Genomic DNA, 105,922 nt, shown 5'->3' with positions numbered 1-105,922 from the left:
GACACGTTGAACAAATCAGTTGTCATGGTGTAGATGGATGCACCGTAACGATCCATGAGTTCATGATGACGACAGTACAACTATTGTAGTAATGACTTCCATCTTGTTGCAGCATAAACATGCCCCAGAGCCGCATAACCTCTAAGAAGTCTAGGGCGGTACAAACAATCTGCGTAGATAGAGCAAGCTCTGAGCGTATGAGTTGTGATATGGAAACTCAATATGCAGTTGCTGCATGGATGTTGCCAAAGATGAAAGGAAAGTTGTCAATACGGAATGAAAAGTCATCACGTTTGTCGTATAAGTTGGTCAATAGTTTTTCATTGCCATCGATCTCTTAGTGTCGGTCAAGATATGAGGCTGACTTCAGAGTGTCTGTATTATCCTTTATCTCAAGTTCTTTGCAGTAGATGGTATGTGCGAAATCCCCGAAACTAGGAATGTTAATACGTTAATACATCTGTATCGCGGAAACTGAGTCAAGATCCTGTTAAACGATGGATTAGAACCGCTTTAAAGTCAGTCTGACAAGGATGAAGAAATAGATCAGCGAGTAGAGGAGCACAATTTGTTAATATTAAAACGCGTCTACCACACTGGACAACTATGTTGTCGATAACATATTCCAGCTTTTGATATAACATCTTCGGTATATTTGGAAAATGATTTGGAAAGTATGAATAATCTCTACCAATTACTACATATCTAGGTGTACCGTCTTTTGAGAGAAACGACGAAGTATAATGTTTTTGAGTCGGGACTTTAACTGAGTATGGGATATATAAGTATAAAGAGTTGAAAAATCCTCGGATTTGATACTATTATATTTTGATAATAATCTTGAATTAATTGGTTTCCAGAAGAACTTTCGAATTTTTCAGGATCCACATTGAATTGATACCACAACGGGAGTAACAAGTGTCGTGGTAGGACTGGAGACCGTCTTTTACAATTGTGTGTATAGAGTTAAAATTATCAATGCGTTTTGGTGGTTCATTTCGCAGATCAAGTTATGTAGCGTTGTTTGTATGGTTTCTTGTGGAGTTTAAGAATCCAGTATATAGACGGTAAATCACAACCATCGCAGAGAGAAAAAGACTTAACTAATGTTCGAGATATGAATGTGTTGATAATATAAATAAAAGTCTATGCATCGTTCCTTTTTTCTTTTTTTTAATCGGAACCAATCAGGGTAAAAAGGCAGATAACCAAATTAACACCAAACTTTTTTTAAGAGTAATCAAAGGAGTCAAGGTTATAGCAGTAATCAAAAGAATGTAATCTAGGGACAAAGACCAGACATGGAAAACAGACATACACAACAAAGAACATAAAGTAGCTAAAATCATACATACAAAGTAACACAAGCAAATGAGCAACTCGGATTCCACTGGGAGCATGGACCAAGTGCACCAGCAGGGTAAGCGTCCTCTGCTTTTTCTAGAAACAACCGCCGAGTTACTCATAAAAGTCAAGTCTGGGGTAGAGTAAATCAGTTTTCATGGTGCAGATGGATACACCATAATGATCAACGAGTTCATGATGACGACCATAAAACTTCTGTAGTGATGACTACAATCTTTTAGCAACATAACCCTGTTCCAGAAGCCTATTTGTTAGAGTTCTAGCATTTATACTGTTAATTAAGCAATCATTTTCATTTTTCTGTGTGCGAAAATTGAGTTCTCTATCAAATGAAAACAATTGTTGGGGAATTCAATTTACAGACTTTTTTAAACTTAAATAATATTTTAATGCACATTTCCCGGATTGACATATCCAAGAACTCAACATTTTAGAGGTTTTGTCTGAAACCCACAGCGTTATTAACAGTTCATCAAAGGTTGTCATTTAATTGAACAATCTACAAAATTTGAAGAAATTCAATCAACCCAAAAAGGAAAATGCCAGAAGTTGCTGTTCTTCTTAAAATTTAAAAAAACAAAATAAAACAAAACAAAAAATATTATTTTTCGGTGATTTATTTTATTCTTTTTGTTATCTGTTTAATAGATATTTAGTAACTGTTTAGTTTCGTACGTAAATGTTTATCGTCATTCTTTATATTGTTTCTCTTAATTCAATTCTTAACTTTATTGCTGGCTTTGTTTGAATGTTCTATGAATTGCTAAGCGTTAATGATGTTCTAATAGCTATCAGCAAGACTTTGGATGTTAATTATTTTTTGAAAATGATGACCCCGCGGGATGCTCATTTACGTTTGTTACCTGCTGCGCTTTTCGTTAGTTCACATTATTAGTTGTGTGTGTTTACTTCCCTATCTAGTCTTAGAATATATTCTCTTGATTACCAGTGGAATATTGGTTACTCTGAAAGGCAATAACTCACTACAGATTTCACAAACCCTCCAATTGTAACATCTCAGAAATACGCATATGCATGAGGTGAAAGTTTCTTTCCGATTTCAAAATACTGACATCACTATTTTTTTATCATTACTTTTTATGATATCAATTTTGCAACCCATGTCCTGAACAATATTTTAGGCTTCACCTTTTATGGGGTTGTAGTGATATCTAATAAAGTAGAGAATAGTTTGTTTGTTTGTTTGTTTGTTGGGGTTTAACGTCCGAGCTATTTCAGAGAATAGTAGAAAGAATTTTAATCTTTTGTTTTCTGCAAAAACTATAAAAATAATTTCATATTTCTGTACCCCAGGAATATGTAGTGCAGGAATATTTAAGTGTAGATAAACAGCCAAGTTGTTCCGATCGGTGGCGCCTCGTCTTAAGAGTCAATAACCACTCTCTAGAGACCGAACAACTCAATTACTCAAACACTATTGAAATGAAGTTCTGTATAAGTTGTCAAGCGAGAAATTTTATTGACTTATGAAGATTGATATTAAATACATCACAAATTAAATCATGCGGAATAGCACATATATATTTTCAACAGAATAATTCTCATTCCATGTGTGGCATATCGTGGATTGTTGTATTATTAATATCTCATTAGTACTGTCATGACCTCTCATGCTGGAATTATAATGTGCATCCTATAAGGGATGTTGTGACTTAATCTAGATGATCGATTATATGATGGATTTTGTTCCTCATCGTCATTTAGTTCTACGGACTTTAGAAATGCTCTGTAAGCGATTTTATTATTTAATAACTGCAAAATTACACCAAGACAGAAGTACGAAATAGATTCCTCGTACTCGCCCAAGATGAAATATTTCTTTTTTAAAACGAGTCTCATAATTTCTAGTGAAGAATAACATTTCACATTATCACCTGCTCTATAATAACGCAAGCAAGATAAAAAGTGTTCGAAAACAACTGGCGGTATTGCATATGTTTGCACAGATAAATGTGTAATGTCATTGACGATCTCGGAAGGGGTAAGAATTGAGGGGAAAATAAAAAAAAGTATGAGCATAGGTTTTTCTTATCACACTTACATAGTTTGGGTCTAGTTTGTACACGATTTCTGGTAATTCAGAAGTAATCACTTCATTCAGCAGATCTCCTGTGCATTTTGACAATCCGTAATTTACAATGAATAACACTTTGTCATACATTTTCATGCCATATAAATAAAGATGCTATATACATCCATCCTTTGATAGGATCTTCACTGTTACTAATGAGTAGGCAACTTAGACACTTTTTACACTGACAGTATATAGTTTTATTACTAGAACTATCTGAAAAGGAATATTTATTTGCTTCGTCGTTAAATGTCATTGCCACAACAAAGATAAAGCATTGTTTCAAATACGCCGATCGCAAGCCTGCATAGTCCCTTAAAGCGTTTGTAATTTGCAAAGGTGAATAGTTAATTGAATGACCCAAGGCTCTGTGTACTAAGGAAAAACAAACCAACCGTAAGTCTATTCTGGTCTGGAAATGTAGTTGGCATTGCACACGGTATTTCCATTTTAGAAAAACGTACTTTTTATTTAATATCAAGCAACGCCATCCATAAACACAAAGGGTATAAAGAGTCGATTTAAGAATTTCCGGATTGGTTTTACCGATTTTTCTTTAATAAAGATTGTATTTGGAATGAAAAAATGCGGACAGTTTATATTATTTACGCAATAAATTAATCTGTCAAAGCACTTCAAAAAACACAGAATTAGATTACATGGTTCCCATTCTGATGGATCCGTTTCTTCTGCTATCCAAAACACAATTGTTTTCATAAAATAGGAACACAGCAAGTCTTGGCAATCTTTGTTTTGTTCTATTGCACCCTTAAGTAACTTCATCATGGCATAACATATCAGTTGTGTATGAGTGAATGAAAAAATTAAAATTTTTTCACCAACATTGAAGCATATGCGCCACTCGAATTCTTGTGACACAGAATTGAATTTTGTCTCAAAAAATTGAGTTGTTTTCACAAAATTAATTTTTGTGACACAAAATAGACTGTCACAAAATTGCAATTTTTATGTGGTTGGTATTGTGTTTTTTTTTATCAGAAAGAATTGAACATGCGTAAAGAAAACGAGGATGTGTCGAAGCATTTACCTTTCACTTGATAAGTCATCTTTGAAATACTTAAGATATGTATGAACAGCCAGAATTTAAATCGACAAATCTTATTCCACAAAATTAAGTGCACGTACTTTCAAACACCTAGTTGTTATACTAATGTAAAGGAAGGACTTTGTCCATATTTCCCTAAGTTGAAATTCTCTACTTTAAGTCTTCTAAAGTGATAAAAAAATACCAATGCTCCCAGTTTTTAGTGGAGTCCTATTTTATTTCTGTGACTTTGCATGCATTATTTTGGTTATTTTTGTGTTCTTTGTTGTGTGTGTTTTCCTTCTCTGGTTTTTGTCTCTGGGTTATATTCTTTTTGAGTTCCGCTAGATTCTTGGTTCCCTTGATTATCCTTTCAATCATTTGTGTTCCTATTTTTTTTTATGCTTTTCTTATATCACATGTTTTTGGAACAATAAGTTTTTTTTTCTATATACTCTAATGAAAATTCCTGACATTTCGGCACTTTTTTTTTAAATTGGCTCTACTTGTAGTCAGAACCCTGGGGAAAATGGCCCATGTTCTTATGCTCAATTTCGATGACTTTTTTCCAACCCTGCTTTCCGACATTAAAGAAAAGTATGCTTTGCAGAATCATTTATCAGATGAGTTTCGACTAGAATTTCGCGAGTTAGCTAATGGAGGTTATGTTATCAATAATTACTTCGACATCTTTCGCATTTAAACTTTGAATAGGTCCTGTCAATAAAAATATACCTACGTGTCTAACTATGGAATGCATTGGCATATCTTTAACTTTTAAATGGCAAATTAACAGTGTTATTTAAATGCCGTCACATTAATTAGGTGAAATTTTACAGTGTAATTGTTTCAATATTGATTGACAGGCGGATCGTTGCACACGAATGACAATGAATGCAATGTGAAATTTCATTACATTCAGGACAAAATAAATATATTTAATATAGTAGAATGTCCGCCACTATCCTGTATTTCATGTCGTTATTATAATTAAGGTAAGATAAATACTTCAAGAAGCTTAAACAGTATGATTGAAAAAAATGAAACAAATAATTTTCCTGCTAATATTAAGGGACGATCCGTATATATTTATACGGAAATTCCTTGTTTCGTTAGGCAAAGCCAACCAAAACCATAAATTGCAAGTTTAAAACCAGTTTTAGCTCAACGTTATATACTTTGCGAAGAGTTATTGTTCAAACTAACGCATGCATTTGCCTGAGATAGAATATCGTTAGTATTGGGCTTAAACCCGATTATACGCTCTTAAACAAGATCACCGACTGAAAACAAGATTCAGGAGACACCTCTACATACTTAAACTATTACCATTTTTTACGAAAATTTCAGTAACAGAATGAAATATGAGTAGTAAAGTGCAAGTAAAACCTGGAGCGTAAGTAAAAATATATAAAAAAGTAAAACAAAATTAGGTTGAATACGAAATTAAGTTTTGAAAGGAATTTATTCGCTAGAAGGCTTATATCGGCTACTATTAAAAACTATGATAACTATACTGACAAGATGAATAGGGTAATTGATGGACCGTTTGTTCCAAGTTAAGAGTCGATAGACATCTAGATGTAAATTGTTCTTTAAATACATTTATTTGTATTATAATGTGAAGCAAATGACTGGTTTCGCAAAAAGTATAAATTCTTAATTGAAAAGAATATGTATGCTGTACACGTTTTAAGGAGTAGCCTCTCATAAGCAACTTTAGTACTTATTACATATTGAAAGATATAAATTCATAAATAAATTATTTGCAAGAAATACTCAAAGCTAAACAGATACCAAACAAAAGATCAGAACACGATGTCGTGCTGCAGTCTATTTGGTGGTAAATTTTGTAGGAAATTGTCATTTTAGGGCTGCAACGAACCTGAAAGGCGTTCAGAATGTACAAACACAGAAATCTGCCGGAAGTAAAAATGTGAGTCTTTTAGAATAATAAATACCAGATCACAAAATTTGTTATTAAATTTTCACTACAACAACAATACTACAGAAATAAGAAACCTTCAATGAAAATAACACAAGTCGAGTACCTGAACAAGAGCCCCTAGAGGGGCTGAATCGTTTGCCTGGAACCCTTAAACTTCAGTTGAAGATTTTGTAAATGGTTTTGTGTTTGTTCACTGCTGTTATTTTAATAATGTTTTTATTCTTCACAAAAAAGTGATGCCAACTTATAAAACTCCGGCTCTTATAATGATATTCACGACTCGGGAGAAGAAAAACAATTGTGATTGATAAGGGATCTTCCTGAAATGTATACCTGCCGAGGCTGGTCTTTCTTCAGAAACAGAAGGACGATATGATAATGCATAGACTGTCTTCAAGGTTAAGGGCGATGCAAAGATCTCTGCAACACTGGATCGTGATGACTGGATGTCCATAAAACCCAGTTAAAACCTAGGGTTAACGCTTCTGGACGGTGAGCTGATTAAATGTTTAATTAGCGCATTACTATAATGTAATCTATTGAACATTTAAACTTAGGTATGGAAATTCGGTACGCAAATAAGCCTTTTATGGTATGCTTAAAAAAATGAGGTTAGTACTTCGAGTTAGCAAGCTAATTATCCTACACTATTGCAGGCAACGGACAGAGCTGGAAAGACGGCAACCGTCAATCCAAGAAAGAAAGCTACGTGAGTTTAAATTTTAAAGTCTTTTTTGTATAAAACGGAACTGAAAATAGAAATCTCAAAGCACAAATCAAAAGATACGAAAATCCATAAATGAAAACGAATCCAAAGGGAATGAAAGAACTACGGTCAGAAAATAAATCCGTGTTTCCGTGTTCATTATCGCTAAAGCGATTTGAATTTTTTCCTCACCACGTTGGAGTATTCTGTGATTTTTAAAGAAAATTCTACATATGCTATAATATAATGCATATTGTGATTGAAAAGGGACTACTAAAACGAACATTACAAATCTAAATTTTACTGCCAATTTTATATGACTTGTATTTTGTTTCATTTTCAGTGGGAATGACCCAAGGAAAAAGAAAGAGCCTCCTGAAATAACCGAACTGAAGGCACAACTGGAGTCTATGAAAACGTATGCAAACTTTAGTTCAACTTTAGAAATTCTTAAGAATGAAAATTTGTGTAGTATTTTTAAGGATTAAGTATAAGGAATAATGAATGACCGATGACCTTGAAAACTCAATCATTTGCGGGAGTTTGAAATCAATTTTTCATATTATGTAAGCTGGTATACGATGCTGCATCATGACTTACGAGACGTTACAATTAAAAACTTTAAGTAATGGAGACTCTTTGCATGCAAACGATTTTCTTGTTAATGAATTAATTATAATTAGTCATTCTTCTTCAGAAATGTTCATATGTTCGGGCGTATTTTTATGCTTGACACATACATCGTACAAATCAATCTGTGAATATTTCCAAATGAACTTGCACTCTTAGTTAAAAGAATGAGAAAGAAAGTCAAAATATGATAAACGAAGCAAAAAAATATATACATATGGCCAATATTCTGTTAATAACAGACAAGTCGAGAACCTCGAGAAATCAACCAGGGAGCAACATGACGAACTGGAGAACTACAAAACAGAGAATCTAAGCTTGTCTAAACAACTAGCACAGTTTGTCATGGAGAAGGCCACAAAATCAAGGGATTCCATGGTGATTGATCTTAACCAACAAATTGAACAACTACAGAAGAAGGTGGACGGTACAGAAAAGGAGAAAGCGGAAGTGGAAGTTGAAAGGGATCTCTATATGAATTTGTAGGATACTTTTCTTGTTTAAAAAAGGTTTTTCATTTGTTTTATACATAAGCATTTCACAGTCATGGTCATTTAAAGGGAAACTAGAGTTCTCTTTATTTCATTGGATTAATAGAAAACCGGACATACATGGTGAAACGAAACAAATGCACCATCGTATAACCCTTGTAAGTAAGGTGACTTGTTTTCACACTTGCTCAGTTGCTCATTTACATGTATGATTTTAGTTATTTTATGTTCTTTGTTGTGTGTGTCTGTTTTCCATGTCTGGTCTTTGTCCCTGGATTACATTCTTTTGATTACCGCTATAACCTTGGTTCCCTTGATTACTCTTTCACATACTCTAATTGCAAGTAAAATAACTTTAAAGACTAGTTTTTATAAACATAGCAGAAATACTCTTGTTTCCAAGATCTGACTCTCCAATCTAGTAAAAGAAAAACAATGAAGTACTAATTTTAAAATGAAAGTAATTCTATTCTTCAGTTTGTCGCAGTACATAGCAGAGAAAACTCCAGAGGAAACACCAGATATTCCAAACATAGAGGAACAATTTACACCTACAAAACTAGCGGAAATGTACAATAAAATCTACCAGAATGTTTGGCCTAAAGCTTATGAAATAACAAATGAAAAATTTGATGATGAAAAAGTTTCATGTGTTTATCTTTTCAAAATATTCAAGGTAATTAAATCAAGTTATTTATTGCTAAAATGAGTTTCACTTTTATTTTATAAATAAGAGTGAGCTATGGAATACCCTCTGTGTATTCACATGTAAAATAAAATCGGTAATTCCACACTAAGACTATTTAACGCCGAAACATCACCAAACAAAAATCAGTCTGCCGATCACAAAATTAAAAATTCTTGTTGAAATTAGCATAATACTTGAAGATTAAATTCTTTGTGGCACTAATACCCACGTTCTTCGGGATTCGCAATAATATTTTGGTTTATTCACTCTATCAAATTAATTATGAGTGGGGGGAGGGGATAGTTCACCCCCGCGTCCCTTCCCTTAGACCACCGTCTTCCAACCTCCCGACCATCGCTTCCCAACCCCTTTCATTTACCCCGCCCCCCCCCCCCCCCGTTTGTTGTTCTTAAACATAATCCCCGTTTCCCCGCCCCTTCAATCACCGATTCACGTCCCCTAACCTCCGTCCACCCTCATTTTCCCTTGTTATTTTGCTTTAATTATGATAAAATACAAAATATTACTGATGTGAAAACAGCCTGTCTAAACCAGACACTAGTTTTAAAAAGTCAACATATGAGCTTCTATGTATTTTAAAAACTGGGTGTATGGGGCACCTGTCTAAATCAAACAACCAAAATGGGGTTCCATTTAATTTTACATGCTTTAAATATTTTTACATGAATTCTCTAGGAAGCCTGGGAGTTTTGTTGTGCTTTATCCAGACACCAGTTACATATACTAGAAATGACCTATCTAGTCCCATATGGTCCTAACTTGAGTGTGGAAGCAACTGTAAGTTTTTACATGTATACAATATTCAATTTAAACAAGATGATATTGTCATCATGACTCTGTGTCCCCTAAAATAAATCTATAGATATTTAAATTTTCAACATGATAATTTCCCGTATTTACAACTTGTACATAATTTTTAAGTTCAGAATAAAAAAATCCCTTTTTTACAAGCAAATTTTACATTCTGTCAAGTATTTATAAGATTTGACTTCAGTCTGTTGTGCATTGAACATGTTGAAATATATGAAGTATCTATATTTTATTACTGATGACAAAACTGTTTCTAGCATCCTTTTAAAAAGTCTATTTACATGAAGTCCGAAATGCTCATTTACTTTTGTTACTTTGTATGTATTATTTTAGTTACTTATGTTCTTGGTTGTGTTTGTTTGTTTTCCATGTCTGGTCTTTGTCCCTGGATCACATTCTTTTGATTTCCGCTAGAATCTTGGTTCCCTCGATTACTCTTTTAAACAAGTGTTTGCTTAAAAATAACACAATCAAACATAACTTATTAAATAGAAAGGGATTTAACACCAAAAGTAACAATTGGGATACCAGTTTTCTACAGTTTAAAAATACTGGTAACAAGTTTCTCTTCTATCAAGTCATGCTAAACATTTGAACTGTAACATAGATAATTTTTGACAATTACCAATATTGAATTATCAATTAGCCTTTCATAAAAATCAGTCATTTGTTAAAATAAATAATTGGAAAAACTCAAAATAAAAATAAAATGGTTGGCTAGCATTGAATAACAAAATTGTGATCTCCTGTGCAAAGAACATTTAAAGATCTTACATATGCATGGAACTAGCAAAATCTTTGCATCCTTCAGCATTTTAGACCACATTTTGGTTTTCCACACTAGCCAATTTTGTCATCTACAGCTTCCTAGTCCCAAGGCGAGTCAGATTGAACAGATATTCATTACAATTGAGGCTATTGTTTTAAATTACAGTTCAATATACCAAAATTATCAGTAAAAAACTTAAAAGTTGTAAAGGAAACAAGGAAAAGAATAGCTAATCAGACAATAGCCAATCTGTTTGGGGTAAGTTAATATATCCAAGACAGTTTTTTTTAAAACTTTTTTTGACATACATAATATCAGTAACTCATTTCAAAATATAACAAATTGTTCATACTATCAGTTTTTCATTAATAAGCAACAAGAATTCTAAGAATAAAAAAAAATATCATCACCTTTTCTATGATAAAAAACAAAACTTTTCATCAATGAGGAGGTGAAAATATTAATTAAGTGTAAGTGTTTGTAAGAATCAGGAAAAAATGGAAAAAATGGGAAACATGCGTGTCAAAAACCCACCGATCTGACATTGTAATTTCACTCAATATTGCCTTCTCTTTTTGAAAAGACCATTATTTAATCTGCATCACTGGCTTTACTCAGAATTTTTTCAACAGAATGATAGAAAAATGAGGTTTTCAACACAGTTATCTGCCCTTGAAATGTTCCTTTTCAGTTAATTTCAATGAAATTATACATCAATGCACCAATATGACATGGAAAATATTGTCTTTTTTCTGATGGTGCAAATAGTCAAATTACACTATCAAAATGATGTGTTTTTTCATACCATGTTTCAACTTAACTATTGCCCGATTCTAACAGAGACTGACACTTAATTATTTTTTCCTCAATCATGTCTAGTGAAACAAAGCTCTAACAATGAAGTGATTCACATTACAGCTATTCATTTCTCCTGAATCAGGAACAGGAACAAAGGACATTCCAGAAGAGCTTGAGCCCTTTGTCAGATCATGTCTGGAAGTCTGTTGGTACAGTGCTATCCAGGACCCACCTCTTTCGTTTGTTTTTGACACTGGAGTTAGCTGGGAGTTAGATTCTAATTATTTTGACATGTTTACCAAATCTGGTACATATGTAGACTTTATAGTCTGGCCTGCTATGTTATTATATAACCATGGACCAATAATACAGAAAGGATTTGCTCAAGCTTTGGATGAAAAAATGCACAGACCTCAACAATAGAATGATACAATTTTTGGCCACTAAAATTATTGACTCGTTCTTGAGACAACAAATATAAAATTTATCAAGATTTTTATTAAGATTGTTGCTTCTTAATTTTTAAGTAGCTGTCTTTGTAAGAACCACGCAAAATCTGAAAAATGTGATACACCCCAAAAAAGGCTACATATTTTTATTTTTGTAATAAAGTTGTTTTATGGGTCTATATTATGAAATTTGTAATTATTCATTCAAATCTGCCAGCTCTTAGGAGATAATCAACATTAAAAGTCCAATAGATTCTATTGTATTTGAGTGCCATTTACAGAGTTATCTCCCTTACTTTTGAATTCTACAGTGCATTCTATACAATTTTTATCTCCTAAGAGCATGGGTTATATGAAAAACCAAATGTTATTTTCTGTTTACTATGACATTTCAAACAAAATATCAAAAATAAAAATATGTAGGCTTTTTACCCATGAATCACATTTTGCATGATTCTTAGCTGGAGTGCTACTTAACATCTTATTTATCAAAAACTCCATAATAATGTACTTTATTATTTTTTTCCCATTTTACTGAAGAAGAAAAAGAATGAAATAAATGACTTAAAATCAACATCACAAATTTAAAAAAAGGAACGTATGATTAATTGTCAATGGTCTTATATATATATTTTTAATTTGAATTAGATAGTGCTATTTGATGTTTGATTATGCATAATCCAATAATCCAACGTTATTTGTTATGAATTACCTCTATATAAAGTAATTAAAACACCTGCTGTTTTCTTCATTTTTTTAATTTATTTCATATCTATGTTTAATTTCTTTTATGAGAAAATGAGTTGATGAATTACAATACATACAATGTTTTGTATGTATTCAATGATCATAAATCTCCATCATGAAAAATGGCAGGAAAAAAAAACTACATATTAATGTACATGTACTTGAACAATTACAACAAGTGCAGCCGGTACATTTAATTTCACAAAACTTTAAATGCAATGTTGATTTTCCAACTACAGCACCAATTTAGTGAGGCAGAAAAAATGTACAAATTAAGGAGGTAGACCTTGGGTAAGGGATACAACTCTTACAAATCATTGCAATGTTTGTATTCAGTATTTCACATCAATCTTGTGTTAGCATCAAAGTAACATAGACTGATTTCATTCTGTTTCAAATAAAGCTTGATAGGCTTTGGTGAAATTGAATATGATACAAATATATCACTGTTTCAAGAGTTATCTCCCTTACCCTTGGTCTACCTCCTTAACTAATATTCTTTCATAAATTGAGCTTAAAAAAACATCAATTACCAGTATAACAATGTATCGTTTTTTGTACAAGTACTTCCATGGATTGACACTAATAGTCGTTCGGTAGTCCTGTGCCACCCTAATTTCGAAGAGAACTACTTAAAAAATGTTGAAGATAGTCCTATGGGCTATCTAAATTCTGTCATATTTTTCATAAAATGTAAGAACAGAACCATCATTACCCTCTGCGGACTACCTGTTTTACCTCTGAAGTAGCCCTGTTCACCACCAAACAAATGAATTTAGTGTCAAACCCTGACAACTGATTACTTATACATAGTAACATGTCATTTCACACTTTTGTCCAGATCATTCATTCAATAAGTAACACTTATTGGCCTTAACACCATGAAATACATGGTAAATAAAAAGAACAATATTTTTTATATTGTAAAAACAATTATTGCATCATCCCATAATAAATATCATACAAAACACCTACTTCACCAGTTAGCAAGTAAGGGAACATGTATATATTATCCATGATTTCTGGTTAAGCAGCCATAACTATTAATTAGTATTAAAGACCAAGTGGATCAAAGCATGAACATTTTTGGGGTTGCAAAAAAAAATAAAATAAAAATAAAAATTTTGAACCCAATTTGGAGGGAGGATATGCTGGATCCCAACCCTGAGGATCTGTATCTAGCACTCCAATTATATCCAGATTTCTATGCTAATATTCACACAATAATTCAGTGAATACCCAGATTTTAGGAAAATGCAATATAGAAGTGAACTTAAAACTTGATAAATGTAGCCTAAATACAGAGAGCAATGTTATATACTGTTGTATATACCATATTCATGGTCTAAGTTGGTTTGCGAAAATTAAATCATGCCAAATATTTACGAAGATAAAATAGAGTATTTCATCTTTGTCTTATTCATTGAACCGTTTGTCTAGCCCAAAAACTACATTATGAAAAAAAACTGCACCCAGCTTTTGAAGAAAAAATGCAAAATTTTCCACATGCGAAAAAAAAACTTAGCTTTCGGCCTGTGCACAAGGGTGCTTAAAGAATAATTTAAGCCTGGGGATGAGGGTGCCAAAAAGATCATTTCAGTATGAATGGGTTAAAGCAAACACATTCACAATTACAACAGTACCATATTCATTGTAAAATCAAAAATGGACCATCAAGATTAAGATGGGCAATGTGATAACTATGAAACAAAACCAACATACATGACATTTACAAATCATAGATAAACTAAGATTGATCTTCTTCCTTGTCTTTGGTGACATCAGTGGGATTTAAATTTTTCTCAATAGGTTCATCTGTTACTAAATGATCCTTACTTTCTGATTGATCAGTGGGATCACTCTTTAAATCCGATTGATCAGATGGGTCACTCTTAACATCAGATTTTTCAGATTGACCACTATTCAAATCTGATTGGTCAGTATTATCAGATTGTGATTGGTCTGTAGAAACACTTTCTGATTGGTTGTCAGCATTATTTGTAAAATCTGATTGGTTAGATTCACTTGCAACAGTATTTTCAGCATCATCAACATATATAATGTCCTCTGGGTTAGGAGGTCGTGGTAAAAATTCCTCACCTGGCATCAGCTGCTCAAATATTTCTTTGGTCTGAAAGGATAACATCTGGATTTAAATAATTTAAAATACCATGTACCCAAAACACTAAAATCTTTTTTTTCAGACTTTTAAACATACATAAATTGTTTGTTTAAACTGTTGTGATATTATAAGATAAGGTGAGCATATAAAAATGTGTGTTTCATAGGTATTTTAAGGGCAACATACTGTGCAAGTACTTTTATTTGAGGGTACCAATTTTCGTGGTTTAGGGGGCAATGACCAGTTCGTAGATTCTTGATTTCTTGGATTTGAGAATTATGGCATACAAATGAACGGGAAATTTCTATTCATTGGGAACCAAATTTTGTGGTTTAGCAAACCACAAAAACAACAAAAATTGGTACCCCACAAATAATAATATCTTCACAGTAGTTCATAGAAACTTAGGAAGAGTACTTCATAGACGATGTTTACAAAATCACAAATTACAATACCAGCAATAAGTGATTCTGCAATGTAACGACACAATGATGATGATATCCAACTTGACTATAGGTAGACTACTCATATATACAGTATTTTTGGAAGAAATGATTACTTTCACTTGTTCCTAATGGAACTCTGAAATTTTCTTCCAATGCTGAGAGAAATTCATTGTCAATTCACTCTTTCCACTGCCCTGCAGTCTGCAAAAAACTAAATCTTACATCCATGGAAGAATTTCTAGATCTTCAAAACAAACTCATGTGAGAACCCATTAAACTTACCTGATCTACAACTATATCTAGATCAATCTGAGGTCCAGGACCAGGTATAACAATCACATTATCAGGGACTGTTGTTGTATCTACTGTAACATCACTGTAAAATTCTCTTAAAGTCTTGTCTTTAAGATCCAGATATTTAAAAGGGACTGATGTAAGAACCCATTAAACTCACCTGATCTACGACTTTATCTAAATCAATCTGTGGTCCAGGACCAGGTATAACAATCACATTATCAGGGACTGTTGTTCTATCTACTGTAACATCACTGTAAAATTCTCTCTTGAAGTATAGTGACCACATTATCTTGGGTTTACTGTCATCTATGAAACAAGAATGGTTTGTATGTCAAAATAAACAATTTGTGGCAATAATTATTCAACTTGAGAATGAATGGAATTTAATCATGAAAGTTTCGTATAAAATAATTTTGATTTGTAAGTATTTTGTTTACATGGATGTGATAAACAAAGATTTTGTGTGAACAGACTTCATTTACTTCTACATTATATTAATAAAAGGACAAAAATTGTAATTAATCGAACCAATCCTTTCAAAAGTAGGAGATAGTGGGAAATTCTCAATGCTTTTCTAAATTTTGGCCACAAAATTTTGCATTGACGTATATGGAGAGAGCCACTTAATTTAATTCAAGATTTACAATTCACTACTCGTGGAACTTTAGAAAGCAAATTGGCAAATGTTTCATACCTTGTTCAGCTTCAGATTTGAAAAGTGTATTAACAGTTTCCTGTAAATCAGATTCAGGAGGGCTAACTCCATCCTCTGTCACTTTTGTGACATGGACAACATCTGTAAAACAGAAAACATGATCTAGAAGTCACAACTTTTACAATAAAAAAATTATCTAATGCAGAAAAAAAACATAAAAGATTGCTTTCAAATAAGAAAATAATGAAATAATTTTTTCAGAAAGACTTTTTTTAATTATAGAGTTAAAATCATGTTAAAAAAAATAAGACAATATGTTGAGACGAAAATGATATTTCACTTGACGTAACCTGAAATATTCAATTCAAATGAAAATGAGAAACAAGTATGATACAAATCAATATGCAACTACACTATCGAAAATCAAACAATTCCCACTTTGTATGTTGGTGGCATAAAACTTTTAGGCCATTCTGAGCTAACTCCACGGCACTTTGACTATTAATTACGAAATAACTGAGGAGAGAGGCATTTTATTTATCCTTAACTGCCCATAAAATATGGTGTGGGTGCTTTTAATATTGTTCCTAGCAATAAAAAAATACTAGGGAAATGCTTGTTTTCTTGTGATTGATGAGACAATAAAAATGGTTATAAAAGCAACTAAAAGAGATGTGGGAGAGCCTAAAAACCCAGATATTTTTTTAGTTGAGAACTATCAGTCCATTGAGACATTAAATAACAACTCACGTAATGGAGGAGGACTAGACATAGATGAGGCGGGTAATTCAATTATCCTTGTCATGCACCGACCATCTTTGTCAGGAATCTGCAGTACTGACAGCTGTAAAAAGTTAAGTTAAAGTAATTAAAATAAATACAACATACAAATTATACACTGTGTAAACAACAAGAGGCTCCCAGGAGCCTGAATTGCTCAAAGGGAATAAATTTAACATGAAAATGTCCAACAATTTTGACTCAAGAAGACTTTGGTAGGACTTATCATAAGGATCATTTCAACAATTGAAAGTTTCTTTAATCAATCATAGTTTTCAAGATATTAGCTGAAAACTGTAAAAAAAATAAAAGAGACATCAGTTTTCCCCTTTCAAGGGCAATAACTCTTACAAGGAGTAATCTGACAACTTTGATCCCTGAAGACCTTTGTAGTCCTAATAATAAGGATCATTTCAGCTATTGAAAAAAATTGGCTAAACTAATGGTTTTGGATATACATGCGTAAAACTACTGTCTGACCTATATGTTCTATTTTTAGTAACAGCAGCCATGTTTTTCGACATATCAAAAATCCCCAAAAAAGTTCTATGCACGATACCTTAAGGAACATTCATGCCAAGTTTGATTCCAATTGGTCAGATGGTGTCAGAGGAGAAGATTTTTGAAAGAGATAACATTCAAAATAGCAAAAAAACATTGAGAAAGGCCAATAACTCCAACAAGGCTTCACATATTAAAATGTATGTTTGACCAGAGATAGATCTCATCATGCTAAACACTTTTACCCCATGTCAGAATCGGGTAAACCTAATGGTTTTGGAGAAATATGCGAAAAAAACTACTGTCTGACCCCTATGTCCTATTTTTAGTAACGGCCATGTTTTTCGATGGATCAAACATCCCCACAACAGTTCTATGCACGATACCCCAAGGAACATTCATACCAATTTTGGTTCCAGTTGGTCAGGTGGTGTCAGAAGAGAAGATTTTTGAAAGAAATAACATTCAAAATAGTAAAAAAAAAACATCAAAAAAGGGCAATAACTCCAAGATGGCTTCATATATCAAAATGAAAATTTGACCATAGATAGATCTCATCATGCTGAACATTTTCACTTCAGTCAAAATATGGCTAAACGTAACGGTTTTGGAGATATATGCAAAAAACTACTGCTTCTGCAAAAATCCCCACAACAGTTCTATGCACAATACCCCAAGGAACATTCATACCAAGTTTGGTTCCAGTTGGTCAAGTGGTGTCAGAGAAGAAGAGTTTTGAAACATTGTTAATGACGATGACGGACGCCTTTTGGCAAGGTGAGCTAAAAATGGGTAAATTCTAATTTACATTCACTGCAGTAAAGATTTGGAAATCAATTTGAGGGTATGTTGTCGAAGTATTTTCCTTTTTTTTTAAATTATTTTTTCCCATCAATTGAAATGTAATATGAATTACATTGTATGGTCTGCGAAAAATTAAAAGAATGAATAACCAACGTCTACACATGAGTGACAAAGAATTTGATAATTCAATAACATAAGTAACATGGCACCTCTCAAATCAGAGGGAGGATTGTAAAATTCTGATATTTGAAAAACGAATAAAAATAAAGATTTAATAAAAGGGGTAAGTTTATGCCATTGCTCAGATCCCCACAGGATTGATACAAAGACAACATAAAAGATAAGAAGTAAACATTCAGTAAATTAAAGAATTGATACAGAAAAAAAATTGATATTTAAAAGCAGAATATGTGAATTTGCAAGAAAAAACACTTCAATATCCTCATGTTAAATTACACAAGTAAAACTGTATATATAAAATACCTGTTGTGATTCATCATACAACATGCTTTTATCAGTAACAAATACTGCTCTGGACAAATATCTGCAAGGAAAATATTCATGAACTTTAGTATTGTAGCTAGACATATGACTAGATTTTTAAAAATTGGGGAAAAAAACTCAAATTCTATCTTACCCTGCTTATCTAAATATGATAGATTGTAGTATAATACTTAATTCAAGACAAAACATACGTCTCTTCACATTATCCATGTTTTCACGAGAATTGGTCCTTATCTATCATTCAAATGCATGAAGTTTGTCGTCCATGGAGTTTGGAGTTTGTCATTAAAGGCAAAACATTTTTCTGTGTAAAAAATTGAAGAAAAAAAATATCAACTTCTACATGATGAATATGACAGGAAAACAACAAATGGAAGGATTTGCATTGTAATGCAGCATTTCGAGTTCTCAGAAGTAAACAATACAATGCAGATTAATTTTAAGGTTTCAGTGTGTTCTATATTGGCAATGCCAGTAAGGAAAACGAATTAGAACAAGACTTACAAACCCTATGGAGAACATAAATTTAATGGAAAAGACCCACCTTTGTTCAAGTCTGAGCTGGCATAAGCATACAAAACAGCCTACAGGAAGGCAAGTCCCCCCAATCTGGCTTAAGTGGCACAAATCTTGAACACTTACTTAAAGTACGAGAAAAATTTTAATTGTTTATGACACTTTAAATTCTAAGGACTTTGACTGGAGTTTCCATGAAAATTAAGTATTTTCTGAAATATCTATACAGTTTAGTGGCAATTAGGCTAGGATTCCAAGCAAATCATATGTCATTCTGTTTACAGTATGCTTCGGGAGAAGCAGTGGCTATCAATTTTTAAAGTTTGGTATCGATTTCACAATCTTAACTGCGATCAAGACAAGTATGCTACTACCAAACTACTGAAACTGCTCTATTCAGAATGGTGTTTAACAACTAAGGCCTGTTCCATTCATATATGAGGAGCAGAAAGAAGACACTTCATATATGAATGCATGGCTGGTTGTCAAAACTCTTGACAAACTGAATGAAATACATAGACTTAGCTTAAAATTGCTTTTATGGGTGAGGTCACGGACAAAAGAAAATGCCCTCATGGCAAAGCCCTAATTTGTCAAAATTAATGTGACAATTTTTTTCTATAAAACCTTAATATATGAAAACACATCCAAGGGTTTACTCTCAGGCCAAAAATAATAATAGTCTTGTTTGAGCTAATGGGGAAACAATCTAGACTTTAAGAATTCATGAGCCATAAAATGTTCAAGGTAGGCCAAAAAAAATAAGGGTAGGTAGGGTAGCAAAAAAAACAGTCGTATAATATTTTTGGCCTAATACACTATGAACCACATACCTTTTATGAGACGAGTTAAAAAGATGTGTTGGTACTGACGATTCTTCCAATATAACATGCCTGAAGATACATGAACAATTTGTTCCTTCAATTAATATGTACTATTCACTACAATATCAAAGAAATGAATAATGAGAATGTCAATCAAAGATTTAATATTCACGAACCATCTAACTAAATAGGAAACAAACATAGTGTCCATACTACATACTAAATTTCATGAAATTCTGTTCAGTAGTTTAAGAGCAGATGTAATGACAAAAAAGGGACTCATGGACAGACAAACATATAAAAGAGATACTAATCCCTCCACAACTTTTTTAACAAAGACATATCATTAAATGCAATACATCTCAGTTGGCCCATTCATAAAATTTTAATAAACAAAATTATGGAGACAGACTGATGGTAATTCACAGAGTTATAATGGTTATAGCAACTATTATGGGTACCAAAATATCATTGTATTGTTAACAAAAAATATTGGCTTTATAGAAAGTAGTGTTGTATCTCCTTATCTGTAAAGTGCAGTAAATTAAGTGTACAAAATTTTCTGATAGCGTAAAAAAATTCCCACAAAGAAAAGTTTTTGAGCAAATCTAAATAAAATGCACGAATAACTTTAGATTAATGCATAATGTCCAAAAAACTTCATTGATGGGACATTCATGTGCATTTGTCTTAAAAGATCTGTATACATGTGCATTTATCTTAAAAGATCTGTAGAACGGATATATTATATACTATATCTTTCCTTGACCATTATACAAATATCTTACTTTGCTGAAAGTTTCTTCCCATCAGTAGAAATTACACCAGTACATCTAAAAGTAGAGAAGAATCATGAAGGATAAATGACATTTCTCAGGCATTAGAATTGTATTTATTGTACATATTTTGAAAAAAAGCATTTCTTTTTAATAAATAAAAATAAATGAATGGAAGGATGAATATAAAATATACATGCAGTGGTTTGCCTCGGAATGAAAGATAACTTAAACAAGTCTGAAGATTAAAGAATCTGGAACTAAAATGTCTCTAAAAGAATTGATGGGATCAATACTTGTCTCTTCATCCACTTTTTATACAGTTCTCTTTTGAAGGACATATAATTGTATACAGTGACTGAACTGATCCGTGCAACAAAAATTGCGATCGGTCATTGATAACAGATCAGTTTCCGGTCAGTTATTGATGCGTCAAACCGATGCACTTAACTGGTGATCGCATCACGTGACCACAGAATGGTCAATGTATTTTACGGTTTTTGTTGTTTTCTTTGTCAGTTTTACACATATTTACATAATGTTATATATTTAAACATCAATTTATACTTTTATTGTACATTTATTTTATTTAAAACAGATCTTATGTCATATTACAAAATTGTGATCAGATCAGTCACCGGTCATCGATCCGTCAGCGATCAATCAGTCTATGGTCATCGATCCATCAAATCGTTGCTCTGATCACTTCATTGACTGTACTACCATCTGTTTTTCCATTTGATGAATGATTTATCAAAAGTGCATTTAGAGATTTTCATGTCTTTTTGTTCAATATTTGGCCATCATAGAAGAACCTTTGCTACTTTAGTTTTTTATGCTATTTTGAATTTTAATATAATATAGAACCCTAAACATTAAAAAGGATGGGTATAGCATGTGCATATCTACATGTCCTTCTTTGGTTGAAATCTAAACATTGCATTAGGGTGCAAAAAAACCAAAAAAGCTCTCTGAATTTAAAACTTTTCAAGAAATTTTGCTGCCTTACTTTTTGTCTTTATCAACAATCAGATGACTGGCTGACATTTTTAAACAATATACACCACCAAATACAGCACACATTCTACAAAACAAAATACAATATTGTACATGTATAATTTAATGATATAACTTTCCTCCCAAAAACACATGCTACTTTTCCCTCTGCATATTTTTTTTACATTGATAATTGCATAAAATGCATGCCTTCAACTAATCTTTTTTCCATGACAATATCTCAACCACAACATACTTTGAAATTTTATGAGTAAATATTAACAATGATGGAAAAAGAAAGATTTTTTTTCATATATTTAATAAGGGATACTGATCCACAAGTGCACTGGTCCAGCACAATCTTTCAAATTATGACTTGGAAATCGATACCAGATCAGCTTTTTCTATTTCGATATGATTCCACATTTTGATAAGTCAAGAAGGAGGTAAAAACAGCTAAAAATTTTTCTTAATCACAAACTGTTTATTCTACTGTATTGAGCACTTTAGAATTGCTTAAGTGTCAGCCCATGTAAGAATCAGGCAGTAGGAGAAACATGGTATGAAAAAACCCATCATTTTGACAGTGTAATTTGACTATTTGCACCATCAGAATCAAGGAACACAGACAAGATTTTCCATAACATGTTGGTAAATTGAGTTATAATTTCATTGAAATGCACTGAAAATGAACATTTCAGGGGCAGATAACCCGGCTGAAAACCTCATTTTTCTAACATTCTATTGAAAAATTTCTGAGCAAAGCCAGTGATGCAGAGATCACATAATGGTCTTTTCAAACAGACAAAATATCCTTGAGTGATATTACATTGTCAGATCTGTGAGGCTTTGACAGGCATGTTTCAGATTGTTCCCTTTTTGTCTGATTCTTACAAATACTTACACTTAAACTGTAAGGGGTAAAGACTAGTTTTTACCTATGGATGTGACCATGTGTCATTTTTTTTCATAATTCCGTGAAATGTAATTGAGACAAACTCTGGCAAAGTTTTAATATAAGCATATTAAACTGTCAACTAACAATTAAAACACTATTTTCATATCAAATACACAAAATACCTGCAAAAACTCTGTGGCAGCTCTCCACAACCATATAAGGGCCATAGAAATGCTGTATTTCCATATCTACCTAATGAGTGTAAAAACTTCTTGGTCTTTGCTAATCCCTAGAAAACAAAAAAAACTACCTATTGGAGAATACTGTTAATTGATATAACCTACAAACTTGACCAAGAAGTTTTGTTTCATTTTGAGAGAAACAATACTGATGTCCACTTCAGTGGTGTTAGATATGTAAAGGAGACTCCGTCTTTTTAAGTCAGTCTCCCTCTGTGAAAAAGGTCTTCACACTTTAAAATCTCCCTCTTCGAAAAGCTGAAAAGAAGGAAACCTCCCTCTTTGAATATTCAAAAGGTTAACAGGTGTGTACATGTAGGTTACATCAATTGATGATAATTCTTTATTGTTTACACACTGAAAATACCAACACAACAGTATTTCACACTCAATAAGTATATTGCAACCAAAATAATTTTTTGTTGTCTTTTTTAATAATTTTATCTTTAAATTAAATTGATAAGTTCCACTGCTTAGCTTACAAGTATAAGGGTTAAAAGAAAGTCATTCCCATTATTAACTTATAGACCTGCTGGTCAGTGAGTAAATCTCACCATTTTCAAGACAGTAGCAATTCTCACCAATCTGCTCACCAAGATTTTATTCCTCAACGAAAATCTAATAAAATAACTTATTTTTTAAAGAAAAATATAGACAATCTGTTAGATGTTTTGTCTTAAATTTTGGGCATTAACTTGTTTCACAGGAGAGGACAAAAAATTGATTGGCGAGAATAACTTGTTGGTGAGATCTACTCCTTGACCAGTATATAAAATAAATTATTTTATCTGAGATTTTTGCATAATTTAAATTTAAATAATATCAATTAAAACTTAAATGAGAGAAAAATTTTCATATGATAAAATTAATAGAAAAAAAAAGAAAGACAACTGTTTATGTAAGGTACATATTGTAGACATAAAATTTACCTCCACGGTTGTTGTTTCACTTGTTGCCATGGCAATGGAATGCTGCACATAATGCTTTATATTCTTGGTCAACTTTTTAGAATTAAGATATTCTGTAAAAGGCTTGTCTGAAAAATCTGAAAAAAATTGAATACTGTGGAATAACATACAGTTCATGCATTTCAACTTACATTATATCACTTTAAAATAAATATTCCCAATTCATTTTTTTATGAATTGTAAAGCAATTGCTTTAATAAAGGAAAGGCTGTTGTTATAGAGTAGAATCTTTATCAGCTCAGAAACTGCTGGAAAGGACAGGGATAAGTACTGCTTTTGTTTAATACCACATTCAAAGAATATACCGTATTTTCTGGACTATAAGTTGCTATTTTTTTTTCAGCAAAGTGTCAGCCTCGACTTTTTGTCCACTTCGACTTATATCAGGATTTTTCAAGAAAAAATTGTCATCTACAACGCATTTCATTAGATTAGTTTAGTTGACTTTTGATTGCTTTAATTCAAAATTTTTGGTTAACAGCAATCAACAAAAGCTGTCACTCAAACAGGCGATTGAATTTGAATATTATCGATCATTGCCGCTATCCTTTATGAATGAATTAATAAAAAGTTTGAAACCTTTAAACTATATAAACAAACTCTAGAAGAAATGTTAACAAAACTCTTTTTTAACTGTGTTTTCTGAAGTTACCGGTCCTTTAATATGTAAATTTATACCCATTAACCGTACATCTGAACAACTTTGTACGTGGCTCAAATTACAATTAGATAATCTATTGTTATCTAAATGGCTAATTGCAACCAAATTTGCAGGTAACAATTATTTTTTATTGTATTTCATAATACCAGGTAATATTGTTTATTAATTACCGCTCGTAATTATGACCAATTTATCAAACTAATTTCTCCCTGAAAACTTATTTCACACATGGATGCCCACGTTTGACATGTTTACAATTTCGTATACCTGATGATATAAGGCTTCAGAGCCATTGACACGCCATTCAATAAAAAAAATTGAAGTCATGGACAAAGTACACTTAAACAAAAACACAAATATTAATTCAATTCAGAAATATTAGTAACATCAATGGAATAATATGCTCTTGAAAACAAACTGCTCAACTCAGATCTCCGTGACACCTACCTACAATATAAATGCACATGTCTGACCCTCAACTTATCTGCCAAATTCAACTTCTCTATGTTTTTTTCATTGATTATGGTCAAAATTAGGCAATTTGACTTATACTCCATATCGAATTATAGTCCAGAAAATATGGTAATTATCATGATAAAGGACACAAAAACAGAATTGTCATACACTGATGAATTGTGTGAAATAGGCTGCAGTTCAACAACTGAATTCCTCCCAAAATCCCATTTCTAAAATCAATTTGAAGTCACGGATACCTTCATAGTCTGTAGGGTTTTTGTCATATTCCGCACATGAGGTTAAAAACTTCATCAGCATCCTTTTTTCTAACATTGATACTTCTTTACTATTGAATACATCTGCTCTAGAACATGGCACCTATAAAATGAAGAATTGAATGAGTCCTCATACTGATACCATATATTAAACTAATGGACTTATTACTGGTAGCTTAAGGTAGGCTTTCTGAAGAATCCACATGCTACAATTAAAAAATAAACCATAACAATACATCTTTAAAGTAAAGGGTCAGTGTCGCACTCGTGAGACTTTAACAGAAAACTCTGACTGAGACAAAGTATCTTATAGGTTCTGTTGCAACAAAACTTCAAAAAAAAATATTTACATGTAAGTCTTAAAACATTCTTTAAAAATATACCTGTTAACCTGTGGAACAGTTCATATGGGAGATTCTTCCTCAATGACACTGCCTCATGTGGGAGATTTTTATGTAAATATTTCAATTATTCAGTATTTTCACAGAAAATATAGCAATTTTAACAACAAAAAAAGAGCCCACAATTCTTACATTTTCATGTGGCAGATTCTAAATTTTTCATTGATTATGTGGGAGTCTTTCCCCTAATGTGGAAGGGTTAACAAGTACACTTAATTATTTTTTATGTCTGGAGTTACCATGGAAGTTACACGTAAGTACATTTTATAAATAAACATGTATGAATTTATTCAGTTTTGTGGTACCAAGGCCAGAAATACTATTTTTGCTTATTTTATTATTAATTTAAATTCCAATGATTCATGACCTTTAAATCCACAATCATACCTTTTCAAGTTTACCATCTAACAAAGTAAGCATCCTTGTTACTGTCTTAAATTCACAATATTTGGCAATATCAGATGTAATAAGCAGCTGTACCATGCTTCCTCCACAGTATAAAAGCTGAAATCAAAAGACAGAAACTGTCAACTGTTCAAGAGGCATCAAGAAATGCTTTCAATCTATCATGTGACACCCAAGAAATGCTGTATGTTACAAAGGCAAAAATATTTGAAAGTAACATTTATTTAAGGATATTCCCTGGTCATATTCAGCTATTTTTGTCAGATTTTTTGACTCCTTGGTTTCATCCATTTCACTGCATTTATATATTTTTTACCAGTGAACCCCCCACCCCCCACTTTTTTCTTAATTTCATTATGGAAGTTTTTATGAAATCCTATTTAATTTTTCAGAGTTAAAATAAAAATAAACCCTACTAAAAAAAAACCTATAGAAAATCTATAGAAATTCCTTTTTTCTGGCCAAAAATTTCAAAGGCTTACCTCTCAAAATGAGCACACTGACCCATCTATTTTTTTCTTCTGATAATGTTCTAGCATGAAAGAACTTAAAACATTTCATAACCTTGTGAAATCCTTGTTTTTCTTTAAGAGACCAGCAAACATCCTTAACATTATATTCATTTGGTTTTCTATGTAAAATCCACTTCCCAAATTATACCCATGCACCTTACTAAAAGTATTTTGCTCTACCTTGATGTATTGCCTGTGAAAATCTTAAAGTGGGATTATCTCCCTTATGGCACCTTAGCTGTTAATGTAACTTCATCCATATTGTAACTTCAATAATTTGTATTACCCCATAACCTTTGCTTCTTGGAGTATAATACAAAAAATAAGAATGATATAACTCAAAAGGAAATATCAAAAGGTATGTCAAGAAAACTAATAGTAACATGGATAAGTTATTTCTATGAGGATTTATTTTTCCCCTGACAGTTGTGACTAAGTTATCAAGTTGGAGTTTGAAATATACATCAATACAATGGAAAATGAATAAGAAACAATGATTGGTTAAGTTCAACACAATGCATGAATACCTTAGGTGTCAAATCAAGATTAAACTTTCTCCATTCATTATTCAATCTTGATTTTGTCCACTTTTCCTTCTCAGTCACTTCATCTTTCTTTTCAACTGATTCCAGCTTTCCTTTAACAGTTTCATCTTTACTTTCTTCATCCTTTACAGTATTTTCATCTACATCTCCTTTTTGGGTAGAATTTTGTTCAGAAGAATCATCAGTTTTGTCTGCATCACTGGGCGCCTTTTCAGTTTTAACTTCATTAGTGATGTTTTCTGTCATATTGTCTTCACTTTCTTCCTGAATATTAGAGTTATCTCCCTTGTCAGATTGTGCAGGTGCCTCGACTTCCTGGCTAACGTCATCATCCCTAAAATTATGTTGCAATATTATAAGCTACCTTTAGTTTGAGAAACTTGTCTACACTGGACCCCTTTTGGAATTTAAAATATGTTTTGTTTAGAGAGGTGTCCAGTTTACCAAGATTCAAAATACATTTAAATTCTTATGTAGGAAAAGAACCAGCTTTTTCAGTGATTGGGATTAAAATTTTGCCAATGGGACTATGGCCCCCTTATCCTTCATTTCAATGGGACATTTTCAATTTCAATGCGCCATCCTAAAAAACCCATGGGACAAAATTTGGAATAGTAACTATGGCCAGCTATGTGTTAATATTGCAAAAAAATGTAGTATAAAAATTTTTAATTTACACTGAAGATTAATTATTCATTAAGTGTTAAAATGTTTGTTATTCAGTATTGTATATAGCTGCATCATATGTCAATTTCAATTAATTGTCTAATCCGATAACTTTCCTTTTCTGTTGTTTGAGTATTTATACTTATGTATTGTCCAGTGCTTTGTCATAGTCCACAGATCCCTAAGTTGTTTAGCTGAGAGTCTATTTCTTTGTTTAGTTACAAATAAATTTTGCCCATCTATCTTGGAAATATTTATGCAGGGTTTTGGGATCATCAGCATTTTCAATAGAGGGTTCAAAATTATGTTCAGCTGCCAGCAGCCAAGTAAGTTTCTACAGCAATTGTAGTTTGATTCTAGTTACCAACATTAATATGTTCTTTTGTTTGAAAAAGATAACTTGTTTTGTTTTGGGTGAAGCCTAAAAAAATTTGTTTGGTGGCATTTTCAATTTTAAATGGGAGCGCCAGTATGTTTCTGATATTGTCGTACTATTTAAGTTCTTTAAAAATACAATATCAATTGCGTAAATGATGAAAAATGTGCAGTCTCAACAAATCACAACAAAGTACCATTTCATTCCCCAGCCCTCAAATCCCCTCGAAAACATGGCGATCAAAACACTCGCATGTAGCTAATTAAAACCATGTTAAAAGAGATGTTCATGCCTTTTCATCTGCCACAAGTAGCAGACAATACTCCACCATCAATGATGGAAACTTAATGGGTGCACATGATGCGGCACAATAGGCACTTAATGCGCCATTTTAAGAGGAAATGCGACTATGGCGCATGGCACACGGTAATCCCTGTCACTGCTTTCTTAAAATTATTGACATAATATCATTAGAGTCAATTTTACAGGTAAAATATTTTAACTGTTTAATAACCAGATTAAGATTTCCTTCAAATCATTGTTTTTCTGCCAAATTTTCTGTTTCAAGCAGTTTGACTGGTTGAAATTTTACTGTTTAGAAAGGCTTTGACTATTTATACTTAAGCAGAACATTCGTAGTGTCCTAATATTTTTGATTGATAAGTTTCATTTTCAAGTTTGGTGTGAAGGTAAATAGCAAAAAAAACCAAAAAAAAAATAAATCACAGAATTAAGAAAGGTTTATCATGTTTACAAATTGCAGTCAATCAATTTTAAACACAAAGAATACTTTTACACTTTTTGGGAAGTGCATAGATTTTGGCACTATGTTAATCATGTTAATGTTTTCCCTATGTTACTAAAATGCAACCATCCAATAATCTATTTTTAAGGCATCTTACCCAATGTGAAATTCAATGTTGGAATGACTGTAACTTTTGTCATTTACTTGTAGAGCAACTGTATTTTCTCCTTCATTCAGAAGTGACTTGACTGTTTCAGCATCAGGGCACTCCATATTATCTTCACCTTTTGTCTAAATCAAAAGAAAGAATGCAAATGACCGTAACACTGAGGGTTGCGTATCTGAACATTCATAGAGTTCCTATAATCATTTAATTTGTTTTAGTTCTTTTCAAAGCAACAGATTCTGTAAAAGAACTTTATTTGTGCATGTTGTGATTATCCTTATTACATGGTTTTGAAAAGTTTCGTTAGTTTGTGAATAATATAATTCTGTAAATGCCATTTATTATTATAATTTTGTATCCAAATAGATAAGTATTCCTGACAACAAGAATTTTATCCATATGAAAATTTGTACCCTACCAACAATTATGCCTTTACCTGTGAAAGCCATGAATCCACAGCATGCAAATTAAAAGAGCACCATTTTCCACTGTAGTAACCATTTCTGTAATAAATTACATGTAGCTTTTTCATAGAAAATACACTTCAGTCTTCAGTGGCAATTTCAAAATACTAACTTATCAACTTGCATTAGTTTTTCCTGCTATGAAAAAAAAACTTAAACTGTGTAAACTTGCTTATACGTGAACTAAAGCAAATATTACCAGTTTGTTTCAATTACAAGGCTCACATTTTATTACAAGTAAAACTGGCAAAACATTTCAATAAAGATGTTCATAAGTTGAAGCCTAGCTTGAATGCAACAAAAATATGTAATGTTAAATGAAGTACAAGTAAAGGAATCTTGCAAAATATTTGTCATTTGAGGTGCCTCTTGAGCTTGCATAAAATATTGTTTGATTTATTGGTTACATTGAGAATCATACCTGTCTATGTGAAGGACTCTCTGACCAATTCTAGAAAATGCAGCTGCTAAAATACTTTCTGGTAATCCTGGAAAAAATAGCAGTAATATTTCTAAGCTGTTTTTAGAGAATTTGTATGATTTTTTTTTCAGAAATGGGGTATCTATCATTTTTTCTTGATTATATACCAGCTTCAAAAACAAGAGTGGAAAGTGGAACATTCAGTTGACCTCTATAGTAGCTGAGAATTGTCAAACATAACTATCATAAAGCAGAACATTAATTAGCTACATGTACAGATACATTGATTAGACATTGTTTTCACAACTTCATGAATAGTTTTCAAAGACATTGGACTTTTTTTCATTTTGTGGGTTCTTTTTGGTGAATTAACAATTTTACTACATATTTGGTGAAGTAATACGACAGCTATCTGGTCACATGTCAAATGAACCTCATTAGGGACAGTGCAGACTGCTACAAACTTAGATGGAGGTACTATATACTTGACAAGAGATAAATCACAGTGCCTTCAAGATAAAAAATGAAGATCTGCTTTATCAACAGAGGATTATTAATCTAAATACTTAGTCTTAATATTTCACAGGTTTAGCAGATGGTTAATTACATGCGCTGCAGTTTGCATGATCAGAAGCAACAGTGATCAGCAATTAACAAATGTAAACAGTTCATAAAAATAGGTGACTTGCGAAAACAGGTGATGCATATACTGATATAGCCTTTAAAGTTTAATATAGGATAAGTTCATAAAACATTTTTAGCAAGATGTTAACCATAATTTCAATCAAAATTAAGGTATGTGTATTTTGTACATAAGATGACACTTGGATGTTACTGTACAATCTGAATAGTCTCATGATCTATTTTTGGACATGAACAACTAAGTAACAGATCTTCACGGACAACAAGACAGGAAATAAAACATTTTTAAACCCCAAACATCCATCAAGTTAAAATAGTCATACTAGACAGTTAATTATGTATAAATCTTAGTAAACATATAGATTAAATATACAGTAAACCTGTGCCAATCACAATGAAATCAAACTCTGTTGGAAAATCGTCTGCCATTTCAGGATTTTATTCAGTAGCCTATAAAGAACAATTAGTTTCGTATAAAATATAAAACAAAAAAAATTACAAAATTAAATGAATAAATAACAAAATAGTCGAATTAAATATTAATTTTGTATTTAAGTAACCAATTTTAGCTGTTCATAGTCATATCAATTACAGGTAAAACGTCTACGTTCGAAACCATTTCATGTCAGAGAAGGTCAAGGTTGTTCTACTTTCGATTTCCAAAACGGATCACTCCTCCTTGTGTTAATTTTTGTTACAGCTCATTCAGTAAATGCCGTTTGTATATCTTAATCATTCCATACTCGTTATAATGTTTCTGCCCCATCGAACTTAAGTATAAACACTTGAAAGACGCATTACCTTCAGACAAGTATATCGTTAGCATGTTTTATTGTTTGTTCTGATAATCTGATCATATAAAACTTCTTGAGGCTTTTTCTGGTAATCGTCACCATGATGTTCACTAATGAATTTTTTTCACATGCCATTTATATCACAGAAAGGCGACCAAGCAAAATAAGTTAAGCCTCACAAGACGACAACATCTTTGGTGTAGAGGCCATGGTCAAGTAAAAAAAATAAAAAACCCATCTCATGATCATAAAACAGCATAATTATTTAAGTAAATCATAGTATCTTGTAAAGAGAGATTATTTGAAGGTCAACTGGCAATGACAATCCCATTAGAAATTTTCTGACCTAATAATGACTGAAGCCAACCCTACTATCCACTGTAGTATGTACATGTAGCTACATGTATGTACAGACCAAAGTAGATATTGTTGTGACTGTCTTCAGTCAGACTACCTGTGGTCATATCCAAAGTATTCTCCTGATGAAATATGACCAAAACATTGAAATTCCTAACATAATGTAGTGCTTAACATCATTTTGGGATTTTATCACCCTATTGAAAAAATAGCTATGGACATTAAATCCAAAAAGGTATTATGTAGGCTGTATTGAACTTTCTTTTTAACAAAAATGTTTTACTGTCTAGAATGAATATTATAGGCACTTATTTCTGTCAATAGAAGAACCCCCAATTTATAGAGGAAAATGTGCCAGTGTCAAATGTCCCATGGCATGCAAAAAATCTCTTTTTTATTTGAACATTTATTTATCATGTTAGGATGAGAACAATGAGCCATCTAAAAGTTGGAATGTTTGCAATAATCTGTGGGATATTGGCACTTCAATTTGACATACTTTCATTTTCTGCCTATTATGCCACCGATTCATGAAGATTCTCCACTTGAATCAGTCTTTTGCCATTTTTTTTGTATTTTATCACAAGTCTTTTAATTCTACTTCCATATTTCTGCTCTAAGTGATCTTTGGTCTGCCTTGTTTTCTTTTCTAAAGGCCAGAGAAAAATTGTAACAAGTCATTATCATGCATTTAACTGATAAAATATAACTTAATATTGTTGAATGTTGATAAAGAATTAAAGGTAAGAAATGAGTAAATAGGTCTTGACTACTAGTAATCATACATTTACCATTATTATTTAGGTTGGTGTCAACTTCGACATAATAATGGTACAATATTCAACATGACGACATTGGGAAGTGCAGATTTTGGGGTGACAACATTTTTTGCCAGAAGCCATCCAAATGATAAATGTGGATCAAATGGCCTTCCTCTTACATTGAATTCCATTAAAATATTGGGTCGCTTTCAAAAACTTACCACACTTCACCATCCAAGACTATGTAAATATATTGACATCAACAAAGGGAGGCATGGTATGTGTATATATTTTAATTCAAGTACTGAAAAGTATGTTCGGTTGAATACCTATTTTTGTAGACTTCATGAAAAAAAAAACTTAAAATAAAGAGATCCAAAGATTTCCTGTAACTTGAACTTAATTTTGTAGAACAGGTTTAAGAGTATAGAAATGATCAGAATAGTTTTGTAACTATAAAAATTGGTAGTTTAATTATTGTTGCATCTTCATGTAGATGATGTACTGTAAATAGAAATTTTCACACCGTCCTTTTTTCGTGGTTTCTGTGATCAATCTACTTTGGTGCAATTTCAAAATAGCTATCTTTCACCCAATTTTATTGTTATGTTCTTCGAAAAAAATATTCATGAGAGTCTTATTTTTGTTTTAAGTACCATTCTGTGTAAGAATCAGGCAATGGGTGGTATATCATTTTCCCAAATATAGTCATTTTTGCTTAAAATATATTCAGTACATCTAGGAAACAACCAAAAAGCTATTTAAGTTTATCCTAAAGCATCTGTGACATGATATTTTTGACTGCTTATTTAGGGAAAGAGTGTGGGGAAATTTTCCAGCCATTTTTCAGTAGTGCGTTTCAACTAAATTTGACCTATCATTATCTTAAAAAGGCAAATTTTACTATCACTTTCATGGTTATTTCTGGTGGTTATCAGGTATAATTAATTGGTTAATGCAATAAAATCTCTGCATTTTTGCCTTCATGTACCACACCTTATATACATTTTGCATGATTCTTAGACAGAGAAGTACTTAAAACAGTAAAGTTTTATTTTGCAAACTCAGTACAGTTGCATATAAGATTTTAGATTACTTGAATAATATGGGGACTTCGGTAAAATGTGTGAACAACATTTTCATTTACTACAGAGTACCATATACCGAAATGATTTTATAACAAAAATGTCTTTACTACTGATTTTTAATATTTTTTTTTCAGAGAGGCTTATAGTAGTTTCGGAATACTATGGAAGCAATTTGTTAAAAGCAGCAAAGAGTGGAAAGTATTCAAAGTAAGTATAAAGATGATAATAAAAAGACATCATCATTTGCTTTAGCATTTATTTAATAAATACATGGGTATATAGGGTATCTATTAAAGCATTTAAACCATTTTACATGCATATAAAGAGGTAGACCTAGGGTAAGAGACATAACTTTTGAAATCTGTGATATGTTTGTACCATACTGAATTTTATCAAAGCCTATCAAGCTTTAATTTGAAAAAGAATGAAATCTGTCCAAGTTACATTGAAGCTTACATGAGACTGATGTAAAATGCTGAATACAAACATTCCAGTGATTAGTAAGAGTTGTGTCCCTTACCTTAGGTTGACCTCCTTAAAGCATTTAAAATCATGATCATGATAGTAAATTTGCAAGCTTTAATGTGAACACAGAACATTTCTGAACAGAACTTTAGCAAAACTTCAAACTGCTACAAGAGAAAATCATGATTATTTGGATGCCTTTCTTTATGCATGTTTCAATCTTGTAACTACACTTTTCTGGGCTGTCCCCATTGTGGGTCAATTTGACCCTCATAAGTTTTCAAGCTTTTCATAGAATTATAGTAGCTCAAGAATTTCCTTGTTCTCCAAAAATGAAGTAAAAGCAATCCCCAAAACCTCTGGCAAGAACTAAATTTGTTAACCAGCTCATTCATATCTTTAGATTTCTTAAAAATATTTTCAGCATAATTTAAATAACAGTATCTGATATCTTTTGGAGCGATTTTAGTTTTATTGTAAAACATAAAATGAATTGAATAATTTCATTGCAGCGCTGAAGAGCTTGTGACATTGGCCTATGAAATTTTGGATGGACTGGTTTACCTCAATAGAAAACATATCACTCACAGGAACTTGTCTCAGTCCAATGTATTGTTTGACGAAAAGGTAAAGCTATGCTTCATTTTGTTGAAACACATTCATTATTCACTGCTCCTAAAGAGGGGGTGGGTATATTGCTTAACCTTTGATCATTTTGTCTATCCATCACACTTTTTTCATAGCAGTTTCCTCTGCAATTTCTTGTCAATAGTAAAATTTGGCGATTTTGAGGCCAAAAGTTATACAAAAAAAATGCATTTCTTATTTTGGTGGATGCATATTTATGCACTATAACATGGATATAAAGTAATTAAGCCAAACGGTAGATGTTTTGCAGAATTCAGTTTTATGTTTTCAGACAGATTGCCAAAATTAGCACCCCTCTGAATAATACCAAATATAGGGTATGTCCAGTATTAGCGGTCACTGTCTCAGTAAAGTTCCACCATTATACGGACCAAATACTTGTTTAAGATTGCAAGGCATTGGAAAACAGTGGTGTTAGATCATGATCAGATATTTGCTTTAAAAAATTGAATGAATGATCTTTATTTGCTTAAAGCATTTTCATGCTGTCACAACCAAATGACACACCAGTAAATGTTGTGTATGAAAACTCCCAGAGAACAATAATATCAAATTGACGTATTTTTATTTTTAATAGGGTTTGTAAGTCTCATTCTAGTTTCAGTTTCCCTTCCGGAATTTCTGGTGTAGAACGTATTGAAATCCGAAGACCTATATGCATTTTAGTGTGTATTTCCGGGAAATTCAAACGCTGCTTCACAATGCAAAATCTTCTATTTTATGCTATTCTAAACATTTTTATCTCTTAGAACTTGATAATTGTCATTTTTAATCAGTATTTTTACCCAAAAATGATACTTTGCTTTTAATATTGAACTCAATGCTATGTTAATGACAAATCTCCATACATTTGAATGGTAGACTAGAAACCACGGAGTCACGTGACGAGACTTACATACCCTATTGCGGTAAAATGTGATTAAATGAGATATAGTATTGCTATAGGCAGCTTAAAGGTTTACAAAGATTAACTGTTAGAAATCTATATGAAGCTTAGCTGAATTAGTTGGTAAAACCTAGGGATATTAGGCCAAGCATAATTAAAATTCTATACCTAGAAATTTAAAAGCAGGACAAACTAGTACAAAGTGGTATTCATCTTCTGTTGTTCTCATACTACAACATAACTAGGTTGTAATACACATGAAAACAATGTGTAGGATCATGAATAAATACATTGTATTTACTTCTATGTCAAACCAAAGTGGACAAAAATGAGTATTTTCTAATATTAAAAAATGATTTTTTAATATTACAAATTAGATTTCCTATATCAAAAAACACTTTTTTAATATTAAAAAATCATTTTTAATATTAAAAATACAATCAATTTTTTAATATTAGAAATTGATTTTCTAATATTAGAAATTGGATTTGTGGTATTGAATTACGATTTTTTAATTTTAGAAAACCATTTTGTAATATTAAAAAATGTGACTGATTTTGCAATATTGCAAAGTGATTTTCTAATGTTACAAATTCATTTTCTAATATTACAAATTCAATTTGTAATATTACAAAATGTGTGATGTTTTATAATATTGCTAAATATTGTAATTTGTAATATTAGAAAATGAATTTTTAATATTACAAAATGAATTTTTAATATTACAAAATGAATTTATAATATTAAAAAATATTCTCTGATATTAAAAAATGATTTTTTCATATTAAAAAGTATGTTTTCTAATAATAAAAAATGATTTTTCATTATGACAAATTCATTTTCAAATATTGATTATTCAATTTGTAATATTACAAGATGTGTGATGTTTTATGATACAATGTATTGCTAAATCAGGAATTTGTAATATCAGAAAATGAATTCCTAATATTACAACATGAATTTCTAAAATTACAAAATGAATTTCCAATACTAAAAAATCTTTTCTTATATTAAAAAATGATTTTGTAGTATAAAAAATTCATTATCTAATATTACAAAATGTTGATTTTTGTCCACTTTGGCTTGCCATATCCTTCATCAATATTAATTCATGTTTTTTTCTAGGGAAAAGTGAAGCTGTCAGAGTATGGACTTTATCATGTTACAGACTATGGCTCAAATGTTTCATTTCCTATTGGGTAATATCTGCAAGCTGATATTTGTATTAATCCACATATCCATCTACAATTTTTTTTCTACAATTCTATGTGATTGTTTATATAGAATTGGAAAGCCAATTGAAAATTCTTAATGAAATTTTACTTTGGCTTTTGATAGAATATTTCATTTTAACCCAATTTTCAGAAGGAAAAAAAAATCTATTTTTAGTTTGGGGATATACAGCAGGGAGGTGGCTGCCAAACTTTGTCCTTTCCATAACTTGAAAAGTACTGTGCCAATTGCTTTCAAATTCTAATTTGGTGTTTTGGATGATAAAATATTGATTTTCACAAATATGGGTTTTTATGCTTTCAAGTGGCGGCCATTTTTGTTGCAGAAATAGGGACTTTGAACCTTTCCCGTTCAATAACTGAGTTAATAATCATTGTTAACATTGGTAAACCAGCTTACAGGAGCAAACATATTTGTGCAGGAAAATTTGGTTTGCTGTCTAAATGACAACCTCTTGTTATCATACATGTATGGAATTTATGACTTACCTCATATATCCACTCTATTATAATAACTCAGAAGTGCTTTGAACAAATTACAGTTAAATTTATAAGGTACAATGGTTTTCTTCATGGAAGGGAACTCCCTTATGGTTTTCTTTCTTATCAGATTTTTTGTTTCAGTTAACCAAAAAAGGGGTACATACATATAAATCTTTGGTCAAGTATTCTTGAAATTGGGATGTATTATGAAATTGCTATATATGAATGACATTGTCTTTACTTGATTGAAGCAGCAAGGGAAATAACTTAATGTATGACCAAAAAAACAGTAACATTGGAAAATTCTTATGTCAATATTGCCACATTGTTGACATTTGTTTTAATATATATAGATTACCACAATATATGCCTCCAGAAGTTTTATGTGAAGGACCAGAAGAAACTGATGAACATGGAGAGTCTGAACCCAGTGTTTCAGATCCATGTGGACCAAAAACTGATGTGTGGTCCCTGGGACTGATTTTATTGGAGGTGTTTACAGTGAGTAAAGGCCAATATTGAACTTTAATATTTTTATGATCCAAATAATGGAAGCGCTGGAAAAAATTGAAAGAATGGAGTCAAATACAGTGGGACATTTTTAAACTGAAAAATTTGTTTGGTTAAGGTAGTGGTTTGGTTTACACAGGTTCACACAATATTAAGTAGTGGTCTTTGTAAGAATCATGCAAACTCAGTAAAATTTGATACACCCTAAAAAAAGGCTACACATATTTATTTTAGTCCTCAAGTCGCTGTATAGGTTTATATTATGAAATGTATAATTATTCATTCCAATCTGTCTGCTCTTAGGAGGTAATTTACATTGAAAATCCAAATTTTTTTATTGAATATTGTCATTTACAGCATTATCTCCCTTAATTTTGAATTCTCTAGTACATTCTACAAAATTTATGACTCTTATGAACAAGGGTGCTATGAAAAGCCACATGTTGTTTCTGTTTACTTAAGCATTTCAAGTAAAATATCGAAAAATAAAAATATGTAGGCGTTTCATCCATGTATCACATTTTTTATGATTCTTAGCTGGAGTGCTACTTAAAATTTATCATTGGTGATATCTACTTTTTCCTTTGATCTTGTTGTCTGAAGTTTTTTTTCTATCACTTGTACATGACAAGATATTCCAAAAACATTTGGAGGGATTTGACCACACCAATAGTATGTAGTTGCAATACTAGAATTTTTTTCTAAAAGTACATTAAAATGATGAAAAATGCAATTAGATTAACCACAAACAGAATAATAGTTATTTTGATTTTAATACAGACAATATCACATGTAACATCTCAACTCGCACTCATCCTCTCCTAGAGATATTCCATATCAATCATATCATGATATTGTCAGTATAAAAATTGAAAGTAACTATTATTCTATATTTATCTAGGGTCTTGTGTAGACCTTGGTTCATGAAGGGCTTAGTTCAGACAGGTTCACTGGACATGTATATATATTTTTATATTGCAACCTTTATATTTAAACAGTCACAATTGCATTGACTGTATATATTTTCAAGCGATATACAATCACTAATTGTGTATAACTTATTGGTTTGATGTAAAAAAACTAATGTAACATTGTTTAGAAGTTGCAAGGTTGACCACTTATGATCAAAATTGATGTTTGTCAGGCTTTAATTATGTTTAAGCCAAATACAATTATACCTCTGTTTCCTGTTTTCCTACTGACTCATGCCTTGACCTTCTGACTGACTTATTTCCAAGTTAACAGACAACAAAAAGTGCTACCAAATGACCAGACATTTTACAGATGGTAGTCAATTTTTGGTTTCAACAAAGTCCGGGTGGTTACTATGATGCTTTTGAAGTTGTTTTTTTATGAAATTTCAGAAAAAATAAGTATATAAAATGAAATAAAATCCAGACATACTGACCCATTTTTTTTTACATGTAACAGGAAACAGAGGTATAATTTTATTGGCCTTATTTCCTACAGTGAGTGACATAGTTAACTTCAGGTAATACAGTTGATTGAATGACCATTACCTGATTAATTTCCTAAGGTAGTTAACTAAACAATTGACAAGGAGATTTAAACTTTCTATCATTTCATAGGTATGTCATAGAAATTTTTAGATCTCTTTGTTATTTTTCCAGTTAACTACCTTCATCAGTAATGGCTATTTAATCCAGGGGAGGCCAACTGAATTCTGTGAAGTTAACTATGTTATTTGCTGTAATTCTTTGTTGCTGTATAATGACAATAACAGTGCAGTGACTTAACAAAAATATTGATTAACAAAATTTGCTCAAACCAGTGAAATGTACAAACAGCTTCATGTTCTATTAATCATCTATATATAGGTGTTATGTCAAGTCAGTTCACTATATTCTGAATATAGTTCACAACTTTTTTTCAGGATACAAGTGAATAAATAATGATTGGCTGGTTTATTCAAGTAAATCTTGATTAATATTTTTGATAACATTTCAGAACCAGAATTTATGGGAAGGGTTGACAATACCACAGAAGTTTCACAGAACTATTGGATTTCTAAGTAGAGGTAAGTTCATAACTCATTTTAATGCTGCAGATGATTTAATGCATGGCGTAGATAAGATATGTATTACAACATAGATATGAAATTGTGAAGTACATATGCTTGCTTTAGTAACAATATTGTACAGGCGTTATGTTTCCATTCAATATTGGTACAACAATCTAATTTACCGATTGATTAGACCTATCATCTATTCCATTCAGTCACTGCTTGTAGAATCTAACAACACTCCATTCTATTTTCTGTTCAGATGACCTTTTTAGAATCCTTGTGTTTTTCCCTTTGAATAAATCTTTTTAAATTATGAAAGATGAAACCTGATTGGCTGATCAGAAAGGTCACCAACAATTGATAGGTCTAATTTTGATATGATTGTTATAACTGGAATTCTCAGTATATAGTTAATTACAGTCATACTTGTGGCCTTCCAAGGGAGAGCTAAATCAAGGTCAAATAAGACTAGTGGTCTCTAAATACAGGTTACTTTTACACAGAATGCACAGCAAAACGATATCTTATTAGGGGTATAGTCTTTCAAGAAAGGCTCTTGCTTAATACTGGTGGTTGCATTTTAAGACAAGTTTGAATGTATTAGTGTTTTTCATTTGAATGGCGTTGTAAAGCTGACATGCTTGGTTGAGTTTCTTTTTTCTTAAATTATAAAATACTTTCAGATAAGCACCCATTTGAATTTTATACAGAAGAAAACAGCTTGCAAGAGAAAATTAAGGTATTTTAGCAGGTTCTTTCAAATACTGATGATGACTACAGTGTTCTAGGATTTTTCAGAAATTGAGGTTTCCTCGGGAAAAATCCATATAAAATCAACTTTCCCACAGTCAATGACTGCTTTCCTAACAAAACAAATCCTTACAGCAAATGAAGTTTTCAACTTGCCACAGGAAAGTGTAACTAAGTACCTAACTTTCCCTGACCCAAATTTCAGTTGCCCCGGGTAACAGGAAATAAGAATCCTAGAACACTGGACTAAACAGGTTGAGTTATATCATGCTTAATGAAGATAAATTTTGTCACCATCATTTCTGTATCTTCAAAAAAACTGTCTTTTACAGTTTATTTCTCCGATTAAAACAAGTCTAATTTTCATACCAAAAAATGGATGGTTTAGTAAGAAACAAAACTATTTCCCGACCTGTAAGATATAAATCTTGAGCTTTTCTTAAATTCCTTTACTATGATAGAAGACAACTTGGCTTTGAATATAAATGATGTTTAATCTAAATGTACAATTAGATTAGCAGTTGTAAGTAATATGCTGTGTTACTGCTTGAAACACTTATGTCTAATTTTATCATGATCCCTTATTTCTTCCACTGTTTACCAATTTTCAAGTTTCCTGGTTTAAAAAATATTTCAGTATCCTAGATGAGGGAACTACCATTTGATCTTTACAGGGAGCAGGATCAAATTTGAACTTTTAAAGAAATAAAAAGCCAGGAAAAGGCCATAAGAAAAAAATATAAAGGCAGGATCTAATATTGTTTTTTTTTTTATATTTAAAAAAAAAGGTTTCAGCAGAAGAAAAAAAGACAGGACCTAAATTTGTTCAAAATAAAAAGGCTTGATAGAAAATTTGATTGTAGCCCCCCCCCTTAAAATCAAATGGTTGCTCCCTAATGAATCATCACTTTTCCATGGGAATATTACTTTTTTCTAAGTAAGAAAAAACAACTTAGAGAGCACAACTTAAGATAGATGTCTTTTTGTGTGCAAAGTCTTGTTCCTGTTCTATAAATTCTAAATATTGCTGGATAAAACACACATTATTGAAACAGATCATAACATTGTGTTACTCAACTTTGTCTTCTGCATTGAATTGAGGCTGTTGTGTGGATTTATAAATTAGTAATGTGTATTTTGCAGGAGCTGATTACAGTCTTTAATTTTCTACTTTCAGAAATTACCAGTTGACATTGTTGACTTCCTAAAAAAGTGTGTAACTGTAAATCCAAAAGACAGGTAAATCCTTTAGTATATGTATCTTTTAGAGTGAAACTAAGTCAGATAAGATTGCTTCAAATAGCTGGTCAGATTTGAAGCACCAAGTCCCATAACTCCTGTACAATTTTTAGAATCAAAATGGGAGGTTAGGCATCATTGCAAACATATTGTTTCGATCCATCCCATGAAAGTCAGAAATGTTATAAAAAATCCATACTTGGTCTATGAAAAAATGTGTTTACAAAGTACTGACAGGGCTTTAACATGTGAGGTTAAAGTTCAATTGTGTAAACTGTGTGGTATACCTAAAAGGGTAGTTATGACCTTAAAAACTGAAGTTCTGACTTGTAACATTAAATTTATTTGAAACCTGTTCATCAAACCAATATTTATCACAAAATAATTGTAAAAAAGATTGTGAACTATTGCTGTGTCAGTAAACAATATTTGTGTGGTCAATGACATCAGATTTCAGTATGGAGTCTTTATTGTTATCATTAGCTTAGTTATTTATTCAATATTCATTGTAATACAGTGGATTCCTGTTATAGTTGCATAACCTATTTGTCTGAAAAAAATATGCATGAACAGAAATATGCAATTAACAGAAATTGTCATTCCAAGGGAATACACCTGATGTTTACAATGTTTAATTGGTGTATATTCTTTCCTCGTGTCTAATTAGAAACCTACCATAGGTTCTACTCCAAAGAAAGAGAAAATATTGTTGTAAAACACAATTTCTTATGAGGACTTCACTACATGTAACGATGTATCGTTGTTTTACCCATTTAGGTACATTTTTTAGTAAATTTTGAAAATTATTTATGCAATTAAGAGGAATTTGCTAATATTTTGCCTTATGTTATGCAAATAAGAGGATTTTTTACATGGATAAGGTGGGAAATGTTTTTGTTCTTTGAATTTCTATGCGATTAACAGGAATATGCAATTAACAGGTATGCATTTAACAGAAATATGCAATTAACAGGTATGCAATTGAGTTGAATCCCAATGTAGTTATTATGAATTGTTGTGTTATTTATTTGCAGACCTTCTCCAGAATCTTTGATGAAACATAAAATCTTCAATGAACTCAATGCCAAAAAGGTAAATATCAAAGTATATACATGTATACTCATGACTTGGATTATTGAAACCTAATGAATTCATTATTCATCTTTTCATGTCTACTCAATTTGGAATGGTGCTGGCATAATGAAAGTGTTTGTTTGTTTGTTGGGGTTTTGCTCGGATGTTAAACCCCAACAAACAAACAAACACTTTCATTGTCAGCACCATTCCAAATTGAGTAGACATGAAAAGATGAATATTAAGATTTCTAAAAAATCATAATTTAAAACAAAATTAAGCATATGTTATAATTATATGTTATAATTACCATTATCTTACTAATTTACTAGAAAATTCTAGTAGGTATACAAACAAAACACCAAATCTAATCTCCCGACAAAATTTAAAACCAGCTACCTAGGTAGGCTCTGGGTAGCCTGCCTGGCTGAAGTGGTGGTGTATCCTTGACTGAGTCAAACCAAAGATTTTAAAATTGGTAGTCACTGGTTAGCTTGAAGTCAGAAAAATGTGTCAGAGTACATGCCTACCTGTGGGCTGTTGCTTCTGTAAGCTAGCACAGTAAAGATCTGGCTCAGGGTGTCAGACTAGTACAAAGCATGGTCTGTTCAATTGGTCAGTCGAACTCATCCTGAAATATCTGCCATGGGGCATTAAACCATAATCAGTTGAATAAAAAAAACATTTAAGACTATCTCACCCAGCCTGGATGGGATCATAATGCAACTACTCAACAAAATAGACATAAGTCATGCACTCTGCCCCCCCCCCCCAAACCACCCTTGTCAGAAAACTAGATAATAAGGAAACTTGCATATTTAAGTAAAAGAATTAATTAAATTTTGTCTTACTTTTTCTCATGACTTAAATCTTTCTCTCATAGGTTCCATACAAGAATGGTTACAGAATGTTTTCTGTAGAAATGAGGTCTAAAGAGCTGGAGCTGCCCGTTTTTGATGAAAATGGATACACAGAAGGTAGGTATGTTTGATCACAACCCTGCCTCTTTTAAATATGGCTCCTACGGAAAAATATTACACAGTTAAACACACCTAAAAATCAGTTAAAAAAGAACAGAGTCCTTTGTTATAACAAAAATATAGAAACTGAATGTAAGTTACACAAATGCACAAATAATGGACTACTAGCAGTTAAATCTACAAAAAGTTATGTCCTCATCATGTGCAGTACCATTTCCATTTCTTCGCATGCAGGGTTGATATATGTAACTGTGGTACATCATAAGTCCTACAAAAATGACACGACCCATGTCATGCCAAAAACTACTTTTAAATATAGTGTGTCAGTTTCTGTGGAAAGACCCTATGAATGAATTAATGTTAATAGCAAACAAGTACTATCTTAAAAAAAAAAGATGGCCGATGCAGTAAAATTTGTTCTTTTTACTTATAATTTTCGACATTTCATTCAGGAAATAACATATGGCAGGCAATTTTAATTTTCAATACAGTTTTTTCAAAAGCCACTAAGTTATCGGTATTTGGCCAATTGGGAAACAGAATTGTGATCAGGTGACTTGCGTTTCCTTGGAAGAGTGTTATTAAGATCAAAGGGTAAAAAGCGAATCTATACCGAATGCATCAGAAAAATGCTATCTTTAACGTTATGACAACAATATCATATAAATATATATATGTAACAAGAATGGATATGGTGAATATGTCAGAGACAACAACCTCATCTGATGAAAAATGTCAGCTCATGCAGGAGTTGTCAACTTACTGGGTGAGCATTGAGCTTTCTGTGCTTAATGAAAAATATTACCATAAAATATAGTGTGGGAGATACCTACAACAAGTACATCTGAATTGAAAATGAGTTTTTTGTATCATTTGAAAAATTTTAAACATATTAACATGAATTCCCGAAAATGTACAATGTTTTATTTGTCATCAGTATGCTTCTGCAGTTCATGTATGTTGGAAAGATTGATTTTCTTTCTTTCATTTTTGTAGACCATCTCTCTGAGAGGAGTATGGCAGAGGTATACTACCTCTGGAGGCTGGCAGGAGGTGACCTCGAGGGTGTGCTGAAGAACCAGGGTCTAGTAAAAACTAAACCTCCTGTTACGTTACTGCCAAAGTATGGAGATTTTAAATTCCTCTAAGTTTGCCTTTATTAACCTTTCAAAAGATACATTTTTAGCCATTTTCTACAGGCTATCTATCATTCCTTTCTGTCCCTACCTACTCATTACATGATAATTGTCTTGCCTGCAGCGAAAGTCGTGGAAAGCGAGACTTAGGTTTTCCCTTTTCGGTGATGTCCTGGGTGGCGGCGGTGTCCACAAATTTCACATTAAATTTCTGATAAGTTCATTTCAACGCGAACCCCTTATGCTAGGTCAATGATATTTGGTGCACAGATGTATTACCATCATTGCATCACAAATTCATGCCAATTTTACGCCTATACCCCAGCAGTCTAGTGCATTTTGTAGTGGTAACAGAAAAATGATAACACTATAATTTCATATTACTATACAAAATATGAAAGCAACAAGATAATTTATAACAAATACCCCATTATATCGACAATATCGAACAACAAATTCCAAAGTGTAGTTTTCGAGTTAAGCCATTTTGAAAATTTTGTGATCCCTTTTTTTTTCACTATAACCTGGCTGAGTATCACTTAATGTTCCATTAATGCCCTTTTTCCAGTTTCTGTTCAGTTGATGGTGATGTGTTTGGACAGAAGAGAGATAAGGCTGAGTTACTGGATAACACTATTGTTGTACTGTCTCAGGAACAACTTAGAAATGTAGGCTTTACTTTTTTGGTATTCTGTATAATAGACTTATTTCCATGGGTTAAAAAAATACATTTCATTTTATTGTATGAGTAGGAAAAATAAAGATTTTCTGCGTCAATGATATGTAACCATGGCAGCCCATGGAAAATTGTAATACTCCCAAAATTATTGATTTTATAAGATTGATATCACAAAATGTCTAGGTGTTTATATATGATAAATGCAATATGACATGGGATTTTCCGGATTTCATGCAAGAACACCCATCTACCTACAAGACTCCTTAAGTATGTTCTAGGATCGATGTATTGGAATTTTGAAATTATTATAAGATATGAAATGGAAAAAGGCATATGATTTTCAATAAGACATGTGAAAGTTTTCCATGAACTTTATCATTGTCTAAGTCCATTTTAAGGAACCAACATTTCTTTCATCTGTTATTTCAGAGGTTAGCCGAAGTTGATGAGAAAGCATACTACCCACTAATACATGGAGAAGATGAGTAAGGATTTTATATGCCTGAAGTAGTTGTATACACATCTTTATTTTATATTGTATCACCTGTGGTACTGCTATTTTTGTAATAGACCTTTTAAAATTTATGGAGATAATTCACATTAAAAAAATCATAAAAATTTAGAAATTAATCAGTTTTAATATTGAAATTTATTACATACTAATGCCAATTACTGTTTCTGTATTCATTTAAGGTCTTTGATTGAAATAAGGTAAACATCATAAAGTTATTACACTGGCTTTTTTCCGAAAGATTGTGGCTGTCTTTTTATATTTAGTATGTACATTCAGTATTCGGATAAATCTAACTCAGTGGTTAAAATGTTCACAGTCTAGGGAATCTAAAAATATATCTGGTAAATTTGCATAAGGAGGTAGATCTAAGGTATGGGACACAACTCTTACAAATATTGGAATGTTTGTATTCAGCATTTTTCATCAATCTCATATAAGCATCAAAGTCTCTTGGATTTATTTCATTCTGATTCAAATGAAAGCTTGAAAGGCTTTGGTGAAATTGAATCAAACAAACATATCACTGATTTCAAGAGTTGTGTCCCTTACCCTAGGTCTACCTCCATAAGTAACACCACCTTATTTGTAGAATGTCTGAAATGAAAATGACTAAATCTTCAAGTGCTGCAGACTTGTTAGAGACAGCCAGTTTACCTTTAATTATTAGGGAAAGGGATGTTGAATACCAGGTATTAACCATCAAATTCTAGTTGTTAGTTCTAATGATACTATATTTTTTACAATCATTAGTTTTCTTTCTTTTTGCACATTTTCATCGTTCCAGCACCACTAAACACTTGTTAAATTTTTATTGACCAAAACAAGTTATTTAACAATATTTTCATTTTTGTGATCTTAAGACAACTGGTAATGGAGTGCATAAATAAAACATTATTTTGCAAATTTAAGTACTTCTCTGTATTAGAATCAGGCAAAATATACATAAGGTATGGCTCATGAATACAAAAATGCAGAAATTTTATGGCATTATCCAAGTCTTTATATATCATAACCTCCAGACACAACCATCAAAGAGTTAATGAAGTTTCCTGTTTAGTTGAAATGTATTATGAAAAAATGGTGGGAATATTTTCCAGCACTTTTTTCCTATACAAGCACTCAGAAAGTATCTATGTCATAGATGATTCTGGATAAATTTAGGTAGCTTTTCGGTTGTTTTTAGATGTATTGAATGTACTGGTATTTGAGGCAGAAAAGGCCAAATTGAGAAGAATGATGTGCCACCCATTGCCTGATTCTTACATAGAATGGTACTTAATGTATCAGTTTAATTCACACAAATGAACAGTTTCATGCTACCTTTGAGTAACTATTGTTTGTGGGGTAGGATCTTTTGTGGTTTCCATCATTCTGCCAATCCATGCATTCAAAGTCCCAAGGAAATTTAAAATTTCCATCAAAAGTTTAGATTCAATGATGAAATAGACAAATTCAGAATTCCAAAAACTAAGATGATTAATACTCATAAAAGAGTAATCAAGCGAACCAAGATTATAGCGATAATCAAAAGAATGTAAGCCAGGGACAAAGACCAGACATGGAAAACAGACACGAACAACAAAGAATATAGAGTAACTAAAATCATACATACAAAGTAACAAAAGCAAATGATAAAATTAACTTCACAGTTCTAGGAAATATTATGTGTGCCTATTCAAATTCATTATACAATTCAATTAAACCATCGGAACCAGTAATGAATACCATGTAGATTTAGCTGGCCATTTCAAGGACAAAACCGCAAACAAAATTCTATGGGAAAATAACCTGATATTCGTGTGAGACATTAGATATTGTTTTACAGTTTATAATGGAAACTGAATATAGTATATTTAAGGATTTGAGAATTAAAAAAAAAAACAACCTCAATGCTCGTAGTGGACACTTAAAAAATAACCTGCTATGCATTTTATTTAGTGTACACCATATGATTGAGATTATTTCTTCATAGACGGAAAAAAATATAACAGTCATTCCGTAGGTTTTAATCTTAGAATCAGAATTCAACCAGTAAATCAAATGTTGATGAAATCAATCACATTACAAAATTTGGTCTATGAGGTAATGGACAGATTTTTTTATCCAATCAGAGGCTTGTTACGTATGAAATTAAAGTATATGTAAATTAATGCAAAAATGAATCCAGTGTACATGAAATTTATTGTAGGTATTGCATTGAAAAGCATGGATAGATTTTTTGAATGACTTATTATGTTTTAATTTCAGTTCCACAGAATCATTCTGTATGAGAGATTATTGAAGGGTTACCCTTATACAAGAGCTAGAATCTGGAAAGAGGCTAGAATAGATATACCACCTCATGTCAGAGCTCATGTCTGGGCTGCTATCCTAGAAGTGGAGGTAAAAAATATTTGTGAAATCTTTTTTTCATTGATCATAATCGTGAAAAGTCGTAAATGTAATGTTGGATGCTAGTCATGAAGTCACTGATTATTGAAATTTGGTGACTTTCATTCATTATTCTGTTTTTTTTTCTTTTTTCATCAATGTTAAGTTATCATATTCACACACTGAGTTCATAGGTAGCTGATAAAGTTTTTTTTTCTTGCTTAATGCAGAAGTTGTTGTAGGGAAGGGCTCAACAGTCTGTTCTTCTTCATAACTTTAGTTCCCTAAATGAAAGGTGCATTTATAAAAGCTTATTTTGCTATGATGATATAGGCATCTAACACTGCTGGTGTTCATTTACTGCTTACAGAATTTAAATTTAAATGTATTTGATTACTACCGTGTTGTGCAAAATTTTTAATTGTTGTTTGAATTTGAAAGGAAATGAGACAGACAATTTTGTACTCAGACTGAATAATATTTAAATTTTCTTGTAGTTATCAAGAAAAAAGTATTTGCTTAAAGAAACTATAGAAAATTTGGTTTTATATTTTTATATTCAAATGAATAAGAGAGTGTTTGCACAATTGATTGTTTCAATTAGTACTTGAAATTTATATTCCCACTAAACTAGTGGGCGGTATATTGGAATCAACTTGTTGGTCCATTTCTCCATCCCAATTTCACTGAAATTTTCTTGGCTTCCCATGAAAATGGATTGCTTTGAAATTTGGTATGTGGTGTAAGTTTGTGTAGATGGGGCATATGTAATATTCAATCTTAGGTGCTGTTTGAATTTCATATTAACTTCCTGTTTGGTAGGACCTTGTCATTTTGAGATTTTTCACTATATGGAATGAGTTTGAACCTAGCATTACAATGCATGCAGCTTAATGTATGATTTTTTTACAGGGTGATATCCACAGTTTGTATAGTTCAATAGATAAAGAGACTCCAACACCCACAGATAGACAGGTTGGTTTCTGACATTTAATTTGTAGAAAAAAAGGGCTTGTAAGTCTATCACACAACCCTTTGAGAATGGGTCTTTAACTTCCATTTAAAATCATAGGAAGTAATTGTTTATGGAGTAATAACTACAATTTTTTGGATTAAAAGTTCTTAAGCATAAATAGCATGATAAAATATGCTGCTTAACTATTTATTTGCTGTGATAAATTTGGTAATAACACAGAATAAAGAATTCTGATGATTGTTTATCATATTGATGTGCCTGGAGTAGCAAACTGAATACAAATTGGACTTTGGTTTTAAATGCTTTTAAATAAGTAATATTAAATAACGAATAACAATAAATCAATTATAAATCGAACAACGATGCTTGCAAACCAAAATTTAATTTAAGGACTATTTTGTGATAGAATACGGCTTAATTGATAAATGAAAAAGCTAACAAACTAAACTGATACATCAAAAGTCTTGGCTGTTATATTACATTGTATAGTTAGAAATCAGAACTGAGGTAGAGTTACCTCCCTTTTGATGACAAATATGCATATCATACTTATTTTCCACATAAGTAGTCTAGCATTTAGTTTATAGCTTGCCACATCAAAGAAAATTATTGGTACTGCTCTAGCCGTACATGTCATATTAGGCACTACACCCCTGTGTAATCAAACAAAAAAATCATATTCCATATGAACAATAGGATAAACTTTCCTATTGATAAACAGGTAAATATTTTTCACGTGAAATTCATGTTAATCGAGCTTCACATGAAATTCATGTGAAATTCACACGAAATTAACATGATTTTCATGAGAAATTCACTAAACACGAATTTCATGTGAATATTTCATGTGAATTTCACGTGAAGGCTCCATTCACCCAAATTTCATGTGAACTCACTTGTGTCACTTAGTTAATTTGCTTAATTCAGGTGAAAATCATATGAAATTCACATGAAAATCACATGAAATAATTTTGCCTGTGTACTCAGATATGATATCCAAATATTGCTCAATTGAAAAATACTGAAGCATCAAAAATAGGACAAAATATAGACATCAAAATCCAGTATTCATGTATAGCCTGAAACAAGGAAAACAAAGAACAGAGATGACTTTCTAATTACACAATGCAGAAGCAAACAGGATGAAATACAATCAAATATAAAAACAGAAAATAAGGAAAACGAGTTATCAAACAAAAGTCAAAAGCATTTGTAATTTGAACTCCTACTGAAAACCAAGCAATTATCTGAGCAATTTGAACTAGCAAATTGAAAAAAAAACACATAATCAATGCCCAAAAATACAAGTTTTATCATAGTATTTTTCTTTTCTCTAGATAGAGGTTGATATCCCTAGATGTCACCAGTATCACCAACTCTTGTCGTCACCTACTGCACATGCCAAGTTTAAAAGGGTACTAAAAGCCTGGGTGGTCAGTAATCCACAGTATGTCTACTGGCAGGGGCTGGACTCTTTATGTGCTCCATTTTTAGCACTAAACTTTAATGATGAGGGTAAGTGTGGTGTAACATACTGAACACTGTGAAATTTTTATGGGAGTGTAACTTTTTGATTTTTTTTCTCGATGGGTATTTCACTTCAACATTACTAACAGTTTCATGTTAAGTACTTCTTTGTCTAAGAATTAGGCAAAATGTATATGAGGTGTGGCATATGAAGAAAAATTTTATTGCATTATCCAAGTATTTATACCATGTAATCTCTAGAAATTACCAACAAATTGTTTGTGGGTCAAATTTATTTGAAATGCACTGTGGAAATATGAGGGAAAATTTTCCCACACTTTTTCTTTGTATAACCAGTAAAAAACATATCTGTGTCATATCTGTGTCACAGATGCTTTATGATAGTCTGATCGACAGAAGAAATTTAGGAAGTTTCTTTATTGCTGATAAATAAGAGAAAAAAGTCAAATTTTGGTTTCAGTCAGACAAGTCCGAAATCTATTTCATGAAGAATGTGCTGTATTGAAATTTTGATTCCATTTTCAGCATTAGCCTATTCCTGTCTTCAAGCTTTTATACCAAAGTATCTACACAAGTTTTTCTTGAAAGATAATTCAGCAATTATTCAAGGTAATATAATTCAGCAAGAGAAATAAAAAAGTTGAAAATATGGAAAAGAAATGAAGGATTACATTGTTAAAAGAGTAATCAAGGAAACCAAGGTTATAGCGGTAGAATAAAGAATGTAATCCAGGGACAAAGACCAAACATGGAAAACAGACATACACAACAAGGAACATAAGGTAACTAAAATCATACATACACAGTAACAAAAGCAAATGAGCAACTCGGACTCCACTAAAAACTGGGAGCATGGTAAAATATATGTGTTCTTATCAGTGGAAAATTCCGAAAATAATTATTGTATTTTTGATTTGTCTGAATTTAAACTGAATTGTGTTAAATGTACTAACATTTCTTACTTTGTCATTCCACTGAAGAGGATTCAGTACACTGTAACCGGTCCCTTACATATGCACATTTAAAATTGTAACATACATGTATATATTTCATATGTTTATGATCAAAATTAAAAAAAAACAAAAAAACAGCGCAGATGAATACACCGTAACATCCATGAGTTCATGATGACGACCATAAAATTTTTGTAGTGATTACTTCAATCTTGTAGCAACATAACTCTGTTCCAGCAGCCTATTTGATAGAATTCTAGTAGGATGCAAAAAGTCTGTGTAGTTTCAGCAAGCTCTGGCGTAACGTATGAGTTGTGATATGAAAACTCTGTACGCAAGTGGTGGAGGGATGTTGCCACGGAAAGTTGACAATTCTGAATGAGAAGTCATCACGTTTGTCGTAAAGTTTGGTCAATAGTTTTCCTTTACCATCAATTTCTAAGTGTAGGTCAAGATATGAGGCTGACTTTACAGTATCTGTAGTATCCTTTATTTCAAGTTCTTTGGGGTAGGTGCGATGTATCAAATCCCCAAAATTAGCATTGTTTAAAGATAATATATCACCTATATAACGGAAACTGAAATTAAAGGATCTAGCTAAACGATATTTGGATCAGATCAGCTATAAATTCATCCTTTCTCAAAGTTTTCATTAACTGCACCAAATAGCCAGAAATAAATTACAAAGAAAGCATTCTAGTTCATTGAAAAAAGGGAGGTAACTCTTTAAGTTGAGCAAAATTTAGTTTCTTTGTCAGGAAACTTAAAGAACTATTTTCCAAGCCATCCAATGTCGATTTAATACAAACTTGAGATACATATGATATATACATTACATTGGAACAAAAAATTGGTGGGATAAAATTTACCCTGTGCCACTCATCATAGGATCTACATAATTTTTACATGGACAGCCTCTTAAAAACTACCATCCTACAAAAAGATGGTGTCCAAAAAAGGCAAAAAACAATATTAACAAAGCTGTTAATGTACATGTATAAAGATGGATAGCCACAATTAAGTATCTGTAAATAGCAGTTTACTCACATAACATACAAAATAAAAAAAGACATATCGATACATGTACATGTAAATATGTCTGTGTTAAAACAACAACCCCAAAATCATATGATTACAACATATGGCTAGAATACAAATGTAGGTATAGTGTGTTTGGCAAAGAGACAACAATCCCACCGAGATAAAAAATGTCAGCCCAAGGCCAACCATTGGTCTGCAATGAATGATGAGGAAACCCTCATACCACAGGGCAGACTGTAGCTGGCCCTAAAACATCATTATACACAGATACAGCCATATACACAAATAACTTAAAAATAAACTTAAGGTAAAAACGAAACAAGACATACAGAGGCAGGAAATTACTGACTTTGGACAGGTGCAAAAATATGACGGGGTTAGTGTACTTTGGCATGATTACAACTGTCCCCCTTTAAAATTAAAATTAAACACACCTAAATCAGTTCAAAAGGCTTTGAGTCCCTTGTTACAATGGAAATGAAGGAACTGAATATAAATTACACAAATGTACAAACTAACATGTATTAGTAAAACACATTTACAGTAAAACCAAGGGTGGACAAAAAAGACAGAGACATGGATTTGAAGGGTAGTGGGTGGTTAAACAAAATGGCTGTTTACATTCCACCTATCGAAAATTACTGAATTTTGACCTTCCCCTTTGCCTAAATATTTTATTGGCTATCAATATTATGGGAGAGTTTACACCATGGTGGGAGAATAATCCAAAATCTTTATTCTGGTTTGATAATTTACTGCCATCTCTGTATCATTGGCATTTCTTCCATGCTGGTCCTAAACTTTGAAAATTTTTGAAAACAATTTTTCTCCATACAACTGTATTACATGTATTTAATGATCATTATGCAAAGTTTTGTCATATAGTACATGTACATATCTGTAGATCAGCATTAGTCCATACCTATTATAGAAAGTTTGATTTCTGTTATATTTTGCAGAGTATTTATGTGTTTTTTCCCACCTGATTGCCTTTCATGACCCAGAACTTAGCAATCATCTGGATGGCATAGGATTTATACCTGATGTAAGAAAGCAGTAGCTATTTCAATGCACAGATCCAGGAAATTTTTAATTTTCCAGAAATCTTTTTAAATTTTTGCATTAAAATTGAGAAAAATATTTTTCTATGAAAATTAAGAAAACCATACATCAGTAGTTAAATGGAACACAAGCCCACTTCTGATAACCTGTAGTTGCAAATTAGATTCATACGGATGTCAGTATGACAAAACCTACTCATTTTGTTGAGGAAATATTTCTGGATTAATTGTGAAGAGTAATTGTTAAAACATATACAGTCCCTGAACTGATTCGTGCAACTATTTGAAGGATCATTGACCACTGACTGAATGATTGCTGAAGGATCGATTATCTATGACAGGTGACAGATATGATTGCAGTTTTGTTATGTAAAATAATGATTGATGGGTTCATATAAATTTTAAAATGTTTAAAATAAAATTTAAACAAATCCAGTTAAGTGCCCTATTAAATGTATTTTGAATTTGAAATATTGAATTCACATTTAGTATCTGATGAGCAGTCAAACAATGGAAAATGGAAGCTATCACTGGTTGAATGGATCAGTATGATGGATTAATGACTGATCAGAAACTGATCGGTGACCAATGATGGATTGCAATTATGGTTGCATGGATCGGTTCAGGTTCTGTATATGTTAATGTACACAATTACATTAGATTTACTGGAATTATTAGGATTCAAGTTTTTTGTTTCTCTTTTTTAGCTGTATGCCATTCCATGGTTTTTGACAATGTATGCTCGTAAGTATCCAAGTTTAATTAGAAATTCTGGAAAAACAATTAGAGAATAAATTAATTAGTTTTGTATCAATACTAAGAAAAGAAAATTGACAAAATGCAAATTGTTTTTTTTTTTACACATTGCATTTCTGTAGAATATTTTCCTGCCAATTGTCTCTCCTTGTTAACGAGTTTTTAAAACATAGCTGTAATTTTACTGTACATTTGTACAATCATTTATTGTCAGAAATTTTTTTTAGATAATTTAAAAATATTTTTTTACATAATTTCTATAACTGTTTACTCTTGTGAAAAATATTTTTTTACCGAACTTCCTTTCCTTACAAATTTTGACAAAATTTTCTTTTCTTTCAGATGTCTTTCCTCTCCACAAACTAGTTCATCTATGGGACACCCTGTTGTTAGGGAACTCCTCCTTCCCTTTATGTATTGGTGTTGCTATTTTAACACAACTCAAGAGCAGCCTCATCACATTTGGGTTTAATGAATGTATCTTGTTGTTCTCTGATATGCCAGGTAAATGTCCAGGGAGACATGTTTTATGCCATGTCTGTCTGTCTGTCTGTCAGTCATAAGATTATGCTCCCATGTTATTCACTGAAATGCATTGGCCATTGTAGGGGATAGTTAAAACTTCCCTTTTGTTTTCTAACTTAATTTACAAGTATTTGATTATTCTGTTTTTAATTCAGTTGTACTCCAGGTAAGAATCATGCAAAATGTGATTCATGTTGGAAAGCCTACATATTTTTATTTTCATATTTTGTTCAAAATGTTATAGTAAACAGATATTCATATTTTAGCTTTTCATATTACCCCTGTTCATAGGAGGTACTAATTATGAAGAATGCACTATAGAATTCAAAATTAAGGGAGATAACTGTAAATGACACTGAAACACAATAGAAACTATTGAATTTTCAATGTGAATTATCTGCTGTGAGCAGACATGTTGGATTGAATGATAATACATATAGACCCACAAAAAGCTTAATAACAAAAATAAAAATGTTAAGCCTTTTTGGGGTGTATCACATACTACAGAATTTGCATGATTCGTACTAAGACTGCTACTTAATGCACTATGATATATTAGCATTTTTACCTGTATCACCGATGGTTTAGTGGTGAAATATAATAATTTTTTCATACATTTTGAGGATGTTGAACTTAGATATATTTTATCACTAAATATTGTGAACAGAACCTACTTTGTGTACTCTATAACTCAAAAGGTGTTGAACCATTAACAGTCAAACTGCACAGTGAGCATATACATGATATTGAAGATGTGCATCTCCTATTATAAAAAGTTTTAGCATGCCATCCGTAACCATTTTTAAGCAGTATTTGCCATCATTAGGACATTGCTTATGGGACATTGTGGAAGTTTTTAACCTACTTGGTAGATTTTTAATTTGTTTAGTGAACATGTTGAGTACACAAATACTGTGAAAGAACTATTGGGTAGGTCAAAGCACAAAATATGGTTCCTAACAAAAAGGAGATTTCCATTGATGTTTATACAGAAAACCTCAAAACCATGAATTCAAGAATCCCTGTACTTGTGTTTCGTCCCTAATCAACAAAAATTGGTATCCACAAATTAAAGTACTTTCACAGTATATGACGATGACTCAGGTCTAGACATGTAATGGTTGTGTTTTTTTTTTCATTTCAGAGATCAATATAGAAAATTGTGTACAGGAATCTATTAAGGTTTTCTGTAATACACCAAAGAGTGCAATATATAGACAACATGCTAGACCAAGTAAGAAAATCAAGACTGAGAGCCGACCAAATCTGTCTTACTACTCACGGGATTACAATGAACAGCCGAAAAATGAACTGGTTTGTTGTGTTACTATAAATATTCGTATACATTGATACCACTTGAAAATGGTTCTGCAAATATATGACCATCCAGGGCTGGATCCAGACATTTCTGAAAAGGAGGAGTGCCAGCCGAGGTTCCTCAGAAAAATAGGGGAGCTAGAAAATTATTTGTCATTTTTTGTCAAATTTACACATGAAAATGACATATTTTCCAATAAAAAGGGGGATGCCAACCCCCTACGTCCCCCTCTGGATTCGCCACTGCCAACTTCAAATAAACTCAATGCATTATTGTTTGTATGGACATGTAATATTGAAGTGTTGCATGAATATTGGGAAATATTGCCCAGAGTAGAATTATATATTGGACAGGTTTATGTGGGCATTATATATTTTTTGAGGGATAGAATTTACTGATATTCATGTGATTATACTTTTATTGTATAACAGCTGCTGTAAAAATATATTTTTTATAGATTATGATGTCATGAATTTGAAGTTATATTGCACTCATTGCAATTAGGATATATCGCACACTATTTTTACCTTGCTTTGTATGGGAAAATGTATTGCTATAAATTAAAATAAGTTCAATTTGTTAACAGAAATATTGATATTTTTGTGCTGTTAAACCAATAGTGAATATCACAAAAAGTCACAAGCGTAAAATTGATCGTTTGTTTTGACATCATAATGCTTTTTAATTGTGACATCATTATTTACAATCAAATTTACACTTACAACTTTTTGTGAAATTGACATCTGGCTATTTAGTTCCAAATAAAATACTGGTATCTGGTATTTTACTTGCCAGAATCATTGGTAAAGTACAATACAAACTATGAATTTAACCTTTATTAATGAATTCATCATCAAATTTAAGACAAGGATATTCATATCATAGTTATGTGATATATTTCCCATCTCATCCACTGGTGAAATGGAAAGCCCGATGCTTATGACATCACAATAAATGTTTTATGATGTCTTATAAATTCAATTGAATTTCAGTAAGCATGTTGTTCTGCATTTGTGTACTTATCACAAAATTTATTTCAAAAATGAAAAAAAGAATAAAAAATCACCAGAAAAAATGCAAGACTGAAATCACAGACACCCTTGGGTCAAGTTTCAATGTTTTCTTACAAAGCCTTTTTAGAGGACATATAATATCTTATCATGAGGTGTCTGAGAATTCTCTGTCTTACACTTTCATTGGTGTTATATTATTAAGTAGCAGTCTTTGTAAGAATTATGCAAATTCTGTAGAATGTGATACACCTAAAAAAGGCTACATATTTTTATTTTTGTGATTAAGTTGCTTTTTAGATCTATATGATGTAATGTATGCTTTTAGGAGATTATCAACATTGAAAATCCAATAGATTCTATTGTAATTTAGTGTCATTTACAGAGTTATCTCCTTTAATTTTGAAATCTACAGTGCATTCTATATAATTTTCATCTCCTGAGAAAATGGGTTACATGGGAAAATGTATATGAAAACTAATTATTAATTTCTATTTACTATGGCAATTCAGGCAAAATATCAAAAATTAAAAAAAACGTAGGCTTTCCAACCATGAATTACATTTGGCATAATCTTAGCTGGAGTGCAACTTAATATCTTCCAATAAATCCACGGTGTATTCTTTTCAGTCAATGGAACCAATCAGTATAGAGGATCTGAGGGCAGTGAAATGTCCTCACATATCTGCCGAGGACTTGATAGAGTTAGGAGAACTTAGCGGTCCAATACAGACCAAGAGTCCAACCAAGCGTAAACAGAATAGTAAACCTATGATCTTGGTTATTGATGTAAGGGTTATGGAGGAGTATCCTTTTAACCTATCAACCAGGGTTCGCTCATAATTTGAATTATCCAATTTCCATTGAGTCAGTGCACATTGAAAACATCACTAACATTCACATGTATTTTGAATTTGCATCAATGCACATTCGAATTCTCTTCATTTTCACAAGTTTTAAAATGTTAAATTTGCATTGGATTGTTTCGAGAAATTTGTTCTCGTCTATTCTCACAGAATGAATGTGAATAGAATGTGAATTATTGAATTGACATTATCAAAAACACATCCAGAACTGAGTTTAGTAATGCATATTATTTCAAATCGCATTAATTCATATTGGAAATTCATTTCATGTATGAATGGGTAACTGTAAAAAAATGTAAATTGAATTCAAATTGAGTGCGCATTATTTTAATGTGTGAATGCACCATCAGTATTCAGCTGAGAATGCATGAATTCACTCTTGGTATTTTGCTCTGAATAACCTTAATTTGTCAAAGAAACAATATTATTTTGCATTGTGATGTCATTGATCCTTTAGTTGAGTTCAGTATGAAAACAACAGGAAAATATAATGGTGCCCATAAGTTTGAATACGTCTATTGCATTATTGTTTATAAACCAACACTGCTGAATCTGTGGAAAATGTGCAGGTCACTTTGGAGTTCTACTCCTTTTATCAGTTGAGTCATAAATCTTGTTCCAACACATGAACCTTAATACCCAATCAGATACAATAAAGGGACCATACCAGGAAGTATAAACATTCCATTCCAGTCAGCCTTCTGCCCTGAGGGTGACCTTAACCCATGCCCTGCTGTCACAACCTTGAATAATCATCAGCAGCAGGTCAAGGTCGTTGTTGGTGGAAGGAATAGAAATGCAGTCAATGTAAGTTGTGAGAATAGCAGTAACCTTTTAAGTTTTCTAATCATCTTACATCATTAAACTTATTTGTTATAATTTATTCACACAAGTCAACCTAAAAATGTAATCTTTAGTTATACATGTATATATAATATGTATATACAAGTACCAGTAGCCAAAGATAAAAATTCATGTAATGGAAGTTAATTAATTTCATTAATCAGGGTAAAATTACCGGTATCTTCAGTTTTAAATGGTTAATGTATCTTTTTTTAGCTTACCAGGACCAAATGTCCATGTGGGCTGTTATTATATCTTTGTGTGTGATGTTGTGTGTCATCATCTGTCTGTTGGTAAAAATTTTGTAAGATTTTTACCTCTGATAATGCTCAGTAGATTATTACCATATTTCATTGTATTTTTGGCATGAGCATCCTTGGGATATCTACTTTAAAAATGGTGACAATTATGCAGATCAAGTATAAAATATGACCACCATTGCTATCCTAAGCTCACAGGAGTCAATTCATCTATTCATATATCTCAAAACTATAGGAGATACTGGGATATAAATAGGACCTGTCTTCTTCAGCTTGAAGAGCTCTACAGAAGTCAAAGTTGTGTGACAACTCCTTATTCAAGTGTTTGCCCTTATAAGGTCAAAGGATGATTTTAGGGTTATTTTCTTTTAACTGGAAACCCATAATAAATACTATGTAGAAAGGAATTTTCAATTGTTGAAATGATTCTAATGACAAAGTACAGTGGTACAAAAATCCTCTTAAGGTCCTGATTGTGTGTGACAACTTCTTATGAAAGTTTTTGCTCCTGAAAGACCAAAAATTACAAACTTTGTGGTGTTTAGCTTATAAGTTGAAAACCTAAATAGAAGTAAACTTTGTTCATTGAAGACCAACGGCAGGGGCGGATCCAGACACTGTGAAAAGGAGAGGTGCCAGCTTGGGTTCCTCATTGAGTGCTAGTACATTATTTGCCATTTTTTGTCAATTTTACACATGAAAATGACAAATGTTCCCTTAAAAGGGGGTTGCTAACCCCTTGCACCCCCTCTGGATCTACCACTGCATGGGCGGCCTTAAGCTGATATTTTTATTCAGGCTTAGTTGCTGTCTCTTTGACATATTCACCATATTCTTTCTCCTTATATTTCAATGATTCTTATAGCAAGGGCTTACTTAAGTCCCAAGAGTTCAAGTTGTATGAAATATCCTTATTAGAGTTATTGCCTTTGAAAGGTAAAAAAAAAAAACAACTTTTTTTCTGGTGAGCAAATCAGGCTCTCAAGAGCCTTTAATTTGATGTTGTTAAAAATTCATAGTTAATATAGCATTACAAGTTGTGTTGGAAAAACATGCTTTATATATTGATTGCACTGGACAAAGGTGTCATCAAGTTGTATGTGTTCTCCCTTCATATATTAAATTGACTATGAACATATCTACTGTTACAAATGTAAGACTAATTATCATATTTTTTTTCAGTTTGCCAATGAACTAGTCAGACTAGGATACAGAAGAGTTTGTGTTTTGTATAAAGGAATAGATGTTCTTAGGAATACCAACATATTGACAATACCTCCAGCAGATATATGAGAGAACACACACAAATACACAGTTTATCAATGAAAATTGTATAAGATTAATACACGATGTATATGTATGAAAGACTTATAATTTATTGTTATGATTGTGACAGTCTCAAAATTATTAATCAATAGTAGGATGTGGAACTTGATATGATCCTGTCAAGGGGAGGATCCAGAAATTAACATAAAGAAAGTGGGGGAGAGGTTCACTCCAGAAATTTATATGAAGGAGGAAAGGGGAGTCTGCGCAATATTAACAAATTTTTACCAATGAACTACTCCCAGTAGACCACTAGAGGAAATCAGTCAAGATTTTAGCATAAACATTTACCATGAACATATTTATGATGTTTATTCCCCCCCCCCACCCTTTTGAACACATATACCTATGAAAATTGGTCAGTATTTAATGTGAAATTGAAAAATTCAAGCCTTCACATTTCCCATTTTATTTTTGAAAGAAATGGGTAATTTTTAAACAAATTAAAAGCACCAGGATACTGTATTATCCAGAAAATAAGGTTCACAGGCAGCAATTTTATACATGCATATAAATTGTAATTGAGAAGATAATTTAGTAATATTGTTGTGAAGATGTAATCATTACTGTAAAAAGTACCGGTATAAAAGTTTTGAAAAAATCAAAAATGTTTTTTTTGTTAGTGTAAAATAAAATGATATATAAAGTTTATTTCCAAATCTATATTTTCCTTATAAGTATAGGTCTTGCCAATAAGAAGTTTGATTTTATTTAGGTGAAGTAAAATTATTTCTTAGTTCTGAAGCCTTCACACTTAAAGATACCTTGTACTCTTTCGTACTGTTATATCAATAAAATAAAAATATTAATGATATTTAATTGGAAAGAGTGAACAACAAAAATATGATCACAAGTGCCAAAGAATGCCCACATGTAACAAAGGTTCATGGCATGAGTAACTATATTTTGGTTATTCATGAATAATTTTTTTTCTTTCTGATTAATTAAAAAATTTTGTCCATCCTTTCATGGACCAAACTTTGTAATGTGACTATGATGTCATCAGCCTTTTTTTTTTTTTTTTTAAATTTCCCTGTCAAGCTTTCTCATAGGAACAAAAGGACTTTATTGCTATATTCATGATATTCTTCAAACATTTTTCATAATTTGTTTGACCATTGTCCTAAATGCATGTAAATTGGCAAAGCATGACACTTTTTACATGGAATCATCGATTTCTTCTTATTAGATATTGATTGTGTGTCATATTTTAAAAGAACTGTACCAGACACTTTTTATGATGAAATTTGTGCAATATGTCATGTGATGACCAAATATTATCAGTTGAGATTAAATTGGTTTTATTGTATTCTGTGTTTGATATGTATGCAATCTAGGCCAGGCCTGGGAATTATTTTAAAAAATCTCAAGTTCAGAATTTCCTCAAATCCTGAGTTTTTCTTCAAAACATATGATTGGTCAGAATTTTAGTGGAGAAAGTATTTAAAGACAATCGCAATTAGCAATTTTTTATGAAACTCAATGAAACTACATGTAGACATAGATCTCTTTACAGATCGGTTGAGGTACTGTAGCCCATTTGTAACCAGACCAGAATAATTACAAAATTCTAATTAAAAAATTACAAAATAATTTATTAGACTAAACAATTAACGTGTTGTAAGGTAACAGTTTGTAACACTGGATTTACTACAGAATAAGGGAATACTGGAAAACCATAACATGCTGCACCTGAAAAAAAAAAAAATAAAAAAATAAAAAAATTCAAATGGTAATTTCTATGCACAGATGTATATACTAGTATACAGTAAAAGAAGCCCCTAACTTTTTTAGGAGTATATATATGTATACTGAAAACCCATTTAAATCAGACATCTAACAAAATCTATTCATATCAATTCCTAAGCATTTTGATCCTGTGTATCCCAAAAACCTGCCATATAGGGTATGTAAGTCTCGTCATGTGACTCTGTGGTTTCACAAGAATAGGTTCTAGCCTACCATTTAAATGCATGGAGTTTTGTCATTTACAGAGTGTTGAGTTCAGTATAATAAGCAAAACATCTTTTTGCGTAAAATTGCTGATAAAAAATGACAAAATGCTATTTCACACATGACAAAAGTGTAAGAAAAAGCATTAAATAGAAGATTTTGCATTGTAACGCTGTGTTTCAAGTTCCCGGAAGTAAACAATAAAATGTAGATCTATCTTCGAATTTTAATACATGTACATTTTACATCGGAAATTCCAGTAAGGAAAATGAAACTAGAACAAGACTTACAGACCCTATAGGAAAATCTTTCATCAAAAAGGGTTTCACTTAAGACAGATTTCACTGTTATAAAATATGAATAGACAGAAATGATAAACATTTGAGCAAATACATCTAATCGACACAAATTCTACCGTATAAGTGGTAATTTTTGTGGGAGCTAAATTTCACAATTATAAGTCAAAACTGGATGTTTTTATTTTAGCAAAATCCAATTTTAGGAATTCCATATCTGGTTACATACATACAAATACAAAATGTACTTAAAAGGCAATTTAGTTTTTGCAGAACTAAAATTTCGCGTCCTCAAGATACTGGCTAATACAGTGAAAAATAATATCACCGCGAAAATAACCACTTATACTATATGCAGAAAGTAAACTGTTAAAGTATCTTCCAATGACAGTGGTATATATAAGAACCGTCTTTGTTCAATTGTTACAATCCTCTTTATGACATAAGCATCCCTGTAGGAGTTTTTAGAACAGCAGATGATACCTACCCTACCAATGCACCTGATCAATGTCCAAGCCTTATGGCACATGTATATATACCATTAGTCTAAGTTGCTCATGTAACTTTTGTTTTCTACGTGTTTAATTTCAAAGTCTATAGTTTAACACTAAATTTCACTTTAACATTTAGAAGGAAAAAAATATTTATTTTTCCTTTTAGATGAAATGTTCAAGTTTTAAAGAAACTTTAAATGTCCCTTCTCCATAGAGAATGTAACCATTCAAGGGCTGTAAAAACTGTGAGATTTTGCAGGATTTTATTTTCTTTATTATGGTCAAATTATGTAAGTTTTGGTGAGATTATTGTTCTTACATACGTAAAAGGATTTCTTTTTGTATTTGTTTTCCTTGAGAATCAAGCATTTTGAAAACTGTTAATATTGCAGGGTTCTCATATGAAGATTGTTAAAGACTATTTTTCAAGTATTATTATGAGTTTGATATTTTTTTACCTTTAATACAAGTATCTTGGTTGGATATTCAATTTTTATGCATATATTATTGCAGCTTTTGCTCAAGTCGCTAGCAAACCAGAAGATAGGTGTCCATATCAAGGATATATGGATCACCCTGCTTACCACATTGATGAGTTAAGCTATGATAACTCTAATATAAAAGATGTAAATGTGTGACTTTGGAATTCTAACACACACAATTATACTAAACTTACATACAGGTCAGAACCCTTATTGTGACAGGTTCCCAAATTTCTGCTAAAAACATGTAATATGTAAGGACAACAGCAAGACTGGCATACAAAATTAAAAAGACTAAGCTTGGTGCAAAATTTATCATATTTAAATTTAAGTGCCCAAGCTGTGAGGTATGAGTATCAATGTGTATGGGACTTGCATCATACCAAACTCCCCGGTATGTGATACTGCTACTATGGCTCCAACAAAATTTAAATAATGATCAGTTATCTTCCCTATTGCTTTGAATGCTGCAGTTTGGGGGTCTACACCCTTGCTCATCAGGTTAACAGTCATGAATCTATTAATAGACATGATGCAACATTATTTTATTTATAATCATTATGTAATCTTACCATATTCCCCTTTGCTGGTGACTGCTATTAAAGCCCCTGTAAACTTGGGATAAAATTTGGCTATTCTTTGAATTATATGTTTAGTTACTGCTCCTGGCTCAGCTCCAGTTTCCATCTCTGCCACAGCATGAAACCTTAAAGGTATACATAAAAAGTTTAAGGTGACAAAGAAGTTGTGTTTTTAATTTTTTATTAAACTTTATCTCCCATGTTTATTTACAGAAGTAGCAATGTTTAACTGCCCTGTACAAACACTGCTAATAATCATCAGGCTTATAGTGAAAAAAAATCGTGACAGACAAGGTAATTCCAATATACCAACAATTTGTTGAGTGACCCTCACTAACACAAATTTTTGGTCAATGAACAGCATTTCTGAATGTTTCTGGAGCCTTGGAGTTGGGATATAAATCAACTTTCAATACTGCTTATTAATATGAGCCAAATGTTACCTCAACAATTTTTACCAATAATGTAATATGTTTCAACTCAGTGATTCTTGTGCAACTATTGGATTATTTAGATAATCATCTATAACGATAAATTTTTCAGTATCAGGGTAGTAGCTGGAAATAAAAATACCAGCCTTTAATTCTAACTGAAAAACAATAAAGTTGCCAAAAAATTACTGTAGCAGTAAAAAATACTTACGAAGGTAGGAATCTCATCATAATGTCACCATCTCCAGTAGCAACAGCCCCACCCACTCCATTCACAGCATAGGCTCCAGCTCCCATAATTGGGGAATCACCAACTCTCCTAAATGATATGTCAGCAACTTAATTGCAATCACAAGTAATTGACTTGAACTGATACAGTGAAACCTGTATAAACCAAACCCTGAATAAACCAAACCTATTTATGGAGGTAGGCCTAGGGTAAGGGACAAATCCTGAAATCAGTGAAATGTTCATATCAAATTCAATTTCACCAAAGCCTTTCAAGCTTTCATTTGAAACAGAATGAAATAAATCCAAGTGACTTTGATGCTTAAATGAGATTGATGTAAAAAGCTACATACAAACATTCCAATGATTTGGAAGATTTGTGTCCCTTACCTTAGGTCTACCTCCTGAAATCAGACATATTTTGAAGTCCTTTTATGTCAGTTTGAATGTAACTTGAACCTGGGTAAACTGACGACCTGTCTAAACTGAACAAATTCTACAATTCAGGAGAGGTTTGATTTAGATAGGTTTCACTGTTTAAAACACTTAAAGTAGAAGTCTTTGTAAGAATCATGCAAATTCTGTAATATGTGATACACCTTAAAAAAGTCTACACATTTTTTTTGTTATTAAGTTGTTTTGTGAGTCTACATGGTAATATGTATCTATGGCAACACCGCCTGCACAAAGTCCAGCCTCCTAGACCACTTTTATTTATAAAATACATCTTTCGCTGGCTGGGTCATTCCTTCTTGTAGGATTAATCTAGGGCTCTAATTTAGTACACGATGTACAGATTGGTAACTATACATTGTGTACTAAGTTAGAGCCCTTAGAGTGAAAGCTATATTTTATATATAGCCTAGCTGGTCTAGTGGTCTAGGGCGCTGGATTTTGTGCAGGCGATGTTGCCATAGATGTCACAGCAGTACGATTCGAGTCATGTGGAGGGAATGACCAATCATTCTGATCTGTCTGCTCTTAAGAGACAGTTCACATTGAAAATTCAATAGTTTCTAATGTGTTTCAATGTCTTTTACAGAGGTATCCCTATATGAAAATCATTATGTAAATATATGTCGACCCAACATTTTATAAAAAAAATATAAAAAATAAAAATGTAGGCTTTCAATCCTTGAATCATATTTTGCATGATTCTTTGCTGGAGTACTACTTTTAAACAGTCATTTTAAAACAACAGTGTGTAAATATAGAAGGAAAACCAAAAAATAAATGAATAAATAAATAGAAATAATAAAAATAAACAAACAATCCCAGTTTCATAAAAAAATCTAAAACTGAGATTTTCCTAAGGTCTACTCTCACCTTGTATTTTGACCAATAAAATTTCTTGTAATTGAAAATTTGAGGAAATTCTCAATTCAGGATTTTTCTGGGAAATCATACAAGCTTGAACTTCAAATAACTGTGAAAATTTCCTAGATCCAACATTCTTTTTAAAACACAGGACCAAAAACCAAAAAAAAATGTTTTCAGGACCTAGGTAACAAATATTTCAAAGGTCCTAGATCAGAAATTAATAGTCCAGGACCGCAACTGGAACACCACTAACTTGCACCCATACATTATTTACTAGTTTCAAGGTTTCTTAGGCAAGACAAGTGACAGTTTCAAGACTATTATTGCTTAGTGGAGTGAAAGACCTTACCCAGGAATTTTATATTTTAATCCATTGGTGGTTGTCCCAGCTGTTATATTACCACCTTGATCTATGACAACCATACCAATGGTATCATGATTAAATGCCCCAATCTTTTTATCTCGTCTATTGCTGTATTTCAGTTTATGGTCTGGATTTGGATTTGGTGTGTATGGACCACAATTTTTAGTTGGGTCAGGAGAAACATTCTAAAATCAAATTTTAAAAAATGCACTATTAAGATAAATCTACAAATACATTTGAAATAGTTCTATGAGTTTAGAAGTAATACATGTAATTTGCTATTTCAGATATATTTTTTATGTCTATAACTTTTACTACTTATACAATCAAGTTTATGCATTTATGAAATATCCAATCAAAGTATTGAGGCACTGTATCAGTTGAGATTGTAAAAGTAATTGAGGTATATAAACCACAATGGTACTTATAATAATTTGTTCTTAAACATAGTTCTGTTGTTAGTATCAAAGCAAATCTACACATTTTTCATACAGCTATGAAAAGGGTAATTTTTTTCTAAAATATCAAAATATACATGTACATGTACTTGAAGAAACTAAGCATAGATTTTATAAAGATAGAGGATAATCAAACAATATCCACAAATTTGCATCAAAATTGTAAAATAAAGCTTACAGTTCTATAATTAGGCTGGCAATTATTAGCTTTCCAGTCATTCCACATCTTTATTGACAGCGGGGATGAAAGGTTCATCTCTTTAAATCCCATTTCAACTGCAAACTTTGTAGCTGCAAGATGCATGTATAAAACATTTAGTTTTTAGCACTGTTTTGCTAAGTTTAATCCCAGAATTGATTTGGATAAAAATTTAAGATATGAGGTGCACAATTGGAATATATAATAAAGATTCTGTGAAAGTTTTATTAAATTCCATTCCATAGTGTAGGAGAAGTAACTGATAAGTGATGAATTTCATGCATAACAGAAGGAAGGAACACCCCAACACTATATACCCTCCACTGGAAAAGGGGGGGGGTACAATAATAGTGAAGCAATTAAAACCTTTTAAGAGGTTATTTAGAACTCCCTGTCGGTCTTTTGGGAGACAACCTGATAACTTAAACCAAGATTCTTTAAATAAAAACCGGAAAAACAAACAAAACAAACAGTTTTTCACCTCTGTAGTTGTATAAAGCCTTTCAGATTCAGTGTATTGTCTTAGATGGGTAAACACTGAAGATGTCTTTTGACTCGTGCATTGTTTTTATCGAAGTGAAAAAAACATATACTTACATCCCACGTATAACGACAATATATATGGTGAATATGTCAAAGAGACAACAACCCCACCAGGACAAAAAATGTCATCTCACGGCCACCCATGGGTCTTATTTTAAATATATATAATATTTTCTCATAACCCTTAGTATTTAAAAAAAAAGTTGTTGCTCTGTTCACAATTTGCTGAATGGTGTGGTTGAGCTTTCTTCAGTTTTTCAATTGACTTTCCGTCCTAATTTAAAATTGTCCACTTTTGACTTTTGCTTTATGACCAATGGCTGGTCCTGTGTTGTTTTCTCTGAGAATATTCTGTCGCTGCTTTTTTATCACCCTATTTTCAAATTGGATCCAATTTTTAAAAATTATCAAACTTATGACCAAAAAATATATAAAAAAGCAAACAAATTGCCAAACAAGTATATATTTTACCTAACTCTCCAACAAGAAGTGTCTGTTCAGTGTAGTCCATTACTGCTCTAGCCACAGCAATAGCTGAAGGAATACGCCTTAGACAGCCAACAGCACCAACATCAAATGTTTGTCTGAAATAAGAGAAGATTTTGAGTCACTAGCCAAATGACTCATATTCAAGTGACATTACTTATGTATATAGGCAGTAGTGGATGGAGAGCACACTAGAGCACCTGGCAGCAGAATTTACTTATATCTCATCCATTGTTAACATTTTTCTTTAAATTTACATATTCTTTTTCATTATGAATAAGTTTTATTTCCTTTTTAACATATTCTCTGATTTAACAATACAGAGAAACCTGTCTTTACTGAAGCCCATGTGGACTTACAATGTAAAAATGGATTCGTTATATTCAGATATTCAATTTACCAAGGGTCAAAACACATTTCTACTGATGTAAAAGGACTTTGAAAAAAGTGTCTGAAGGGTTTTTCAGGTTACTCATGGTTTGATTCAGGCAGGTTTCACTCTACTTAAGGAACTGTGCATCCCATTGCTACTGTTCAATGTGTAGCTCTAATCATGCATTTTGTTTACGTAAGAGAATATCATGATATATGTGTGTATTTAATCATGTGTGTTGAACAGAGACCATGTGGATGATATTGCACATTTCAGGAGGTGTAAAAATATATTAAGTCATTACCCATTCATGATCATAGCATCAAGAGTACTTTCACCATCTTCATCAGGACTACCTCCAGGTCCTACAGATCCATCACATCTCTCAACTTCACATGTAGAACAACCATCCACTAAAGCATCATATATCGAGCCTTTTTTATTCACCAGTGTATTCCATGCTATAAATTTAGGATTAAATAAGAATGACACTATAGAATTTCATATTGATTGGAAAGAATTCAATTATGAATTGCTGACTGTTTACATTGAACACATTTATGAACAATTCACACTAACAAATAATATAATACTTCATCTGAACTTATAATTAAATACTGTAAACAATTATTTTTGACGGGATTTTTAATTTCTTCTTGCTTGAGATTTAAATGTACATTTATGTGGGTATTAATCTTTATTATTAAAAGAATTAAGATATCCTTCATTATAATCTATGAGAAATTATTTTTTTACATACACTCCTTGAAATGTTCATGTTTCCCATATTAGCCTTCGTGCATCATTTATTGAGCATTTGCTGAGCATTTTATGTGCATTTGCATATCGATTCACATTTGTGCTTTTATTCAAACAATAGTAGCATTCATTTAATTGCACAATATGAGCATTTGTTTACACACATGATAGAAGCTGAAGTAGATCGTCAACATTATTTATTGTTTGATTTTTTCAGCAATAATCATTATATTTTTACCATTTTTATATTTTTATAATATTTTTATTTATTATTATGTCCCATTATTTATCCCTTATAACTATAATTATAATTATTTGTGTTAGGAAATTAAATTCATTCTGTAAATATCACAGGTGACAAAAATCTAGGCATAGCACTGAAAGCATTAAATATCAAGTTAACTTGTCAGAGAACACACGTACCAGTTCAAATATGGAAACAAAATGATTTAATGATATTTTTGGTTATAAAAAAATCCTAGTCCAAGGAGCCTTTTGTAAATATTTTGTATGTTAGTAAGAATTTTCATGGTAAGATGAGTGAAGGTTTTGCATTAACTTTTTTATAACTGAGATATCTGTATAAATAAAAAGCCATTAAGATCTTTTTAAAATGTTAACAAAGGGTTTATTTCATTGAAAAATTGAAACGAATCAGATTACTCATATCATTTCCTCATTTTCCCCTGGTACTCTAGCAATGCTAGAGGTTGTCTGGCAAGCTATTTTCTTACTTGGTGTCAATGGCACTGTTTTTAATATTTATCAAGAATTTCACACCCTTCCCTTAAAGAAGGGGTAAAATATTTTATATGGAATAAGCGCCTGTGCTTGGTATTGTAGTATGGAGGAACTGAATTCCAACCTATTATGCTGCAGTGTAGGAGTAATTCCCCTGGATGCCAAAAATTAAAGTAAACAAAAGAAAAGACAGTGCACTCAAAATTACTACCAATTCATCATAATGACACAGCTTTAATTAACTAAAGGATCTGAAACATTCACTAACCAATTTATCAAATACAATGTACAGACTACAGTTGCTAATACAAACAAACAATTTGAAAGATGATTTTGATTGAAACCAGGGACTTTTTTATACTCTCAGTAAATTATACATATGTATTACCAGCTGCTGTAGCATTTGTGAAAGGCCAAGTGTTGATTACAAGCGGCAGCGAACTTGCTTGAGATGTACATGTGCATTCAAAGCGTAAAACAAACAGAAATAAAAAAGGAAAATAGCTTTGCCTGGAGGCAGACATGTTTGTGTCATGTGATTCTGAGGTCACGAATTCGAACTCGCTATTTTTTTCAATGTTTTTGTTTTCTGAATTATATTGTTTCATTTAATTATGGTATTCAAAACTTGAGTCTTATCGATTTACTATTATACGCGAATTATGGCAATTATAATAAATATTTTAAGGCTTTATATTAGGCACGTGATCAAACAAAAAGACCACGTGATTGGAAATGTCGCTACTTTCAGTTTCATTTTGTTTTTTCCTGTGTTTGTTTTCTTTCTGCGGCTCACAGTCCCTACCAGTTGTTATAAACACGTGGTTTGTATCGAATGCAACTAAAGCAGGTAGGTTTTTGCATTTCTAACAAACAGATTTGTTGAATAGAACTTAAGTTGTTTCTACGCATTCATGTACAGCCATGGGCCCAGGACTTAGCACGGGAACAATAGGCTAAATAATGAGGAAACGAGGGTCATTGGGGGAAATGACCATAGATTGATACTCTTTTTTTCCCAGTGACCCTCTTTCTCTCATTACCTGTGGATTCAATCACGGGCTCAAATTTATACTTGTTCCTATCAATGACGCAGCTTTACAAGTGCCCCTCACGTGGTGTCCCTAGGGAAAAAAATCGATTTGTCTATTGGTATGTGAGGATAGTAAAGCTCTGTCATCTATAAACACTAATGCCCATGGACCCAAGTCATATATAAAAGTTAACGGTAGGTATGTGTTTGGGATTTATTGTCCGAAGCTATTTTCTAATTTTGTGGTTCACTGAATCACTTATCAACGCCGCAAATCTCATTCTGGAAAATTTGAACATTTTATCTCACATTGGAAAGGTACTGTTTTATATCAAAAACTTTATTTACAATTATCATTATACGAGGTAGTGGGGACCATCGTGGATAGTAAACAGTAAAGTAAATCCATAGAACAGTAACGCTCTGGTACAATTTTTTATCGTTTTATGCAGGGAGTGTAATATAAAGTCCCTGATTTATGGATAAAACTCATGAACTCAATTCCCTGTGATTTATAAAGCCCTTAAATATCTGTTGGGAAATGACATATTATTCCAGTACATTACCCCTGTCTATACAATCTGTTATCAATGCATGCATGTGCATTTGAATTTCGAACGAAGGTTTGTGCATATATTTATTTTACAGTATACAATCTGGTGCGATGCATTCTTCTCATATTTTCAAAAGTGTCAGTGCATTTGTTTCATTGAATATAGAAAGACTCAATGCATATTTTACCTACGTTACCAACGGCGTAAGCAGGTCTAATGGCCGCTCGACTCCGTCCGTCTGTTCGTCCGTGATGTTTAGGGGTACATAATATGTGTAATCTAAAAGTACTAAAGAGTAATAAAGGGAACTAAGATTCTATCGGAAATCGAAAAAATGTAGTCCAGGGACAAAGGCCACACATTGAAAACAGACACACACAACAAAGAAAGTTAATTAACTAAAGTAATACATACAAAGTAACAAAAGCATATGAGCAACTCCGACTCCACTAAAAACTGGGAGCATGGACCAGGTGCACTGGTAGGGTTAGCGTCCTCTGCTTTTCTAAAAACACCCGTCGAATTGCTCATAAAAAGTCAAGTCCAGTGTAGCCGAAAGTGGAAAGGAAAACTTATGACACGTTGAACAAATCGATCAGTTTTCATGGTGCAGATGGATACACTGTTACGATCCAAGAGTTCATGATGACGACCATAAGACTTCTGACGTGATGACTTCAATCTTGTAGCTATATAACCGTGTTCCAGAAGCCTAAGTGTAGGAAGTCTAGCTCGGTATAAAAATTCGGCGTAGTTACGACACGCTCTTGCATAACGTATGAGTTATGATATGAAAACTCCATACGCAAGTGCTGAAGGAAAGTTGACAATACGGAATGAAAAGTCATAGCGTTTGTCGTATAGTTTGGTCAATAGTTTTCCTTTACCATCGATCGATCTCTAACTGAAAATGTAGGTCAAAATATGAGGCTGACTTCACAGTGCCTGTAGTATCCTTTAAAGTTCTTTGAGGTAGATGCTATGTACAAAATCCCCGAAACTAGGATTGCTTAACGTTAATACGTCATCTATATAGCGGAAACTGAGATTAAATAACTTAGCTTAACAGTGTTCCTTCTTTTGGATCAGATCAGCTATGAAGTCAGCCTCATAAGAGTGAAGTAATGGGTCAACAAGTAGAGGATACCAATATTATGCAACTCTGCACAACTTTTATATAAATACTTAAGATGTGTACCCCCTATTATGTAGAAATTTGATTAATTTTTCCCTTCACTTTAGCATGTTTAACTTGACCATTTAATGTCACCTTATGCTGTGAACCATATCTATTTAATTTGTGTAATCTGTAACTTAAAAATATTTAAACCATTATATTCCAACTTTGCACAGTAATTTAGTACATATTGAAGATGTACAACCTTCTACTGTGAAGATGTTCAATTAACTTTTTCCTACATTTTAAGCATGTTTAATTTCGTCATTTGTTGTCATTTTATATCGTGAATGTTACCTACTTAATGTATAATCTGTAAAACGGATCAAAAAGTGTTCAGCCAATATTATTCAAACTTCGCACAATGATTAGGTATATGTACATATTGAAGATGTGCATCCTTCTATTATGGAGAAATTTTATCATTTTTGTCAGGTACATGGTATTAAAGATACTTATGTGCTAACAAATATATGTACATGATGGTGATGCGGGTCCAGACATTTATCGGCTTTGTTTATTTATGCGTTTGAGCCGACGACTCGAAATATTACGTTGATTTATTTCTTATTCCTGGTACAATGTAATCGTCAGATGTGTTTGCGGGTATTTTGACCTTTTTCTCCTTTACCCAGAAGGAAATTATTACCAGAAAGGAAAAGAAAACGAAAATCAAGGGTTTTTTAAAAATAAAATCTAGATAAGTTTTCTCTTTAAATAATTAAAATATGCAATGCGTTATTTGTAACAAAAAAGTTACGATAATCTCCTTTGTCCTATTGACAAGAGTGTTTTAAAAAAATTCCCCTTACAACGAATTTGTTGTGCCTAGAAATCTGTCTTAATATCCGAACCCCTTTTGGACTTCGGTTTGGAGGGGTGCTTGGTTTACCATGATTCAAATTTTTTTCGGATTACTTAGTGTTCTTTTGAGACAGGTTTCACTGTATTATGATGCATTTCTTTTACAACGAACTTACTTCACTTGTCCTCTGAAATAAGTTATAAGCAGATTTTACTGTGTAACCGTGATAAACAAATTAAACTGGTGACTTTATATGAGTTTTCAACTGTTCGATTTCGTCTCTCTCTTTGCTATATTGACCCATGGCAACCCCGTGAGGATTTCAAAATGGATACTTTGATTGTGAAAGGAAGATTTAAAAAAATGTTTGGATCTCTATACACTTTGTTTTTGTTGATTATGATTTTTTCCCGACACAGTCAGTATGGCTTTGACCTTGAAGACGCTTTTCTATGGAAACGCAAGTCACCTGATCGCAATTCTGTTTTCCGATTGGTCAAATACTAGAATAACTTTGCGGCGTTCGAAAAAATAGTATCGAAAAATGAATTTGCGAATCATCTGTTATTTCCTGTATGAAATGTAGAAAATTATAAGTAAAGAGAACAAATTTTACTGCGTCGGCTATCCTTTGTAACATAGTACTTGTTAATTTTTAGCATGGGAAGAACTCACACTCCACGGGGGTTCAGCAGTTGACGCTGTGGTGGCAGGGTGTAGTCAGTGTGAAGCTTCGCAGTGCCGCGGTACTGTGGGGTTCGGAGGGAGTCCCGATGAAAACGGAGAAACCACCCTAGACGCTATGATAATGGACGGGTAATACAATTGTTTAAGGCATACGAAGGACCTCTATAATAATTTGTCACTGAACCTAAACTATACGGTTTTCTAATAACTCTCTAAACTCAACGGAGGAAGAAATTGCTCTACATGTTGCTGTATTTGCCATGATTGTTATTCTGTTTTTTCCTGGATTATTGAAGTGGGTAAAATCTGTCTACAACTAAATATCGAACATGCTTATAGGAAAATAAACTCTTCCCAGTTTTAACACAGGTTGATTTATGCATATTGAATGCCATTATGTATCCTAATTCCCGCAAACCATATTCGCAGGCTGCATATGCATGCAGACTGTAATAATTTAAGAGTAAGATGAAATCATTTTCAGTAAAACAATGGCTGTGGGAGCTGTGGGTGCCTTGAGGATGGTTAAACCAGCTATAGCAGTAGCCCGAGCTGTGATGGATTACACAGAACATACATTACTTGTTGGAGATCAAGGTATAAACATTTACCGGATTATTAAGTTTTTCTACATGTATATATGATAATGATCAACCAAAATTGTCAAGCGTAGGGGAAGCTGCAAGGCCGTGGACCTGCCTATGCATCATCATTTTAAGTGTACAAAGTCGTTTCTCTGACGTCTCTAAATGTCATATTCATGCAGTTTGAAGACAGTGCTATATGCCAAATAATCTAACAAAATCCTGGGACAATGTCCTGGTAGATAACCCATTCTTTGCCATACCTATTTTAACCACAATTTGGTTATATATTTTCACTTTTCTTAAGTAGAATTCTGGTTTCATTCAAAACTGTTTGCACCCGCGCAAGGATGCATATAAGGCATTGAATTAGTCAAAATTATTGTTATCTAAAGGAGTCCCTAAATAATTATGGAGGTCCCCAATTCTTTAAGGATCTACATTATTTGATATCAGGAGCTCCTTGAATATTTGACAACTCGATTTGAGGAGGTACGGAAATGGACTTTTGATGTCCTAAAATTGAAATTTGATGGTCCATTAAAATTCTGGAGGTCCTGAAAAAATCGAAAACTTCCTTAAAATAATGACAATTTCACTAATTCCACACCTCATAGACGGGTTTACTTAATACATCATTATACTTTCTTTTAACAGGATGGATTGATTGGATAATTTAATTCCACTTCCTCTAAATGTACATCAGGTTAATTTTCATATGTATTTACCATAGGCACTCTATTTTTGCAGCTATTTTATTTTTTGTTTTAAAATTTTGCATGTCATTTTTTTCTATTAGCACTGTTGAAGTTGAATGTCACTCCCATATATATATATGCCTATCCTATTTTCAAAAGTGTATTTATTTAGGAGGTGCGCATATTATTTTTTGTTTTTACTTCACAGTAAGGTGGAAGGTTTCATACTCTTCAAGTGTAAGTTTTTGTAAGAATCAGGCAAAATTGCACGGAAAAATCTGAAACATGCATGTCAAAACCCCACCATCTGACACTACACATATATATTTTCTATTCAAGAATAATCAAGGGAACCAAGGTTATAGAGGTAATCAAAAGAATGTAATCAAGGGACAAAGACAAGACATGGGAAACAGACATACACAACAAAGAACATAAAGTACTTGTAACTAAAATCATACATACAAAGTAACAAAAGCAAATGAGCAACTCGGACTCCACTAAAAACTGGGAGCATGGACCAGGTGCACCGATAGGATAAGCGTCCTCTGCTTTTCTAGAAACACCCGCCGAGTTGCTTATAAAAAGTCAAGTCCGGGGTAGACGAAAGAGGAAAGGAAAACTATGACCCGTTGAATAAATCAGTTTTCATGGCGCAGATGGATACACCGTAACGATCCACGTAAGGATGTTTTCTGTATTTGGAAAGACCATTATTTGATCTCTGCATCGCTGGATTTGTTCAGAAACTGTTAAATAGAATGTTAGAAAAATAAGGTTTTTGACAGAGTTATCTGCCGTTGAAATGTTCATTTTTCAGTGCATTTCAATAAAATTATAACTCAATTTAACAAATGAAATGGAAAATCTTGTCTGTTTTCTTGATTCTGGTGGTGCTTATTGTCATATTAAACCTTCAAAATGGTGTTTTTTTTTATACCATGTTTCATCCATCCACTGCCTGATTCTTACATAGACTGGCATTTAACTAGCACTCTAGCTAAGAATCATGCAAAATGTGATTCATAGGTGAAAAGCCTACATATTTTTGTTTTTTTGATATTTTGTTTAAATTGCCATAGTGAACAGAAATTAGCCTTCAGTTTTCCATATTACCCGTGTTCATAGGAGATTAAAATTATATAGATTATACTGTAGGTTTTAAAATTAAGGGAGATAACTCTGTAAATGACACTCAAATACAATAGAATCTATTGGATTTTCAATCTTGATTATCTCCTATGAGCAGACAGATCTGAATGACTAATTACACATTTCATAATATACACCCATAAAACAACTTAATTACAAAAATAAAAATATGTAGCCTTTTTTGTGGTGTATCGATTTTTTTCAGATTTTGCATGATTTTTACAAAGACTACTACTTAATATTTGAAGTGGTGTTAAAGACCATTTTATGCCTTTAATATTGCAATGCATACATGTACAATACTTGTGCTTTATTTATTTCATTGCAGCCACCTTATTTGCTGGAGAAATGGGATTTAACGTGGAAACTTTAACAACAAATAAATCTTACATGGATTGGAAAACCTGGCAGAAAAATAATTGTCAGCCAAATTTTAGGAGGGTATGTATTAATTTCTGATACATCTTGTAATAGAAGTTACAGGCGCATTGATGAAAATGGTGAAATGCAAAATCTTCATTTTAAAAAAGGACCCCCCTAGATTTGAAGGTTAATTGGTAGAAACTTTTAATCACTCCTGATTTGATACAATGTATCTGTTTTCCTGAAAATATTACATGTATTAAATAAGTCATATATGTATAAAAGTGGTTATGATTTTTGCAAACCAGATATATGTTTTAAAAGGAGATTCCAGAAAAGGGAGTCCAGATCTAGACTATTATTTACTCAAACACGAATTTTTACATTTTTTTCTACAGAAAAAAGGAGGGGTTCCGATACCAGAACCGCCACCTGTATCCGCCATGCACTGATGCATGTATAAATGGACTTTATTATCACTGCGTCTGTGTTCAGGTTTATAACAAATATGTAATTATATTATTTTTCTACAGAATGTAACCCCAGACCCTAAATCTAGTTGTGGTCCTTATACACCAGATAAAAGGAAATTGCTGACACGAAGGAACAGTAAATCACTTGGGATTTCTCCCGATAACCACGATACTATTGGAATGATAGCAATCGATAAAAATGGCGATATTAGCGCCGGAACCTCGACCAATGGACTGAACCACAAAGTTCCTGGGTACGTTAACATGTTTCATTAAGACAGTCTCTTCTACAGACCTAATCAGCACTGATTTACTCTGCGCTAGCTTTTAGGGTTTGTAAGTTTAGTTGTAGTTTCATTTTCCGGAATTTCCGATGTAGAACGTATTGAAATCCGACGATCGATCTGCATTTTATTGTTTACTTCCGGGTTCTCAAACCGCTGCATTACAATTCAAAATATTCTTTTTTATGCTTTTCTTAACATTTTTATGGTGTACAACTGGATATTATGTACTTTGTAATCGCTATTTTTACACAAAAAGATATTTTGCTTTTAATACTCAACGCTCTCTAAATGGCCAATCTCCATGCAATTGAATGGTTGACTAGGACCCTATCTCGTGAAACCGCGGAGTCACGTGGCGAGACTCACATACCCAATTAGCTCAGCTGACCATGATGTGATGAAATCACAAGACATGAGTACTATCAGTGGCGGATCCAGATAGGTTCGAAGGATTTAAACCTCCTAAAAAAGTAAAAATGTCAGTTTTTGTGAAAATTGGTGCCAAAGAATAACAATAGTCTGGAACCCCCTTTTTGGACCCCTCTTTCAAAATCACTGGATCCGCCCTGACTATACTAATTGAATTTCAGCGCAGCGATACTTTCTTTCATTAGAGGTGGAGATTATTACTGGCTTTGTCAGAGGTTTGAAAGTTTTAAAACTAACTATAATTTACATGACAGGAAAACTTGACTTTTTGAATAGACTTTTCTTATCATTTAAACCTGTTACTTCATATATGATTTAATGAAAATGGAGTTGACGAGCATACTGAGGATATGAAAGGCACATGTACATGGTAATTATAAAATAGGTTGCAAATGCTTGTTGAGTCGGGTTTTTATAGTTAGAACATGTAAGATTCTTCAATTGCCTGAATATGTTTATTTCAAACATTAGGTTATTTGAACCAGATACCGCCAATCTCGTCCGTAGACCTACAGTACAGGGTATAACTTGGTACTCCCTGCAGTGGCAGATCTAGAGGTGGAGGTGACTGGGTTGACACCCTCATTTTATTGGGAAGTTTGTCATTTTCTTGTGTAAAATGACACAAATGGCAACTGATGTCCTAGCACTCCCTTTTTCGAAGGAACCCCGACTGGTACCCCTCCTTTTCAAAGTGTCTAGATCCGCCCTTACCCTGATTCGTTATACAATCGGCTAGCTTATACTAGGCTCTGTTACTCAACACTTCTCACTTCAAAATCGCGAAAATGTTAATGATGTACTGCTCTACCTTGCACGAATGGTGTATCCATCTGCACCACGCGAGCAGATTTGTTTACCATATGATGATAGTTTTCCTCTCCTCTTTCACTTACCCCGCACGTTACATTTTATGAGCAATTCGGTGGCAAGAGAATGCTTACTTTTCCGATGCATCTGGTCGATGCTTCCAGTTTTTAGTGAAGTCCTGGTTTCTCACTTTCTTCAAACACATCTTCAAATCCTTGGTTCATGTTTTGTTTTGTTTTTGTTTTTATTTTTTTATTCTGCGTGTACCGTTTGAATCCATGTTCCTTTGATTACCCTTTCACACAAAGGCAGTGTTCACATGGGCATAGGATACGGTACGATTGGTACTGCTCCGACCGTATCAATTATATTGACAGGTACGGTATGCGTACCAATAATTTTCACATAAATGTTTTTTTTATACATATCTCACCGGTTTTCTTATTTTCTATATTGTTCAGAATAAAAATGACATTTCCAGATGTTATGTACTTTAATATAAAGGACATCATTCATCCACAGCTTATGGGGGCCTTGAGCTGCGCGAGGTGGGAGGGCCATTTCCTGTCCCTATGTCAGAAACAGTATTAGTAAGTTTTTGCTTCCTACGGCTATGGTCTCAACTTCATACTGTGTACATGTAAAAAATCTTCCAATTATACAATGTAGTGCATACATTACCCTCTGCGTAGAAAATTGGAGGGCCGCTTCCATGTAACGAATTTTAATAACCTATTTCACGACACTGATGTTAATGTTTTACTGATATGTAAAATGCCATTTCAATTATTTGAAAACTTTTGTACTATTTTTACCTTTGAATTTTTACAGGCGTGTCGGTGATTCCCCCATAATGGGAGCTGGGTCATATGCAATGAATGGCGTGGGTGGGGCAGCAGCCACTGGGAATGGAGATATTATGATGAGATTTCTTCCATCGTATGTATTACATTACCAGTATTAAATATGAGTATCGACTGAAATTAATATTTAGGATCCTTCGAACAAAGAAAAGTGATACAGTGGTAGATCCTGGGGGTCTGGGGTTGGACCCCCCTTATGGTGAATATTTTGATAACTTCGTGCTAAATTTTGGCAAAAATGAGAATACGGATTACTTGAACCTAACCCTTTTTTCAAATTTCTAGATTGGATTTCCCACTTTCTGTTTCATATATTTCTGGATCGGCCAGTGGTGATTTGGGATATGCCAATGAAGAAAATTTCTTAGCCTTTTAATTTGAATAAAAGACTCTCAAATACTGTTAAAGTGTTGATCATGTTGATGTTCAAAAACATTTCCATCTAAACTGATATGAACAAAATACAGTAAAACCTATCTAAACCGAAACCTTTTACAGTAAAACCTATCTAATCCGAAACCTTTTAGAATTTGTTCAACAGGGCCCGGTTGTTCAAACCTTTATCCATTGGATAACTTCTAAGATAGAATTTAGTCTAGTCTCATCCAATTCCAATGGATATATTTTGTCCAGTGGAACTTTTGAAAAAAAAAGACCTGTGCCCATGGTCAGTTTTCCAAAACTATCGGCTGGATAAATACTTATCCAGTGTATAACTTGTTAAGATTACACTAGTCTTATCCAGTGGATAGATAAATCTTTTGAAAAACCGTGCGCAGGTGTTTGGTTTTATTACAGGTTACAAATACCTATAAACTTGTATGAAAGATCTTCAAATTTAAAAATGTCTGCTTTAGACAGGGTTTCGGTTCATCCAGGATTCAATTAGGATAGGGTCTACTGTATTAAATTATCAGTCGTTTTATGGGTTAAAAGAAATGAAATTGATATGAATGTGCCAATGAATATCATACTTTCACATTTTGTGTTTCTAGAAAAGCAGAGGACGCTTATCCTACTGGGTACACCTGGTCCATGCTTCCAGTTTTTAGTGGAGTCTGAGTTGCTCATTTACTTTTGTGACTTTGTATGTATTATTTGATTATTTTATGTTCTTTGTTGTGTATGTCTGTTCTCCATTTCTGGTCTTTATCTTTGGATTACGTTCTTTTGATTTCTGCTAAAATCTTGGTTCCCTTGGTTGCTTTAACCCACCAATGGGATGTTGTTACTTTTTTTTATCCGGGTGCTTAGGAACAGGACCCTTTAATTATCTTCTGGTTCTGTTTACACGACAAAGCAATATAAAAATGTATGATAAACGGAAAGAAAACTACGTACAAGTATTGAGATTTCCAAAATCACAACAAACAAACAAACAAACAAACATTATAGAATCAATTTTTAGAAAGAGGAATAGTTGAGAACACAAATATTTATGAAAAAAATGGAAAAAAATGCATTGAAAAGAGGCTCCATACAGGGACCTGTCCTCAAGCACCTTTGAGACTTAGAAGTTGAAGCGACCTCGCGAATTTAATTGCAAGTTGGTTGCATTATTTAGGTTCAATGCAGTGATGATGATGAAGAATGGGATGACTCCAGCGAAAGCGCTGCAACAAGCAATGGCACCAATAATACAGTTTTATCCATCATTCTTTGGTGCTATGGTGGCTGTTGATAAAAAAGGGAGTTTTGGTAAGGAAATGAATAATATATCCTAGTTTAATACATGGAAAGCGTATCTATACATTATAACAGTAGTTTCAATTTATAGTCTTAAAATTGAAAATATACCAGACTGTTAAAACTGAACGAGATTAGTTTTGATTATCTGACTAAATAGTTGCATATATATTGTAAACGTAATAATTTTAGCCGATTATGTCATGTGAACATATTCGTGGGTATCAATGTCACGGTTTCAAGAAATGATTAGTGTTTAATACTGAAAAATCCATTTTGCCAGTACTACTTTTCGCGCTTTTCTGTTCACCGCGAAAATAGCAAAAATCAATATGTTTATTTACAGTAAATATTTAAGAAACAAATCAGGGAAACTCCATTTTATCACTGTTTAACCACGGGCTGGCCCCTTATGTCGCATTATTTTACCCCGAGCGATAAAGAGGTATTAAATAAGGACATAAACGGCCAGCCTCTGGTAAGAAAAGGTGAAACATGTTAAAATGAAGTTTCCGCGATTTATTTCGATGATATTCGGACTAGTTTCTTCATATTTTTTAATAGATGAAGCCTATGTAATGCACGGAATGTTGGTCCTTTGTGTATCACTTTTTTACCATGACTTTGAAACAGGTCATATTAGAAATTATATTTTGTATGTACTATATTAAGATTTATCGCTGGCATGTTAAACACATTATTGTACAGCTGCTGCACAATCGTCAGACTTTGCAACTTTTCTTTTTTGAAAATAAAAAAAAAGGTAAAATAAACTATGTAACCTCTTTCTCCTCTAACAATCTTTCTTTGCTTAATGCCTGATCCACAGACGTTAGACAACACCATGGGACTTAATCCACATTGCAATTTGAAGTATGAAACAGTAACGATTCAATTTCTATTTCTCTGATGTCATTCACTCAAAAACACGTCTTCTATTTTTTTTGCAGCTGCAGTTTGCCATGGATACAAAACTTTCCCGTTTTGTGTGGTAAATCCGGATTTAAAAACAGTCAAGATTCTTAATGTTATTTGTTCTTAAATTAATGATGTGTGTAGATGAACGTTGTAAACTTAGTAAACACAAATTATTGTGAAAGAATGGTACGGGATTTGATTATTTTGTTTTACCGCATTGTGAGCAAGCAATGGAAACAACTCGGCCTTTTTCGTTGCACAACAGAAGAGTATGTCATTTTTTTTGTGTGTTGATAGACAAAACCTGTGATGGGTCAGTGTCGTACCGATTCGGCCGAAGTTTTCAGTGTAGCGAATTAATTTGGCCGAGTAGTTCCGATTTGGTTAGAGATAAACAAAAACATTGACATTTTTGTGTATTTGTTAATATTTGAAAATTTAAAAAAAAAAAGTATTATTAAAGAAAATAATAAAAAACAAAGTCGTTGTTTAAAGCATTGCAAACAAAGAGAATATGATGTACCTTTTTGTCTTATTGTTTTTTTTTGTAATTGGGGACCTAATACGCCCCTTTACCTTTATTTGAAAATCTCTGGATCTATCATTGATGTGGTATGACGCTTTTGTACTGTATGTATATACGTAAAAGTAACTTCAAAGGAGTATATACTATAAAACTTGTTGAACAATAATACTATTTCTATATTTTGTCATACTCATGTTTTTCTTCTTTTTTTTTGTCTTTGCGTGATAGATTCGGATTTTGTAAAAGGTGTCAATACTGAGCTATTCCGTACAGAGAGTTGAATGTGTTATTGAGTTTTATTATGTGTTTATTGTTTTTGTACATTTGTACCTTACCATATTAAATGTGCGCCTGTCCACAGTCAAGAAATGTTTGTCATTAATGATTCTTTGTGTTTTAATGTTCCGTCTGAATTTAAACATGTTTTTTTTGTTATATTTACATTGAATGGGCCAAGAAACTGGTAAAATTACGAATTTAATCAAATTAATTAATCGTACGGAAATGTTGGTTCTCGAGAAAAAAGGGGATGGTCGAAACCATCCGTGCCCCAAATGCCTGTGGTTTTGAAGTATGGTCATCGTCCTGTATCCGTTGTGTTTTATTTTTTACTTTTCTTGTCAGGGCCTTCCAGAGCTTGCTTAGAGGTGTGTAAACACTTGTTGTAGTCTTTCTGGTGACCCCCGAAGATATGAACTTTTATGGATTTACATGTAGGTGTTACGCTGTTGCATTTATTGCGTTTAACGATAGCCGTTTTTTTCCATACGGATTAATTGTAAACCAAATTATCGAAAATAAGTCGCTCCCGACGGTTGGTTTCTTGTAATTTTTTTCATTGAAGATATGAACATTTCTAATGGCAATAAGTTATCAGTCTTGTTGACCCTTCGTTATTCTGCATCGACGTGATGCCAGACTTAACCAACAATCTTGTGGCATTTGGCAAATATTGAATGGAAGAGGTTCGTTGAAAATATATTTGAATATATTTCCACTAACTAATCACTAGAATTTTCAGTCCAAAATATACCGTATCGCGAGTTATTTTTGGGGGTGTAAAATTATTGCGATTATGAAGAAAAAGGTAATTGGAAAAAAATCTTGGGATGCTGAGTGACACAGTAGGCACTTCAGGAGGTAGACCTAGGGTAAGGGACACAACTCTTATAAATCATTGGAACGTCTATATTCACCATTTTACATCCATCTCATGTAATCATGTAACTTGAACTGATTTCATTCTGTTTCAAAGAAAAGCTTGAAAGGTTTTGGTGAAATTGAATATGATATAAACACATCACTGATTTCCAGATAAAATATTTGCTTTGTTCTTTGTACTTAGTAATGAAGCTCGAAATAGGACGAAATTAGATTTTTCATATCAGGGTAATGAAACTTTATATCACAGGTACATGTAGGCCACAGAGCTTTATGGCCATAACATACAAATGGTCATGAACAGAAAGCACGTGTTGTACACACATGTATTTAAGCATGCTTATCAACCCTGTGCAAATGTGAAAATTTTAGTCTCAATGCGTAAACCATGGAAAAAGGTTGATGACGTCAAAAGACAAAATTTGGTCAATGAGATAATTGTCAAGTTTATTTATCCAATCAGAAAGTGTGTTGCTTCTGAAATACGTTTTTTTTCAATTTCATGTGTAATTGGAACTTATTAACTTTGATATAACATATGCAAGGAGATCATGATAAATGACAAAACGAGGACAGGGTAATAGGGTTTGTAAGTCTCGTTCTAGGTTCAGTTTCTGTTCCGGAATTTCCTATGTAGAACACATTGAAATCCGAAGACCGATCTGCAGTTTAATGTTTACTTCCGGGAAATCAAAACGCTGCATCACAATGCAAAACCTTCTATTTTATGCTTTTCTTAACATTTTTATCTTGCAGAACTCGATATTTGTCATGTTTTATCATTATTTGTACACAAAAAGATATTTTAGTGTTCATACTGAACTCAATGCTATGATAATGATGAATCCCCACGCATTTGAATGGTAGACGAGTACCCATCCTCCTGTAACCACGGAGTCACGTGACGAGACTTACATATCCTATTATAATAATACATGATCAAAGACCAGAACAAGCAAGAAAACAAAGTAACATAACATAAATTAACTAACTAAACTAATAATTGAGGAACCGGGTTTCCACTAAAAACTTTAAATATGGACAATATAGATGCACCGGTAGGGTAAGCGTTCTCTGCATTCCTAGGCACACCCGCCTATGTCAAATCCGGGTTAGAAAGGAAGAAGGAATATTGACATTATGAAATAACCGTTCTTAAACAGGAGACGGCTATTAGTCATCTGACATAGCCGACATTTTATTTCTATATCTGAACTCTTATCTGTGATATAGTAGTCCTAGCTTAGTTTGAACTTCTGAAAACAAACATGAAATTATTATCAATATTATCAATATGTGCCTTTTTGTCATGGAGTACCTGCCACGTCTTAGCTGTAATTCCCATTGTCGTCACCACTTGGCCATATCCAAACGCTACAAGAGCAGGCAAGTTTTGATATAAGACACGTGTTATCTGAGAGAGGACAAAGTCACGAAACAAGTGTCTGATATTTTTCTAAACTTTCTAACTGAAAAATTATATAGGAAAAGCCAAGTTTGGTGTAATTTTCTGGATACTTTTTCTATTGATTTGAGTTATCACGTATTTCATTTTATCACACACATTTTGTCAATCCTAAAATTAATTAAATCTTTGATTTAAAACCTCTCTTTCAAACAATTTGTCTATACCGCTATATTTTTTATTATGTGTCGTATAAGGTTTAATAAAATCTGCAGGCCCCTAATTCGTTCTTCAATGAAATGAGAAGGAAGTGAGATTGAAAATGTATATTTCCTATATCCTGTAATTTTGGCCAATTATTTTGTATGTTCATTTCAATAGCATGGAATCACTTGCAGAGAAGTGGGAACGCTGTGGATGCCATTGTTGAAGGTTGTTCATATTGTGAGAGGGCACAGTGTCGGGGTAGTGTTGGATTTGGCGCGAAACCTGATGAGGCGGGAAACACTACATTGGACGCCATGGTTATGGATGGGTAAATTGTTTTAAATACGTTATTCACGAGTATGTACACTAAGTAAAAAACACGAATAGATATTAAATTATTTACTGGTTCCCATATCTTCCAGACGGATCATGCTAAATAAAATAATGAAGGCCCAACTTGTAAATTATATGATGCGGGTGAAGAGGACTATTTCCACTTTCTGTTTGACTGTGACGTTCTAGAACCAATCAGAAAGATATATACATTCAGCGTATTACAATGAAACCAGTCTAAACCGAACCCTGAATAATACGAAAACCGTCGAGGGTATAGAGTTAAAAGCTCTGGTGGACACAGAAACACGTATTTAAGACACATTTGTTATGGTCTGCATACAAAAATGCAGATCGTTAGATATGAGGATACTCAATACTAATAATTTAAAAGTTGTGGATTAATCTACGCCTAAATGAGTATAAATATGAATTTACATTGATTCTATTCAAAGCAAGGATATATTCTATAATAAAGTATACTTCTTTTATAAACTTAATATGCACCTATGCGCATGTGCATATTAAGTTTATGAGGTCACAATTCTCTGAAACATAATACTTGATATAGCAATACGCTCATTGGTAGATACAATAATGTCAATATTGTAAAATGTGGTATTATCTATATTCCTCTTAAACAAGACAAGGAACGAGTGGCACACTCATTACAGTGACGAGATGCAAGTGATGCACATATACATCGCAAAAAATATACTTCATGGCAAGTAATAAAAAAACCAACACAAATTTTAAATTTGCCGAAAGCCCGTTGTACGTGATAGCCGACAGCCCGTCGTATATGATAAATTACCAAAGAAAGGACGTTTTGTTACAAACCCAAAGCTTTTGATATTTTCAAACGCTTTTCTATGGAATCTAGTATATAACCATCTTAACTAGCGTCGGACTTCCACCTACCATTTTTCTTCGAACACCTATCGCTCACGTCAGAATTAGCTGCGGTTGTTGCTCCACCTGATGGAAATGAATGAAGGCCAATGTTGGACCCAGGGCAAACCAATTTCACTCTCTTAATATTTGACTCTCTAGCCGCCGTGTAACTAAGTTTTTTATTCTTATTTATAAGTTACATGTAGGGCCTGATCTATAAACAGGTCTAAACAAATAAAAATCTGAAAGCATCTCGTCTTCAAAACCGTCCAATTTGATATATCTTAAATACATGCTATATGGGCAAGCGACTGTGCGACCTTTTGAAATAAGAACTTCTGAACTCTGTCTGTATTGATCAGTTTTACTTTTCTGAATATTTAAGACCAAGTGTGATTCCTGAACCTTAACATCTGAAAAACGTAGTGAACTGACCTCGTCATATCTGAGGAAACCCGAGTAACTCAAAAGCATCTTGCACAAATCTCTGACTACGAGAAGATCTGAGAAATTTATAAAATGTTCACAAAGGATTATTAAAGTATCACTATTCTGGCATGCCTCTTCTACTGTGCTGTTTAGTTTGATCCCTGTTAATGAAATAAACAAAATTAGTATCAAAGAATCAAAATAGGATTCCAATTGCTAACAATCTAAATTTCAAGAATTGCTGACCGAAAACTCCGCATTTCCTCTACCCGGTTTTGTCACCATTAAAATACTTGTAATCTCCATGAAATCGTGAAATTTGTCATATCTTTCTACGATCATAGGCCAAAATGGTGCAGATTTCCATTCGGGAATGACAAGTGTGCCATAACAATATTGTTTTTGCATTTTGTTTACCACCTTTGGAATTAAATTAGGAGGAGGGACTAACCAATTGTTATGTCCAGTCCATTGTAAACTGAACGCATCTATACCTGATGTGCCTGGGCAACAAAACTCTGAATTAAATAAAGTATGTTTGGCATTGTAATCGTGTGCGAATCTGTCCACATCATGTGGACCGAAAATACTATCCAAGTATTGAAATATTTCATCATGTATTCACCAATCATTACAATCGAAATTACTGCCCAGTGCATCAGCATGTTTGTTGTATTGTCATGGTAACCATGCTACGCTTAAATTGATCATATTCCTGCCACAATATTCGTGTATAAGCATGATTATTTTGTGAAGACCTATTTTTCTGCCACCAATATTCAAAACATGGGTTATATTCATGTTATCCGTGAAAACTCGGACAATTTTGCCACTAAGAATATCTTCGAAATTCAGAAGTATTCGCAGAATTGCTTCAAGTTCTCTCCATGTTGAACTTTCGACTTTCTCTTCAACAAAAACCACTTGTCGTACATCTCTGCTGGTTCGTCCTCGGAACCAATGGTCACATAACCACTAAACCCTGAGTCAGAAGCATCACTTAAAACATATAAATCTTGGGGTTCGTTATATGTTAACTGACACAACCGAGATCTTATCTCATTTAAGCTTTTGGCCTGTTATTCCCAGAACTTGCATTCTAAAATGCTTCTGTACTAGCTAATGCTTGAGCTCTCCAGCTCGCTCTACTTAAGATACATTAATATAAGTACCTTGTTCTGAGTCTTGACTGGTCCTCGAAAACTGGTTGCATAGATATTATTTGACCAACTATACTAGCAATAAATTTAACAAACAATCTCTTGCCGTATTTGTACTGACTACTGAAAATTGACAAGGTGCTTAACAGTTTCTGAATTCTCTTGTCAGTAATTTTCAAAATATCTTCCGTCATGTTTCAAACAAACTCTAGCCATTCTAAATTTTGACAAGGCAACCAGTTACATTTTTCGTGTGCTAACAAAAATCCAAATTTCTCGAAATCTGATTTGATCATATCTCTAACATAGAGGGCATTTACTAAAGCCCTGCTACCTCCTAGACCATCGTCTAGGTACATAATAATCTTTACACCTGTGCTTCTCCAAAACTTGATTAACTCTCTCACTACTTTCGTAAAAATATATTCGCTTGACGACAAACCAAAAGGCAAAATTGTATATTCATAGTAGTTATCACCCCACCTAAAACCTAAATAGGTTGTATCTTCTGGGAAAATGCTTATGTGATGGTATACACTTTTCAAATCGTATGAAAAAATATAATCACCTTTCTCAAGCAATTGCCTGGCTGTTTTTGCGTCTTCGTATTTGTGCTTATACCTTACAACATGGGGTGTATATGTCTAGCATCTAACACTAATCTCATAATCTTATTATTAGCGACAGTAAGAGGATTAACAACGTGTGGTTTCTTTGACACTTTTCTGACACATCCCTTTTCAATCAATTGATCTATTTCAGTCTCGACAAATTTTGGGTTTGCTCTTGCGGATTTATTATTGCTTAACTCAGTTTCACAAGGTATTGTACTAAAAGGCTACAACACAAGTCGTTGCAGGAATTTTTTTCACTCTTCAATACATTCTGTCTTTCTTTTCGGGTGTAAATTCATCAGCACTGGCCTTCTGGTTGTGCTTATACTGTTCTTCGTCCAAGGTCAAGTTTTTATTGTTTTAGAAGTCCTTAGTATATTGACGTTGCGAACGTTGTTGGTGTCACGTTCGATTGAACTGGGGCTGGTTACGAAAACCGAAATATTACTATTAGAATGTGGAGTTCTCAAAGGCAATATAGATATTAAAATGTTCGAAAATGTTTGCTGTTTTAGATTACAATCATGAATCTTTGAAAGATCTCGTTAATTTTGGAGGGAAAGCATTAATCGGAGGAACGTCCATTTTCATATGTGGACGGGTAACATTAAGAAGTGCTTGCTTCCCATTTCACCAATATATCTAAGTTGTTTCTTGGCGTATTTTGATAAAACCAACTTTTTTGGAAACAGTTTGTGCTGCAGACGATGTCATATTTTTTCAGGACGTAATGATAAGATCAAAAGCGTATTACAATATCACAAATGTCTCTCCCCTTTGATGTGGACATTGTAAAAATGGAAAGAAACCGATTTGAAGACAATTTTTTTTTAAAGTTATGCGGACAGCTTTTTTAATCGGGACTTTTATTAACTATATTGACAATTTATTACATAACCTCAATGAAAATATATATAAAATGTTCAATCAGTCTTTTTGTTAAAAGCCTTTTTTTCCGTATTTCAATTATGTCACAAATCTTAATTTTTTCTACGTTGGCCATTGGCTACTTTCTTGCTTACAGTTGTAAAATATAACAACAAATAGTAATTTACCAAAGTTGATTCGCGCTTAAAGAATTGTATAAATATTCAGAATATCATGTTTATTCTAAAACATAATGAGTTTTATTGTCTAATAGTTAAATACGCACGTATGTTGTGATGTCACGTTGTCTTTTTCCCGACGTTTTCTACACGTTGCGTGCTACCTAGTCTTTATCAAAAGCTTTTTTCGTTAGCTTTGAGTGAACTAATAACTGTGAAATTTTGAATTTTACATGTATATATGCTGCATATAGTATATTTTAAAAATAATGGTACTTGGTTGAACAAGTATCTAAGCGCAGCATTTTGCCTGTGTTTAACCAAAATGTCACAACATCTAAAATTTGTATATTTTATTTATTCACGCGTACACCATGCGGAATTCGAACGAATTGTTCAAAAAGGCAAATGGTGTTGAGTCGATTTCTTCATATACTTGTAAATGTATTCATCCTCCTCTATGGTTTTATTATTTCATTTTTTTCTTTGGCTTGACAAATGGGTTATATATATATATGTAAAACCGTGTCTAACAAAAATGTCACAAAGCCCATTTTTGACGTTTCCAAAGTACCGTTCTGTTTTGCGACGTAAAAACTCTTTTGACGTCCATTTTAAAAAACAAAAAAAAGTATTGAAAAGTTATGATACTACATTAAATTATTACGACTGTAATGAATTAAACAATTACGATTTTAGTGAATCTGATAAAATAATGAAAGAAATGTTGAAAAGAAAACAGGAAAGTGAAATTCCCCCTTCGCGCACTCCTGTCTGTTCATATGCAATGATGTCCTGGTGAAATCGGGATCAGCGTGCCTGCATCAAAGTATTTTGAAATATGTAGATACGCGCTTGCACATTTGCTGGTAAAATATTGTAAAATCAACGTATTCACGATCGTCTAATTACCTCTTGACAATTATTTTAGCTATAAGATATAATAAGCTGTACAAATATTGCAAAAATATTTTTTTTGAATTTTTTTTTCAAATCGCACGAAAAAAACAAACCAAAAAATGATTTATTCTGGTGTGGTCTTTTTGACCCCTTATAACTCGAAAAAAGACGTCAAATTTTGCCTCTTTCGACGTGACCAAATCTGACACCAACACCGTACGCTACGTCATTACATTTTGTAGTTGATAAAACCGAAATTTACACTGATACTCGATTTACATTTTTTCAACTTAAAACAATTAATAAAAAAAAATAATTAACTTTTTAAACTGTTTGAAAAAAAAAAAATTAAGATTCGGGAGATGGGAAATGAAAAATATAATTTGGCTCTGCCAATGAAAAAAATATATTTGTTGCGAACATGTAAATGAATATTTCAATCCTTATAAATCTTCCAAGCCCACCCCCTCAATATCAAATGGTCGTCCCCTTATGCATATCGGTTAACTTGTTTCCGTTGATTTTCAGAAAGACGATGGATGTAGGCGCAGTAGGGTGTCTTACACATACCAAGTCAGCGATAGCTGTAGCTAGAGCGGTGATGGAACACACAAAACATACACTATTAGTAGGAGAGAAAGGTAGGAATGGAGTGGAACGACAGTTGATTGCACGTATATACCTATCAGTTTGATCAATTGAATATATCTCCAGTCAACGAGTAGGTGGTATATGAGAATTACCTGGGACGTCCGCGTCCGTCCGATCAAATATTTATTACAAAAGTCCCGGCTCCCACGTTCACTGGACTGATTGGTTATAAATTTTGTATGTGCATGGCTTTTAATATATAAGCTATATTTTTATATAGCCAGCTGGCCGATTGGTCTAGGGCGTTGGACTTTGTGCAGACCGTGGTGCCATACATGTCACAGCGGTACAAGTTCGAGTCCTGAAGAGGGAACGACTGTAAATTTGCTCCGCAAATTTGTCAGTTCTAACATCGTTGGGAATTTTTATACCTTTGCGAATTGCATTGTTTAAAATTCCTTTATTAGTTCTTTTCCTTTCTTTTAAAGAAAACTAATGTGGACAGTATTACATTTGTGACACCTAAAGTCACTCGGCAATGTAACGGTCACCTCTGGCGGAATAGATCATACAAACCCTTTATAGAGCAGCTAAAGTCACTCATTTTTTAAGGGGGTTGCTGTTGCTGTAGTTTATTATTCGATGCCTCGTTTACCTCTTCAGTTTCATATATAATTGCATATGTTTTTTTTTTTCAATACGCTACATTGTATACTCAGATCGTCTCTGTTAAAAGAGACTACTTTAATTTCAAGATCATAAATTTTCCTTACTTGTGCAGCAATATACCTTTATTTCCGTCATATGGTGTTTATATTTCACAAATGATTCGCTACGCTAGAGAAAGTGCAAACTATTCTGATTTCCTTGAACGCCATAAATAGCTGCGTAACAGACTCCTGAATCATGGATATGAGGAAATGCGTCTCACAATTTGTTTACACACCAGTCCTTGGTTTTAAAATATTCAGTTTCTTCTAAAATAACGAGTAGTGGTTGTTTTTTCTTTTTTTAATTTTTCTTTGTGCTGATGTGACCGCTTATTTACCAATTACGACGCAATAGCATGCAAATGCTATTTAATTGCCACTGGTATATGGAAGAGAGATGTTTAGCGCTGTAACACCTAGATTCAACCCACCATTTTGTTTGAAATGCCTGTACCAAGTCAGGATCAGCTGCTCCGGTAGTGTAATATCTGTTTTGCCAGATTTACATTGGACTTGATATATGGGTCGGATTATTTTTCAGTAATTTTATTGTTACCTTTATTTCCCGTTTTCATGTTAAGGCCTGGTAACAGTACCTGGATTTTGGTGTTTCTGATATGTCCCAATTAGCATTATTAACGCTTCTGTATTCTTTTGCTGATATAGAGTAATCAAGGGAACCAAGGTTATAGCGGCAATCAAAAGAATGCAATCCAGGGACAAAGACCAGGCATGGAAAACAGACACACACAACAAAGAACATAAAGCAACTAAAATCACACATACAAAGTAACAAAAGTAAATGAGCAACTCGGACTCCACTAAAAACTGGGAGCATGGACCAGATGCACCGGTAGGATTCCCCATAGCACTTTTAAATATAGCTCAATTATTATGATTATTATGTTTGTGAATTCATCAACATTATAAATTATACTTAAACCTTTAAATCTACATTCTCTATCTCTCCATTCACCAATATACCGTCGCATGGGAAGTTAACCACATGCAAGGATTGTAAAATATTTAACATGGGACAGGACTCACACTTATATCCCCTTACCAATAGTAAACAGAAATTTATAAACCAGTTTTCCCTAAACTATCATAGAATAACGAATTTTAATTAATGGATTTGAGTTATAATCGATAAACTGAAAATTTTTAATCTTATAGTTCGTCTACAGAAAGTTGTAGTTCTTCTGAGATGAAAGCTTTAATCTGACATGCAGTTCCAACATATTGATGAATTTACATAAATGCATTCTTGTTTTGTCATGAAATCTGTCAAAATATCCAATTTACATCACAAACATTCTTGTCACGAGGCTATAAAAATAGACAATATAATATCCTTGGTACGTGGGTGTTACTAGAAAAGCAGATTACGCGTACCCTACTTGCCACATGTGCTTTCATTTTTTTGTCCGGGTTGCTTATTTATTTTGTTTCTATGTGCATGCTATTTTGTTTTTTCATGTTCTATGTAGTGTGTGTCTACTCTATTTCCCTTGTTCCTCCTTAAGCAATGTTCGTTTGATTACCGTTAGAGTCTTGGTTCCCTAGATTTTCTCTTCATTTCAATATTTTTGGTCCCAAAAAGTGACAGTGTCACATTAATGATATAAATAAGGTTAATCAAATAAGCTAGCTTTAGATACCTCAGCTTAAAGACATTTGTGATCAAGGTTTTTTTTCAAAGCATCAAGATTTGCCGAGAAGATTGGTCTAGGTTGGGTCAACACTCTTTCTTCTCAACATTCTAATGAACAATATATACAGTGGAAACAAAGCAATTGCCAGCCAAATTTTTGGGAGGTAATTTAATTTAATCTTTATATTTGCAGTCACCGCGAAAGTAAAAAAAATTGCTACGTTGGGTGTTACTTAATGTTTGTTATTCGATATGCCTACAACGGCCACGTGATTAGGCAATAAAAATACTTATATATTTATTTGTATTTGTATATAACTTATAAAATGTTAGAATAAATATCTGTATTTATAAAATGAGCGAGGTACGAACCCTTTTCCTAAACGGCATCACACGCCTTGTAGCCCGAACCCGGTGATCCGTCAATCCAACTTAAAAACAAAACATGTACAGTCGACATGTCACCTCAGAACGATAAGCTTGTGCAAATGAAACAACCTGTGAGTTATTATAAGTTTTTATAATGCTAATATTGGCATATAGGCGCAGTTTACATACATTACAGCTACTGGAATCGATGTATTCGAACAAAATTTTAATTTTGACACTAACATTTTAGGATACACATTTTAGGATACACCAATCCGGATAAACGGGCAACCTGTGTAAACCTGAAATCTTCCAAAGTCTCTGCATTTTTGCACTGTGTAAACTTCAAATCTGTCCCCACCGACCAGAGAGATTTCGATTGAGGCAGATGCTAATAGTAATTTGCATATATCTTGCATGAGTCATATGCCTGCTTTTTACAAATTTCATGTAAATTAGAAAAAAAAACCAGATATGTAGAATGACATCAGCTGCATCTATCGTTGCATGGGACGTTAAATAATAAATAATCAGTCTACATGTATCTCCGACAGAAAATTTTACTGTTACAGAATGTATTACCCGACCCATCAGCACAATGTGGTCCATATACCCCGACTAACACATCAAGGTCCCCTGACATAAACGATGTCGGTGATATAGATGATCATGATACTATAGGAATGTTGGCAATAGATAAAAACGGAGATATAAGCTCTGGCACATCTACAAATGGACTCAATCATAAAATTCCAGGGTAATGATTTATGTTAGTTTTAACCTTTAAAATTTCATTATGACTATTGCGTTGTTACGAAAATTCGATTTGAGCAGCGCAAGTCCGAAACAGACATCGTACCTCACGATAATTGGAACCATCAAAAGACTGAATACGATGAGATGTTTAGGTTTCTCACCCACACGATACTTACATGCACGCAAAACGCTCACGAAATGCGCGATAGACGAATACTTCTATCTTGCGTATAAACAAACGCTCCTTTCGTACGCACGATAAACGAACGCTCTTAAGCGTGTGTTTAAACGCACGATAGAGCACGATGAAAAATATTAATACTTACAATAAGTGAAGAAAGAAAATAAAAGAAAAATGTGTAAAGAAAAAAGATATATTAAAATATATAATTAATAGCTGAAAAAACCTTTTTAAAAACGCACGCAAATCGCTCACCAAACGTACTATATCGGTGCATGAACTCTAAAATGGGAAACGTAAGGATTTCTACTAGGGTATGTCACAACAAACCCAATCGAATGGCCGGAATTTACTACGTTGTAAGGTATTATTTTTATTTGATCTTTGGTTGATTCTTTTCATCGGGAGGTAGAAGATATATATATATATATATATATATATATATATATATATATATATATATATATATATAAGCGTCACGTGAAGACCATGCATTTCTTATACCCGATCGTCGTTCTTATACCCGGTGCCCTATTCAGCAATACCCGGTCAATGCTGGAGTTATCGTTTTAAATTTGTCGTTCTCGTCAAAACAATACAATAATGGCGACCAAACGCTTCAGTGGATACATAATGCACTTAGTTTCCAATCTGTGCAGCTTGCTTCACAAAAAAAAAAACAAAAACAAAAACAAAAATAAAAACCGTCATAATGTAATTTACAGGCTGTACAATTTAATCAATCGAATTTACAATGTACAGGGCACCGAATGGGACTTGATCTTCTTGTAATCAGTATCAATTTCGTGTACACAAAATTGAATTTTGTCATAACAAAACTATTTTGTCGTACAAAACTATGTTATACAGACTTGTTTTATGATCACTTCAACTAACTTTGTAATAACAAAATTCAATTTTAATAGAAATTTGACTTTTGTTATCAGCCAATTTTGTGTTACAAAAATCAATTTTAATAGAAATTTGACTTTTGTTATCAGCCAATTTTGTGTTACAAAAGTCAATTTTAATTTGTATGCAAATTAGTTTGCAAAATCCGTATGATATGCAAATGAATTCTCTCGTCGCGATTTTGTAAGAAGGCCTCTCATTGGATATAGTAACCGCGGATCTTGCAGGTTTCCGGTTACTGCGAGCAAGGGCATATCATATGGTTGATGCGCTAAAGTAAGTAATACTTTATTAAGTATTACTTTCTTTTGCAGAATAGCTCATCACCCATATGATATATCCTTGCTCGGAGTAATCGGAAACCTGCGGTTACTATATCCAACGACATACCTTCTTACAAAATCTGTACAAAATTGAATTTTGAGTTCAAAACCACAAGAGTCCCATTCGGCGCCCCGTATAATGAGCCTTTTTAAAATTTTTGACGACAAAACATTATGTAAATGACGTATATTACTAGATTACAATTCGCCCATACTAAGTTTTAGTTTTAGAGACGTGTTCGCCAAATAACATACCATGAATATATGTGCTTTTGATTGCCAAATAATTTAATTTCAGAAGTAACACGCTTTCTGATTTGACAAAAAAAATGTCCATCAACTCATAGATCATACAAGTTTTGTAAATGACAGTGACGGCATTAACTTTTTGTATGGTTTACTTGTTAAATTCTGGTACTATGATTAAACTGCAAGGAATGACTGTTATATTTTTCGGTTTATTTGAAGTAATCTGTGTAGCAGGTTATTTTTAAGTGTGCACCAGAGGCACTGGGGTTATTTCTAATAGGCCGAAAAAATATAACAGTCATTCGATCCATAATTATTGTTAAAGGTTTGATGACCGTACTTTTTAGTAACCAACAAAACGTCTTGATATTTAACACAGGCAAACATTTTTTACGTGAAATTCATGTTAATTGAGCTTCACATGAAATTCACGTGAACTTAACATGAAACTAAAGTGATTTTCATGTAAAATTCACTTCACACGAAATGCATGATTGTGAACAATTCAGGTGAATTTCATGTAAAGGCTCGATTTATCCGAATTTCGCGTGAAGTCTGTCACAATTTATTAGCTCAATTCGGATGAAAATCATGTGAAATAATTTTGCCTGTGTAGTCATTTCTGTTGACTTGTTTACTTAAATTTTATGCGATGCTTCACTTTATTATGACATCACTTCAATTTTACAAGAACATTTTGGCTTCCAATACAAGTCATGTTCATAATTGTGATTCCAGAGAATGGGACTAAGTTGAAGCAATTGCTATGGCTTTACATAATAAATCATTTTTTACAAAAGTAAAACTAGTAATTACTCGTCCTCCCAAGTCAGGGTTTTGAGTCCACCATTGCTCCCTCAAACCCCTGACATCACTCATTCATAATATATTGAGCGGATATCGTCCTGCCAATTCCGATTGGTTATTTTGTCCAGGTAGGAAGCACCAATGAAAATCGATTTAACATATAGCGACAGTGGAAAGGTAAACAATAACACAAGGTAATGGCCGATCCGATACAGTAACTGATACATGTATTTTTAAGATGTCACAAATGATTAAATATGAGCAAAAGTGATAACAGTTGGTTATGTTATGAGTTATGAGTCTTTACCGAAAAAATAGACGTAATGTGTAGCCATTTTGTAAGTTATATCGAAGAGTTTCTATTACGAGTGATTTGATTAGATGTTGGACGATACCCGCTAAATATGAATGAGTGATGTCAGGGGTTTGAGGTAGCAAAGGTGGACTCAAATCCCTGACTTGGGAGGATTGTAATTATTTAGAATAAGGCAACTGCTATTATATTAAACTCTTCAATTTTAGCATCAATATACACTGCATTGTCATTCCAGTTTCAAAGTAAAACACAAGCAAGGCAGAGACAAATGCTATAATAATAATAAATTATTATAAAAAAAATAGAATTTTAAAAATTAAACTGCTGTATGTCTGTTTACTGACGCAGTTTTGGCTATAGGAATGCTCAAGAGTATGTAAGTCTCGTCACGTGACTCTGTCGTTTCTCGAGATCTAGAAGGGCCATGGATGATAATTTGTCATTTTTCAGACCACAACATCTTTCTGTGAGAAAGTATCGATAAAAATGATGGTACTACATCATTAAAGTGAAAAAACCAATAAGCAAAATTGATAAAACAAAAATATTGTTATACACGGATTCGAGTTTTCGGGAGTAAACAATAAAATACAGATCGGTCTTTGGATTTCAATACGTTCTACGTCCGAAATTCCGGTCAGGAAAATGAACCTAGTAAGACGAGACCGGCAAACCATATTTAACAGTGAGTTGTTATGATTTTAATGTTACACATTTTTGGTTTCAGGCGTGTTGGAGATTCACCAATTCCTGGTGCTGGTTCATATGCCATGAATGGAGTAGGAGCCGCTGCTGCGACTGGTAATGGCGATATCATGATGAGGTTTTTACCAACGTACGTTGATAAATTTCATACAAAAGATTTAGATTTGTAATTAAACAAGAGACTTCAAGGAGCCTGAATCGCCGCTCACCTGGTTTGAATTTCACATATTAGGAGACGTCCTTCTCGATGGAGACCTCATTTAAGAATCATTTTATCAATTGAAAATTTCTTACTACATAATGTATCTATTTCAGTTTTCAGGAAATTGGCTAAAAACTGCAAAAAAAATGTTTTTAGGCAGAGTGAGCGAATATTCATTTTGATAGTTCACGCAAAAATGTTGATAGAAAGACAAAAAGTGGAACGAGACATTGAATTTATGTTTTACGGAAAGAGCAACTGTATAACACTATCACCATGATGTGACATTAGACAATACAGAATGTTCAATACATGTAGACAACAACTTAAAAGCTATTTAAATTTATCACGAAGCATCTTGGAAGTAGATAATTTTGATGGTTTATATGTAGGAAAAGTGCGGGGAAATTATCCCGCCATTTTTTTTCTTAGTGCATTTCAACTAATTAAAAGACCTTTCAAAATCTTAATATAATGCAACTTTTTCTGTGGCAGAATCTCTTCAACACCTGCGTACGGAGTTTCATATCACAATTTATACGTTATGCCGTAACTACGCAGACCCTTTGTGCCACACTATACTTCTTACCATTAAGCCGCTGAAACAGGGTTATGTTGCTTCAAAATTGAAGTCTTTACTACAGTTTTCTTATGGTCATCATCATGAACTTGTGGATTATTTCGGTGTATCCATTTGCACCATGAGAACCGACGTGTTCAACGTGTCATAGTTTTCTAATACTCATTGATTCGTCTACCCACGGATTTGACTTTTAAGAGTAACACGGCGAGTGTTTCTATAAAAGCAGAGAAGGCTTAGCTTACCCTGTCTCTGGTCCATGCTCCCAGTTCCTAGTGGAGTCCGAGTACGTTACTCATCTACTTATGTTGCTTCATACGTATTATTTTGGATATTTCATATTCTCTGTTGTATTGTCTCTTTTCCTTGTCTGGTCTTTGTCCGTGGATTACATTTTGATTTCCGCTAGAATCATTGTTCACTTGATATTTCTTTCATCATATGCCACACTTAAGGAGGTAGACCCAGGGTAAGGGACATAACTCATGAAGTCAGTGATATGTTTGTATCATATTCAATTTCATTTAACACAGAATGAAATCAGTCTAAGTTACTTTGATGCTTATATGACATTGATGTAAAATGCTGAATACAAACGTTCCAATGATTATTCAGAGTTGTGTCCCTTACCCTAGGTCTACCTCCTTAAACATTTTGTCTGCTTCTTAGACAGAGAGTACCTTAGACTGTCCTGCATACCAGGACTTTTTGGCCTTGGAAATAAGAAACACACTTATTTTTTGTGTTTTTTTGGCATTTTGTTAAAATATGTATCTTACGTGTTTATTTTGTTATAGCTTTCACGCTGTTATGATGATGCAGGTTGGCATGGATCCCTTAAATGCGTTGAAAACTGCTGTCCAGCCTATCATAAAGTTCTATCCATCATTCAAAGGTGCTATGATAGCAGTTAATCACAGAGGGGATTATGGTATGTTTTAGATTAACAGTTGAAATATACTCGGGATACTGTAGAACAAAAAAGAGTTTTAAGTATAAGTTTTTGTGAGAATCAGGTAAAATGAGAAAAATCAGAAACACGCATCTCAAAAACCCACCCGATCTGATAATATAGATTCACTCAAAGATACTTTCTTTATTTGAAAAGACCATTATTTTATCTATGCATCATTGGATTTGCTCAGAGTTTTTTTTCAATAGAATGTTGGAGAAACGATATTTTTGAAAGGGTTTTCTGCCCTTGAAATGATCTCAATGAAATTATTTTTCGATTTACCAACATTATATGAAAAATCTTCTCTATCGTTGATTCTGATGGTGCAAATAGTCAAACCACACTTTCAAAATGGTGTTTTTTTAATACAATGTTTTACCCTCTGCCTCATTCTTACTGAGATTGATACTTAATAAACAACAAATAAAGACACAGGCGGATAATGAGTTTATCGAAAGTCGATTACCGAAATGGAAATTACATGTATAAAAGGAAGATGAAGCAGCGAAATGAAATTCATAAAGATTATATGTCTTAATTTTTTAGTGAATTTAATCTAGGTCGAAGTCTTATTAAACCAATCATTGATAAAGAACCAAAATATTTCAAATTCATAAATACCGAGAAATTATGACGAATTTTATCAAGACTTTAAAAGACGTTGTAGTGCAAGTGTAGGTATTTAAACTCGTTATTACTACAACTAATACGTACGATATATAATCTTTTTAGCGACGCAGTCGGTATAGTTTCGCTTGTTATCCTTTGACCTTAAGGACGCTCTTCTATGGGAACGCAAGTCACCTGATAGCAATTCTGTTTCCCGATTGGACAAATACTGATAACTTAGTGGCGTTCAAAAAAAAAAGATATAGAAAATTATTTGAAATTGCGTTCGAAATAACTGTATCGAAAATTTAAAATTGTGTTATGTAATTGCCGTTATTTTCTTGAAAGTAATGTTGATAGAAACTTAGAAGTAAAATTTTACTGCGTCGGTTATCTTTTTTTTTAAAAGATAGTACTTATTATATGTTAAAGTGCCTTATTCTTTTGTAGCGGCCGTTTGCCATGGTTATACAACATTTGAATTCTGTGTAGCTGATCCAAGGTTCCCCGATGTTCAGATATTGACTGTTAATTGCTTAAAAAATGCTTAACGTAATCTGGCAGTCAGAGAAATATTTACGAATCATAATTTGTTCTTATATTTATTTTTTATGCATGCAATGTTTGCACAAAGTAAAAGTGGACTGATTGAAATGTAAATATACAAGGTCACTAATTTTCATTTTTTATTTCCAACGTGTACACAAAACAACAGTGAACTTCCATCGTCCATATAAATTAAATTCACAATACAGCAAAAAAATGTCTGAACCTCATTCGGATTCGAAATTGATTCGGTAAAGACAAGTTGTTCGGTTTACACATGAAGGTTGACCTTAGGTAAAGGACATAACTCTTGAAATCAGTGATATGTTTGTATCAAATTCAATTTCACCAAAGCTTATCTAGCTTTTATTTGAAACAGAATGAAATTAGTCCAAGTTACTTTGATGCTTATATGAGAGTGATGTAAAATGGTGAATAAAGTAAAATGGTGAATACAAACGTTCCAATGATTTGGAGTTGTGTCCCTTACCTTAGGTCTACCTCTTTAAAATTGATAAAAATGACAGATTATTGGTTTATTCACTATTTCGGTTTAAAAAAGATTTTACTGTATTATGTTTGGGTGATAGCACTTCCACTTTAAGATATATACCATTTCAATAACATTCTGTGATGTTACCAAACAAGTAATTCAACTATGTTTTGTATCTTACATGTATGAAACATTGTGCAGTTTTGTTTGTTGTTAGGTCTGTCGTTTATTGGAGGTTTGATAACACATCAGATTCTGCATTTATTTTAAGGTCCAGTTTACAAGGGCAAAATATTTTATCATTAACAATGCATTTAACTAAATATACAAAAAAAATGTATCAAATGAAATTTTTTTCTTTAAGTTATATCTCATACTCAGAGTGTGGCAGTGCAGTGAAACCTGTCTAAACAAAACCACTAATAATCCGAAAACCTGTCTTAACTTGACATATTTGATGTCATCTTACATCAATTTAAGTAGTAGTCTTTGTAAGATGCAAATTCGGTAATATGTGATGGTACCGTATGTTTATTATTTTTCTATTTATAAACTCCCGCTATCCTATTCGGAATATTGGCCGAGAGGATCCAATAAAAAGGCGCACCAAGTTCAGCACAATTATCCGGAAGGGCGTGAGTCAATTGACTCCGCGTGAGTAGGGTGTTAAACATGGCGTACCTTACGTGATACACCCAAAAAATGGCTACACATTTTCATTTTTGTTATTAAGTTGCTTTATAGGTCTGTACGATGAATTGTATAATTATTAATTCCAATCTCTATTCTTGGGTAAACAAAACAGCTGTTGATATCGCTTTGTATATATCTTGTTATGGTCGTCAGAGATAACCATGAAGTATGTAAATATTTTATTAAACATGTCATGTAGCAGATACTTTAGTATCTTATTTAACTAATAAAACATTTGGTATATTTTGTAGAATGAAAAATGTCATTCTATAAACCAAAGAAGCAGGTTGGGATGATTGACTCTTAATAATATGAGTACTCTATACAAAGTATCAGGTTTGGATTTTTGTTCGATAATGATAGTGAAGAGTCCTTTCTTGATAAAGGCAAGATTGTGTTTGAGTTATACGTAAAAGACCAATTTAATGTGTTTGTCTACCTTTTGTTCTTTGCAAATGCGAACTGCTGAAAAAATATCGTAACGACTTGATAAATCATACGAAAATAATTTTATTTCTAAAGCAACGTGTTGTCGTTATAGTAATATTGAACATGATAAATTCCCGATTAATTATATAAAATTTGTTTTTCGTAAATTTTCAAGCTGCTCCATTAATAAAAGGGTAAGATTAAAAGGTTAACTGCAGAATGTGAAATTGCTTTAAATTAATATTGATTTGTGAAAGAAAATTTGATTTTTTTTACTTCGGCTCTGTTTATAATTTAGTAGCACTCCACCTAAGAATCATACAAATGTGATTCATGGTTGGAAAGCCTACTAAATTTTATTTTTTTATATATTTTTTTTTTAAATATTATAGTAAACAGAAACTTGCATCTGGTTTTTCATATAACCCCTGTCCATGAGTGATATCAGTTATATAGAATGTATACATTTTATCATTTAGGCCTATAAAGCAATTGAATATAACAAAAATAAAAATGTGTAGCCTTTCTGGGGTGTATCACATATTACAGAATTTGCATGATTCTTAACTGGAGTACTCATTAACAACAATCACAGAATGTTGATATCCTGTGGAAACAGAACGCCTGTCTTAACCAAACACATTTCTTAGACAAAAGGAGTTCGTATTAGCTGGGCTTATCTGTACATGTAATATTGAATATTTAAATGACTTATTATGTACTAAGTACTCGCCCTGTATGGAATTAAAGAGCTTCGTGGATACTTGATCAGTTGTGGCCATGACATGTGAAGACGTTTACGTCGTTGATAGCAGAGCATTCAAACATACCGAGTGATATGAATATAGTAGGAAGATGTTATTAGGTCTGCGGAGGATTTTAGATATAAGGTGTGTTAGTCTCGTCATGTGATCCCATGATTTCACGAGAATAGGTCCTAGTCCACGCATAGTGATTGTTCATTTAGAGAGCGTTGAGTTCAGTGTTAAGGGCAAAAAACTTTCTGTATAAAAAATACCAATAAAAATGACAAATAACTATTTCTACATGATAAATGAAGTACGAAAATACATAAACTAGAAGTTTTGCATTGTTGTACAGCGTTTTGAGTACCCGGAAATAAACAATAAATTACAGATCGGTCTCCGGTTTTCAATACGTTCTACGTCGGAAATTCCGGTAAAAGAAATGAAACTAGAACGAGACTTACATACCCTATTGTTTACTTAGATGGCTCATTTTGTATTTTTTTTGTGTGTGTGGTGTTTTACATTTGGTTTGAAAATCTTAAATCTCAATCCATACAGGGACTTTATCAATCATGTGTTTAAGATTCTCCACCTCTATAAAATTTCAAATCTTTATGAAGTTAAGCAAAAAGGGTAACAACAAATTTACCGAACACTCATCCGAACCATAATCAAACCAAGTTCAAAATAAATCTGACAAAACAGATATTACATCACCAGAGTAGCTTGTACCGCAATGGCCCTGACTTGGTACAGAAATTTCAAAGTAAATTGTAAGTTAAATCTAGGTTTTACAGCACATCAAACCCCCTTTTCCATTGCGGCGTAATATTCCGGTGGTGATTAATTATCATTTGCATGCTATAGTTGTCATAATCAGTAAATCAGTGGTCACATCAGTACAAAGAATAATTTACAAAAAGCAAACATCACTTGAAGGACACTAAGTGTTTTTTAACCATGGACTGATATCTGAAAAATAATTTGGTAAGAGATCTTTTGAGACGCATTTCTTTATACCCCTGATTCACTAGTCTGTAAGGCAAATATTTATGGCGTTCAGAGAAATCAGAGTAGTTAGGACTTGTTCCAGCGTAGGGAATCGATTGTGAAATGTAAACACCATATGCAGGAAGTGAAGGTATAATGCTGCTCG

At 32.7% G+C, this 105,922-nt stretch overlaps 6 protein-coding genes and 1 pseudogene across 11 annotated transcripts; 4 read left to right on the top strand and 3 right to left on the bottom strand.

Moving 5' to 3' along the window:
• Positions 1–5,393: 5,393 nt before the first annotated feature.
• Positions 5,394–11,786, top strand: LOC148605262 (uncharacterized). The gene is made up of 10 exons (XM_088548094.1): positions 5,394–5,497; positions 5,853–5,898; positions 6,375–6,438; positions 7,107–7,159; positions 7,500–7,574; positions 8,029–8,268; positions 8,755–8,953; positions 9,662–9,763; positions 10,731–10,823; positions 11,484–11,786. The coding sequence occupies exons 2-10, from the start codon at positions 5,867–5,869 to the stop codon at positions 11,784–11,786; spliced, it is 1,161 nt and encodes a 386-aa protein (XP_088404220.1). The 5' UTR covers positions 5,394–5,497; positions 5,853–5,866.
• Positions 11,787–11,841: 55 nt separating this feature from the next.
• On the bottom strand, positions 11,842–31,074 carry LOC148605261 (rab proteins geranylgeranyltransferase component A 1-like). The gene is made up of 17 exons (XM_088548093.1): positions 31,001–31,074; positions 29,979–30,045; positions 29,530–29,596; positions 29,085–29,218; positions 27,123–27,474; positions 26,066–26,182; positions 25,260–25,380; positions 23,847–23,962; positions 22,861–22,967; positions 21,794–21,868; positions 20,797–20,841; positions 20,018–20,077; positions 18,648–18,708; positions 16,830–16,923; positions 16,119–16,220; positions 15,582–15,730; positions 11,842–14,690 (listed from the first exon to the last, which is right to left on the bottom strand). Exons 1-17 carry the CDS (start codon positions 31,047–31,049, stop codon positions 14,307–14,309), a joined length of 2,100 nt encoding a protein of 699 aa, XP_088404219.1. The 5' UTR covers positions 31,050–31,074; the 3' UTR covers positions 11,842–14,306.
• Positions 31,075–31,249: 175 nt separating this feature from the next.
• LOC148605260 (TBC domain-containing protein kinase-like protein) lies at positions 31,250–62,344 on the top strand. Of its 2 annotated transcripts, none has more exons than XM_088548080.1 (26): positions 31,250–31,328; positions 32,576–32,809; positions 33,755–33,827; positions 34,598–34,712; positions 36,745–36,818; positions 37,688–37,835; positions 39,813–39,882; positions 40,554–40,609; positions 41,798–41,859; positions 42,894–42,951; positions 43,817–43,910; positions 44,910–45,036; positions 45,618–45,717; positions 46,158–46,213; positions 46,832–46,931; positions 48,490–48,624; positions 49,525–49,587; positions 50,926–51,103; positions 51,602–51,685; positions 54,030–54,115; positions 54,839–54,875; positions 55,230–55,391; positions 56,557–56,726; positions 58,371–58,546; positions 59,254–59,413; positions 60,892–62,344. In XM_088548080.1, exons 2-26 carry the CDS (start codon positions 32,617–32,619, stop codon positions 61,000–61,002), a joined length of 2,688 nt encoding a protein of 895 aa, XP_088404206.1. In that variant the 5' UTR covers positions 31,250–31,328; positions 32,576–32,616; the 3' UTR covers positions 61,003–62,344. The 2 variants fall into 2 exon arrangements, with proteins under 2 accessions (XP_088404206.1, XP_088404207.1); XM_088548081.1 differs by having other exon boundaries at positions 31,264–31,337.
• A 265-nt stretch (positions 62,345–62,609) lies between these two features.
• LOC148605259 (N(4)-(Beta-N-acetylglucosaminyl)-L-asparaginase-like) lies at positions 62,610–71,298 on the bottom strand. Of its 3 annotated transcripts, none has more exons than XM_088548087.1 (8): positions 71,254–71,298; positions 69,548–69,704; positions 68,856–68,968; positions 67,821–67,933; positions 67,170–67,369; positions 65,484–65,591; positions 64,833–64,966; positions 62,610–62,727 (listed from the first exon to the last, which is right to left on the bottom strand). In XM_088548087.1, the coding sequence occupies exons 1-8, from the start codon at positions 71,276–71,278 to the stop codon at positions 62,633–62,635; spliced, it is 945 nt and encodes a 314-aa protein (XP_088404213.1). In that variant the 5' UTR covers positions 71,279–71,298; the 3' UTR covers positions 62,610–62,632. The 3 variants fall into 3 exon arrangements, with proteins under 3 accessions (XP_088404213.1, XP_088404212.1, XP_088404211.1); XM_088548086.1 differs by lacking the exon at positions 64,833–64,966 and adding an exon at positions 64,644–64,777 and having other exon boundaries at positions 71,132–71,296; XM_088548085.1 differs by having other exon boundaries at positions 71,132–71,294.
• Positions 71,299–71,438: 140 nt separating this feature from the next.
• On the top strand, positions 71,439–83,435 carry LOC148605258 (N(4)-(Beta-N-acetylglucosaminyl)-L-asparaginase-like). Of its 2 annotated transcripts, XM_088548090.1 has the most exons (8): positions 71,439–71,593; positions 74,972–75,128; positions 75,484–75,596; positions 77,762–77,874; positions 78,330–78,523; positions 80,627–80,734; positions 82,223–82,356; positions 83,295–83,435. In XM_088548090.1, exons 1-8 carry the CDS (start codon positions 71,479–71,481, stop codon positions 83,384–83,386), a joined length of 1,026 nt encoding a protein of 341 aa, XP_088404216.1. In that variant the 5' UTR covers positions 71,439–71,478; the 3' UTR covers positions 83,387–83,435. The 2 variants fall into 2 exon arrangements, with proteins under 2 accessions (XP_088404216.1, XP_088404217.1); XM_088548091.1 differs by lacking the exon at positions 80,627–80,734.
• Positions 83,436–83,942: 507 nt separating this feature from the next.
• Positions 83,943–102,533, top strand: LOC148605256 (N(4)-(Beta-N-acetylglucosaminyl)-L-asparaginase-like). 2 transcript variants are annotated; one of them, XM_088548089.1, is made up of 8 exons: positions 83,943–84,081; positions 86,736–86,889; positions 92,466–92,578; positions 94,941–95,056; positions 95,834–96,018; positions 99,533–99,640; positions 101,090–101,223; positions 102,307–102,533. In XM_088548089.1, exons 2-8 carry the CDS (start codon positions 86,876–86,878, stop codon positions 102,405–102,407), a joined length of 771 nt encoding a protein of 256 aa, XP_088404215.1. In that variant the 5' UTR covers positions 83,943–84,081; positions 86,736–86,875; the 3' UTR covers positions 102,408–102,533. The 2 variants fall into 2 exon arrangements, with proteins under 2 accessions (XP_088404215.1, XP_088404214.1); XM_088548088.1 differs by lacking the exon at positions 83,943–84,081 and adding an exon at positions 86,107–86,335.
• LOC148605257 (uncharacterized) lies at positions 87,691–88,433 on the bottom strand (annotated as a pseudogene).
• Positions 102,534–105,922: the final 3,389 nt, after the last annotated feature.

Source organism: Perna viridis, chromosome 10, assembly GCF_037379345.1.
Source record: "Perna viridis isolate PV_CMFRI_1.1 ecotype Kerala chromosome 10, ASM3737934v1, whole genome shotgun sequence".
Classification (NCBI taxonomy): Eukaryota; Metazoa; Mollusca; class Bivalvia; order Mytilida; family Mytilidae; genus Perna; species Perna viridis.
This window is presented reverse-complemented; position numbering and strand designations above follow the sequence as displayed.

Coding starts and splice junctions, on each gene's coding strand:
- LOC148605259 (XM_088548086.1), bottom strand. CDS start 71,267: ATGTCTGCCTCCAGGCAAAGCTATTTTCCTTTTTTATTTCTGTTTGTT. Junction 68,969..69,547: donor GATGCTATGATCATGAATGG/GTAATGACTTAA, acceptor CTCTTATTTCAG/ACAAACATTTGATGTTGGTG. Junction 65,592..67,169: donor TTAAAATATAAAATTCCTGG/GTAAGGTCTTTC, acceptor CATATCATTTAG/GAGAGTTGGTGATTCCCCAA.
- LOC148605262 (XM_088548094.1), top strand. CDS start 5,867: ATGAGTAGTAAAGTGCAAGTAAAACCTGGAGC. Junction 6,439..7,106: donor AATCTGCCGGAAGTAAAAAT/GTGAGTCTTTTA, acceptor ACACTATTGCAG/GCAACGGACAGAGCTGGAAA. Junction 7,160..7,499: donor AATCCAAGAAAGAAAGCTAC/GTGAGTTTAAAT, acceptor TTTCATTTTCAG/TGGGAATGACCCAAGGAAAA.
- LOC148605256 (XM_088548088.1), top strand. CDS start 86,218: ATGAAATTATTATCAATATTATCAATATGTGCCTTTTTGTCATGGAGT. Junction 99,641..101,089: donor ATGATGAGGTTTTTACCAAC/GTACGTTGATAA, acceptor ATTTTGTTATAG/CTTTCACGCTGTTATGATGA. Junction 101,224..102,306: donor TAATCACAGAGGGGATTATG/GTATGTTTTAGA, acceptor ATTCTTTTGTAG/CGGCCGTTTGCCATGGTTAT.
- LOC148605260 (XM_088548080.1), top strand. CDS start 32,617: ATGACGACATTGGGAAGTGCAGATTTTGGGGTGACAACATTTTTTGCC. Junction 34,713..36,744: donor ATGTATTGTTTGACGAAAAG/GTAAAGCTATGC, acceptor GTTTTTTTCTAG/GGAAAAGTGAAGCTGTCAGA. Junction 45,718..46,157: donor CTCAGGAACAACTTAGAAAT/GTAGGCTTTACT, acceptor CTGTTATTTCAG/AGGTTAGCCGAAGTTGATGA.
- LOC148605258 (XM_088548090.1), top strand. CDS start 71,479: ATGTCGCTACTTTCAGTTTCATTTTGTTTTTTCCTGTGTTTGTTTTCT. Junction 71,594..74,971: donor ATCGAATGCAACTAAAGCAG/GTAGGTTTTTGC, acceptor GTTAATTTTTAG/CATGGGAAGAACTCACACTC. Junction 75,597..77,761: donor ATTACTTGTTGGAGATCAAG/GTATAAACATTT, acceptor ATTTCATTGCAG/CCACCTTATTTGCTGGAGAA.
- LOC148605261 (XM_088548093.1), bottom strand. CDS start 31,049: ATGGCAGACGATTTTCCAACAGAGTTTGATTTCATTGTGATTGGCACA. Junction 23,963..25,259: donor AAACCCTACAGACTATGAAG/GTATCCGTGACT, acceptor AATTTTTTTCAG/ATTTTTCAGACAAGCCTTTT. Junction 16,924..18,647: donor TGTATGATGAATCACAACAG/GTATTTTATATA, acceptor AACTTTTTACAG/CTGTCAGTACTGCAGATTCC.